The sequence below is a fragment of the Sciurus carolinensis genome, chromosome 3, assembly GCF_902686445.1.
Source record: "Sciurus carolinensis chromosome 3, mSciCar1.2, whole genome shotgun sequence".
Classification (NCBI taxonomy): Eukaryota; Metazoa; Chordata; class Mammalia; order Rodentia; family Sciuridae; genus Sciurus; species Sciurus carolinensis.
This window is the reverse complement of record NC_062215.1, coordinates 73,708,837-73,853,015: the sequence shown is the minus strand read 5'-3', so window position 1 is coordinate 73,853,015 and position 144,179 is coordinate 73,708,837.

Below are 144,179 nucleotides of genomic sequence, written 5' to 3'. Positions count from 1 at the left end.
ATTGATTTTCATCCAGACAATGGAATATTATTTAGTATTGAAAATATTTGTGCTATCAAGTCATGAAAATGCATGAAGATAACTCTCAAACATATTACTAAGTGAAAGAAACTAATCTGAAAATATACATTCTTTATGATTCCAATGACAATTTGGAAAAGACAAAACTATGTAGATATTCAAAAGATCACTGGTTGCAGGAGTTACGGGAGAAGAAGGCATAGAAACTGAAAATACGAATAATTTTTAAAGCAGTGAAATTACTCTGAGTGAGCATATCCTGGTAGATATAGGTTATTTTACATTTGTTCAAATCCACAGAATTTACAACATCAGGAGTGAACCCTGTTGAAAACCATGGACTTAAGGTGATAAAGATATGTCAATATAGGCTCATCAATTGTAACAAATGTAAAACCTTGGTGTGGAAAAACCATAGGTGGGAAAGACCATAGGTGTGTGTAGGGGGTATGTAAGAACCCTATACCTCATACTGAATTTTGTCATGAACCCAAAACTGCCCCAAAAATTCTATTAAAAAATGAAGATATAAGCTCACCAATGCAAAGGCAATGAGGGAGAGGAAATTACAAAGTGGTGGCATAGATTTATAAAATTAAAAATCTATTTCTAGAATAAAAGATACTGACAGTTAAACCTAGGAAGTAATAACTTGATTCATCCTGGAAACTCAGTAAGAACTTGAAAATCAGAATCATTGTGTATCTTTACAAAGAGAAGAATCACATTGGGTGAAGTTAAAAATAGAAAATTAGTTGAAAATATATAAAAGAAGGAGATGGATCCTGTTTCACCTTCCCTGCCCTGCCCAACCAGTGGGTAACTACATCCCCTTCATGAGATGAGCGCTTCCTACACAATAGGTTCAGCGAGAGGAAATTTCATTGCCTCTAGAAAACAGCCACAGAGGATTAACCCCACTTTCCACAGAGAATCCCTTTTTGGGGAAACTGAGCAACATATGGGGAAGCAGAGATACCTGCCTCCAAAGACAAGGCAAGAATCCCATTGAACGCCCGACATGGTAACTGACCACTTGAGAATTCTCAATCCCATTTAGGTACTGATGCCACTAATTCTTTTAGTTGCTCAACTTTGAGTTAAATTACCACTAATTATTTTACTGCTTAATTTTGAATATTAATGGGCAAGTAAAGTTCACTTGTCTTTTAAGCATACTTCTCATATAAAAGGTATAACAACAGCTAATAAAAAAAAGGAACAAAGAAGAAGGAAAAACTCATTCTAAAGTTCTAAAGTTCTAAAGAATAAACTAAATTTATTCTTTAGAACAGTGCAAGGAAAAGGTTATCACCAAACTAAGGAATATATCTATTAACATCCTTAGAAAGAAGTAAAATGTATGGTACCTAACAATACAACATGAATGTCAAAATTTTTAAAAAATGTAAATTTGAAATGCTCTCTGGGAAATCAAAATACACAAAAAAAATGTTGTAAAAAAGCCTGGTGATAAACTTAGGAAAATCTTTCAGGAAGTAAATCAAGAGGTATAAAAAATAAAATAGAAAAAGTCAGGATTTAGAGGATCAGTTCAGGAAGGCCAACTTCCTAATAATAGGAGAAGAGGAGAGAGACAAAGAGCAAGAAATATAGAAGTATAAGAAGATAAACAAAATGGAAAATGTAGTGGGAAGAAATTAATAAAGTGTACAGAATTTAAAAACATACAATTTGAGATTGTAAAGTGTTCAATGAGCTTGCAGAATAATGTAAAATAAAATACCCTTATCAAAACAGTATACTCAATCTCAGCCAACTGAAAATAAGAATAATAATTTTTAAGAACTTCAGGGAAGAAAAAAAATAAAAACTATTAAAAACTAAGTCTCAGAATGGAAATGATTTTATCAACAGCACAGGAAGATAGAAAACAATGGAATAATAGTTCAAGTATTTGAAGAAAACAAACGTAGATTTCAACACAAAACAGAATTTTCAATAATGTGTAGAGACATCGTGAGATTACAAATTATCCAAAAGATTATGCTCCATGTACTCATTTTCAGAATAACTTTGAGTTGGTTTTCAGAAAAATGGAAGAGCATTTCACTTAACATATTGTTCTCCAGTTCCATCCATGTCACTGCAAATGACAGTATTAGTTTATATGACTGCAAAATATTCCATTATGTATTTATAACACATTTTCTATATCTGCTCATCCATTGATGGATACCTCTGTTGATTCCAAATCTTGACTATTGTCAATAGCTCTGCAACAGATATTGATAAAATACAAAGAAGTGAAGGTATCTCTTTGACATATGTTCATTTCCTGGGGACATATACCTTTTATACTAAGTGAAATAAACCAAGCACACAGACATAAATACTATACATTCTCAGTCATATGAGAAAGCTAACAAAGTTGATCTCACAGAAGTAGGAATTGGACTAGTAAATAGAAATTTGGAATGGGAAGAAGCAAGGACAGACAGAGATTGAATAATGACTACCAAAGAGTCCTTAGATATTTTCTAGGATATTATAGCACAGAGGATAACTACAATTTATTATATACCTCAAGATAACATGAAAAGATGAAGTTGACATTTACCAACCCACAGATATGCTCACTTTCCTGATTACATATATATATGTACATATATAAGTATATACATAATTATATATATACATTCAGTTATAACACTGTATCTCATAGTATGTACAATTATTATGTCAATTAATTTTTTAAATTTAAAAAAATTGAAGTGGGAAAGTACATAAAATAACAAGATATAGAAGCAAGGAAAAGGTTTTTCCATCACAGGAAAAATGTGAAGATTTCTGTTCAGTTAATATTCAAAAAGAAATTATAAATTTGTGTTCCAGGCCCAGAAAGCAAACTGTTGAGATATAATAGCTATAAGCAGGGGCAAGAAGGATGCCTCCAAGATTTCCCAGCTGTTCAATAGCATTATAAGGAAATGTTTGACTTTGGAGAATATTAGACATGAGTACACAAAGTTACTGAAAATAATGCCAGCTATTGATTCTGGGTCACTACAATTAAATAATAAATTCAATATTAGTCTGACTTATGACTCAGTTATAAATTAGATTGTTCAATCAATAATTGCAATAAAGGCTAGTTAGGATTTAAAAAGAATAGGAAGTAGTGTATGTCGGGGAGGGCCCAGGAGTATGGAAGTATGAGGAAACTTCAACTTTGTGTTCTAAACAGGAGTCAACAATAGATCATTTTAAATATCTAAGAAGAGTCCACAACTAGTAATAAAAAATGTTTATTTAGAAAAATGAAATAGATCATATAGAGAATTATATTATTGTCTCAATTTTTCCAAAGCAATCAAAATAAGAAAAATGTTACTGTGGCATCTTAAAACCTTAGTAAAATCTGTTGGTTATAAACATTTGTGAATGTATTCATTGAACTGAAGTGATTATATAAATGTTGTAACAGAAATATTTACTATAATTAAACACAATTAGCAACAAAGTCTTCGTGTATTCCATAAATATAAAATATTGATGAAGCCAGCAGCAGCAGCACATACCTACAATTCAGCTACACAGGAGGCTGTGTCAGGAGGGTGACTGGCCAGCCAGGGCACCATAAGGAGATCCTATCTTAAAGTAAAACATAAAAAGGGATGGGACTGTGACTCAGTGGTAGACATCAATCCCCACTACGGCAAAATCAAACACAAATAAAATAATAATGAAGAGATAGTTGGGGAAATTTATCTTAAAAATTCATGATTAAAACCAAATATATCCTATTTCCAAAAATATTAGGAAAGCAAAATAAATGCAAATAAATTTCAAGAATAAAATAAATCAGGTAAATAAGTTCAAAAGAAACCCACAAATAATAATATTTATGTATTGAAAGAAAGTAAAATTTGAAGCTGGATGTGCCAGCACATGCCTGTAATCGCAGGGGTTCAAGAGGTTGAAGCAGGAGGATAGTATATTCATGGTCAGCCTCAGCAATTTAGTGAGGCCCTAAGCATTTTAGCAAGACTATGTCTCAAAACAAATAAAGAAAAGGGTTGGGAATGTGGTTCAGTGATTAAGTGCCTTTGGCTTCAATCCCTGATACCAAATAAATAAATTAAATAAATAAAAATATAAGTAAAGTAGGTAAAATTTGATAAATTGCTGAAATGATAAAGTTCTACCAATATTAATCAAGAAGCAAATATATCCAATCTTAGGAATAAGAAACACACAAAAGATCAGAGAAGAAAATGAAAAGCCATTATAATTATACAATTTTAAAATACACAATTGCTTATATTTTATGTGAATTAAATTATTCTACATAAAATAAATAATCAGACATTTAAAATTATAATCAGACAATAAAAAATTGCAGGAAATTATGTCATAATTGATCAAATAAAAAAATAACATATTTAGAGCCATAGTTTGTGAAATATATTTAATAAAATTATTTCATTTATGATCTTTTAAAAATATCTTTGGACAATAAAGGTAGGAAGAAATTTTTTAATCCAATAAAAATGTTTATTAAAATCTCAGCAAATACCATGTTGTATCATAGAACTTTAAAAGTGTTTTCTCGAAAATCAGTATTAAGGAAGAGAGACTCACATTCCCAGTCTCTGGTTAGTTCTATACTAGTTATGGAAGCCAAATAGCTAAGATTCCTACACACTGGCACATACTGATTAGGGTTACAAATAAATGAAAATGCATATCAATATTTTATTATTTTTACGTAGAAAGATACAAGCAAAATAATTGTACCTATGTGACTCAATCTAAATCATCAATAGCATTTATAGACCACCTCAACAAAAGTTTTGAAAATTTAATAAAGAGAAACATCTCATTGACTGTGCAAACACATGTGAAGTGTGGGTAAACATGTCTTGATTCACCTAACAGTCAGCAATGGCATACTTAGTGTCATATCATTCCATCTGATCTGGTATTCAGGCAGTTCCAAAAGTTCACCAATTTAAATAACACATTTTATTGCAGTTCCAACAATAGAGTACCTAGGAAATAATTAAGCAAGTATTAACCAAGATCATTGAGGAGGAAATTATTACACTTTCTTCCAATGTCATGGAAAAAGGGTATAAATGTATGTACCCTATGCCATGATCATGGAGATACAGGATCATAAAGAACAATTTTCTTTCAAGTATTTTCTGAATTTAATGCAAGTCCAATGCAAACCCAAATAGAATTTAATCACAGAATGTGATATGGTCATCCTCAGTTTCATTGGGTGTTTAAATCATCACATTTGACAAGATGATGTCGGAAGGGAAGAATGAAATAAGAATTTTGCTCCATGAATTCGCAGGACTTCTTTAGAAGCCACAGTTCTTAAGAAAGTGTGCTAATTCCAACAGGAGCAGGGGAATGTGAGAATACATGATTAGAATTGGGAGCTCAAAACCAGACTTAACAATGTGTGATAACCCCATAGTTACTGAGACACCACCAGAGTTGAAATTGTTGTAGGTAATAAATGGATGGGGAAAATTGCTTGTAAACACATAAAAATATGAATACAGATTTCTACCCCACACTATAATAAACAATCAATTCCAGGTAGATTTAATATCCACAGAAAAAATACTGTTTGAACATTTTGAAAATTATAAGGAATTAAATATTTATATTGTGGACACAGAGAAATATTACTTAACTAAAAGACATGAAAAGCATATATCTGAAAGGAAAGAATTGGAATTTGAATACATTAAATTTTAAACTTTCTTTTACACAAACAACAGCACAAAACATCTAAAGGCAAGTCACAGAGTGGAAAAGGGATATTTCCAATGAATGGTAAAAATAAATTAGTATTAACTGTATTTTTTAAAATTTTTATTTGTTTGCTTATATATTTATTTATTTATTTGGTTCTGGGGATTCAACCACTGGGTCTCATCATCAGTTCTTTCTATATTTTATTTAAACTTCTTCCTAAATTGCTTAGGGGACTTGATAAGTTCCTGAGGTCGACTTTGAACTTGCAATCTTCCTACCTCAGTCTCCTGAGTGGCTGAGGTTATAAGAGCCACTGCACCTGGCTGTATTTTTTAAATACTTTCTGTCAACAAGAAAACTGAATGGAGACAAAAAGTTATAAATACTTTCTGCACAATGAGGAAATATAAATGACCATAACCAACTAAAAATGTTCTCTATCAGTAGTAATTAGAAAAATGTAAATGAAAACCATAGTTTGATACCATTTTATAATTTTCATTTTGGTAAAAATTAGAAATGTGACTTTATTTTATGTTTGTAAAGTTTTAGAACAATGAAAACTCAACATATCTCATTTTTGGAATTTTAAATGTGTTCCTAACAATTCGAATAATAATTTTCACAGAGTGTAATATACTTGAAGATGTAGAAAAATAAAAATATCTAGCCCCTTCCTATGATAAATTCTTGTGCGGTTTGTATGCCAAGGGGTTTGTCCAAAGAACACTTCTTCTGTCATTATTTTTAAGGACAACAGATGCCTCACACAAGAATGTCATTTAGCTTCCATATGCATTTCTTAAAGAACAAACATCGCTTTGTTACACAATTTTTAAAATCCCTTAGTGAATGTTTTCTAACACCCTTGCTTTATTTCCTGTGACACGGTAATTCTCTTTTGCCATTCACTTTCAAAATGGGAAACCAAAATCCTTTGAAAACACTGATCTCCATCACAGCAGCACCTACATGTGTCTGGATTTAGAATCACCTGCAATCCTTGGTAGAAAGTCAAATTTCTCTCCAATTATTAACACAGAGTCAGTGAGTCTTGGCTGGTACTTAAACAAGCAGTTCAGGTCAATCTTTTGACCTATTCCTTTGATTGCTTAGCACAGTTTCTTTCATCAATAGGCATCAAAGGCTACAATGTGGACATTCTATGAATGTCATTCAGTTAATTGTTTGGGTCATGAGACACACTCTGCCTATCTCAGATCTGCCCACTGAATTTGGTGATGATTAGTCAAAGCTGTCACACCAGTGCAAAGTACAAGGAAAGTCATAACAAATGTTAGCCCTTCCTCCTCTGTTCTTGACTGAGAAAGACAAGAGGAAGTCACCCCAAGTCAACATAGGCAGGGAGAATGGCGCTGGAAGTGGTAGGACTGGGGAAACATGTGATGCTGAAAAGAAAGTGGAGGAAGTCACCCCCCTCATGAGGCTGCAAAGGGATAGTCTGTTATCTTTCCCTTCAAAAGCAATTCAATCGCTTAGTTTTTACATACATGTCATAGTCCATTCCCTAGCCATCTCCACTATCTCTTTTTTATACTGTTAGTCTTGAAGACCATAGTGTTCCTCTTTGCAAATTTTGGTGATTAATCAGATTTCTAAAACTGTGTTAATTGTTTCTGAAGATGAGGGTCCTCAAGCATGACTTTAAGGAACAAATTGTCAGCAAAAACAGACAAAACATAAATAAATTAAAAAATAAATAAAACAACAAAAATACAGTTAAAGAGCCTCCTTAATTTTTTTAGATATGAGGACTCAGTCACTTTGACAGTGAGCAAAATCCGAGGGGTCGTGTCAGAAATGTCCAAACTAAAAAACATTTTTAAAAGAAAGATGTTTTTGAATTGAGTTCATTAATTATCTTATGAGACAGAATGTTACTCTTTTGCTGGGAATAAGACATTTTCTTAAAATTACTGGTGTTATGCAATAGAAGAGAATTTTGCAAACCTTAAGCAACACGTTGAAATCCTAGTTCCATTACTTACTGACTCTGTAGGCCTGCACAAGAGAGTTGACTCCTCTTCCACAGTTTTTGCATGTGGTAAGAATACGCCCATTATAGAGTGGTTATGTGAATTGAGGATCAATGCATGCAAAGCACTTTATCATGTAGTATAGACATTATGCCAGTTCAGAAAACAAAGTAACTGGATATTTGTTCTAATACATTTTTTTTACTTTTAGAAAATACCCAGTCCCTGAATGTATCTTCTCTTCATGAAAACCAGGAAGAATGGATCAGGTCTGGGTTTGTAAAACCAGTATGTCCCACAATAGGGAACTTCTGACTGACCACAAAAGAGTCACCTGTGGGATTTTAGAAACTACAGCATTTTGGTAACTGGATCCTGTTCAGCTTGTATGTGTCCTTCCTTTGTTCAAGTAATTCCTGACCTTGGCAGATACCATCTAGTGCCTAAAAACCAGTCATCCCAATGACTTTTTCTGGACTACCATAGACCGTATATTTACTAGATAGTGTAAATGTCTCTCTCAGAGAAGACAGACAGAAACATTACAAATCTAGGAGTACAGTCCATTGCCTTTGACCTGTAATTGTCTTAGGGAATGGCATGTGAATCAGCTCTGCTGACTGAGATATGAAGTGAGGTCTGTGAATTTTGAGAAATAATTTCATCCGAGATAAAAACAAAACCTTGTAAGGAAACACACACACACACACACACACACACACACACAAAATACCCTTACTGCAATCTTTTCTTCTTGCCTCAAAATTGTCATTGGTATGTCATTGGAGAATATGCCTGAAGCAGCAGTCATATTGTAACCCAAAGGCTTCAAGCTGAAAAGATGAGGGTGGGTGAATTAAAAAAAAAAAAAAAAAAAAAAAATTAGAGACAATTGCTACACCAAACTTGAATCCTGTATTCAGAATTATTTTTGACATAGTTTGCTGTTTTATTTATTAACCTACAGGAAGTAGATAATTCTCTTACAAAAACCTACCTCTCTCTACAGTATCCAAGAAGGATGGGCAAACACTTTTCAAAATCTCCCTACCTATTAAAGCACAGATACAGGATCTGGTCTCAGCCATCATGCATATAACTGGATTCTGAATCTGGAATTAATGGTACAAACATGCAGGGAGAGGGAATTCATGAAATTTCCACTGATTCCATCAGTCAAGTCTACCATTGATGGGCAGCTGTATCTGCAGCATCCTGGGAGTTTCAGGAGAAGTTTCCTCCCAGACTGGCTGCAAGGTGGACTCATTGAGTTCCTGGTTCTCTTTCTATGTTACTACATGACTTCCAAACTTCAATCTTCAACATTATTCTGGAATTCAGGAATTTCTACTATCGTTTCAATGCCTTCCTTTTTGCTGAAGTCAGCCTGAGCTGATTTCACTTACTTGGAACTGAAATTTCTTGGGCACTGATATGGAAGCTGTAGGGTGGAACTCAGAACATGCATTCCTAAGTCTCTCCAGGTGGTTCAATTATCAGGTGAATTTGGAAGTTCAATAAACAGGATGACCTCTCAGGTTCTCTTTAGTATTGAAATTATTTCTATTTTTTTTTTCCTTTCATCATTAGACAACTTTCCATCACTACAATGAAATATCTAAGCCAGCTAACTTTGAAAGAAACAAGATTTATTTAGTTCACAGTTTGGGAAGTTCAAAGCTGTAAACCAAATGAGCACATGGTTTGGACTCTGGTGAAGACTGTGGACGGTTGTGCATCATTGTGTCAGGAGGTGCAGGACTGAGTCATCATATCTCAAACAAAAGCAGAGAGAAAGAGACTAGTGTCTCACAATCCCCTCTGAAGAGATCCTCGGTGACCTAAGGATTTGCCACTAGACTTCACTATTTAATGGTACACAGCACAACCCAATACCTCTACCATTGGAAACAACCTTTAATCACAAAGGATGTTTGGGAGACACGAATCATTTTCAAATCAAAGCAGACACACAGGGGATAACCATTTTCAAGCACTTGATGAGCAGAACTTCCCTTGGTGAGACTCTTGATGTAGCTAAGTTTAAGAGGAAACACACCTTCAGCTGTCTTCCATTTCACCCGCAGCCTCTTGCGCTCCTAGGTTCACATGCATCCTCCTTTCTCCTGTGCACAGTCTCCTACTCCCCCAGATTTACCAAAACACTTTCTCTATTTAAGGAAGATCATATAGTTATCACTGACTATCTAGTATAAATGCCAGGCATTTTGTTTCTTTACAACAGATTTACATTTTTCTTGCTATCTCAACATGGGGGAAAAAAATAAACTTTTTCTTTAGGGAAATGTGAACACCACAAACATAAATGAATGTCTTCCATTTATCAATATAAGATTTAATTGAAGATCCCAGGATATGAGGTAAAAGTTTAAAAACCTTATATAAGAAAAAGTAAGATTTTTCTAAGATGGGATTACATAAGTGAGTCATTTAGAAACTGTTTTTAAGTATGCAAATGACTTTATATTTTGAATCAAGATGAAATGGCAGATATGACAAGGACATTAATTTCAGTTCAAACAAAAAAAGGTAAAAAACTGGTGCACTCCTGTAATCCTAGTGGCTCAGGAGGCTGAGACAAGAGAATCACGGGTTCAAAGTCAGCCTCAGCAACAACAAGGCACTGAGCAACTCAGTGAGACTCTGTCTCTAAATAAAATACAAAATGGGTCTGGGGATGTGGCTCACGTTGAGTGCCCCTAAGTTCAATCCCTGTTGCCAAAAAAAAAATTACTTTTGATTGTTTATAAATTGATTTGACATACATTGCAGAAAAGTTTATATTTTCCTTAACTATAAGATCTTAGATTTGGAAAGAAAATGAAATGTTTCTAAGTTACCCTCATTTAGAAGTTTTGTCTTGAAAAGATATTATGGATTAGTGAATTCATCTTCTGTGTATATATAAGTATGCATTTCACTTTTTAATACTCTCACAATAATTTTTGAGGTAAGTAGTAGGTACCTGTCACTCAAAAGAGATCTTCAAGGTTTGGAGAGTTCAGTTTATGGCTATTCAACTTTTAAGAATCAGAGCCAGAATATAAACTTATGCCCTGAAATCTAGTGCAATTTTTAACCTTTCTATTACAGTTTAAGACCAGAAAATGCCCAAAAGGATACCCCTGGTAATGAAATCCATGGAATAAAATATTTATAAATGAAGGCTTCTGTGGCTTCATAAATGTAATGGTCTAATTTCCTGATGAAAAATTAAAACTGTTCCTTGTGGACCTGGGCTGTGTCTGAACTTTGTGAAGACAGCTCAGCCCTCTAGGCAGAGCAGGCAATTCCAAGTACTTGTTGCTTGCCTGTGCACTACATAGACCTCTAATGAACATGCACATGGTTGGGTTTGCGTGGATATAAAAGCCCTTAGAACAGTATCTCATTCATTTCCTTCCCAATATATATCACAGTGTGAGTCCTTCACAGTCAGAAGTACAGTTCCAAATAAGGAAAATGAAACTGCAAAGACATTATGGTGGTGCCTTCTTTCCCTGTGCACTTCCAGATCTGAAAGAATTTATGCGAGCACATGTCATTCAAATACACAATTGCAACCTTGCTAAACTACCTGTTTCAACTTTAGGCGACTTTTATGTTGAGTTTGCAGAATTAACACTACTTAAGTAAAGTTGGGAATTTAGAAGGAGAATCATCTCATTTCCTTTACTGAGAGCAGTAGCTGACAATTCACAAAAAATTGAGAGATGGTTGAAACCCATATGAGATGTTAAGAAATTACCCAACCTGGAATACTAATGAACAATTAGGTCTCATTTTCGCTTTGAAATTGAAGAAGTGAGTTAACCCAATAGCTTTCCGAATACTTTTGTAGAGTATGTTCTCAGGCAACAATTTAGTAGGAAAGTAATTGCTTCTTATTCTTGGAGAAATTCTGCCATTGTGTTTTATCAGTATGTTCAGTGGAACATTACCTTTTGTAAGGATATTTCTTTTAGAAAATCAAAGACCATTTACAAAGTGAATTCCCTTGGGACTTTAGTAAATGAAATCTTTGCAGATAGGCAGACCTTGGTTAGAATCTTCTGCTGACGTTTGCTAGTGAGGTGGTCTTTTCAGGAACATTAATCTTTCTGCATCTTATTTTCTGCATCTGTAAAGTTATGATAATGATATTTACCACACCCTATGCGACAGAGATTAAATGATGTTACGTGCACGTGAGACTGTGGATTAATTTTAACACACTTGCAATATTCAACCAAATTTCTTCCTCACATTGTTAAGTAAAAGAACATCAATGTATTAATGCTACTTTTCAGCTGGGTAGAGGTGAGATGATCTGAAAGAAAGAGTACAGCTGTATTGTCTAACCTTGAGCTGTCATTCAATCTCTCAGCACCTCATGTTTCTCTTTTGGGGAAAACAATAGACACAAATGTTCATAGTAATCACGAGAATAAAGTGGTACATTTCATAAACACAGAAACTAATAAAGAGCAGAAGAGCAAGAAAGATCTCCTCTACTCCAGCTAGTTGTAGTCAAAGCAGCACAGAGAGGCTGACACTGAAATGCACCAAAACTCTTTGAGAAAGCAGATAAGATCCAAAATAGAAAGTGAGGGAGAGTTCCTTCATGGCCATCTTGACTCTGCTCTTTGTTGGTGTTCAGATCTTTTACTTGTGGAGGTAAAATCCATTCCATGTGGTGCAACTTACGGCAAATATCGAAACTAGACAATTGTCTCCCTAGGAGACTTAAGAAACTGATCTTGCTCACTTGTGTCACCTCTTCAGTTCTATTCCATGGCAGCTCCTGTCAGCACATGAAGATAATGAATTATGGCACTCTTTTTACTGGGTAACCAAATGTTCATTATATATTTATTGTTAAGGCCAATATAACATAAAATATATAAAGGGATGGTGTCCTGTAATTCTCTGCTTCAAGACTAGAGAACTAGCTTAGGGCGGAGCGAAGTTTCCAGGACTTCGGGCAGATTCTCTGAGGAGAGGCAGCCTAAGGAAACTCGTCTGCGAAGGGTGAGGCTCCCAGGCCCAGGAGGTAGGTCCGGGCCCCTGGGAACATTGTAGAGGAAGATAGTCCAGCCCAGGCGGTAGTTGTAGATTGAGGGGAACCTCTAGGAGGGGAACTGACCAGCGAGACCTCCCCACCGGATGAGTCTTCCCCGCTGGGTGAGGTTTTCCCACCAGGACGGTAAAACCAGAGACACAGGCACAAACAGGCCTTGCCTCAGCCCACAGCCTAGTTCCCCTTTAGATGACCATTAGTCAACAAGTGGAGGCACCTCAGCCCACTAGCAGGGAATATACCCCACCTGAGGGTCACCAACCCTAGAGAGGCAGCTTCCTTGTGGAGCACCGCATTATCAACTTCCTCCAAGACTTCAGGCTACTGAAGGATAAGAGGGGATATACTAGCAATCTTCAGAGACATTATAAGTCAATAGAGGAAATCTGCAATATCTTAATGACCCACTGATTCCTGAACAATATGAGAAAACAAGGGAAGAAAATGCCCCAAACAAATCTAGATGTTACATCAATAAAATCGAACGACAGCATGGCAGAAGAAAGGACAGAAAGGGAGTTCAGAATGTACATAATTAAAATGATCAGGGAAGCAAGTGATGAGATGAAAGAGCAAATGCAGGCATTGAATGATGAGATGAAAGAGCAAATGCAGGCATTGAATGATAGCACCAATCCACAGTTAAGAGAGCAAATACAGGAAGCAAAAGATCATTTCAATAAAGAGTTAGAGATATTGAAAAAAAAACAAACAGAAATCCTTGAAATGAAGGAAACAATAAACCAAATTAAGAACTCCATAGAAAGCATAACCAATAGGATAGAACACCTGGAAGACAGAACTTCAGATATTGAAGACAAAATATTTAACCTTGAAAAAAAAGTTGAACAAACAAAGATGGTAAGAAATCATGAACAGAATCTGCAAGAACTATGGGATATCATGAAAAGGCCAAATTTGAGAATTATTGGGATTGAGGAAGGCTTAGAGAAACAAACCAAAGGAATGAACAATCTATTCAATGAAATAATATCAGAAAATTTCCCAAATCTGAAGAATGAAATGGAAAATCAAGTTCAAGAGGCTTATAGGACTCCAAATACACAAAATTACAACAGACACACACGAAGGCACATTATAATGAAAATACCGAACACACAAAATAAAGACAGAATTTTAAAGGCTGTGAGAGAAAAGAACCAAATTACATTCAGGGGAAACCAATACGGATATCAGCAGATTTTTCAATCCAGAGCCTAAAAGCTAGAAGAGACTGGAACAACATTTTTCAAGCTCTGAAAGAAAATGGATGCCAACCAAGAATCTTATACCCAGCAAAACTTACCTTCAAATTTGACGATGAAATAAAATCATTCCATGATAAACAAAAGCTAAAAGAATTTACAAAAAGAAAGCCAGCATTACAGAACATTCTCAGCAAAATATTCCATGAGGAAGAGATGAAAAACAAAGAAGCAAATCAGCAAAGGGAGGAATTATCCTAAAGGAACTGTCAAGTAAAGGAGGAACCAAGTTGTGTCAAAAAAAATAAATAATAAATAAAATTTTTAAAATGAACCTAATGACCGGGAATACAAATCATATCTCAATAATAACCCTGAATGTTAATGGCCTGAATTCATCAATCAAAAGACATAGACAGGCAGATTGGATTAAAAAGAAAGATCCAACAATATGTTGCCTGCAAGAGACTCACCTCATAGAAAGAGATACCAATAGACTAAAGGTGAAAGGATGGGGAAAAACATACCATGCACATGGACTCAGCAAAAAAGCTGGAGTATCCATCCTCATTTCAGATAATGTGGACTTCAAGTCAAAGTTAGTCAGAAGGGATAAAGAAGGACATTTCATAGTGCTTAAGGGAAGCATAAATCAGCAAGATATAACAATCATAAACATCTATGCCCCAAACAGTGGCTCATCCATGTATGTCAAACAAATGCTTCTCAATTTTAGAAACCAAATAGACCATAACACAATAATAGTAGGTGATTTTAACACACCTCTCTCACCACTGGACAGATCTTCCAAACAAAAATTGAACAAAGAAATCATAGATCTCAATAACACAATCAATAAGTTAGACTTAACAGACATTTATAGAATATACCATCCAACCAAGAGTGAATGCACTTTATTCTCAGCAGCACATGGATCCTTCTCTAAAATAGACCATATATTATGCCACAAAGTTAATGTTAGCAAATACAAGAAGATAGAGACACTACCTTGTATTCTATCAGATCATAATGGATTGAAGTTAGAAATAAATGAAAGAGTAAAAAACAGAAACTACTCCAACACCTGGAGATTAAAAAATATGCTATTATATGATGAATGGATAACAGAAGATATTAGGAAGGAAATTAAAAAATTCTTAGAGGTAAACGAGAACAAAGAAACATCATATCAAAATCTCTGGGACACTATGAAAGCAGTACTTAGAGGAAGATTTATTTCATGGAGCGCATTTAATAAAAGAAGTAAAACTCAAAAAATAAACAACCTAACACTACAGCTCAAAGCCCTAGAAAAAGAAGAACAGACCAACACCAAAAGTAGTAGAAGACAGGAAATAAACTCAGAGCTGAAATCAACGAAATTGAAACAAAAGAAACAATACAAAAAATTGACAAAATAAATAGTTGGTTCTTCGAAAAAATAAACAAAATTGATAAACCTTTAGCCACACTAACAAAGAGAAGACGAGAGAAAACCCAAATCACTAAAATTCAGAATGAACAAGGAAATATCACAATAGACACTACTGAAATACAAAACATAATTAGAAGCTATTTTGAAAATATATACTCCAACAAAATAGAAAATTTCGAAGACATCAACAGATTTCTAGAGACATATGAATTGCCTAAACTGAATGAGGAGGACATACATAATTTAAATAGACCAATTTAAAGTAATGAAATAGAAGAAGTCATCAAAAGCCTACCAACAAAGAAAAGTCCAGGACCAGATGGGTTTTCAGCCGAGTTCTACAAAACCTTTAAAGAAGAGCTCATTCCAATACTTCTCAAAGTATTCCATAAAATAGAAGAGGAGGGAACCCTCCCAAACTCATTCTATGAAGCCAATATTACCCTGATACCTAAACCAGACAGAGACACATCGAGGAAAGAAAATTTCAGACCAATATCCTTAATGAATATCGACGCAAAAATTCTCAACAAAATTTTAGCAAATCGCATACAAAAACATATTAAAAAGATAGTGCACCATGATCAAGTGGGTTTCATCCCAGGGATGCAAGGTTGGTTCAACATCAGGAAATCAATAAATGTCATTCACCATATCAACAGACTTAAAGTCAAGAATCACATGATTATTTCAATAGATGCAGAAAAAGCATTTGATAAAATACAGTACCCCTTCATGCTCAAAACACTAGAAAAAATAGGGATAGTGGGAACATTCCTTAACATTGTAAAGGCCATCTATGCTAAGCCCATGGCTAATATCATTCTAAATGGCGAAAAACTGAAAGCATTCCCTCTAAAAACTGAAACAAGGCAGGGATGCCCTCTTTCACCACTTCTTTTCAATATCGTCCTTGAAACTCTAGTCAGAGCAATTAGACCAAAGAAATTAAAGGGATACGAATAGGAAAAGAACAACTCAAACTATCCCTATTTGCTGATGATATGATTATATACGTAGAGGAACCAGGAAATTCCACCAGAAAACTTTTAGATCTCATAAGTGAATTCAGTAAAGTAGTGGGATATAAGATCAATCCTCATAAATCTAATGCATTTTTATACATAAGTGATGAATCTTCAGAAAGAGAAATTAGGAAAACTTCCCCATTCACAATAGCATCGAAAAAAATTAAATACTTGGGAATCAATCTCACAAAAGAGGTGAAAGACCTCTACAATGAGAACTACAGAACACTAAAGAAAGAAATTAAAGAAAACCTTAGAAGATGGAAAGATCTCCCAGGTTCTTGGATAGGCAGAATTAATATCGTCAAAATGGCTATACTACCTAAAGTGCTATACAGATTCAATGCAATTCCAATTAAAATCCCAATGATGTACCTTACAGAAATAGAGCAAGAAATTATGAAATTCATCTGGAAGAATAAAAAACCCAGAATAGCTAAAGCAATCCTTGGCAGAAAGAGTGAAGCTGGGGGTATCGCAATACCAGATCTTGAGCTCTGCTACAAAGCAATAGTAACAAAAACAGCATTGTATTGGTACCAAAATAGAAAGGTGGATCAGTGGTACAGAATAGAGGACCCAGACACAAACCCAAATTAATACAATTTTCTCATACTAGACAAAGGGGCCAAAAATATGCAATGGAGAAAAGATAGCCTCTTCAACAAATGGTGCTGGGAAAATTGGAAATCCATATGCAACAGAATGAAACTAAACCCATATCTCTCACCATGCACGAAACTAAACTCAAAATGGATTAAGGACCTCGGAATCAGACCAGAGACCTTGCATCTTATAGAAGAAAAAGTAGGTCCAGAGCTTCAACATGTCGGCTTAGGACCAGACTTCCTCAACAGGACTCCCATAGCACAAGAAATAATAACAAGAATCAGTAACTGGGATAGATTCAAACTAAAAAGCTTTCTCTCAGCAAAGGAAACTATCAGCAATGCAAAGAAAGAGCCCACAGAGTGGGAGAAAATCTTTGCCAATCATACTTCAGATAGAGCACTAATCTCCAGAATCTATAAAGAACTCAAAAAACTCTACACCAAGAATGCAAATAATCCAATCGACAAATGGGCTAAGGAAATGAATAGACACTTCACAGAAGAAGATCTACAAGCAATCAACAAACATATGGAAAAATGTTCAACATCTCTAGTAATAAGAAAAATGTAAATCAAAACCACCCTAAGATTCCATCTCACCCCAATTAGAATGGCGATTATCAAGAATACAAGCAACAACAGGTGTTGGCGAGGATGTGGGGAGAAAGGTACACTCATACATTGCTGGTGGGGCTGTAAATTAGTGCAGCCACTCTGGAAAGCAGTGTGGAGACTCCTTAGAAAACTTGGAATGGAACCACCATTTGACCCAGCTATCCCACTCCTTGGCCTATACCCAAAGGACTTAAAATCGGCATACTACAGAGATACAGCCACATCAATGTTCATAGCTGCTCAGTTCAAAATAGCCAGATTGTGGAACCAATCTAGATGTCCTTCAATTGATGAGTGGATAAAGAAAATGTGGTATATATATACAATGGAATATTACTCAGTCATAAAGAATGATAAAATTATGGCATTTGCAGGCAAATGGATGAAATTGGAGAATATCATTCTAAGTGAGATAAGCCAATCTCAAAAAACCAAAGGACGAATGGTATCGCTATTAAGTGGATGATGACACATAATGGGGGGTGGGAGGGGTTAGTGTTAGGGTTAGAGTTAGGGTTAGGGAGTGGGGCAAGAATGGAGGAAAGAAGGACTGTATAGAGGGAAAAGAGGGGTGGAAGGGGTGGGGGGGAGGGGAAAAATAACAGAATGAATCAAACAACATTACCCTATGTAAATTTATGAGTACACAAATGGTATGCCTTTACACCATGTACCAATAGAGAAACAACATGTATCCCATTTGTTTACAATAAAAAAAAATGAATAGGAACTAAGTTAAATATCCCTCTTAAGGCAACCATCTGAATGAATTTTACTCTATTTTTTTTGCAAGCTTAGTATGATTCCCAAATGACTGTTGGCCACAATGAAAGATCCCAAGTGACTATCCTATTTCCTCAGGTAAGCATGTTGAAAATTGTGAAAAATAGTCACATAGTAAGACATGTGGAGTTTTGTAAATTGTCAAAACACTTGATTTTTATGGTTTTTAAACTTAGGATGCTTTTCAAAAAGACATTATAGCAGTTATAACCAACACTTCTAACCTGATACAAACTTTCCAGTCTATCACAGGCAGTGGATCATTTTCACTGTGGGTTTTTTTTTTTTTTCTTAATACCAAGATCTAACCATATCTGTGGCTATGGGAGAGAATAAAAAGAACAATAATTATGAGCACATGTTTCAAAGCCAAGCAGATGTATTCTGAAACTCTGATTTACCACCTGAAAATTGTGAAACATTGAGCAAGTTACTTGCTCTTTGAAGACTCAGTTTCTCTGTAGGATTGGAAAAACAGTAAGTATTAAAGATGATTTCTATATGGATTAAATAAAATATTGTATGTATTTTTTAAATAATTTAATTGCTCATTCCTGTAATATAGTAACTACTAAACTGATGATATTATTGTTGTTACTGTCCTTATTAGTATTAGCAATTTAAGCCTTATGAAGAAATAATTTGTTGTGGAAGTGAAAAAAGAAAGAAAAAATGTCTAGAGCCTATATGGCCAATCTTTAGTTCACCTAATATCCTGAAGCAAATGCAAGTACCCAGAGTATTATTGCAAAGTCTACTAAAGCTATGTGAAAATTAGACCTCAAAGTGCATGCAACATACACAAATGCACCAGTTCCATGTGATCCATGAAATATAATCTGTGAAATGCATTTGGAAGAAAGTTAGATTTTGCATTTTGACTGTGCAGCTACAGTGCATGGCGGGTCATCCTGTCATTACTCTGTATTGTGTGCAAGTAATCAACTTTTCATTCATGTTAAGATTTCTTTTGGTCTCAAGAATTTTTGCTCCTTATTCGTGTAATAAACATTAGATATTAATAGGCAAATATTACCTAAGTAAACTTTGTAGAATAATTGCTTTTCTCAATGATGCCTCACTCCAATTATTTAAAAAAAGACAACATTTTCTCAGAATATTGACTCTATGCCTTTGCCACTGATTATAGTGGAGATGCCCTAAAGCAGCCCTGGTGACATGAATATATATATCTATTTTATATATATATATAATTTTAGTGCCAGAGATCAAACTCAGAGCTTCACTGATACTAAGCAAGTTCTCTGCTACCGAGCTACCTCCACAGCCCTCTGAGTAGTTTTTATGAAGAGAAACAAGGATAAATTCTCAATTAAAACTGTGTAGGGAAATTGGGCTTGGTAGACTGCCATTACCCAATATGGAAAAAGAAAAAGCCAAGAAATAAGGGTTGATAATCATGTCTGGAAAAAATATGTATGTTTTGAGAAATTTTAAATAATCACTTCTTTCAGATACCAACATTCACTTTTCAGCCTGAAATCTCAAAGTAGAAAGAACTACAAGGCAAGACTCATCCTAAGACAGCTGAGAGGTGGTGCAAGTAAAACTGGCATACCATTGGAATGCTTCAAGGACAGGATACTATGTCTTCAAGGTCTGTGGCATCTGCAGAAAGATGAAAACTCCAGTCTCAGAGATGAGGCACCTTCTGGAAACTCTTATTCTCAAGTGTCCAGAGGATGCTATTGGCAATTTTCATTTTTACAAATATGTCCAGGCAAGATGATGTGTGATGTCTCCTTTGTACTTCCCCTGGGCTAAGCTAGGTAGGAGAATGTGTTGAAGAAGAGCTGATCTGTCAGGCTCTGCTGGGCATTAGAGCAAATCTGGGGTGACCTCCCTTCTGCACCCTGTCAACTTGTCTTGGAGATTGTAATGGTGAGACTTTAAAAGGCCACCTTGAAAAAAATAAATAATATTCCTTGCGATCTATATCAAAAGAGTTCCATGGTACTGAATCCAAGTTCCCTAGGGACATTAGTTCTGATAAATCAAGAATGGGATTACATTTCATCTAGAAAATTGTACCTAGGTGAGTTATACTTGGTAAGCCGTGGCATTATAAAAAATATTTCTAGATTGATAATATAAGGAATTCAAAATATTTTCCCTATAATTTTATAAAGGTGGTATGACAACCAGGGCAAAGCTAGGATCCCAAAGGACTAGATATTCACAGAGGAGCCTCCATGGAGACAAGGGAAGGCAGGAAGTTGGATAAACTGAGAACTTTACTGCACTGCTAAAATTTCCACAAACAATCAGGACGACAGTAACTCCAGTGAAGCCAAAGCAGAGATCACGGCCCAGAATGTGAAGCCAGTGATCTGTGCTCTGGAGACATGGGGTGGACCAGTTGGGAGCAAATGGGGATGATGCAGTCTGGTCCTGAGGGGAGTTTTCTCTGAGGACTCTTGCTCAGGTGTAGCTTAAATTGTGGACACATCAGCCTATATTAGAGCTGGTAGAGCCCAAGGATAAAACAGGATAACTGACTATAGGGCTGTGAGGTAAATAAATAGGAATTCTTTGTTAAGTATTTGCTAACACTTCTTTTTCATTTACTATACTTTAAATTTTCCAATCCCATAAAGAATCATAAATGGCAAAGTAATGAAGAATGTGAATATCTTATAAGAAGTAAATAAAAATTGTACTTCAGGATCTGCTGAAAGTTGCATAGAAGAAAACAATTTAATCACCTCTAGACCCCAAATTATTTCAAAGCCCACATGTTTTTCCCCACAATAAATATTTTTAAAACTTACACACATTTAAAATCATCATTATCATCTAAAGAGAAGCTCAGGAATCAAATAAACCAGACATTCAATTTTCAGATTCAGTGATTCTTTAAGCTTTAAATGGTTACATATTCAGTTAGAAATAGTTTTCTATGATCTGACTCTAATCTATCGCTATGCACATACATTCTCTACTCTGGTTCACACTTAGATTCACACTCTGTCTTGATCACTCAAGTAGATGGATTTATTTGATGATACATCCATCTATATTAATTAGAATTAACCTAAATAGAAACTATTTTGGATCTTTCTCCTTAGCTTCATTTTTGAAGATAGAAGTTAAGTTCAAAATAGATATCTATTGACTTCTAAAAAAGAGGCAGGATAGGCAAATAGAATCATGACATTGTATACAAATCTGTAAAATTATTTTGTGCAGAATGGCACTGGTGACATAATACTAAATGTAAGTATATAAAAATTATATATACACCATAATGCTAGTTATGTGAATATCCTATATTTGCCGAAATGATAATTTGGTAAATTTAGTAATCATCATGTAGGGACATAGGATAATGGTTGGTTATGAGTATATACACTATGATTTTCTGTTATCAAGTATTTTTAATATTATAGTAAACAAGGAAGAAGATATAGTTTATAAAATAAAATAACTTGTAAATTCTTTACATGGATCATGAATTGGTAGATCTAAATAAATTATATTTGAGGATATTAAATTTCAGATTTCTTGGATGAGTTTTGATTATTTATGAAAAGGACTTGACAGATGATATGGATGACATACATCCTGGTTTTCCCTCTATTTTTAGTTTCATACATAAAACAATTAGTAATAAAGCATTTCAAAACACTCAAATGGTATTGAGACAAATTAACAGAGTGTTACTCAATTTCATGTGTTTATATAAGAAAAGAAATTCCCAGGCCACCATTTTCTTTCTCATGAGCCCAAAGTGTTTGATGCAGTATTTAAAAAGTATTCAGGAAAACTAGAGAAAAGAAAAAAGGGAAGTATCTACCAGAGTCAGGCTGACACATTCTGAAGTGCTAATGGAAGCTATATGCAGTTACCAGCTTGGAATTCACATCCATTCGAGTCTTTATTATATGATTGAAAGAAATTCACTTAAATGTGAAGAACTGTGAAACTAACTGGCAGAGAAATGAAAAATGAAGAGTCTTCTGTTCATTTAGAGATCATTTAGAGACTTTCTTTTAGATAGTAATGTCCTTATTACTAAAAGTTTGAGCCTTACCACAAAAGTGCTCCTCAAGAATTTGTTCTCCCACCAGCCCACAGAATGGCCCAAACTGCTAACAAACAGAACCACTTCCTGTAACAATGTTTCTATGTAATATTAGTTTACTTACTTTATTGTCCTAACAGTGAACTATTGGGATATTAGAAAAAATATCAAACATTTACTTAACAGTTATTGTGTCTAATGTTGTGAGCTGTTGAGGATATTAAAACATAAGAAACAATCACTAACATAATGACACTTTAAATGTAATTACAATAAGTAAATGATTGATATAAAAGACTCATGAGTATAAGAAGGGTGAGGAATTTTAGAGTTCATTTTCTAGTTCTACAATTGCCAGAGATGGGTCTGGTGAGTTTTGGGAATTTGGACCATTTTTGCTCATATCATCTGGAAATCTAATTATAAAAACTCTAATGGATTGACACAGTCATCCTTCCTTATCTGCAGGATATACATTTCAAGACCCTCTGTCATTTCCTGAAGGCATAGATAATACCAAACTCTACGCAATATGTTTATTCCTATACATACATAGCTATGATAAGTTTTAATTTATAAATCAATAGGAGATTCACAGCAATAACTAACAATGAGATACAAAAATTATAATAATATAAGTTATGTAAATGTGGTTTTTCTTCCAAATATCTTCTTGTGCTTTGCTCACCTTTCTGGTGATGGTGTGAGAGGACATTTAGAGAAAATACTTTAGGGACAGAGCATCTGGTTCAATGGTAGAGCATCTGATTAGCTTGTGCAAAGTTTGATCCTAGTAGCAAAAAATAAAAATTAAAAAAGGAAGCAGTTTTACAACTCCCCTTTGGCACACAAAATTCTTTGACAGTCAAACTGATAAATAAGACAAGAACTAAGTGACTAGTAAGTGGGATGTGTGGAGATGCTGGACAAAGACATGATTTACATCCTAGGCTGGACAAAGTGAAATGGAGTGATTTAATCATGCTAATAAGAACAGAGTACAATTTAAATACTAAGAGATGTTTATTTCTGTACTTTTCCATGTAATAATTTTAGACAGTATTAGACTATAACTGAAACTGTATAAAATGAAATCACAGATAAAGTGGGATTACTATATACCCTAATACTTATTTTTACAATGAAATCCCTGAAGTTATAATTAAGGCCCTGGAAAGATCCCTGAAACTTTCAGTTAAGGGAGTTATTATATTCCCACCTTCATCTAAAACATTTTAGATGATTGTGTTAGTCAGTTTTCCATTATTGGAAAATATAACAGATAACGAGCTTATAAAAAGAAAAGGATCAGTTCATTACTAATCAGCCTCATTGCTTTGGGTCCATACACTTCATGACTGGATAAAAAGAAAAGAGAGACAAAAGTTCTCCTTAAAGGGCACTCCCCAAAGACTTAAGACCTCCAATTAGGGCCCAGATCTTAAAATTTCTCCCACCTCCCAATAGTGCCATGCTGGGAAACAAGACTTTACCTTATGCCCTTTTGGGACAGATTCCAGATCCCAACTGTTGCAATGGGTGTCAGTGCTTTCTAACCAAAAGACTTCTAGATAATTCAATGTAGCTGTTTCACTCCTAAATTGAGACTTTTTAACTCATAAGTCAACATCTACAAAGCACACAAAAGAAATTTTGGCCTAGGCTTTACTGAAAACTTAAGCAAATATCAACAGCATTATTCTGAATATAAATACATTAAGTGTACAGACTAGGAAAAACCATGCAGTATTGCATAATCCAGAAAAAGTTGCTGGGCATGGGAGTGTCCACCTATAATTACAGAGATTTGGGATGCAGAGGAAGGAGGATTCCAACTTCGCGACCAACCTCAGCAACTTACCAAGGTCCTAAGCAACTTAGATCCTATCTCAAAATAGAAAATAAAAGACCTCGGACTGGAGCAGTGTCTCAGTGGTAAAGCACCCCTGTTTTTAAAACCCCAGTACCAAAAAAAAAGAAAGAAAGAAAGAAAGAAAGAAAGAAAGAAAAGAGAAACGGCGGTAACAGACAGACATTCACAGAGGTGAAATTAGATGGAATATTTCAAGTTAAGGAAGGTTCTGTGGATTTTGTAAGTTTGGAACTATACCTTGATGGACAAAGAAAATGGAAAGATAAACAAAAATTGCAATAAAATACCAAAAGAAAGTGGCATTCATGCCTGTGCAGGTTTGTGGACATTGACTCAGACAGCACCTGAAGGAGCACTTGTGGAAATGGTGACGTATACCGAGGGATTAAAGAAGGGAGGGACTTGGGGGCTGAGTATATAGAGTATGAGAGAGTCGCTAAGTTCTGCAAAAGCACAAATGATATTTCTGATGGACTGGGTTAAATAGAGTCAGAGACAAAGTGATTTGCAGTTAGATTCTGGCTAGTAAATCTGTGTCTTCTACCACAGGGAAATATATTAAGGATGCAGACATTCTCTCCCAAATATACTCAATTGGCTAGGCACATTGGTGCCTGTCTGTAACCCAGCAACTTGGAAGGCTAAAGCAGGAGGATGGCAAGTTCAAGTCCAGCTTCAACAATTTAGCGAGACCCTGTCTAAAAATAAAAATAGGGGGGGCTGGGGTGTGGCTCAGAGGTACAGTGCCCCAGAGTTCAGTACACAGTGCCACTTAATAAATAAATTAATATATACTCTGTTAGAAGTTAAGGCTTAGTCAATTACCAACCTATCAAAGCAAAGGAACTGAGGGGGGAAAAAAATGGAAAAAACTTATGATCTAAGTGTTTATCTTTAATCTGTTTATTAAACACACCACAACATAGCCATTTTCCCTTTTAAGCACCAGTACTAATTAAATAAGTGAACCCAGAATGAGCAAGTATTGTGCATGAATACGTTGCTTAATGATTGACAACACCTGGCTCATAAAGCACTGAAACAGAGGAACTAATTGGCCAAATATCAGTATTCTAATGTGCCTTTTTTCAACAAATGAGGCCTCTTATCACCCACTCCCACGATTTAATACTGAAGTAATATGGAACAGGTGAAGGACAGCAAAGAAATAGTAAGGCATGGGTACAGTCATGTTGACTACGGTAAAATAACAGTAAAGAGATCAAGCAAAAGTTGATAAGGTAACTGAACCATGATGAAAAATTACTCTGAATACTGCTGAATTTACAATGATTTGGTGGAGCAAAATCAAGCCAAAATAAATTCTGTGATAATCAAAAATGTAATATTTTAAATTACCTGAAAAAATATTGTGTTCCATAAATGACATAAGAATGCTAAAACATCAGAAACAAACAAATAAAAAATGCAGGCTTTGTTACTTTTGTTATTTAAAATCACATCCATTATCATACACATGTTAATGGTCCTGTATTTCTATTCTTCCTTCTGTGAAACTGGAGACACACACACATACATTAGATAAATGAATAGGTAACACATGATAGAATTAAAGAAAGATTAGAAAACAATAAAAAAAATCCCCCATCCCATTTTCAGTGGAAAGCTGCACAGTTAAAAGTTCTGTAAAAGCTGGAATTAAACAGAAACCACATGGGAAAAGAAGAGAAAAAGCTAAGGAGAGACACAGACATTAAAGAACCTGCCATTTAAGTGAATGTGGGCTCGTATTGAACCAACTATAGCTTCTATAGACCATGCCTAAAATAACTGGAACTGGAGCTGAGTTAACCATATTGAAATCAAACAAGAGCCATGCTGGGCACATGAAAAGACAGAGAAGAACAGAAGGCCATGAAGAGGTTAGAGGACCTGCCAATGACCAGTAGTTATCAGAAATTTCAGTAAAACTGCTCTTGCTGAGAGTGGGAGGTTTCCATGAAGTGCATTGGCTGTATCTCATATTAATGTGGCCAGTAACTGTAGTGGTGAGTACAGGGTAGGGCGTGGTTTGGGAAGATAAGGGGTTCTTCAGCACATTTACAGAGAAGATATGTTAGCAAAATGTTTTCTGTTTCTGGGCTGTGGAAAGATACTCTTAGGATCAAGAAAATTTCGTGAGTGCCCTGGCACTGTGTGACTCTGAAACAAACTGAAAATAGCTAAAAATGCAAAATGTAATTGAATAAAAGAAGAAATATAAAGTTTTTTTTAAGTATCAATATAAATATATCATACAAAAATGTAAAAACATACTAGGATTTTTCTTGAAAAAAATCTACAAACATAAAATATTTAATGAAACTGTGGTCTCTGTGAAGGACCATGAAGGACGAGTGAGGGACAAGGGGTGAGATAAGGTGAGATGAAAGAATTAAACTCTGATGAAAAAGAAGAGAACAGAAAAAATTATTATGGAAAATAAAAGAAGATTCACAAGGAGAACCTAAACTTGAAGGGATTTAAAGGATAAAAAAAGGAAAAGGAAAAATCAAATAAAGATAACAAATTTAACATAACTAGAGAATATGTATATGTTCTCAATATAAGCATATGTGTTCTGAAATATTTGAGAATGATATGTATATGTATACAGTATGTCATTATTTTGAATGTGTGTGTATATACAAAATTCAAAATGAATAATACATATAATTGTGCATTAAAATAAATAATTACATATGCATTTATTTGCACACACACACACAGTTCAAGCAATGAAAAATTCAATGTAGGAATAATTGAAACTTTTAAAGAAAAAATATCCAACATATATAAATATATGATACCACCACACTACTAGTATTCACATTGTGTTGTTCCAGAGAACTGATGTTGAAACTAAAGCAAGAAAAAAATATATATATGAAGGGGAAACATTTAGAACAGAAGATAGGCTTGCTATTTACAAAATGAGATAATGTTATTTAGAGTATATTATCCAAAGAAATAATGGCTACCTTTCTAAACAGAGTTTAGCAGGTATTATGATTAGAAATCAAAGTGTAAAAATTAATTTTATTGTTAGATAATAAAATGTTAAATATGCATATGTGTGCACACACATATATACCTCCCAAAAGAAAATATAATTTGCCTATTTGAATTGAATGACAGCTGTTTTTGTCAAAAGCTGTTTTGATTCATATAAGATCAACTTTAATAATATTTCTTCAAAATGCTAAAAAATAAAGCAAGCACCCATAAAAAAACTAATGATGATTGAAAGATTTTTAGACAATGAGAAAAACATGAATATACAAAACAAGATTTAAAGTTCACTGTATCTGTCTCAAATCTTATTTATTTCAGGAGAACTAATGTCTCATTAATCTTATACCTGTTATATTTTATTAACCTAAGTTTTAGGATTATATCTACTAGAAATGTGCTCTAGCAACACACTAGGATTATAACAAGCATTAAAAATATTGATTGACTTATTATTAGCACAAATTTCCCCATGGTACATAGAAGAATTGCATTAGTTAGCTATTTCTGTATAAGAAATTACCCCACAAATTTAGAGTTTATATCGAACTCTTCTTTTCTCTCTTCTCATGCATTAAAATGGTTCAACAGTTCGACTTCCTTTCTTCTGCTCCTCACTGCTATACACCCAAATGTTTTCCCAGGGAAAGTGAAAATCTGCAGATAGGAAGATGCTAGCACATTACTAGAGTGTGCTATTCTCAGATAAATATATTAACACATTATTGCTACTCATTTCTAAATAAAATTTATTCGGATTCTGGCAACATTTATGGTGATGTGAATGAAGCCTTTCATGGAAAGCAACTTTTATTGCTACTGTATGTCTTCTTCCTTTCTGCTGTGCTTCCCCTCTAGAAATAAATATTTTATTCACTTGGACATGGAGTAAATACTTTCTGTCTGGCATAATCATTATAGATGTATTTTTTCAAATAGCATCAGAAGTGTGAATTTCATGTATAGTAATATATATATTGGGGAACATTTTGTGAATCCCTAGGGTAAAGCATGTTGGTGGTGACCAAAGAAAGAAATATGTCAAAGAAACACACACACACATATACACACACACACAGAGCTAATACTTCTTAAGTTGTCCGCACAGAAAATTCTTGCATTAGTAATCCTTTGCTTACTATGCCTTTTCTATACAATCTGTACATTTAAACTGAGAGTTCAAATAGGGTTTTTGATAGATATCTGATTAAACAAAGCCTCCTGGACTTCATTTTCACATCAGGGAAAGATGCCTTTGATGGAAGTACATTTTTATCTTTGGGAGTCAAAAGATAAAAGTGGGGTTCAGGCTAAGAAAGTAACAACCCATAAACTCTTATGCAGTTTGACATTTGCAAAACCTACATTCCTTAATGATCTATTTTTAGGAATTTTTTGGTGTAATTAAATGTAATACATACCACTTAGCACATTGTAGGTTATATAGCAGGAGTTTATTTAAACATATTACTATTGCTGTTAATAATGCTACCTCTTATCTCCCCTTTCCTCACTCTATTCCCAAGCATTTTTTCTTCAAATGTCCATCTGACATTCAATGAATACTCATTATGAACTTGTAATTGACAGGCATTCAGATGGGCATCACTGATATTGAATAATTCAGACAGCTTACCATCATAAAGCTCTCAGGCAAGCAGAGGAGACAGCTTTACAAAACATTGGTTATGACAGGATATGATACAGAGGGAAAATAAAAAGAAGAAAAAGATAAGAGGCAATGTTCCATCCTCATCAGGAGAAATTAGCTAAGATTTTCACCCTCTCCATAATTATCAACAATTTCAGAAGGAACAAGTACAACAAACAGCAAACAGTTTCAAAGACACCAGTTACTAATTCAACTATATCAATAATTGTTTTAAATGTAAATTGTCTAAGCATACCAATTAAAAGACAGAAATAGTTGGCATAGATTAAAACGGAGGAAAGTACTGGGCACAGTAGTGCATGCCTGTAATCCACGCTAATTGGGAGACTGAGAAAGGAAGATCAGTTTGTTCCAGGCTGGCTTGTGCAGCTTAGAGAAACTCTGCCTCATAATAAAATTTAAGAAATAGAAGTCTGGGGATGGAATTCAGTGGTAGAGCACTTCTCTGCATGCAAAAGGCTCGGGGTTCACAGTACTAAAAAAAAAAATGAGAACAAAAACAACATGATATGGCCATAAGAAATCTATCACTTTAAATAAAAATAGCGGTAAATTAGAGCATGAAGAGAGAGACTATAGAATGGGAAAAATCTCTGTCACCTGCTCCTCAGATAGGGCATTAATATCTAAGATATACAAAGAACTCAAAAAACTTAACAACAGCAAAAAAACCAAATAACTCAATAAACAAAGAAACTAAACCACCAGTTCTCAAAAGAAGAAATAAGAGTCAACAAATATATGAAAAACTGTTCAACATTTCTAGCAATTAGAGAAAAGGAAATTAAAACTATGCTGAGATCTCATCTCACTCCTAGTCAGAATAGCAATTATCAAGGATACAAGTAACAATAAATGTTGGTGAGGATGTGGGGAAAAGGGTACACCCATATATTGTGGTGGAACTACAAATTGGTGCAACTACTATTGAAAGCAGTATGGAGATTCCTCAAAAACTCGGAAGGGAACCACAATTGGACAGTTATCCCACTCCTTAATATATATCCAAGTGATTTAAAATTAACATACTACAATGAGGCAGGCACACAATGTTTATGGCAACTCAATCTACAATAGCTAAACTGTGGAGCCAACCAAAGTGTCCTTTAACAGATGAATGGATAAATAAAATGTGGTATATATATACACAATGGAGCATTACTCAGTCATAAAGAAGAATGACTTTATGATATTTGCAAACCAATGGATGAATCAGGATACTATCATGCTAAGTGAAATAAACCAATCCATAAAAGACAAAGACTGAGTTATATATGTCATCATGTACATCCACAAGAAATTAATTCAGAAAAATAACTGGGTAAAGGGCAGACACATCAATAGAGTATAGGGACAGGGACATGGGTGGATGGAAGGGTAGGGAAGGAGAGGTACTGAGGACTGAATTGGAACAAAATACATTCCATGCTTTCATAATCAAGACAAAATGGATTCTACTGTCATGTATAAATAAGAACAAATAAAATAAATAAATAAACCTAACAAATAATTGGTGGCACATTGAAAAGATCCATCTATATTCTGGCTTACAGACATCTTTAAATACTGAACTTTAGTTTCCTCATTCATAAAATTAGTTACAATTAGTGAAATTTTAATTGACTCTTTGGAATAAATTGATTTATGATGCCTCAACAAAGCATGAGAGACAGAACAAACCCTTCATACTGGGAAATGAGGCATCTGCAGCTGGCATTGAGCTTTACAAGTGGAGGGAGTTGAATGGATCTTGAGGGGAATATAAGTTATGTCTGAAGTATTTTGTTACAAAAAGAACATTAGTAAAGTATATCACTTAAAAAAGGTGATAAATTTAAAGAGAGAGAGGCTTGAAGACATTATACTAAGTGAAATAAGCCAATAAAAAACAGAGTGAAGGTTTCATGATTCCACTTTTTTTTTTTGAGTATCCAAAGCAAAGAGATAGAAGGTGAACTGATGCTTATTGGGGCTGAGTTGTTCTGTGGGTGTAAAGTTTCAGTCATGCAGGTTATAGTTCCGGTAATCTCTTGTACAAAGTGCCTGCAGTTGACAGTATTATACTATGCATTTAGAAATTTGTTGGGAAAGTGCATTTTATGTTTTACTGCTATTTGTATGTGCTTTGCCACAATGGGGAAAAATATAAAAGGAAAGGGAAACAAAGTAACATCATATTAATACAAAAAAAGAAAAGTCTGGAGTGATTAAATTAATTTCATGCAAAACAATTCAGAATTTAAAAAAGGTGATTAGGGAAAAGAGAACATTACATAATAATAAGAAGGATAATATTCAGAAAGACATCAAACTTTAAACATTATATACACCACATAGTAAAATATCAAAGTACATGAGAGAAAAACTGATAGATTTGAAAGGAGAAATAGACAAATGAACTGTTAACGTTGGAGATGACAACACACCTCTGTCAATAATTGACAGATCACACAGGCAGAAAATCAGTAAAGATATAAATGGCCTGAACTACACTATAAATCAACTAGATATAACTGACATCTATAGAATACTCTATCCAAAACCCAAGGAACAAACACTCTTCTCAAGCTCACATGGAACATTCAGACCACATTCTGGGCCATAAAAAATACATTAACAAATATAAAACGATAGAAACCATTTCAAGTACGTTCTCAGATAATAGAGGAGTTCATTGAGCTATCAATAACAGAAAGCTAGGTGGAATATGCCAAACTATTTGGAACTTAAGTAACATACTTCTTAACAATTAATTAGTAAAATAAGAGTCTCATAAGAAATTTAACATTCTAAACAATATGAAAATAAAATACAGCTTTTCAGAATTTATGATATGCATTTAAAACAGTGCTTAGAAGGAAATTTAATAGCATTGAAAATGCACATATTAGAAAACAAGAAAGATCTAAGGTCAATTAACTAAACTTTCACCTTAGGAAAGAAAAGAATAGAGAGCAAATTAAACCTATACCCAACAGAAAAAAAAATAAACTTAAAAAATTAGAGTGAAAATCAATGGAATTAAAATCAGAAAAACAATAGAGAAAATCAATGAAATAAATACTAGTTAATTGAAAATAAAATTGAAAATACTCTAATCAATTCATCCAGAAAAACGAGAGAAAGTAAACAAAATGACTAGGGTAACTTTTGTAGCTGACTTAGGCAGACTTTATCATAATCTAGGCACAAATTACACACCGAATATACAAACTGAGTAGCTCCATTACAGAAATATAGTCTCTGCATGGGCTCACAGCTGTAGAAACTTCCAATCACCAAGGGTCTTCTAGTTACTTCCACTTCTGTATATTCGACCTGCTAGCAACAGAATTCCCTATTGAATTCATAGTATTTTTGCCCTTCCTTGGAGTGATCAAATTGTCACCTGATGGTAAGTTTATAGCAGTAGACCTCTTCAATCTTGGTTTTAATTTCCCAGGAACTGATATTTAGTCCTGGAATGGCTTGCATTTATAACCTACAGATCTTTAATCAACACTAATATCTGCAGCTTATAGATTTCCTGGTTCACAGGTATTAAATCCCAGACAATATGTCGCTACTGACCAGGACGTTCATTCCATAGTGAAGAAGATGCAGGAATGGACCCATAATCGTTGGTTCCACTGTCTGTATTGCATAATGCATCATTGAAAAGTAGCATAATCAAGTGCTAGAATGGTCTGTGGAAGCCATACCTGTGGAGATGACTCAGAGATTAAACTCAGTAGTAAGTGGTTTGCCAGGATGTGAGATACTAAATCAGAAACTTCTATATGACACGGAGGTTGAATGTGTGTATCTGAGTTCCAGGTGGCTAGATGTATCATTTACCATCACTCCCAACAATCTACAACTGTGGACTCTGCAGAGTTAGAGCTCTGGTCCCCAAAAAGAGCACACTCATACCCAAATTGCAACTGGAATGTAAAAGTCAGTCAACCATAGTTTGAACTCCTTGTGTTCCAACATCAGCAGGAAAGGAGATAGGACAGGATAATTGATCCTGGCTACCTGGAAGAGGTAGGGCTACTCTTGAACAATGAGAGAAGAAGGAATATGTTTGAAATTCAGCTAACCTGCTTGAGTTCCTCTTGCTATTCCTTTAGTCAACTATGATTTAATCAGGTACTACAAACCTGGTCTAAGAGGGAAATGGTTCCTAGGGACTCAGACTTCTTTGCAATGGGATATGGGTCATGCCTCTGGGCAACCCTTTGAGGCCAGCAGACACAATATGTGAAGGTAAGGGAAATTTAGGTGGTGAGTAGGGAGGGGTGTGGACAAGCAATCCTATGGGATCCTGTGACCAACTGCAGAGTTACAAATCTCATTCATCCTACTCAACTTTCCCTTCAAAGTCCTTGAGAAAATCTGAGAAATCTTCTGGTCCAACATAGATCCACATGACTTGAGGATGACAGTTGTAGACAAGGGAGTCTGTCCTTCAGTTGTCCCTCTGGGAAGGACTCACTGCTATGTTGTGAGCCACTGCTTCAATGGTCAATCTGAGACACACTGCCTGGGAAGACCTGAAGAAGAGGATAAAGCTGATAAAGCCTGTCCTAGGTGAGACTCTTCTACTCAATGAGGTACTCCTACCAGTTTGTTCCCAAATTCTCCTTCATTTCACAAATATCAGATCAACATAGCATTTCAAAAGCTTTCTCTGATCAGATTTGCTTCTTTCACTAGTATGTCCTTTGTACTGAACCCTATTTCACCAGCATCTTCTCAAGAGGCCCAGAATGGCATGATTTTAAAACAAATATGAATAAAATGCATGACATAATTTTAAAGAGAACAGAAATGCAGTAATGACCCTACCCTCAAAAAAAAAAAAAAAAAAAAAAAGCTCCCTTCTGCCTTTACTTTTTCCAGGACCTTCTAGGGGAACAAAAAAAAAAAAAAAAAAAAAAAAAAAACTGTCAAAAATAATAAGTCATGGTCATCTTATTATGTCTGCTAATAAAGAAAAACTTCAGCAAAACCTAAGAAGTAGCATTATCCACTGGACGTTTCAGGAGTCACATTTTTCAAACACATAATTTCTCTTCTTTACTAAGCTAATTTTCCTTGAATGAATTAGGAATTTGGAAATTATTCGTTGCCTTCCAAATAGAACTGTGCAAGAGAAATAAAAATATTATTTTAAATATTTATGAACTAACAAAAATTTTATTTAAGTGTAAAATGTGAGTGGTATCATACTAATTTTTTATCTTCCTCATGTCATGGGGACATCACTGTCTTTGCCCAACTGGGAAACCCTTTTTGAATCAGGCGGTTCTGCAAAACATCTCTGGTACATGAATAAAGCACAGTGCAGCATTGCAAGCAGAAACTGGGACCAGTCATTTGGAAGGATAGCTGTTATTTTCCTCCATTGCTCTGCCTCGTTCCCTGAGTGCTTTCCCAATTCCCTTTCCAGTCCAAGGGTATCACTTTTGTGACAGTGAAGTTTCTGTTGAATGCACAATTTTCCTTGGATGGACCTGAACATGAACCTGCCCTGCTGGGTGGCACTAGATTATAAATTAATTGCTCTCAAGTAAGGATTGAATCCAGGGAATCAGTTTCCTAATGATTAGGCATTAAGACTAGTGGAAACTCTGTATTTAGTCTCTGCTATAGTAGTTCTCTTTTCCCTCATCCTATCAATTTCAAGCCAATCAAACACTGAGGTTAAATTTATCATTTTTCATCTGGGAGTACAAACTCCTTGAATTTTTACTGTGACGTTTATATGCCTTTTGTAACTCACAGGCCCCTTTCTACATGTTTTTCTTTCCTCTTCGATAACCCCATTACTGCTGATATTTCTGTGCCCAAACAAAAATATAGAAGTGCCCCCAGAAAACTTAGCCTTTACAGTTTCCAAATAAACAAAACTGTTAAGAGGCTTTTTGTGTCTTTTATTTATAAACATAATTTATTCCATTCTGGATTTTCTTCCAGCAGCAGCAGCTATCTTCCCTGTTCCCCTGGAATATATATTTTATTGTAGTTATATATCTTTGACCACTTTTAGGTCCTCCCACCTTAGAAATAAAATTTTTCATTGAGATGCCCAACAGATAAAATACTTCCCACCAGACTTATATTTACTCAGGTTGCATTAGAAAAGTAAATTTGTGTCATATTGTAGACCATAAGAGATGCTCACAGCCGTAAATTCATGTCAAGAAGGCTGCAGGTATTTTGTGTTAAATGATGAAATATATGATAGTATATCTCACTCTGGTTAGTGGACATTCCTTTAAAGTTGTACAGAATAATCCTCTTAAGAGAAGATGCCTTATGCAGAAGCAAAGTACATTTTGATAGGCACCTCCTTTGCTCCTTTAAATGAAGATTCATATAGAGAATTCAGGAAATCTAGCTAGCGTCAGCTGTTATTCAACCTGATGCTCTTTTGGGTAGACAGGTTTTTAGGCTTCCTCCCACAGTCTTTAAAAATGACCTATCAGATAGTTTTTAATCCACATGAAATTCATAGCTCTGATTTTTAAATAGTCAGGTAATATTTGATTTCATTACATCTTTATGTTTCAGTATAACTTCAGTGATTGTGGTCTCCTCAGATTTATTTAAATTTCAGCAATAAGTATGACTGTAAACTATTGATTACTCACAAAATATTGTCAATTAAATATAATTTGTTTTGAAAACTCTATACATTAGATTTCTTTTTCCTTCAAGTGTTGTCATGTTTTGGTGGAAACTATTTTTGCGCTAGGCATTTTGTATATGAAATCAACATTTTCTGAGCTGACTGATTGCTGGGATATATCTGTGACATTCTTCCCCTTTTTTTGACTACTGTCTTCAAAATTTTCACTACTTCCATACTTGTATTGTTATGGTTTAGACATGAGGGGGTCCCTCAAAAGCTCATGTGTGAGACAAAACAAGAAAATTTAGAGGTGAAATGATTGGGTTGTCATAATTTTAAACTTATCAGTGCATTAATCCACTAATGGGGGTTAGCTGGTAGTAACTATAGACAGGGTACAGCTAGACAGGTTTGGTCACTGGGAGTGTGCCTTTGGGGTCTGTGTATGTGTGTGTGTGCGTGTGTGTGTGTGTGTGTGTGTGTGTGTATGTACACATAATATATATATATATTTTTTATTTATTTATTTATTTATTTTTTTGGTGGGGTACCAGGGATATTGAACCCAGGTGCGTTCAACCACTAAACCACATCCCCAGCTCTATTTTGTTTTTTATTTAGCATCAGGGTATCACTGGAGCTGCTTAGCACCTCTCGATTGCTGAAGCTGGCTTTAAACTCACACTACTCCTGTCTAAGCCTTCAGAGTCATTGAGATTATAGGCATGAACCACTGTGCCCAGCTGGGATATATATTTTGATCTTGGTGAGCAGAGTTCTCTCTGTTTCCTGATTGTCATGTCCTGAATGCTTTCCTCTGTCATGTCCTTCTAACTTGACGTTCTGCCTCACCTGTGCACAGAGCAATGGAGTGGATCATCTATGGACTTAGAGTTCTGAAATCATGAGCATCAAATTAACTTTTCATCCTGTAAAATTGTTTCTTGTCAGGTCTTTTAGTCACAGTGACAAAAAAAGCTGACTAAAACATCTACCTACTTTGTGATTTAATATAATACAGTTGTCTGATCATAGAATCCAGTTGTTCCTTTTTCAATTCAATATTGGTAAATTATGTTTTTAAAGAAAAACACATGTATAGATGTGGTGTCTTAGTTTGGAAGGTACAGATATCTGTTGAGAAAGGCATGACTGTCCCCAACAAATGTTTCTGCTTGCAATAAATAAATGCCCAATGTCAGGAGATAAATCTCAAACCAATGGGTTTTACGAAACTTTATACCAAACACTCAGAATGGGTTTAGTGGATATTAAGTAAGCATAAATTATATTATTGTCTTCATGATGTGTGTGACTCTGAATGAAAAGCTAATCCCACAGTGAAATTTTTAATCTGTAGAGCCGATATATTATGTAACCCATAGCTTAAATTTGTGGCAGATAGTTTTCCTATCTCCATCTTAGCCATGTGAGAAATCTCTATAAGATAATCTCACTTCCTATATACAGATATTCAGTTGATAGGCTTGAGTTTCAGATTTATAAGCTTTTCATTTCCACCATTCCAAACACTGGCCCATTCATCTCTTAGTCTATCTGGATATACATATGGAACCCCATCTGGAATAAAAGACCTTAAATGTTAATTACAATTTTTAGTGAATGAAGAGTTTTGAAAACCATGCATTATTTTTCCTTTTTATTATTTGAACTCTCTCTCCCTCTCTCTCCCTCTCTCTCTCTCTCTCTCTCTCTCTGTTTATATGTGTGTGTGTTCATGTGTATGTATTCCTCTTTGAAAAACCAAAGGGAAGAGAAAGAAATTCTATAGTTTCTCCAAGTATCATATTTTGTTTATTTCTTTTAAAAAGACGTTTACTATCAGATGATGTCAGATCAGAATTCCACAAAATTCATCTCTTTTCCTACAATCAAATAGGAATAGAATAGTGTGATGTGGGCACATGTGTGCCCACACAAAGGAGAAAGAGGATACAGAGGGAGAGAGATTATTAATTTACTTATTTTTTTCATGAAACAAAGAAAATTTTAAAATCCTGAATAGTAAATATTTGCTGTGGTCCTTCAGTGAGTGACTTACTCCCATTGTGTTCTTAATTGCTGATAAATTTTTTGGAGGGAAGGGTATATGCAGTTCCTAAAATTTCTAATGTTTGACTTTAAAAAATTGAGTATCAACAATTTCAGAATCCATCTTAGCATAGCACTTTGGTATCCTGTGAAAATTACCACAGCTGGCAGTCAAGGTAAAGTTTACTAACTAACCCAAATCTACGACTCCTCAACGAAAACCCATAGGACAGCACATAAGGTTTCCATGGCCTGGTCCTGGCCTACTACACTATGATCTTCTCCTTTGACTGCCCTCCACTTCGCCTGTCTTGTATCAGAAAGGACCAAGGGGAGGCTATATGAAAAAGTTAATAATTTCTACAAGTGTTGTAGAATGTTCAGACAAAGGGAAATACAACATTCTACTTAGTGGTTTCTCAATTTTTCTGATTCACACTTTGCCTGGTATTGTGGAAAGAATGCTGAATAAAGTCTTTGAGGATCTAGGTATTGTTCTATCAGAAAATGCTTCCATCATCTTTCATGTTTTCCAGACACTCTGTACTTTGAGTTATTTATCTACAAAATGGAGACAAACCAAAGGTATGAGTCCTCAGATATCTTTCAATCCCCCAAATTTATACTTTCTCTTAGTCACAGATCATTCACATAGTATTCCATAAAGATCAGATGCAACAGTTTAGTTTAAAATACTTTAAAAATTTACTTCCTAGAGCTACTCAAACACCAACTTTCACCTCTTTCCTCATCTCTGCAAAGTTCCAGGCTGCTTCTTTTGGTGCTTCTTTCTTTAAAAGATTATCAGGTGTTAAACAGGCTGGTTAAAATCATTAGTGCCTAATTGAAACTTTCTCCTTGTAGCAATTAGAATAAATGGAAGGACACTGAAATAGGAAGAGATTTAAAGTGTACAGCTGTATTTTGTATTTTGTATTTTGGCACAAAATACAAACTTATTCATGGAGTCCTCCAGGGTTATAACCAATGAATGAATGAGGTCCATCCTAGCCATGCTTTGATAATAAAAATCCAGTGTTCAAGCTTGAAATGACTTAGCTCTGATTTTTCATGAGTTTTCAAAATACCTATTTGATTTATTCCATCCAAGTTCATCTGAAAAGTGAAACACAATAACAAAGCTTTTTTCATATATTCCAGTAGCCTGTAGTGATTTAATTCATGAAGACAAGATTTGATTTGACATCCTTATGTTGCCATAGAAAATTTTAGGAGCTTTTCTACTTTCTTCTTACAATCTCTCAGTCTTTCTTTACCAAATATGTTGGACCCTGAAAGAAGACATTTTATTAAAAAATCAAAACTCCCAGAAAACAGTTGAAAGTTTGTTGTCACCTAAGACCCAACATTTGTCTGAAAGGCTTTGCCTCATGCAGGCTTCCCTGTTTGAACTGAAATTTGTAGTTTTTGAAGGCTAATCTTGACATGAGGGAGAGGTAGACTCATTCCTCAGGGACATGATGGGACATTTAGCAACCAATTAGTGAACCTAAAAGTCAGTTGGAACCCAGAAAAGGTGACACAGGTGCTTCTGGGGACATGAGAGTGAATATCCAGCCTTACTATGATTGTTCTAGTCACATGTCTTATCAGGGCTGCCCTAACAAAATGCCACAGACAGAGTAAGAAAAAACAAAGATTTATATTTCTTAGAGTTCTGAAGGTTGAGCAGTCCAAAATCAAGGTGCCCAGAGACCCCATTCTTTGTGAAATCTTGTTTCTGGATTTACAGGGGTGGGAATGATTTCTTCCTATATCCTCAAATGGTAGAGAAAGCACTCATCTCTCATGTCTGCACTCATAAGGGCATTATTCATAGTCATGGGGGCTCCAACTTCATAATTATTGCTCAAAGGTCCCACCTCGAAATGCTATCACTGCATTAGCAAGGATTCTCAAGAGAAATAGAATTAATGTGTATGTAGACATGTTTGCATACACACACACATACAAAAAAAAAAAAAAAAACCAGAAAATTTACATAGAAAGGGACTCACATGATTAGAGAGACTGAAAAGTCCCATAACAAGCTAGGGAGCATTCCTTTGTCATCCAAAGTCCTGAGAGCCAGAAATTCCAAAATCTGAGGGCAGGAGATGAATGTCCCAGCTCAAGGACAGAAATGATTTTCTTTTGTTCTGTTGTTCTATGTGGACCCTCAAGGGGATGCTCTGTGCTGCTCGCATTGGTGAAAGTGGTTCTTCTATTCTCAGTCTACTAATTCAAATGCTAATTTAGTCCAGATACACCATCACAGACACACTCAGAAATAATGTTTTGCTAGGTATCTGCACATTTCCTACTTATCCAGTTAAGCTGACACATAGAATTAACCATCACAACAGGGTTTAGGACTTGAGCATGTGAATTGTATGGGGACACACACTTTTAGTCCATAGCACTGGACTCTCCACGGAAATGCTTTGTCCTCTTTCAGATAAGCCAAATACCTAAGGTACCAAGCTGAAGGGCTCTTTCATAGGATATCAATTTTATGTGCCTTATACATTAAGAATCACATTTGCCTCTTGTTGGGTTTTGCTGTTATGTTTCTGTGTTTAACATGTAAGACACAGTTCATGACCTGTAACAAGCCATCCAGTTTTTAACTCTCTAAGGATGGTGTAGAAGGTAGTACCACATGGGAGAATGACAAATAACTATATAAAAAATTAAATAAGTTTTAGATATTTGTCTTTCTACATACTAGTTGCATAATCTCTGGAGCCCTTTTGGCTCAATTAGCAAAGTTATAATGTGGATGTGTTGCTACAGTCTTGGTGTGACTGTGATCAGCTTGAAGAAGAGTCATACTTGACTGATGTCAATCATATTGGCCCTAATGGTAGACTTTGCAGTGCACACACAACTGATTCTGACCAGTGAAATGTAAGGTGACATTTCACTGCTGACAAGCTCTGGGAAAGGATTTTGCCCCTTTATAAAAAGTATATGGAGAAGAATGCATCCTAATTAATATACCTACCCACCCATCTCAGTTTTCACTCCAGACTGAGCACCAGGACAACACATTGCTGGTGATGCTTAACTCTGACACTGCAGGTTAAAGAGGCAATTTTCTTTTTATTCATTTTCATATTTTGTTTTCTTTTGGGGGGGGGATTTAATATATCTACGACCAGAATGACCACTTGAGTTTCTCCCTCTTTCCCAGGAAGCACAGAACTATTTCTCACCAACAACCCTCTCTGATAAGTAATTACTCAAATCCAATGTAGAATCTGGGCTGTACTTAATTAGGTCACAAATCAAACCTGATCCCATACAAAGCCATCATAGCCACAAGGTGATTTCTCAAAACCCCTTATACATCTTCATCTAATTATTAGTCTAAGTAATACCAGTCAATTTCTAACACAGATGGCTGTATAAGAGCAACACATTCCATCTGGACCAACCAGATGGACTAATGGGATTAGAGTTATACAGATGGAAATTATGGGCTTTAGGGAAAAAAAATCCTGACTTTTTAAACCTTTTTTGTATTATTTTAAATGATAGCATAGCTACACACACAATCTATCTGCTTTCATAAGAACATCAGAGGAGGGAAACCCAGTTCTTACTTGTTAACCCATGCCCAATTTAGAGTTGTAAAAATTAGACTTCCCTTTTGTATACATTGATTAAAAATTTAAAGGAAAAGATAACATATCAATGTAAATTAGAGATGTAGTTATTTATCTAAATTTAGGGATTAAATATCTATGTAATTTGAGAGGTGTAGATGAATTAAACTAAATGTGTTGAGGTGTTGATATTAATGTACCATTCTTTTCTTTTCCCCTTTCTTTCTTTCTACCTGCTTTCCTTCCTTACTCTCTTTCTCTTTCTTTCTTTTAGGTGCTGAGATGGAACCCAGGGCCTTGCACATGCTGAGAAAATCTCTACCTCTGATTATACCCTGCCCACCACCACCCAAGACTTTGAATAACTATTTAAATTAGGCATATATCTATTTATATAAGTTGAGTGGTACAAATATGTACGTAAGTTTAGAATTGTAGATTATTTGCATATGGTAGAGGTGTAGATAAAGATGTTAGGCATAATTAATAACATAATAGAGGATTAATAATTAATTTATAGTCATAGATATCTGTATAAATTCAGAAACATTGATAAACATAAATTAAGAGTATAGATTTTATATGAGTATTGGAATATAATACCTATACAAATTTATAGGTGTTGATTCAAACCAAAGTGTACAGACTTCTTGTTAGAGAGCAAATATGTATTTAAGTTAAAGTATAAAGAGCTATATATTTTCTGTTCTATTTTAAGTTTTGAATCATATCCTTGAACACTGTGTGAAAAGATGTAATTGTTATTTTCATTTCTGTTCTCTACCTATAAACCAGACAGACTTTCTTATCTGTAATGTATCAATCATCTTTTTTTGAAATTAAGTGAGATTTACATCTCTGCAGCACAGATCTGGTTTTGTGATAGATATAGTCTGTCATTATGGACTTTCACTTAGAAAGATTTAGGTTCAAATCTTTTTTCTGTATAATTTTTTTTTTTTTTTTTTTTTTTGGTACTGGGGATCAAACCCAGGGCCTTGTGCTTACAAGGCAAGCACTCTACCGACTGAGCTATCTCCCCAGCCCTCTGCATAATATTAAGTGCATGATTTACTTCACTATTTAGTACAATAAAAATAACTTTTGTTAATTATAAGGATGGAATAGTATAACATGAGAACATCTAGCAGTGTTTGATTACTTATGTTCAGATTCTTATACTGGGTGGGTAAATCATAACTCTGATGAAACCAGAGACACTTGGAGTTTATTTATGATGGCTACATACAGTTTTGAATATGAGGAGTCATTTGGGAGAAATCTAAGAACCTAGTGCATCCCCGATAAGAAGTCATTTTAATTCTTAAAAGAGAGAACGCTTACATGAAAAAGAGTGGATTCAAAACTGAAGATTATTCTTATTTCATATCCAGACTATTATCTCAGTGTTGTCCTGTATTTTTTGGTTTCCTCATCTACAAGATGATGACAAGTATTGTCCAAATATATTGAGTTATGACCTCTATAGAAACTAAACCTCTATAAAAACTTGCATAAGTCAATATCACAGCAATAGGAGGCCAAATTTAGCTAGACCTAGGGTAAGCTGTACTTGAGGAAGACTGAGGAGGAACTGGTATAAATAGCAAGTTTCTGCTAAGCAGCATTGATGAAAATGCTGTATTTCTAAAGAGTGTACCTTATTTCATCTTTATGATAATGAGACAGAGAGAATGTTACTTTACTCATTTTGCAAATGTGAAGTTTAGAGTCACAGAGATGAAGTTACCAATCTTAAGCTTATACAATTATTAAATTGAAAAAGCAGTTAGGTAAAGCAGGTCAGTGCAACTCCAATTTCTATTTGTATGTATAATATTTCAAAATCTGCCCAGCAATGAGTTTATTCCCTGAAAAACTGCTTGTATACATTGTTGACCCCATTCCTCCTTCTGATTTGTCGAATACCCCTACCAAGGGTCAACTTTCCCCAGATGTCTGATACACAGGCTAAATTACACCACCTTCTTCCAGGATGTCTTCCTGTGTACTAGGTACATGGGTCTGCATTCCCCCTGAAGAAAAGCAATAGGCCTGCCACTCTCAGACTCACAAACCCAAACTGGGCTCCACAGACTCCTGATACAAACTCTCATGTTACCATGGTTCTGTTCATTTACCCAACTTATGATGCACTGTGGTATACCATCCTGTTAAGACTCACATGCCATCATTCACACTGCAATCCTAAGGCTGTGGAAACAAAAGCTTAGGGCACAAAATAGGATCTATCAGTGAAGATAAATAGGATAAGAATATAAGGATAAGAATGGCTTAATCTAAACTAATATATTTCATCACTGAAGATCAAATAAATTTTTCACCAGAAAAATGGATTTACATAAATAACCTTTTATCATTCCTCAAATAATACTATATTCTGTCCTTTGACTTTCAATCTGAATTTTGACTCTTAGATTTCTGGCTTAACTTTATAATAGATCACTTGCTTCATTTTTCTCCTGTCTCTCCTTCCACAATACCCTGTATGTGGCTTTAAGAGTGAGATGTGAGAGGCAAATGTTACATGTAGTTTCTTTTGAGATCCTTCAATATTCTCTGATTCCATACAAATTAAAATAGACATTATGCACAAGACCTTTATGAGTTTTCCTTGATGACTTTCTTTCCACTATCTTCCAAACACATTTTGCTGATGCTTGAAGTATTTAACCACTACAATTTCCATCAAGCTTCTTACATTTGCACACTGCAAACCCACTGATTTTAGATATTCTTTCCTTCAGATGTCAGTTATTCTTGACCATGCCTTAGCATTTTGTTCAGTTGAAATATTCTTGATGAAACCTGCTGACATCAGAACTTAGATTAAAGGTCTTTGCTCTGCATCCCAGAGGAAGTTTGCTTAGTTCTTCTCCAGGACTGTCATTTAGTCAGTACACTTTGGAAAAGTCATACCTAGTTTACTTTTTTAAAAATGAATTCTGTGCCAGTTGATAATTTTCTGTGCCAAACCCTTCATATGTCCCACCATAAACACCCCCTAACTCCCATAGGACTCCTTAGTCATTCTCCCAGGATATGCCACTTGTCCCTTAAATCCACATTTAAATGAGGCCCACGTGATTGTGCTCCAGTGCTACAGTTGGTGATCATCTGTGTGGTCAGAACCTGGGACACATTATTAAGTTATTTTACTATTATCCCTCCCTCTATTTAGCTCTTATGCCAGTTCATAATAACAATTGGCATATCTATCTTCCCATAGTTCCTGTAAGTAAGTACCTTGATGAAAAACATTCTATCATACTCTTCATTATAGGACCATCATCTAGAGACATGTTTAACAAAATATAGATAGTTGATGAATGCTTCATGAATGAATGAAATGAGGCAAGGTATAGCTAGCTACAGTGAAAAACACTTCATCAAAATGCAAACATACAAAACTTCATAGAAACTTCATTGGGTAGATTCAATGCTTTTCCTGAAACAAATACCCCCAATTTTTTTCATTTTCCTTTTGTAGTGTACACACACACACACACACACACACACACACAAACACACACAGAGAGAGAGAGAGAAGCCCCTTCTTACCTGTGGCTTTGTTTTTCATAGTTTAACTTAATTGAAGTCAAATATGGTCCATATTGAGTACATTTTCACAAACACTAGAATTTTTAAGTTTTAAATTGCATATTGTTATGAGGAGTGTGACAAAATCTCACCCCATCCTACTCTATTCTACCCAGCATGTGAATCAACACTTTGTCCAATATATCCACACTGCATACATCGCCCAATGACATTGATTCCATCTTGCCTTTCAAGACAACTATCTAGGTCTCACAGAGCTTGTATTCAGATAACTTTTCCACAGTAGCCTAGCACTGCATCACAAGGCCTATGACATTCATCCCCCAGCATCTCAGCATCTCACCATACAGAGATTCTCATATCTCAGGAAGAACAATGAGGACAGACAGAGGGAGACAGAGAAATCATAACCACATACATTTTATCACAGTATATTATCATAATTATTCTATTTTGCGTTAGTTTTTAATAATTTCTTACTATGCATAAGTTATAAATTAAATTTTATCATGGGTACATATATAGGCAAATAACATGGTATATATGAGGATCTGTACTATCTAGGGGTTCTTTGAACATAACCTGTACCTATTAGAAGAGCATGCTTTGTGTGTGTACATACAACAATGTGTGTTTATGTGTAAAGAAAGAGAGAGAGAGAGAGAGAGAGAGAGAGAGAGAGAGCTCCTAATAGTTGAGATTGAAATGTATACCTTGTGTCTGTCCCTCAGGTAGCTTCCTAGAAAGGCAGAATGAATATCTACAATAATTTGTAAATAAGGTCTACTCTGTTTCCTCTGTAAGCTGTGACCAGGATTCCACATGGAAAACACAGGATTCCAACGATTCAAGGCTGCTGCTGTGTCTTTGATTATTTTTCAGAATTCTGACAAAGTTGACTCTGACAGTTTCAACTTGCTTTTTTGATATTTGTGTAAGAAGATGAGAGTGGGGTAGTTCCTATTCTGCCATTTTGCTGACTTCACTCCAGACAGTATAGTTGTTATGTGGTACATAATCTCCTCCTTGTACCCCACAGCTCTTTTCTTCACTATCATCATTGCTATGACTTAGCATTTATATCATACTTTTATTCCCTCAGACTCTAACACTCATCGGAGAAGCATTATTTCATATGTACACAGCTATCACCGTCCACGAATACCATTTTGTAGTATTTCACAGAATTGCAAACAAGCTTGCCAGTGAGGAGAGATGACATTGTGAACCATGGCTAGTCATTTCAATTGCCAGAGGTCATTTATCATAAGTGAATGCATGCCCATGGTATACTCTAAGAAATGCCTGCTTGGAATTTAATCCTGATAATTTTCAAATGAAAAAATATTACTATATCAGATTATAATGCACAAATTGTTGAGAGTACATGAAAACAATTTCATTTGCATATTTACCTACACATGAAAATATGTAATTTGAATTATGCATTGTGTGACCAAATAGCTAGAACAAATCTATGTCTAGTTGTTACCTATTTTTTGAACAAGTTGTTATACACACTGCCATGTAAAAGGAATTTCAAGGCACTAATTTCTATTTTGTTCACTATTCTTTGAAATGTGTGGTAAAGAAAACACTAATTTGAAATTCATTATTCCTGATATATATACATATATATATATATATATATATATATTTGTAAAATCATTATAAAACAGGAAAATTTAATGGAGTGAAAATCTGTGAGAAACAATGAAAACTAGTATGATACTTGGAGGTTTAGAAAAGTTGAACACAGTACCTTAGTTCCAGATTTAAATTCACAAAGAAGTGAGCAATTCAGTAATATTTTTTGCCCATATTTATATAGACAAGTTCTCTAAGACTTCAAGTTTGTAATGATCTCCCTTTTTTGTAATCCCTGTTCTTTTAACTAAAAACAGTTCATCAAGCTCTTCATGGATATTAATTTGATTCCGAATTGAATGAAAGTGCCAAGTATCATAGAGTCTAGGTATCTGAATGTCACTTTAAATGTACTAGTACCCACTAAACTGTTATCAAAAAATAATCCTGGGGTACAGAGAATTAACCATTTCAAAAAGATGTGTAATGGAATCCTTGATTGAATATCATTATGATTCATCATGCTAACATGTGATTCCCTTCATGAGAGTTGTTGACATAAGAAGAAATCAGTTCTTTCTGGCACTTTTTCATGTCAGCAAAAACACTTCCTCATTTAGTTTTTCAGATACACATACCTGAGCACCTTAAGAAGTTAGTCAATTACCAAATCATCACTTAGAAGAGACTCTCTTTCATGTATTCATATTTTACCTGATTTTACCATAGTTCTTATTATGGTTTGGATGTGATGTGACCCCCCCCCCAAAAAAAAAACCAAAAGCTTTTGTGTGAAAGAGTGCAAGAACATTCAGAGGTGAAGTGACTGTATTACGAGATTCTTAACCCAATCAGTGAATCAATCTCCTGATGGGATTAACTGAGTAGCAACTGAAGGCAGGTAGGGTGTGATTGAAGGAAGTGGGTCATTGTGGGCAAGCCTTTGAGGCATATATTTTGTATCTGGAGAGTGAGTCTCTCTCTTCTTCCTGATCATCTTGTGAGCAGCTTCCCTGCACCATTCTCTTCTGCCATGACGTACTGCCTCACCTCAAGCCCTGAGGAATGAAGCCAGCTGGCTATGGACTCACACCTCTGAAACTGTGAGCCCCCAAATAAACCTTTCCTCCTATAAAATTGTTCTTCTCAGGTTTTCTAGTCACAGCAGTGAAAAAACTGTCTCAAATAGCTCTTATTGCACTTTTTGGAGATATGTGTTTAGAAGTATAGCCTCTTTGAAACATATTTCTGGGAAAATAAAAGTAGCAATATGTAGATTTGAGACCGTTTAGTTTTGGACTCAAAAATAAGTTTTTAGGTTATCATTATAAATCAAGGACAACTCATCAGGACTATTCTGATAATAAAATAGGTAAAGAAGTGAGCCAAAACAGAAAAAATATAAGTGTTTATTCAAGTAATTCTTCTGGTATGATGGCAATATGCCAGAATGTGCATCAAATTAGGATCAGGTGATCCTGTTGACTCCATCCTAGATCTTCAAATCCCATCAGAAAACCATGAACTTCATGTGACTACTGACATTCATTTCAGAAGGAGGAAATGTTAGTTTATTTAGTATCACTTGTATTAATATCATTGTAATGCATTCATTGATAATCAACATTTAAATCTACTATTTTTTGAAAAGTGCACATATTGTAGTATAGAGACCTTTGGGTTATCTCAACTTACCTACCCACATGTTGCTACAACCAACAGCATGAGCAGATTGCTAAAAGTCTTCCTTAGCTCCTGGTCCTGTTGCCCTGGCCCTGAATACTTCCCAATAGTAGCATTATCCTAACTTCTAATACTCATGATTAGTCCTATCATGAATAAAAAATTGGATTCTGGCTCTCTTCACTCCAAATTATGTGGCAATATTCATCTATTTTTTTTATATCAGAGAAAATATGTTTAGTTTCAATTTTGTATAAAATGCCAACTTATCAACATATCTAAAGTTATTCATTCAATTGCCAATGGATATTTGGATTGTTCGCAATTTGGGACTAAAATGAATACTATTGCTATGAAGATCCTTGTATTTTTGTTCTGGTGAATACATGCTATTGATTGCATATATGTTAATCAGATTTCTGTCACTATAAAAGAATACCTGAGATAAGTAATTTATAAATAATGGTTTATTTTGCTCATAGTTTTAGAGGTACCAATTCATGGTCAGGCAGACTCATTGCTTTTAGGACTCTGGTAGGTATGCTGGATATCAATGGTGGTGAGTACATGGTGCAGCAAACTTCTCTCTTCATTGCCCAGAAGCAAAAAGAAGAAGAAGGGACCAGGGTCTTACAATTCCCTCTGAGAGCAAGCCTCCAATTACCTAAAGACCTCCAGTAAGGCTCCACCTTCTAAAGGTTCTACCACCATCCAATAGTGTCACCCTGTTGGTAAACACTTAATACACAGGCATTTGAGGACATTCAACATCTAAACCATAGCATGTACCTTAAAGTAATATTTGAATTACAGGTAAAATGTACGTTCACGTGGAGTAAATACATCTAGTCTTCCAAAGAAGTTGTACAAGTTAACAATAAGTAAATGAAAAGTTGATTACTATCACTAATCACTAAGGAAATTTAAATCAAAACCATGGTAAATTGCCACTTCATGCTTACTAGAATAACTGTAATAAAAGGAAAGAGAGAAAAATGGGCACCCACATATATTGCTAAACTCTAGGGAAAACTGTGGTTCCTCAAAATTTAAACAGAGAATTACCAAATTGCCAATTAGTTTTGCTCCTAGGTATATACTCAAATGTTTTGAAAATAGGTATTCAGACAAATATAGCACAAACACATTGACAGCAGGACTCTGTATCATAAAAAGTTAAAAAAAAATTCCTATTCCCTCAGTTGAACAATGATAAACAAAACATGGTATATTTGAAAATGGAATATGAATACAGTCACAAAAAAGAAATATACTGGGACTTGCTTTAAATTCAACAAATTTCAAAAACATTACACTAAATTAAAGAAGTCAGACATAAAGTTTTAATGTTCCATAAAAAAATGTAGCACTAATTTGTCAATTTCCACGGTAAAGGGTGTTTAACTTTTATCAGTATGATAACCAATAGACTAATTTATATAAAACTGATATCTTTTCAATGTTGTCTCCCAAAATATAAACACACTATTTAGGTCTTTATTATTTTTCATTTATATTATATAGTTTTCTATGTAGAAATTTAGAAGATCTATTCTTACGTTGATTCTCAGGAATGAGTCTTTTGATGCTATTGTAACAAATGGATTATTTAATTTTTTTATTTACTTATATATAAAAAGCAAAATTTTTTGTGTGAACCATTTCCCAGAAAGCTTCCTACAATGATTAATTATTAGGAAGAGGACATCCAGCTTTCCTTGCCCACAGTGCCCACAGAGTGAAGTTTCCTAAGGCACACAGGAGTTTCTGTAAGTATGGTAAACACCAGTCCCACAGTGAGACGCTGCCAAGGAAGGGCAAGGATTGTCTGACACACAGGGAAAGCAGTGGTGATGGAAGCAGAGTGACTTCATGTGCAGAGTGAGCCAATTTTCTAGAAAAGTCTTTACATTACAAACTTCATTATGACTTTTGTGAAAATTGAGGTCCATTGCAGATCTAAGAGAATACTGGTTGGTAAGAGATGGACATCCTGAACCTAGAGTACATTAGAAAAGTAAGAGTCAAGTGATTCAATTCTAAGCTTCATCATTCAAAATGAAAAAATAAAATCTTGAGGTTATGTAAAAAAATGTCTCTACATTCTTTTGCCTTTAGGTATGCATACCCATGTATTGTACAGTGACAGATCTGTATTTTTTCCAATTAATAAATATTTGCAAGTATCATCAACTATTTATTTGTAAATATGCCAGATGGGGATTGTGATTAATAATGATGACAGAAGTCAATACCAACATCAGTATATTTAAAAAATAAGAAAGGTGTAATAAATAAAGAGCAACATAATTTTATTACAACATCTGCAAATATTTTTAATCCCTTATGGGCATGTAAGAGACATCACTACTGGGCAATAGTGTAAACCAAAGTAAGAATGCAGGCAGGAATCCTGAATGCATTCACTTTATTAACTGCCAAGTACAAGCAAGAATTCTTGACGTGATTCATCTCCAAACAGGGTTCAGCTACCTCATGGTTTTAAATTTGGTAAGAGCAGAAAGAATTTGGTTTGCCACTTAAAACAACTCGTAAAAAATTCCTGTATTTACTTTCCTTCCTCTTTCTTTTTTTCTCTTTCTTTTTTTTGAGGAAAACTGAAGAACAAAAAAATAACTACCATATTCTAGGCAAACAAATCTTTCTTTTTTTAATTCAGAACTTATTAATATTCTGAAAGAAACACATCTTTTTGTTTGTTTGTTTGTTTTTGTTTTGTACCAGAGATTGAATTCAGAGATTCTTAACCACTGAGTCACATCCCCAGTATATTGCACTTTTTAAATTTTAAGACTGGGTTTCATTAAGTTGCGAAGTTACTGAGGCTGGTTTTGAACTTGTGAACCCGCTGCCTCAGGCTCCTGAGCTGCTGGGATACAGAAAGAACATATCTTTATAACATAAACTAAATAAAAATGTACACTGACATTTGTGAAGTGTGCCTTGTTACCAGTTTCTTTGATAGTATTAGGATGTATCAGCAGAATCTTCAGGTCTGTTTTAGGTCTTTTTTTCCTCTTTCCATCCCATTATGTTTTTCTTGACAACTGAGGAAATGGAAGGAGGGTGAACTTACATTTATTGTGTTATAACAATTTGAGGAAAAGGAATTTAACACAAGACGAGTTTTGTTGTTAGTTAGTTTGTTTTTAGGAAGTGTGGTATTGCTGATAGAGATTGATACACCCCAGGTGGAGATGTTATAGGCACTGAAAAGTGTGGAATCTTCCCTGTGAAGTTGTGGTTGTAATGACTCACCCTGATCTGAACTAGTGTATCTAGCCATGTCTTTCTCATCCTACCACTGCGCTCGGCATGTACTTCTTTTATGCACACAGTAAGTCATAAATCTGTTTATTTGTTTGTCCCTCCCAGTGAACTTGGAACAGCATAAGGCAGAGAGGGTGTCCTGTATGTCAGTGCCTTTCAATCCTAAAATCTGAAGCACAGTACAATAACTGTTGAATTAAATGGGACAGAACAGAAACCAATTTCTTTCAGTTTAGTGGACAGATTTTAGATGACGAACAGGGAAAGGAAATTCTGCTCTCGTTGCCTCACGAGGTCGTGAAGCATTTGAGGATAACCGCAGGTCAAGACACCTCAACTTACTGAGATGCATAATTTATAAAATAAAAAGGGAAACTTAGTTATATTCTCAGAGGGATAAAGAGAATACATATTTATAAATACCTATCTTGTAATTTAGATGTGAATGCATTTTTGAAAGAACTCTTGTCAGAGAGATTTTCACCTCATCTGTCGGAAATATAAACCCATCAGCAGGTCTTGTTTCTATGAATTAATGATAGTTCCTTAAACAGTGGTAACTAAAATATACATTCCTAACCTTCTCTCTTATCTGAAAGGCTTTTGGATGCAGTGGGTACAAAACTAAACTTTTCTCCAAGTGTGTTAAATGCATTGATTCTCATTTCTGACTTCCACAGTCAAATATATAGAAATCATCATTAGCTCAAATAGGATCATGAGCCCTACCCCTCCTCTCTCTCAGTTTGTTTTCTCTCAATCGTGAGGCAGAAACTCTTCCAGTTAAGTTCAAGTCCATGTCAACAATTTCAGACTTGCGTCTGTCTTGTTGGAAGAGAGATGCTCAGAGACACATAGATTCACCAAAGTCCACTGCTTCTGGTCTTTTTTTTTTTTTTTTTATTATTGTATACAAATGGGATACATGTTGTTTCTCTATTTGTACATACAGTCAAGGCATACCATTTGTGTAATCATACGTTTACATAGGGCAATGATGTTTGATTCATTATTTTTTTTCCTTCCCCCCCACCCCTCCCACCCCTCTTTTCCCTCTATACAGTCCTTCTTTCCTTCATTCTTACCACACTCCTTATCCCTAACCCTAAACCTAACCCTAAACCTAATGCTAACCCTTCCCACCCCCCAATATATGTCCTCATCTGCTTATCAGTGAGATCATTCATCCTTTAGTTTTTTGAGATTGGCTTATCTCACTTAGCATGATATTCTCCAATTTTGTCCATTTGCCTGCAAATGCCATAATTTTATCATTCTTCATTGCAGAGTAATATTCCATTGTATATATATGCCACAGTTTCTTTATCCATTCATCAACTGATGGTCATCTAGGTTGGTTCCACAATCTGGCTATGGTGAATTGAGCAGCAATGAACATTGATGTGGCTGTATCTCTGTAGTATGCTGATTTTAAGTCCTTTGGGTATAGGCCAAGGAGTGGGATAGCTGGGTCAAATGGTGTTTCCATTCCAAGCTTTCTGAGGAATCTCCATACTGCTTTCCAGAGTGGCTGCACTAATTTGCAACCCCACCAGCAATGTATGAGTGTTCCTTTTTCACCACATCCTCGCCAAGACCTATTGTTGCTTGTGTTCTTGATAATCGCCATTCTAATTGGGGTGAGATGAAATCTTAGGGTAGTTTTGATTTGCATTTCCCTTATTACTAGGGATGTTGAACATTTTTTCATATATCTGTTGATTGCTTGTACATCTTCTTCTGTGAAGTGTCTGTTCATTTCCTTAGCCCATTTGTTGATTGGATTATTTGTATTCTTCGTGTAGAGTTTTTGAGTTCTTTATAGATTCGCTTCTGGTCTTAAAAGTGGCTCATCTCTGTGATATGGACTATAGTCAACAGAAGGGATACTTTGATTGACTAGCCTGAGTCACATGATAATCCTTAGAGTTGAAACAAGTTCACATTGACTGACAGTGGACTTTCTGAGGTTATGAAAAAATTAGGAATCTGGAAAAGTGGATAATAGATGGTTGGAAAATAAAATCAAGAGATATTCTGCAATACTGCCATTACAAAAGGATCCTTTCATGTCGGGGTACTGCAGGCCCCCAGCCCTTCGGTGTGGCCAAGATGGCGCCTGGCAAGGTGCCAAGGAAGTGCTGAGAACAAAACCAGGTACCTCCAGCAGACTAATACTCTCTGCCAACAAGTGGCGTTATTTGAGGAAGTTAATGTGATTGGTCATGGGTCCTCGTGGACACTGCATGATTGCTATATCCACACTATTGTGCTCCATTACTGTCCATGCTTTCCCCTCGTGATCTATAAGCTGATTGGTTGTTGTATGTAATGTAAGGCGCTTGCAAGAGCAGCCCGCCGCTGCTGGCCAGCCAGAAGAAGCAGACTGCGGAAAATAAAGAACTTGCCCTGATCCGGTTTCGTGTTTCTCTGCGGGCAGGGGACGCGACAGATGGTGCCGAAACACCCGGACTGAGAAAAAATATAAGGGTAAGTTCACATAAGTTTTCAAATCAAGAAAAATTAGTTTGAGAGTTCAAAAGGTGAGACGTCTCGAGGTTCGCGGAGCAGCGACAATTCATTACAGGAGGTTCCCCAGCAGAGGGACAATTCATTACAGGAGGTTCCCCAGCAGAGGGACAATTCATTACAGGAGGTTCCCCAGCAGAGGGACAATTCATTACAGGAGGTTCCCCAGCAGAGGGACAATTCATTACAGGAGGTTCCCCAGCAGAGGGACAATTCATTACAGGAGGTTCCCCAGCAGAGGGACAATTCATTACAGGAGGTTCCCCAGCAGAGGGACAATTCATTACAGGAGGTTCCCCAGCAGAGGGACAATTCATCACAGGAGGTTCCCCAGCGGAGGGACAATTCATCATAAGAGGTTCCCCAGAGGAGGGACGATTCATCATAAAAGGTTCCCCGTGGGAGGGACGATTCAAGTGGTACCAAACTGTGTGCGTGTGTGAGTGAGCGTGTGTGCGTGCGCGCGCCTGTCTTTTGTTTATGTGTTTAAACTAGTAAACTACCTCGTAGTCATGGGAACGGATCTGTCTAAGATTAGAATGCAGCGGCCTCTTAGAGAACTTTTAAAAAAAAAATCACGGAACACCATTGAAGGCAAACACGGCCTTCAAGTTCCTAGATACTGTAGAGAAAGTCTCTCCGTGGTTTTTAGACGAGGGATTATTAAATCTTCCTCAGTGGGAACAGCTAGGAGAGGATTTGCGCGACGCGGAGAGACGCGAGCCTTTGCCAATGGGAACTCTGGCAATATGGTCACTTGTTAAATCTTGTTTGATACAGCAAGGTAAATCAAAAAACCCTTTTAGGGATTTAAAGGGGCCTTTAGAAGAAGGAAGTCAGATCTTAGAAAAAATTAAAGAGGAACGATCATATTCTCAGACTTCAGAAAGAGTGGGAACATAATATAGTAGCCATAGTCCCCACAAGTATTGGGAGATAATTGTTTCATGATTTTCTACATTCAAACCTAATCTGATTTCTCAACCAGGTAAAAAAAGGGTTAAAAAGTCCTGGGTGATCCTCCCTCCCCCCTGCCTGGCCTTGTCAAAGCCTACAATGGATTATAAATTACAGCAGTCTCAGCGGGAAGGAGGAGGGGTAACCTAAAGAAAAAAAAAAAAAAAAGGGGGTGTCCGTTTTAAACTTAACTAACTTATTTTCTAGGATTCTTTGTTTGTTTTGTTTTTCTTTAATGCTGTATTTTTGAGCTCATAATTTTGATCCTACATACCTAGGTTAATGATTTTTTTCTTTTTGATCAGTTCTATTTTTTATTCAACTGAAGTTTTTAAACATCTGTTTCATTGCAATGAACATTTACCTATAAAGTTACAAGGCCTTTAATTTTATGTTATCTGTATGTCGTGCTGTCTAATGTCATGTTTTGTCAAAACTGAGTGCTCTTAAAATTAAAATTTAAAAATGGATCCAAATACTTTTATTCACGTGATTTAAAAAGGTTCAATTTAAATTGGGTAAACTAATAAAAGTAAAATATCTTTGAAAATAACTTACAAGTCTCCAGGTTGTCAAACTAATGAAATGTTATTGTTAAACAATGTCTAATATCAATTGCTTCTAGGACTTTTCTTCAGCAGGAAAGAGGCAACGGATCCTGTTCAGGACACTTGTCTGATATCTTGATTTTTATAAAATAAATAAATTGGAGTTAACATGTATGGGATTACTCAAATGTGTTTGTAGAGACGTCTGGTTAATTTACAAAGTTAAAATGCTAATTGTTAAATAACATCAAGTACTTTTAACTTCTTAAATTACATGGGGTATCATACTTAAACATTCTTGGTGTTTTCATAGGTTGGTAAATAAAAAGAAAAAGGAAATGTTTCTGAGTAAGAAAGTCTGTGTGTAAGTAAAGGACAAGTTTCAACAAGTCTCTTAAGTTTTATTCTTTAGAACAATTAGTCTTAAAAATTGGGGTGTATACAATTATGGTTAAACAACTGTTAAAGTATTGTACTGTGTTACAGAGTCTAAATTTTTCTTTAAAAACTAAATTTGGTAAAAAAAAAGTGTCAAGGTAATTGTAAAATGGTTTCTAGTTGTATATTAAATGTGTTCATATTTTTCAGGTATACAAGTTTTAAAGCAGGAAATTTATCAAGCTGCTATTCTCCAGATAAACTTGTCTGTAATGGTAATTTTAAGCTTATAAAGAGTAAATTTCATTGGGGATTAATTTCTATCATTTAGTGTTCTATTAGAGGACCTGTTATCAATAGGGTATATGTAAAATTGGTTATATTTTACACTGAGATAAAAAATTTCAAATGTAAATGTATTTCTAAACATTAGAGCCTGACTTGTTTAAAGGTTAATTTTGTGAAACATGAAAATATTTTGCCACTTTGACACACAAAAGGAAAGTTAAAAGCTCTCTCAGCCTTTCTTTGATTCATGTTTTAGATACAATGTTAAATTGTGTTAATTATAAAGTTTGTATAGACTCAGGAAACAGTATATGTAAACTACTTAATGATATTTAAGGAAGAAGCAAAGATCAACATCAGAATTAGAACACTTAAGATCTATAAAGAGTCACGCCTTACCTGAGATAAGGCTCTCCCTCTCACCTTACTACATGTTAGAGTGACTCCAAAATAAGTCAGACTTCAGCTTATTTAAAGTTATAATCAAAAGATTGGTTTTTGTTGTAAAATTACTATGATCTCAAATAGGAAATATAATGTGGTTCTCAGTCAAAATTCAAGATAGCTATTATACAAGCAGAATATATTTTTACTCTTGCTAATTTCATTTTGTAAAACTGTTACCTGTTAATGTTTTGCAGAAGTAGCTGCTTCAAAAACACGCAACCTAGGTAACTTATGATAATAAGCCATCACCTATAGAACAGATAGTAGTAACTTCCAGAACTAATGCAGACTCCAGTTAGATAAAAGGGTAAATAACTGTAAAGTTATGAACATTAAAGTTAAAGTCCAGTACTCTCACTTTATGACTGGTGAAACTGGCTTGCTGGATGATTAAGATCAAACTTAGAGATTAAAATTATGAGACTAGAGGATAAAAAATCACTCAGTACATCTGCTACAGAGGAGGGTCATAAAAAAAGGGAGACATCCCTTAATACTTCCTAAAGAAGTCACCTCATCAAGGAGACCCTGCCTAACCAATGGTACTGGAGGAGCTAAGAAGCTGCTCTTCAGTTCTCTACAAGTGACCCCTGTGGGAATTCAACTGACTCCTTTACAAGACAGGAACCAGGTCAATTTGACCAGCTTGATCCTAGACACCCAGCAAAACAGTAAAACCCAAAATATAGCCATTCTTGGGCATTTAAGAGAAATAATAATTAAATGTAACTTAAGATGTACACTTATGTTAGTCCACTAGAATAAAGACTGGAAGCTACAAATAAAAGAAAGATTCTTCAGCAAATGTGCCTGATAACAATCAAGAGAAACTGCCAGAGTCAGAAGTTTTTAGTCAGTTTAAGGCCTGCAGATCTTCCTAAGCTACACAGGTAGACTTAATCTATGTTTGCTCGTATGATTACCTAGCCCTAAGTAACAGAAATATAGAGCTCTCTACTAAACACAGGTTATACCAATAAAGGGATATTTTACACAATCAGATGACTTAAGTAGCTTAACTATATTTTTTGGGATATCTATGACATTAAGAGTTAAATGTTGTGTTTACATTCCTGATAACCTGGACTATCTTAAAGTTCCCAAATAAAGGCCTTGTCCTTTCCAGCCTTTGCTAGGTCTAGTTATGGGAACAATTTCTCAGTTCTTCCACCTCCTGGTGAAAGATTGACTTCTGTCATTTTCATGATACTCAGTGGCATGTTCCAGATGCTGCAACATTTACTTTGTACTAATTTCATTTCAGTACTCATGTCTTTTTGTCCTTCTATCATAGAAGCACCCACCCCCAGATGACTTTATAACCTACTCCTCCCCAACCAGACTTCTACCTCGGACCCCTCGATTGACCCGATTTTTAAAAAGGGGAACTCCAAACTGCTTGCCCCTCACTGCCCCCTTTCAGCTTCGAAGCAGCCAGAACGACCGACGCCCCCTTTTCCTTAAAGCAGTTGGGAGTTCCTATAGCTAAAGCGGAGAATGAAGCCAGAATTAAGGACAGGTAGTTAGTGTAGAAATAGGGAATCGGGTCAATTCGAGGAAATGAAGCCATGAAGCCATCTGCCTTTGCAAATGTCAAGGATCTCCGGAGCCCATTGATTACCAAATTTACCTGCCTATAGGGGATGTAGGGTGCGCTCACTTCTTGGGACTTTCAAAATATCAGCTTTCTCCCTGCTGGGAGAAGTCTGTATTATTCCCTTTAAACAATCCAAACTATGGTCCTTACTCAACAGTACCAAATGATTAAGCAAACTGATAACCGAGGCAGGATAGACAAATGGGTATAAGATTCTATCCATGATAAACAAAAAGGGGGAATAGAGGAGACCTTCAGGTCCCCTAAAGATAAACTTTCTCTTTGTCTCTTTGTTTAGGTTTTTTTTTTTTTTTTTTAACTCTGGGTAATAAGGGTAACCCGGTGCTTTACTGGAGCTGCGGCTCAGTTTGTGTGTTTCCACGGAATAAACTAACTTACAACCTCTTTTTAGTCTCTTAGGAGGAACAGTTCAACTATGTAACAAAACAACTGCTTCTCTCAATTGTACTTCAGATTTGTGCTATCTCTCAATGTTAAAATGCTTCTAGGTTCCTGCTGGCAGACTTAATGTGTGTTCCTACCTTCCTACCAGTCCCAGTCTCTGTTACAGATGATGAATTGCCAGTATTGCTTTCCAGAAATAAGAGGGACTTTGGAATCACCGTAGCAGTTATTACCACCATAGTTGCATCAGCAGCAGCAGTCGCCACAGCAGCTGTAGCCTTGACGACATCAGTACAGTCAGCAACTAAGCTTAATGAAGTGGTCCAGCAGACAGCTACTGCTCTGTCTACTCAACAAACAGTGGATCAACACCTAAAAGCAGGACTACTTTTGGTGAACCAGCGTGTGGACTTACTTCAAGAACAAATGGACCTTATACAAGAACTGTTAAGCGTGGGGTGTATTTATCATCTGCCGGGACTGTGCATTACACCTGTAGCTTATCATAATCTTAGTTATGCAGCAAATTTGTCTAAAATCATATCTACTCAGCTACGTGCCAATTGGTCTTATAAATTTGATAATCTTACTGCCATTCTTAGATCACAAATTGTTAGCCTTAATTCTACTAGAGTTAATGTAGCCCCTATATCTGAAATGCAAAATTGGTTATCTTCTTCCTTCAGTTTTGTAAAGCAATGGGCAGGAATGGGAGCATTGTGTGTGCTAATGATTATTGCAATTATCTTCCTCACACGCTTTATCATGCATATACGCCAAGTTCATGCCAGAGATCGCATCATTTTCCATCAAGCCATGTTGGCCTTAGAGGCTGGCAGCTCTCCTCAAGTCTGGCTGAGCATGCTGGATCGGTAGTCAACGACGGGTAAGGAAGGAGGTAACCGCGTACCGACCTAAGACAGGAGCTGTAGCATGCTCTGCAGTTATCCGATGACGGGTAAGGACGATGGTTGACCACTCCGCCTAAGACAGGCACGATCCCAAGCCAGCATTCTTTTAATAAATAAAAAAGGGGGAGCTGTCGGGGTACTGCAGGCCCCCAGCCCTTCGGTGTGGCCAAGATGGCGCCTGGCAAGGTGCCAAGGAAGTGCTGAGAACAAAACCAGGTACCTCCAGCAGACTAATACTCTCTGCCAACAAGTGGCGTTATTTGAGGAAGTTAATGTGATTGGTCATGGGTCCTCGTGGACACTGCATGATTGCTATATCCACACTATTGTGCTCCATTACTGTCCATGCTTTCCCCTCGTGATCTATAAGCTGATTGGTTGTTGTATGTAATGTAAGGCGCTTGCAAGAGCAGCCCGCCGCTGCTGGCCAGCCAGAAGAAGCAGACTGCGGAAAATAAAGAACTTGCCCTGATCCGGTTTCGTGTTTCTCTGCGGGCAGGGGACGCGACACTTTCATCTTTCATCAAAATTTTAGCTTATTCAAATAAATAGCCATGATTCATGCATCTTATTCAGTACCTCCCAGAAGCATCTCTGTAGTCATGTAAATTACCATGATGTAAAGAATTCATGTATCTAAATGCATGTGCATATAGACTCCCTCTGTGAAGAAGAATGGAGGAACTTTAGATTACATAGAGGGAAATGAGAGGGAGGAGGGGGTGGGGGTATGAAAGATGGTAGAATGAGACAGACATCATTACCCTATATACATGTATGATTACACGAATGGTATGAATCTACATCGTGCACAACCATAGAAACGAAAAGTTGTACCCCATTTGTGTACAATGAATCAAAATTCAATTTGTAAAAATAAGAAAAAATGATTAATCAAAAATAGAAGAATGCTTTCTCTATGTCTCTGTTTCTAGGACTTGTGGCTCTCATCTCTTCCAGTGAGACTTCCGTTAACTTCTCATTAAATATCTCTGCATTGCATTACAAGTCCTTCAAAATATATGCATTTCTAACAACTCCTGTTTTTTGGATATAAAATAAAATTTTTTGTTTGTCTATTCTACTATCCTTTTTCAGTTACATAAAAAGGTTTTGTTTTTCAGGGCCTACACAGTTACTAACATCTGCAAGTGGTATGTATGTATGTATACCTTCTCATCTAGAATAATACTGCTTTTATTTTAAAAACTCAAGAAAATGTATTCTATATAATCAAATCTAACATATTTGCATTACACTTAATTGTTTAAAATACCATGTACACGTGTTCTCATTTTACTTTATTATTTTAACTCTGTGAGTTTGCAGAATTTGGAAGATTAGAAGATTCTAGCTAGCATATACAAGTTACTTATTACATGAAAGGATTAATCTAAGATCTCATACCTTAATTTAAAGCTCACAACAGAATTTTCAAGGAAACATCATTACCACATGTATCTGATAAAGTCAGACTAGTACTAGGGTGAGATGTGTGAGGTGCTCATTTCTCCAGGGAAATATCTCCAAGCCTCACTTTTCTTTTATCAGAGAACTGTAGATCAGAATAGTTCCTACTCAGTAACCTGGTATGGATATTGCAAGAATGTTTATGAAATGTTTGCCAATTTGCAGTCCATAGTAAATCCTCAATAAATTTAGGCATTATTATGAATAGCTGAGTGGGGTCACCTTCTCATAACACAACTCATAAATGGCAGAATTAACATTTAAACTACAGCCGTTGTGATTGCAAACCTGTGCTCCTGATGAGTAGAGTACATTTTCTCTTATTTAAATTCAGAAACTATAAGTAGGAAACATGCTGAAATTTTACCCAGTTGTTAATAGAGGCATATAATGGATTGGACAATGCTCAGTTAACAACCAACACCTTAATTACCAGTAAATTCCTTTACAAGTAAGAGTTGATAACTAATGGGAAAAATCAAAAAGACAAAAAAACAAAAATAGTAAATAGAGCTGTTTACATTACCAGAAAGAGAAAGTATGCTATTCTTAGGATTAAAAAATGAGAATAGAGAGAGAATTAGTGAGAACACGAAAGGTGTTTTTCCAGTATAGATTTTTTTTTATTGCCTTTATAATTGTTTCAATAGCTGGCTCCAGAATGCCAGGATCTGAATTCCCCTTGGAAACATCATAACAACCTACTTTTTATGGACATCTCTGGACATCTAGCTGGCATCTCATTTACATCTAAATATGTATGAAGCCTTCTACCAAGAATTTCTGTCTGTGCTATTTACTAAAAGATCTTGCATCTCTCACCCTTGACTTTTCCCCTACAAGGGTTAAAGTCTGTACTAGACTTCGGTATTGAAAAGGAGTCTGGAAGTCTGACCCTTCTTATTCCAAAAGCAGTGTTAATTGATGAACTTTACTGGGTTGTTTTTCATCTCAGCTACCAAAGTGCAACATATCATAAGATGCATATAAGCACTCCAGGTTATTGAAAATGTAATCAACGTTCTCTTGCCCCTGGCCTCCCGCAGGAGCAGTACACAGCAACCCTGCCTCAGGGAGGCACAAATACAACTCATGGAAAGGCTTAAAAATAGTTTTATTTATGTAAAGTTATTATAGCTCATTTCATTTGCTCCCAAAATATCATCCGTTTCATATCTTCCTCACTTCTGGTGGCTCAGAGTACAAATTAATTCCCTGAGGATAAGAGCTGATGTTATTTAATACTAAGTACCTATTCATAAATCACATTAGGATACATAATTAATTACCTAACCCATTTTAGGGGTAATAAAATCATCTACTTTTAAATGACCTTTGGGGAGATATGAATATAACCCAAGTTTTTAATGGACCTCAGCATTAGCAGCAATCATTTAAAAGTTCTGTATTTTTTTTCTATCTCATACAAGTGAAAGGGTTTTTTTAATCTTAATATTTTATGAATGTATGACTTAAGGATCTGGCTTAGATGCCAGAAAACTAGGAGGACTTGATTGACTTGAAAAACTGCCTAAGAATATCTTGATTTTACTTCTAATTTTATCACCTATAACTGTTACATAGTTTCTCCTCATTGGATGCTGGGTTTATCTACTTCAGTGAGATGACAAAGAGTACACTAATTTACCCTTAATCCTGTGCATACATCTTGTGTTCATGATTTTCTCTAAATAGTAATGCTTTTTGTTTATGTATATGCATGTTTAGTTATATGTATGTTTAATATACACAAACATACATACATAGATGGTAATTCTGCAAAAAGTGGTTTGATTTTCTTCACTGTTTCTCTTCTTAATAAAATTGTGTCCTGATTTTCACAGCCCTCTTTTCTATGGAACCTGTTAATTTCACCCTTTAGCTGCCTTAGCATGCTAAAAGAGCCCTGAGCTGGGCAAGAAATCTTGGTAAATTTATCAATGGTCATTCTCAAGGCATAGTCAGCAGAACTAAGAAGGAATGTTTAAAAGTGGGAATAATGCAAGAACGAGTTCTGAAATGAAATGGACAGAACACAAGAACAATGATATTTGTTTCTTACCACATACCATACACTTGAATATGGTTGATCCTGTCACAAACTGGATAAAGTTAAGAGTGTTCTTTCATTTCTCCAGGAATGGGAGATAATTTATACACTTCATGAGACGAAGTGCCTGTCCAGATGTCAACCTAGGTATCGTCTGATGACGCAAGAGTGTTGGTAACCATGTCTAAGGCTGCTAGGTTCCTAGAAAACTGCACTAAGGGAAGAGGGTCTCCTAGTCACATCAGAAATGAAAATAAATGACGTAAGAAGGAAAAATTAATTTAATTGCAGTTGGGCCAAAACAGGAAAGACAGCAGATTTGTCTTCTGCTTTTTTTTTTTTTTTTTTTTTTTTTTTACAGAAGAGTTACAATTTATAGGGACAAAAAGCCAGGAAACAAGCATTTGTATGTCTAAAGAGTCTGTGCAAGTCAGAGATAGGTTATAATTCAGATTCCCTTGATGCCTGCTTGAGCTAAGGGACAGTGTTATGATTTGGTATGTGGTATCCCCCAAAAGCTCATGTGTGATACATGAAAGAACATTTAGAGGTGAAATGATTAGAATATGATAGTTGCAATCTAATTAGGGGTTTAATCTGCTGATGTGAAATAATCAAGTGGTAACTGTAGGCAGGTAGGGTATGACTGGAGGAAATAGATCATTGGGGGTTTGCCTTTGGGGTTCATATTTTGTTCCTGGTGTGCAGAACTCCCTCTCTATTTCCTGGTTGTCACATCCTAAGCTCTTTTCCTTTGCCACACTCTTTCACAGTGATGTTCTGCTTTACCCTTGGCCCAGAGCTATGGAGTTGACCAATACAGACTGAACCTCCCAAAATTAGAAACAAAGTAAACTTTTCTTTCTCAAAGTTGTTCTTGTCAGGCCATTGACCTCAATGACTAAAAACCAACTAAATCCGAAATTGGTACCAGGAGTGGGGCCATTGCAATTAACCTGATCATGGGGTTCAGGGTTCTTTAGAGCTGTGTGCCAGAGAGAGAATTTCGAAATACTTAGAGATGAAACTTGAAAAAGCTTTAGAATTTTGTAAGTGGAATTTAATGGATGATTCTAGTGGGACATCAGAAGATCAGAATGCCAATAGGACTATGGACAGTAAACACTGGTTCATGGGGTTTTAGAGGACAAGGAGCACTCTATTAGAAACTACACTAGATGTCATTCATGTTACACTCTGGCAAAATAAAGTTGTCTATATTTTACCAATGTCCCGAGACCTTCTGTGAGACTGCATATAAAGGTGATTAATTAATATAGCAGAGGAAATTCTAAGGCATCCCAACATTTAGGAACTGACATGAACAGTGTTGGCAACTTTCAGACAGATTTGCTGTGATAATCAGGAGAATAAAGCAGAGTGGAAAGAGGTTTTATAAAACTTGAAGTAGGCCAGAAATATGTGAGTAAAACTGTGGTTAAGAAAGATGTGGTTGTTAAAGAGATTATAGTCACTAAACAAATGCTAAGGCCTTTACCAGAGAGAATAGAAAAGATGTATTGAGGTCATCTCAGGAATTGGTAAGATCACACCCATCACAGGCTCAAAGTGTAAAAGTAAAATTTCCTTTGAGAAGAGATCATGATGGGGGTACCCTGCTTGAACAGAATGGACTAGGAAGTTGTTTCACTGTGCTCAGATCCCCAGGCACTCAGATGTTGCTTCAGTTGTTGCCCCAGGAGCCTTGGATATTGCTCCAGATGGTAGGTGGACTTAGCTGTCAGTCATGTGGTTCTGGTTCTGCAGGAATGAATTCTCAGTTTCTATTATCAGCAAGAGAAAGCTACAATGGAGAAAGTACAGGTTATCAGAAAATGGAGAAGGGAAAAAAATTGGGGGTTTTAAATTTCAAAGGGGCCCTATTACACAAGCACTAGATAATAGAATTCTTTAATTCTAAAATCCAGTTTGTTTCCATTTCTTGTGACCTGTGTGATTCCAAGAACTCATGGAAGTCACAAATATTCAGAGATGCCCAACTTCAAAATATGTTGATATAGTTGAATAAGGGAAGAAAATATTTGAGAAATGGATATCAAAGCCTATCAATGTTAGATTAAATCAAATAGATTATTTCTGATTGATCAACTTAGTTGGTTTTTTAATTTTGTTTTTAAAAATTTGTTTTTAATTACCTATTTGATGTTGACCTGAGAATTATAATGAACAACTTCATTTATAACAATTCTATTTGAATTAATGTCAACCCAATTTCAGTTATGTACAAAAAATTTTTTCCCTATATAGTGCTATTCCTTTTCCTTTTTCTGTGTAGGCATTAATATTAATGTTATATTTTTATACATTGATGTCAATCACCACAGATTTATTATTATTGCTTTATGCATTTTCCCTTTCAATCTGATAGAAAAAGATCAGTTAGACATAACAATGTATTTATACAGACATTTCTGCATTTATACTAATTATTATTTCTTAATAATTATGTTAATACTATTCTTTATTATTTCATGGTACTTCAGGTGGTTGGCTCACTAATACTTTTTAATTTCAACCTGCAGAACTCCTTCTCATATTTTTTTATAAGGCAGGTTCACCACTGACAATTCTCAGCTTTATTGATCTGGTAAAGTCTTAATTTTTCATTTCTGAATTGTTTGGGAAATATAAAATTCTTAGTTGACTTTTTTTTTCTTTAAGCACTTGTAATATCTCATCCCATAATTTCATGCTTCCATGGTTCTGCAGAGAAACTACTTGATAATCTCATTTTGAAAATAACATTTATGTAATAAGTCACTTCCTTCTCTCTGCTTTCAAAATATTCTCTGTTTCTTGGTTTTAGATAGTTTAATTGTAATGTGCTTACATATATTTCTTTGATATTATGCTACTTGAAGAGTGACAAGCTTTTGGATATAGATTAATATTTTCATCTAATTTGGAAACGTGTGGCTATTCAATCTGTAAATATTCTCAGTGACACCTTTAACTTTCTCCCCTCCTTTTTGGACTCTTACCATGTATATGTTGGTATATTTGAGGGTTTTTCATATATATGAAGCTCTTTTCTGTACGCTTTCTTCTTTTTTCTTTCTGTTCTTTAGTCTAACTGATTTCAGTTGATAATTATTCAAATACAATAATTCCTTTTTCTTGCTGCTCAGATTTGCTAATGAGTCTCTTGCTTGATTTTTTTTTTTCCATTTTGGTATTGCATTATCCAACGCCAGTATTTCTATTTTGCCAGTATTTCTTTATAATGTCTACATTTTTAGTGATATCCTTTCTCTTATAATTTAGACATGAGTTCCTTTAAATTTTGGACACATTAAGGTAATTGATTAAGAGGTACTCTTTTTTTATGCTTTCCTATGAAAAATTTCTGTTCATAGATTTTTTTCTTTCTGTGTGTGATTGATTTTTTCTAGTATTTTGTTTGCATGCCTCATGATTTTTATTAAGAAGTGAACATTTTAAATAATATAGTAAGAATGGAAATAAAAAATTTCCCTCTCAGTAGCATTATTGTTGCTACTGTTCATTATTGATAATTTTTATAATATTGTTTGCTTGTTCAGTGACTTTTCAGAATCAATTCTGCAATATTTACATTCTAGGTCATGTGTGTCCATTGAAATCTTTGCTCAGCTTTGTGGTTGGACAATGTTAAGAAAAGGTACCTTCAATGCTTGGAAACAGGAAATCTTCCTGCCTCTTCAAGGAGGTCTACACACATTTTTGAAGACTATCTTCAACAGTGATCCTGATGATTTATAAATCTGCCACAGCTTTCAACTCTTCCTTACATAGAAATTCAGTATAATATGAGGCAAGAGCTTACATCCTTCCTTGCTCTTTTCTGGGGCATGCAAAACAACCCTCTACATGTGTAAGGACATCTAGATTATAAAGACTACTTTGAAGATTTTACAATCTCCTATAGGCACCTCATTTCTGAGATTTTCATTTTAAGCGTTCTATCAGACTACTACTATTTTTTTCAACCACTGTCCACAACTTTAGGAATTTATGAAGTTGAAACACTAAAAATAACTGACAAAACATTCAGGAGAGAGTCTCTTCTGATTAAACGAATTCTGAGTCAGTTAAAATAAAGACAGCTTTAAACATATGGTGTTGCAGTCAACACCTGACAGGTGGAAAAATACCAATTTTCTGGCATTTTTTTTTAAATTTATTTTTATGGTTTCTTTTTCCAATATTTTTATTAGGCCATTTTAGTTATACATACAATTAGGGTTCATTTTGACATAATTATACAAGCATGGGATATAATTTGCTCTAATTCAGTTCCTAGAACTTATTCTTTCCTTTCTCTCCTCCTACCCTATTTCCATTCCTCTAATCTACTGACTTTCTTCAATTTATTTGTAGTTTTTTTTTTTTAAATTAGTGTCTTGTGGATATATGTCCCTATCCATTTTCACCAATGTGAATCATGTCTTCAACCATAAGCACATAAACATAATAGTTTTATGCAGAAAAATTATATAAAAACTCCCTCTGTGGAAAAAAATTCTATTTTTCTTGAAAATAGAAATATAAAAAGAAAGCAAACTTTTAAAAATAGCAATGAAAGCCAAAGAGTAGTACTTACAGTAAAAAAATAAATAAATAAAAGGATGGGGGAGATTAAGTTCAACACAGCAATAAACATGTAGTATTTGGTTTAAGTGTGTACAGTAAAGGTAGTCTTATTCCTACCTCTACATCCATCTGCAAAGTTTCAGTGATATGCATCCAAACACATGAACACATAACAAAATCCAAATTAAATTCTACTTGAGCCAAGCAGGAAACATATAAAATTCTCTAGCCTTTCTAAACTACATTGTCTTGGCTTATGTATGTGATAGAATTTATAAAGCAGGAAATATCCAAGTATGTTAACAAAGAAATTTATACATTGAAAGTGACTTAACCTAATTGACAAGTTTTCTGAGGTCCTGTTCTGAATATGGTATTTAGTAGGGTTTGCAATGTTTACAAAGCTGGATAAGGTAATTTTTCTTCCAAACTGAAATTCCATTTGTCATTGAGATCAATGATAACCTTACATACTCCTCTTTTCCTTAGACAAATTATTGAAAAAAAAAATTCACCCTGAACATATTCAGTACCTTGGTGAGACACCGAGAATAGAATCTGACGAGTGAGATATAAAACCAGAGAAATTCTATGAGATGTTTATAAAGGCTCTTTAAGAGGAAAAGGGCAGTGTATGATTATTGTTGATTACTCCTCATTATTATAATTATTCCAGAACAAAATTTTGAACTATAAGGTAATCTTTTGGATAGAGCAACACCCAGGAAGGCCAATGGAAAGAAAAGACAGATGTCTCTATTGAATCTTTGGACCTACCACACTAATCATGAGCTGCCAGCCTTTGGATGTTATTTGGTGTGAGAACACCACCTTTATAGAGACCTCCTCAATATCATACACCTGACCCTTATTTTACTAAGAAAATGTACTCAGATTTTGTTTATAGAATATTAATGCAATTTGTATCTATCATAATTCCAAACATATGAGATTTCACATTTCTATCCGTCGTGTCATTTAAACCAAAAATCTAGAACCCACATAGATTTTTTTCTATCCCTCTTACTCATCCACCAACTGATCATCAGTTAACTCTTCTCAATTAAAGCAATACTTCTACACTCCATCTCAATGTTGCCACACCCATGCTGCTACTCAAATAAAAATCTCTATCATCTCCCACTGAACATACAAATATCTTCTATCTTCATACTCCTAGTTATTCTAAATATTACTTCTCGATGGAAATTTCCAAAAGGAATTTTCCATGTCTGTGCCTGCGAAGATTTTTAATTTTGTTTGAGATGATGGAAATGCAGTGAAAAAAATTTTAATTGGATTCTAATTATCTGTAGGATAACACCTAGCTTCACGAGCACAGAGAATGTTCTTCCTGAACTGACCTTATCGACTCCTTCATCCTCCTCCCACTGAACAGCTTCTTTCTATTCCCACTCCAGCAATACAGAGGCACTGGCAGTTTCCCAGGTGTGCCAGTCTCTTTTCTGTTAATATCTTTTCACAAATTGTGCACTTTAGCTGGATTGCCCCCTTCAATCTCATATACCTGACAGGCTCCCCTCAAAAGTTTATTCAAGAATCTCTTCTTCTGTAATATCCCGTGAGGTACGACATCTTGTCTGCTCTCTGGAAACTTGTATATTTCACCATTATCATACTTATGAAATGGCAGTTAAATACTTCTATTTCTAACTCATCAGGTGTGTGAGGCCCATTTACCTCTGTATTTTCATCACTTAGCAAGCACTGTACACCACAGACAGTAGATGTTCAGTATATATGGAAAAAGCATTTTCAATTCCTTTGTTCACCACCCAAGTGCACCAACCTGTTCTGATTTGCCTTGATAGTACAGAGACTAAATCTTTCATTCTGAGACATATGGACACAGAAGACTTGAATTAACAACTCAGGAGTTTAGGGCAATGACCCGATCTAGCATCTCTGACTTAAGACTGATCCAGACTCTACTGACTCCCTGAATGCAGGCACTTCTACTTCCTTTGGTTCATTCTTCTTTTCAAATAAGTCTCCCCTTCCTTTCAGAAAAATCAACATTGATGTTATACCAATACTGTGTCTTCTCTTGGACAATAGTTTAATCCATAGAAGTGAATTTGTCACCCAGGCACAATGGCACATGCCTGTAATCCCAGTGGCTCTGGAGGCTGAGGCAGGAAGATTGGGTTAGATTGCAGGTTCAAAGCCAGTCTCAGCAATTAAGTGAAACTCTGAGCAACTTTGCAAGATCCTGTCTCAAAATAAAATGTTAAAAATGGGCTGGGGGTGTTGCTCAGTGGTTAAGTGCCCCTTGGGTCAAACCCTGAAACAAAAAAAAAAAAAAAAAAAGGAAAAAAAATGGACTTGTAACTTATTTTCAATCCATAATCAAAAACATAAATCATGTTTTTGATCATAAATCATGTACACATGCCTTTCTCCCTAAAATTATAAAAGAAAACAAAAGGCAAAAAAATTAGTTTTAATATCATAGAGCATTCTGATGATACATTTTTTTTTAAATTTTATATATATATATATATATGTATACTGATAAATGAAGTAAAGAAAATTCAACAATTACAGAAACTAAAGATCTGTGGAAGTGATCCAAAATAAAACCTAATTCAACCTTCCTTCCAGAGCAATCACAGGGGCTGATGCTGGAGTAACTCTGTGGAGTAGAAACTGACTCCTCAGGAGAGGTAGGGCAGCATAGTGGTCAGCAGTGAAAACCATGAATCTTCATTATATTGTCTTTCATATCTAAAATTTTTGCTCCAATATTTCCTGGTGCTCTGACTGAATAAATTATAGATGTTCCTTACTTGATGGTTTGATTTAAAATTTTTTGGCTGAACAATAGAGCAAGAGCAATACACATCAATAGAAACTGTACATCAAATTTTTATTTCTAATCTTTTTCTGGACAAACAATATACAATAAGAGATTCTCTTACATTGCCCAACTACAGGGTACTGTCATGTTCTGAATACACATAAGGTAGGATAGGTTAAACTATAATGCTCATAGGTTGTGGATATTCAATGTATATTTTTTACTCATAATATTTTCAATTTATGATAGCTTTATTGAGACACAACCTCATCAGAATTTGAGTAGCATCTTTACTTAATTGTACTGCATTTTTGACAACTCATCTGCAAATTTTACCTCCCTCACGAAGTGTGTGGAAGAATTGAGTTAATACATGTAAGGTTATTAGCATGTACTCTGTATAGAGAAAGTTCCTGGTAACTATAAATATTATTACTAAGTTGCATATTCTACTAATAGTTCATCTTTATGATATTCCTTAATTTCTTAAATAAAAATATACCAATCATGAGAATATTCCTTAAAATAGGAATATTCAGTCAACTCTATGTACTTCTTTAAACACTTATTAGTAAGTTTTTTCACTGTATTTTATGAATGGAGAAACTTGTGTAGTGACCATTTAAATAATTTGTTCCATATCACATCACCCCTATAATATAGTACTAGTATTTCAACATCAGGACCTGCAATGTGGGCTATCTCCTAATGATCTGCGTCTAGTTTTCTGGAAAACAGAAAAAATGCCTTTTCATTTTCCCTCCCCATCCTCATTTTCTCCATCTCGTACTCTTTGCTTTAAGGAGTTCCTGGACCTCTTCTCCCAGAATTGTCTTCAAGGACTGTAGTCATATTTTAGTCAGAAAGAACACAATCAGACTTCACTTCTCCCCTCCCCAAATTCTGGAGGATCTGGTCCATTGATTATTTTAATTATTTTTATTAGGTACCAGGGATTGAACCAAGGGGTATATAACCACTGAGCCACATTCTTAGCCCTTTTTAAACATTTTGTTTAGAGACAGGGTCTCATAAAGTTGCTTAAGGCCTTGCTAAATTGCTGAGACTTACTTCGAACTGGTGATCCACTTGCTTCAGCCTCCTGAGCTGCTGGAATTACAGGTGTGCACCACAGTGCCTGGCCAGTTGGATTCTTTTTAAATGTTTCTCTGATCCTTCCTATTTTCAACACTCTTTAGTAGTAACTGCATTCCAGTCATAGTGTTAAGCCAAGTATTTGGAACTTGTGGAAGAATTAAAAGAAACAAGAAAACATAAAATTGCTGCACAGTGTATTACTAAATGCAGCAAACTTATTTAAAGTATCTGAGGGAAACATACAGTGTTGGCCTCAAATCGCATGAGATGACTGTTAGGGTCTCTACTAAGGGACAATCAGTTTTAGAAACAAGTGAAAAGGAGTGGGGATTGGAGTGAAGAAGATGGTCCAGATAGAGGGAGAGCCTGGTCAATGTACTGTGACATCTAGGCACATGAGATCTTCTCAGAGCCTTCTCACAGATGTCCAGGAAAGCAAACATCATCTGGCTGCTGTAGGAAGAACTCAGTGGCTGAATCAGTCATCTATTGCTACATAAAACATTACTTAAAGTTTAGAAGTTTAAAAATATTTATTATTTCATGGTTTCTGTGCATCAGGACTATAAGCAGAGCTCAGCTACTTCTCTTCCTCAGGGAGACGGTTTGGAAGGTGTTGGCCAGGGCTGAAGTAATCTCAAGGCTCTAGGGAAGGAGAATTAACTTCCAAGGTCATTCATGTGACTGTTGTTATGTCTCAATTTCTTGGTGTCTGTTGACCAATGACTTCACTCACTTCCTTAACACCATAGATGGTCCACAGGGGAGCTCAAGTCATGGCAGATTGCTTCCCTCAGAACAAATGAGAAAGCACACTCAGGCCAGGATGAAGTTGCCGTCTTTTTATAATGTGATTTTCCTAGTAACATCCAATAGTCACTTTCTATTGACTTAAAGGTAGTGTCTCAGATGAACAATTTTTAAAGTCTATCCTCTAGTTATTACAAGGAAAATGCTAATATTTCAAAAAAGGTCATATGAAATTCAAATTTAATTAGACATCATGAATTTTTGTTTTCTAAGTCTGGAAAATCTAAGGGAATGACATTACTTCTGACACATTCTAGAAGCAAGAGTAGGTCCCATTCACTCTCAAGCAAATAGGGGATTACACAAAAGTGTGTACCCTGGGGTGTGGATTATTGAAGGCTATCAAGCTGCCTACTGCAAGGATCAGAGAAACCTACTGCTTGTTTTGCTTTCTGGTACTTTCTGTATCTACACATTCCAAAATATTTTTTCCTAAACTTTCTGAGTCCCTCACTGAAGGTATCTGTGTTAGCCTATGTGGGCTACCATAACAAAATGTGGTGAGACTAGATCAAGATGATGCCAGATTGATTTCTGGTGGGGCCTCTCTTCCTGACTTGCAGATAGCCACCTTCTCACAGTGTGCTCACAAGACCTTTCCCCTTTGACCTTGAAAAGAAAGAAATCTCTGGTCTTTTTCTTTTTACAAGGACACCAACCTTGTCAGATTAGTGTTCCATCCTTCCACCTCAACTAACCTTAATTGCCTCCCAGAAGGTCCTGTCTCCACACAGAGTAACACTGGGGGTTAGGGCTTTGATTTTTTTTTTTTTTGTTTGTTTGTTTGTTTGTTTTCAAAGAAAGGTACCATCCAATGCCTAACACTTTCTTTCACAAGAAAAAACAAGGCAGTGCAAATCATGTGCATCTATCATATGGTTTGATAACAAAAAGCATTTCCTCCCACATCTGGGTTTAAAGACAAGAAGCCTTTCTTTAGGTCTATTTAGCATGAAGTCATACTGAAGTGATACATCCTATGCAGTATTTTTCACCAACTTAAAAAGCATTATAAAGGGTGCAATCACATTTAAAGTCTGAGTGTTTATATTTCATGGTACATAATCTAAGCAATTTGATAAACTAAAGGTACTTTAGGGTACTTTATTTAGGTAAGTCGATAGCCTAAAGGTTGATATTAAAAGACAAACATAAAGGAAACTCCCAATAATTTAACAGTCCCAGTATTAATTCTGTAACAAAATCAGAACAAGAAACTGAAGCAGATAGGTGATGTTGCTTGAGTTGGGAGTTAAGGCATTTGGTTTTGCAGCTAAGAGAGTCAGTATCACAGGTTTATTGACTTGTCTGAAGAAGGTTTGGAAAACTTAGTACCCTTCCCTCAGATACTTGTTGCTGAACCCAATTGACAATTTTTTTTCCTCCTCCTGTTTAACTATATCAGATTAGCAACTTCTTAAGCAAACTTTCCTGTAGTGATGTCTTCTTTCTGCTGAATCTCCAAATAGAACATTTGCTTTGAATTTTAAATGCATGCTTGGCATTTTGTTTTGAAGTACCACACCGTCTCATTCCCTCTGGCCCTCTACAAAGCATTGTAAGCAAGCGAGAAGTTAAATAAATGATTCTAAGAAAAAATGCTGACTAATAAGAATTGAAAGTCCAGCTTATGGAACTTGAAGACTGAAAGATCAAGTCACTGAAAAATCATACATTTCAGCCGGTAATTTTTACATGACTCACTACCCACCATAATGTAGTATCTCCATTCAATTTTTCTGCTATCCTATGAAACTCTACTATTTTTAAACATTTGCTGAAAATAACATGCCTTTAAAAATAAATTTCCACTATTCTGAATATAGAAATTTTTTTAATTAGCAATCCTCTACAATTCAGCTAACATGTCAACATCTCACAAGAAATTTATTGAGTGAAAACTACTCTCTATATCCCTTGGTTAAAATGAGCCATATTTGTTTTTGCTAAAATTTGTACTTAACCCAATTTTATCATTTATTGTATTGCTATTGTTTACTTCCTTAACCCCTACGCACACATAAAATTATACATAGCTCTTTGAAGATAAAAATAATTATATTTATGATTGTGTTCTTAACTCCTAGTGGATGTGTGGTACCAAGTAATTTTCATATTAAAATATATTAATAATGAGACCTTTTAAATTTATGATTCCTTGTAGTTGCGATCAAATGTTATCACATTATTTTCATTGACCATAATAGTATATTACACCACACAATTATGGGTATGTAGAAAAATAGAATCTCTGTTCAATGTTTCACACATCATTTGAAAATAATTTTTGTCAATTAAATAAGTCCTTTAAAGTCTTTTCTAAGAACAAAAATATATTTCTTTATACAGACTTTTGTTCATTAATGTAATGAATAGTATTGATAGATGTTCTGATGTTAAATCATCCTTGGCTTCTTTTTTATTTATTCATTCATTTATTTATTTTGCTGCTGGGGATCAAAGTCAGAGCCCTTCACATGCTAAAAAACACTTTACCACTGAAATATATTCCAGATCCCTTGGATTTTTAAATTCAGCTCCATAACGTAGATAATTATCTTTAAATCTTTATTCTCTGATTCTGAGTTTTAGATGGGCAAGGCTTCTGAGGAAAATTCACATTATATAATCAATCTATGTTTAAAAAAATCCTTCAGATGTCTCTATGGTATAACATTATTTTCATGTAGCAAGTATTCAAGCTGAGATACTATGACTGTTGAGAAAAAATTTCAGGATATGTGTGTCAAAGGGGAGCTAAAGGGGAGCTTTACCCTGGAAAGACATAACAGGGTAATGTGTAAGAGTTCAGGGTTTTTTATAGATGACATTGCAAGAAAGGAGGCCACATTTGGAAAAGAATGACCTGTAAGAAATTAGAAACCCCAACTCTGCATGTTCTCCATGTATATTATTCTTAATAAATACTAAATTTAATGGCATATTTCAATAATTACTTAGCTTATTATTTCCTTTTAGCATCCAAATCCCATAGAAGAACTTCCTTTAAACAATATTATGTTAATAATTTCCAAAATTTAGATGAACTGAACATTCTTGGAAAAAATAAATTTGGGGATCATAAATGTCTTCAAAATATATTTAAAAATCTATGAAGAATAGTAATCAGGAATTGGGAGACTAGAGTGGCTGCTTGACAGCACCAATATACTACAGCTACTACTACTAGTAATAATAAACATTAGATAAATCAATATATAATAAGTAAACAGTAAACAACACCAAATTAAAATGATTATAGTTGAATTTTACAATAAAATAATACAGTATAGTATATAAAATGGTATAAAATTACATCAAAATTGGACCAAATTGGGTTGGGGAGATAGCGTTGAAAGCACAAATACCTGGGTTCAATCCCCAGCACCACAAAAAAAAAAAAAAAAAAAAAAAATTTGACCAAATTGGCTTTCATGTCTGGCCATGATAAAGTAAATACCACCAGATTTACTCTTCTACCACAAATAATTAGAAACTAAACAGAAGTTGGGACAGCATTAGTTTTCAGACTTTGAATATTACACACTATAGGATGTATTTCCTGAAAGAAGGGAAAACACAAGTTGTTGACATAACAACACAAGCTTTTTATGTGTGGGCAATTTGTGCACCATGAGTAAGAGAAACAGACAAAAAAGAACGTGGAAGTCTCACTACTCTAGTGGGCATGCCACTAAGATTATTGATGGGGGTTACCTATCAAGGGAAGGAAACTGATTAGGAAGGAGGTGCACATAGGGAGTCTGTGTGTTGATTCCTTTCAGTTTCTTAGCTAAATCCTCAGGTGTAAATGTGACATACAAAATTCCATTAAACCTGGAAGAGTTCCATTTCTGTGGTGTTGGGAACTAAATAAACATTACAAAGATCTGCAATGCTCTGCAAGGTGAGAATTTAAGCCCAATCAAGGTAGAGACATTTTTACCACTCTGAAAATCTTTAAAGGCCATACCATAAAGCACTGCAGCCTAAAGGAAATGTTATGCTCTGGACTAAGAATAAAACTGAAATTCACCAGTCTTAACAAAGAATATCTCAAAGACTCCAAGATTCAGATATCCCATCCAGGATTTCCTATCAGAGAAAAAAACATGCAATACTCTGAAAAGAAAACCAACAAAATTCAGATTTGCTATCATCCACCATGTCCAATATAATTAATACTTAAAAGACCTGAAGAATTAAGAAAATATTAGCCATAATCAAGGAAAAGAAAAAGATTCTAAAGTGACACACATATTGGTATTAATAGGCAAGTATTTAGGAAAGTTCATGTGATTAAGGATTTTTAGTAACAATAAGACTGAAGATATAAGGAATATCATCAGACTTTGAAACGATGAGAAAACGTAAAATGGAGAATGTCTCATTGGAAAGCACAATACTTTAAATAAGAATTCAGTGGATGAGTGACAATGTACAAGGATATGCATGAGAAAGCATTGGTGGACCTGAGGGCAGATCAATAAAATTCGCCCAGTTAGAAAATTAAGAGAAGAACAAATAGATACATTAATAGTTAGGACAATATCAAGTGGCCTACCACATGTCCAGTGAGAAATGGCAAGAGAATAAACCTTTGTATAAGGAAATAATGTTCAAAACTACTTCAAATTTGATTTAGAAACTGTAATTCTGCATTTTTTACAAAGAAGCTTATTGAATTTCAAGCATAGTACAAAGAGAAGAACAGGCATTTCCCAATCAGACAGCAATAAATCCAACTCAAAGATAAACATACGAGCATTGAATAGGACATATTGCACACAAAGGAACCATTTAAGAGATGGCAATTGTTTTCTCATGTAGAAAGGAAGGGAATGATAACTTCAAGTGTAAAATAAGTAAATAAATAAATAAACAGTACCAAGTTCTATTTCAGGGGAAATATTCTTTCAAAATATAAAATCATTAAGAGAAACACAAGCTGAGAGAATTTGTCAATAGTAGATCTAAACAAAAATATGCTTAAGGCGTGGGACACTGGCACCTGCCTATAATCCTAGCAGTTGGGGAAGGTCATGAGTTCAAAATCAGCCTCAGCAACTTAGCAAGGCCCTAAGTTTAATGAGACCCTGTCTTTAAATAAAAAAATTAAAGAAAGGACTGGGGATGTTCTTCAGTGGGTAAGCACTACTGGGTTCAATCCCTAGTGCAAAAAGGAAAAACAAAAAAAAAAATGTGCTTAAGATAGTTATTCTGGTTAAAATAAAATGGTACATGTAGACTTAAGTCTGTAAAAATAAACAAGGTGCACAAATACAGTGAATGTGTGTGTATGTGTACATAAAATAGCCTGCTTTGTATGCTGCATTGAGAAATATACAATATACGTAAAACTAAAGTATATGACTATGTTCAAATAAAATTTAAAAATTTAAAGAAAGAGAATAAGGAAAAGCATGCATGTAGAAAAGCATTATATGAAAAGATAAAAACTGTTGTAGGCAGCCTGTTACAATGGCTCTTAATGATCTCCTCACAGTATTTGCACACTGTAATCCTCTGCCCTGGAGTGTGGGCTGGGCCTAGCAACTTCATTCTAATTGAATATACTGTGGAAGTGTTGGAGTGCTGTCTTAGGACTAGGTTATAAATCATGGTGACTGACATCTTGTACTGCCTTTCTCATTCATCCTCTCCCTCTCTGTTGTGTTCCTTTTTCACTTGTCTCCTTTGAACAGCTGCCACTGTGAGAAGAGCATGTGACAAGAACTGAGGGTACAAGAAGGAGGCCTTTAGTTTACAACTGGTGTGAAATGGAAGCTCCAAGTCCAGCGGCCTGCAAGAAGCGAATTAGGACCAAAGCACTGAGTGAGTTGAAAACAGAGATTTCTCCTGTCTGACTTTGAGACTTCCAGTCTTCAGGAAAACAACTGAATTGTTCATGAAAGATCAGAAAATACTGGAAACAAATCCATGAAGCACAGATAAATACATGAAGGGGTGGGGGAATAAAAAGCCTTATATAACAATGGAAGATTTTCATAAATCTGGAAATGTAATTGAGAATATTAACATTCTCTCTCTTTCCGCATTTGACAAAGCATGTAAATAAATAAATAAATAAATAATAGAAGCTATAAATCTTACTAACATTCAACTTCACCCAAATGACATTTGTAGAACTTAACACCTAGCAAATGTGTACTAAACATTGTTTTCAAGGGCACATGAAATATTCACTAGTAGAGATAATAACCCAGGCTATATATACCATAAGTTTTAGTAAATTTGAGAGTTAGAAATATCACAGAATATGTTCTTGAACACAGTAAAATGAAATTTGCTATAAATCCAAATAACATCTAGACACCTCTGAAATATTTATAAATTAATTGTCTAAAATTTATTAATTAAACATGCATACACATCCAAATGTTCCAAAAAGAAATGACAAGAAAAATAACAATAAAATTATAATAACAAGATTTGCAGAAAAAGCAGTAACGACATTAAAGAAATGTATAGCTTTCTGTTACCGTGATATAAGTTTACATTTTGAGAAGTCAGGTGAATTTCTTCTTCCTCTTACATGCCCCTGTCGTTCTTTCCTTTTCCTTTGCTTCCTGAATGTGTATGTATTTTTTTACTAAAGCCATCAGATAGTGCCAAGCCAGATTGTTATTCTTTCCCTGGGGAAAATAAGAGTGAGTAGGAGGTGGTGGCTAAGGGCAATGGAGACAGTAGGGAGGGACTCAGGCCATAAGATTGTGCAGCCCAGTCTAGGCACTCAATGCCCAAGTAACATATATGGAATTCTGAGTCACTCAAAATCATCAAGGCAAAGGGACAATCCTGCACATCATGTTAGAGCCCCAGTGGAATCAAAGAATATCCAGGAGAGTCAGGTAGAAGATAGGCCAGGATCTTGGCTATATATAAGGAATCTAAAAATAAGTAATTGCATTAAGGTTAGTAGGATCCAGGCTTCTTGGTATTAAGCAAATATGCAAAGTGAGAAATAGATAAAAACCCTAGAATTAATCCTGGGGAGTTGCATTAAAATTGGAGCTACCACTGTCAACTCACTGTGAACTCAACATACAGAGATAGTTAGATCTATATCTATATGTTTATATTTATATATATGATACTCAATGTCATATGTAAATGTATTCATTATGTATAAATGTGTAGGTGTGCTCATGTATGGTCATACATATCTGTCTTAGTCCATATTGTGCTGTTATGAAAAAGCACCAAAACTGGGTGATTTATAATATACATAAACAGAAAGGCAAAGAAAGGACAAAAAGGTCACTAAGCTCACCCTTTGACAATAAACTCATTCTCATCACGAAGACATTGACCTAGTCATGAAGTCTCTGACTTCAATACCTTTAAAGGGCCCCCTTTCAACACCTCTACATTCTGGGTCAATTTACCAACATGTGAACTTTGGGGTCACATTCAAATCATAGCAATATCTAATCTCTATCTGTCCAATAAGGTACCCTGGCAGCAGTAATAGGTCAGTCTGCACTTATCTAATATTAAAATCTTGGCTTCTGAACACAGTTCTCTACTAAGAGAAAAAAGGAACCTCTTAAATAATTGGCAAAAGAAAAAACAAATAGGCAGAATATTTGAACAGATAACTCTTCAAAGAATATACACAGATGTCAAGCAATCACATGAAGAGTTTTCAGAATCTTAGTATTAAATTCATACAAATTCAAAGCAAAGATGAGATAACATTGCACATCTATTTTTTTTTTATTGTAAACAACTGGGATACATGTTGTTTCTCTGTTTGTACATGGTGTAAAGGCATACCATTTGTGTAATCATACATTTACATAGGGTAATGTTGTTTGATTCATTCTGTTATTTTTTCCCTTCCCCCCAACCCCACCCACCCCTCTTTTCCCTATATACAGTCCTTCCTTCCTCCATTCTTGCCCCTCTCCCTAACCCTAACTCTAACCCTAACACTAATCCCTCCCACCCCCCATTATGTGTCATCATCCACTTATTAGCGATATCATTCGTCCTTTGGATTTTTGAGATTGGCTTATCTCACTTAGCATGATATTCTCCAATTTCATCCATTTGCCTGCAAATGCCATAAATTTATTATTCTTTATGGCTGAGTAATATTCCATTGTATATATATACCACAGTTTCTTTATCCATTCATCAATTGAAGGACATCTAGGTTGGTTCCACAATCCAGCTATTGTGAACTGAGCAGCTATGAACACTGATGTGGCTGTATCTCTGTAGTAGGCTGATTTTAAGTCCTTTGGGTATAGGCCAAGGAGTGGGATAGCTGGGTCAAATGGTGGTTCCATTCCAAGTTTTCTAAGGAGTCTCCACACTGCTTTCCAGAGTGGCTATACTAATTTGCAGCCCCACCATAAATGTATGAGTGTACCTTTCTCCCCACATCCTCGCCAACACCTGTTGTTGCTTGTATTCTTGATAATCGCCATTCTAATTGGGGTGAGATGGAATCTTAGGGTGGTTTTGATTTGCATTTCTCTTATTACTAGAGATGTTGAACATTTTTCCATATGTTTGTTGATTGCTTGTAGATCTTCTTCTGTGAAGTGTCTATTCATTTCCTTAGCCCATTTGTCGAATGGATTATTTGCATTCTTGGTGTAGAGTTTTTTGAGTTCTTTATAGATTCTGGAGATTAGTGCTCTATCTGAAGTATGATTGGCAAAGATTTTCTCCCACTCTGTAGGCTCTTTCTTCGCATTGCTGATAGTTTCCTTTGCTGAGAGAAAGCTTTTTAGTTTGAATCTATCCTAGTTATTGATTCTTGTTTTTATTTCTTGTGCTATGGGAGTCCTGTTGAGGAAGTCTGGTCCTAAGCCGACATGTTGAAGCTCTGGACCTACTTTTTCTTCTATAAGATGCAAGGTCTCTGGTCTGATTCTGAGGTCCTTAATCCATTTTGAGTTTAGTTTCGTGCATGGTGAGAGATATGGGTTTAGTTTCATTCTGTTGCATATGGATTTCCAATTCTCCCAACACCATTTGTTGAAGAGGCTATCTTATCTCCATTGCATATTTTTGGCCCCTTTGTCTAGTATGAGAAAATTGTGTTTATTTGGGTTTGTGTCCATGTCCTCTATTCTGTACCATTGATCCACCTTTCTATTTTGGTACCAATACCATGTCGTTTTTGTTACTATTGCTTTGTAGTCGAGTTGAAGATCTGGTATTGCGATACCCCCTGCTTCACTCTTTCTGCCAAGGATTGCTTTAGCTATTCTGGGATTTTTATTCTTCCACATGAAATTCAAATTTCTTGCTCTATTTCTGTAAGGTACATCATTGGGATTTTAATTGGAATTGCATTGAATCTGTATAGCACTTTTGGTAGTATGGCCATTTTGACAATATTAATTCTTACTATCCAAGAACATGGGAGATCTTTCCATCTTCTAAGGTTTTCTTGAATTTCTTTCTTTAGTGTTCTGTAGTTCTCATTGTAGAGGTCTTTCACCTCTTTTGTGAGATTGATTCCCAAGTATTCTATTGTGAATGGGGTAGTTTTCCTAATTTCTCTTTCTGAAGATTCATCACTTATGTATAAAAATGCCTTAGATTTATGTGCATTGATTTTATATCCTGCTACTTTACTGAATTCACTTATGAGATCTAAAAGTTTTCTGGTGGAATTTCCTGGTTCCTCTACGTATATAATCATATCTTCAGCAAATAGGCATAGTTTGAGTTCTTCTTTTCCTATTCGTATCCCTTTAATTTCTTTGGTCTGTCTAATTGCTCTGACTCGAGTTTCAAGGACGATATTGAAAAGAAGTGGTGAAAGAGGGCATCCCTGCCTTGTTCCAGTTTTTAGGGGGTATTCTTTCAGTTTTTCACCATTTAGAATGGTATTGGCCATGGGCGTAGCATAGATGGCCTTTACAATGTTAAGGAATGTTCCCACTGTCCCTATTTTTTCTAGTGTTTTGAGCATGAAGGGGTGCTGTATTTTATCAAATGCTTTTTCTGCGTCTATTGAAATAATCATGTGATTCTTCACTTTAAGTCTATTGATATGGTGAATTACATTTATTGATTTCCTGATGTTGAACCAACTTTGCATCCCTGGGATGAAACCCACATGATCATGGTGCACTATCTTTTTAATATGTTTTTGTATGTGATTTGCTAAAATTTTGTTGAGAATTTTTGCGTCGATGTTCATTAAGGATATTGGTCTGAAATTTTCTTTCCTCGATGTGTCTCTGTCTAGTTTAGGTATCAGGGTGATATTGGCTTCATAGAACGAGTTTGGGAGGGTTCCCTCCTCTTCTTTTTTATGGAATACTTTGAGAAGTATTGGAATGAACTCTTCTTTAAAGGTTTTGTAGAACTCGGCTGAGAATCCATCTGGTCCTGGACTTTTCTTTGTTGGTAGGCTTTTGAGGACTTCTACTATTTCATTACTTGAAATCGGTCTATTTAAATTGTGCATGTCCTCCTCATTCAGTTTAGGCAATTCATATGTCTCTAGAAACCTGTTGATGTCTTCGAAATTTTCTATTTTGTTGGAGTATATATTTTCAAAATAGCTTCTAATTATGTTTTGTATTTCAGTCGTGTCTGTTGTGATATTTCCTTGTTCATTCCGAATTTTAGTGATTAGGGTTTTCTCTCGTCTTCTCTTTGTTAGTGTGGCTAAAGGTTTATCAATTTTGTTTATTTTTTCAAAGAACCAACTATTTATTTTGTCAATTTTTTGTATTGTTTCTTTGGTTTCAATTTCGTTGATTTCAGCTCTGAGTTTAACTATTTCCTGTCTTCTACTACTTTTGGTGTTGGTCTGTTCTTCTTTTTCTAGGGCTTTGAGCTGTAGTGTTAGGTCGTTTATTTGTTGAGTTTTACTTCTTTTATTAAATGCACTCCATGAATAAATTTTCCTCCAAGTACTGCTTTCATAGTGTCCCAGAGATTTTGATATGATGTTTCTTTGTTCTCATTTACCTCTAAGAATTTTTTAATTTCCTTCCTAATATCTTCTGTTATCCATTCATCATATAATAGCATATTGTTTAATCTCCAGGAGTTGGAGTAGTTTCTGTTTTTTACTCTTTTTTATTTCTAACTTCAATCCATTATGATCTCTTAGAATATAAGGTAGTGTCTCTATCTTCTTGTATTTGGTAACATTAGCTTTGTGGCATATTATGTGGTCTATTTTAGAGAAGGATCCATGTGCTGCTGAGAAAAAAGTGTATTTGCTCTTGGTTGGATGGTATATTCTATAATTGTCTGTGAAGTCTAAATTATTGATTGTGTTATTGAGATCTATGGTTTCTTTGTTCATTTTTTGTTTGGAAGATCTATCCAGTGGTGAGAGAGGCGTGTTAAAATCACCTACTATTATTGTGTTATGGTCTATTTGGTTTCTAAAATTGAGAAGGATTTGTTTGACATACATGGATGAGCCACTGTTTGGGGCATAGATGTTTATGATTCTTATATCTTGCTGATTTATGCTTCCCTTAAGCACTATGAAATGTCCTTCTTTATCCCTTCTGACTAACTTGACTTGAAGTCCACATTATCTGAAATGAGGATGGATACTCCAGCTTTTTTGCTGAGTCCATGTGCATGGTATGTTTTTCCCCATCCTTTTACCTTTAGTCTATGGGTATCTCTTTCTATGAGGTGAGTCTCTTGCAGGCAACCTAGTGTTGGATCTTTCTTTTTAATCCAATCTGTCAGTCTATGTCTTTTGATTGATGAGTTCAGGCTATTAACATTCAGGGTTATTATTGAGATATGATTTGTATCCCCAGTCATTTGGTTCATTTTTTAAATTTTATTTATTTATTTATTTTTTGACACAACTTGTTTCCTCCTTTATTTGACAATTCCTTTAGGATAATTCCTCCCTTTGCTGATTTGCTTCTTTGTTTTTTATCTCTTCCTCATGGAATATTTTGCTGAGAATATTCTGTAATGCTGGCTTTCTTTTTGTAAATTCTTTTAGCTTTTGTTTATCATGGAATGATTTTATTTCATTGTCAAATTTGAAGGTAAGTTTTGCTGGGTATAAGATTCTTGGTTGGCATCCATTTTCTTTCAGAGCTTGAAAAATGTTGTTCCAGTCTCTTCTAGCTTTTAGGGTCTGAATTGAAAAATCTGCTGATATCCATATTGGTTTCCCCCTGAATGTAATTTGGTTCTTTTCTCTCACAGCCTTTAAAATTATGTCTTTATTTTGTATGTTAGATATTTTCATTATAATTTTCCTTGGTGTGGGTCTGTTGTAATTTTGTGTATTTGGACTCCTATAAGCCTCTTGAACTTGATTTCCATTTCATTCTTCAGATTTGGGAAATTTTCTGATATTATTTCATTGAATATATTGTTCATTCCTTTGGTTTGTTTCTCTAAGTCTTCCTCAATCCCAATAATTCTCAAATTTGGCCTTTTCATGATATCCCATAGTTCTTGCAGATTCTGTTCATGATTTCTTACCATCTTCTCTGCTTCTTCAACTTTGTTTTCAAGGTTAAATATTTTGTCTTCAATATCTGAAGTTCTGTCTTCCAGGTGTTCTATCCTATTGGTTGTACTTTCTATGGAGTTCTTAATTTGGTTTATTGTTTCCTTCATTTCAAGGATTTCTGTTTGTTTTTTTTTCAATATCTCTAACTCTTTATTGAAATGATCTTTTGCTTCCTGTATTTGCTCTGTTAACTGTCGATTGGTGCTATCATTCAATGCCTGCATTTGCTCTTTCATCTCATCGTTTCCTTCCCTGATCATTTTAATTATGTACATTCTGAACTCCCTTTCTGTCATTTCTTCTGCCATACTGTCATTGAATTTTATTGATGTAACATCTAGATTTGTTTGGAGCATTTTCTTCCCTTGTTTTCTCATATTGTTCAGGAATCAGTGGGTCATTAAGATATTGCAGATTTCCTCTATTGACTTATAAAGTCCCTGAAGATTGCTAGTATATCCCCTCTTATCCTTCAGTAGCCTGAAGTCTTGGAGGAAGTTGATAATGCAGTGCTCCACAAGGAAGCTGCCTCTCTAGGGTTGGTGACCCTCAGGTGGGGTATATTCCCTGCTAGTGGGCAGAGGTGCCTCCACTTGTTGACCAATGGTCATCCAAAGGGGAACTAGGCTGCGGGCTGAGGCAAGGCCTGTTTGGGGCTGTGTCTCTGGTTTACTGCCCTTGTGGGAAAACCTCACCCGGCATGGAAGACTCAGCCGGTGGGGAGGTCTCGCTGGTCAGTTCCCCTCCTAGAGATTCCCCTCAATCTACAACTACCGCCTGGGCTGGGCTGTCTTCCTCTGCAATGTTCCCAGGGGCCCGGACCTACCTCCTGAGCCTGGGAGCCTCACCCTTTGCAGAGGAGTCTCCTTAGGCTGCCTCTCCTCAGAGAATCTGCCTGCAGTCCTGGAAACTTCACTCCGCCCCTAGGCGTGTCTCTGTGCGGCTCTTCCAGCAAGAAGCCACTTAGCTCCTGGGACCCTGCTCTGCACCTAATCGCCTGGCTATGTGGCCCCTCCTCTGAGCCGCCACCTGGAGCCCCGTACAATAGCTTCGAGTCCCAGAGACCTGCCACACACTCTTCCTCCGGACAGCCACCCGGTGTTCCGACGCATTCACTTGGAGTCCAAGCACCTCACTTCGCGTCTCCTCCTCCGGCCATCTGCCCGTAGCCCTAGGCAGTCACTCCAAGTCCAAATGACCTGCCCTGTTCCTCCTCCTCCTCCTCGGGGTAGTCCCCCGTGTGTTCAGGAGCGGTTGCTCGGAGACCAAGCGACCCACTGCGCTCCTCTTCCGGCCAGGCCACCGGTGTTCAGGAGCGGTCGCTTTGAGTCCAAACAACTCACCACATGCCTCCTCCTCTGGCAACTGCCTGTAGCTCTGATGCAGTCACTCCTAGAACAAACAGCTCGCCATGCAGCTCCTCCTCAGGCAGCCGCCTGGAGCCCCAGTGGTTACTCCAAGTCCAAGCACTGTGCTGAGCAGCCACCTCTTTGATTCACATCTATTAAAATACCTAAACTTCATGCAAGCGAGAATATTGAAGAATAGAAACTCTCATACACTGCCAGGGGAAATGTCAAAATGTTATACACACTTTGGGAAAAAAAAAAACTTATTGTTTTTCTAAAAACTAAGCAAATATCCTAGATGGATCAGCTATTCTATCCCCAAGTATTTATGAAAGAGAAGTTCATGCAAAGATTTCTATATGACTAATCTTTGTAGCTCTATCTTTGAGAGTCAAAAAATGGAAACAATGTCCCTCAGCAGCTGAACAGATTGTGGTATAGCTGAACACAACTTGTGGAATATATGTACAATAAAGTACTACTTTAGTAATCTAAAGGAATGACTTTTGGTTATATGCAGTCACATGAATAAATCACTAAATACTTGTACTGAGTGAAAGAAGCATGACTAATGAGGTATACTTAATGTATGATTTCATTCATATGAAATTCTAGGAAGTACAAATAATGTGTTGTGACAAAAAGCAGATTAGTAATTATCTATATATGCAGAGTGGTGGGACCTGGAGGAAGTGGAGAGTTAAATGTGAAAACTTAAGGAATAATTTGTCAATTCCTTTTATGAGATATAAATATGTATAGACATCAAATTATACATTGTAAATATTAGCAAAATATTTATTGTATGCCAAGTAACACCCAATAAATCTACTGTAATTCTATAAACTCAGCAATACTTCCTACATAAACTGAGAAAGAGTAATTTTTGATCTTTTATCCTATCAGAAAAAAATTGCAAAATGAAATAAATACAATAAGATTTTTAACAAATCATACTGAAAAGGTACTTAACAATAGATTTGTAAGAGTTATACATGAAAAATAACAAAATATTTTGAATAATTGTAAATTCATTCATTTTTTTTAATTTAATTTTATTTATTTACTTATTTTTATTTTTTTTTAATTTTTTTTACGTTTACATAGGGTAATGATGTTTATTTATTTTTCCCCTTCCCACCACCCCTCCCACCCCTCTTTTCCCTCTACACAGTCCTTCTTTCCTTCATTCTTTCCGCTCTCCTTCGCCTAACTCTAAACCTAACCCTAAACCTAATGCTAGCCCCTCCCACCCCCCATTATATGTCCTCATCTGCTTATCAGCGAGATCATTCATCCTTTAGTTTTTTGAGATTGGCTTATCTCACTTAGCATGATATTCTCCAACTTCGACCATTTGCCTACAAATGCCATAATTTTATCATTCTTCATTGCGGAGTAATATTCCATTGTATAAATATGCCACAGTTTCTTTATCCATTCATCAACTGAAGGGCATCTAGGTTGGTTCCACAATCTGGCTATGGTGAATTGAGCAGCAATGAACATTGATGAGGCTGTATCTCTGTAGTATGCTGATTTTAAGTCCTTTGGGTATAGGCCAAGGAGTGGGATAGCTGGGTCAAATGGTGTTTCCATTCCAAGCTTTCTGAGGAATCTCCACACTGCTTTCCAGAGTGGCTGCACTAGTTTGCAACCCCACCAGCAATGTATGAGTGTTCCTTTTTCACCACATCCTCGCCAACACCTATTGTTGCTTGTATTCTTGATAATCGCCATTCTAATTGGGGTGAGATGAAATCTTAGGGTAGTTTTGATTTGCATTTCCCTTATTACTAGGGATGTTGAACATTTTTTCATATATCTGTTGATTACTTGTACATCTTCTTCTGTGAAGTGTCTGTTCATTTCCTTAGCCCATTTGTTGATTGGATTATTTGTATTCTTCATGTAGAGTTTTTTGAGTTCTTTATAGATTCTGGAAATTAGCGCTCTATCTGAGGTATGGTTGGCAAAGATATTCTCCCACTCTGTAGGCTCTCTCTTCACATTGCTGATAGCTTCCTTTGCTGAGAGAAAGCTTTTTAGTTTGAATCTATCCCAGTTGTTGATTCTTGCTTTTATTTCTTGTGCTATGGGAGTCCTGTTAAGGAAGTCTGATCCTAAGCCAACAAGTTGAAGATTTGGACCTACTTTTTCTTCCATAAGATGCAGAGTCTCTGGTCTGATTCCGAGGTCCTTGATCCATTTTGAGTTGAGTTTTGTGTAGGGTGAGAGATAGGGGTTTAATTTCATTCTATTGCATATAGTTTTCCAGTTTTCCCAGCACCATTTGTTGAAGAGGCTATCATTTCTCCATTGCATATTGTTGGAACCTTTGTCTAGTATGAGAAAATTGTATTTATTTGGGTTTGTGTCCATGTCCTCTATTCTGTACCATTGATCTACCTGTCTATTTTGGTACCAATACCATGCCGTTTTTGTTACTATTGCTTTGTAGTAGAGTTGAAGTTCTGGTATTGCAATACCCCCTGCTTCGCTCTTGCTACTGAGGATTGCTTTAGCTATTCTAGGTTTTTTATTCTTCCAGATGAATTTCATAATTGCTTGCTCTATTTCTGCAAGGTACATCATTGGGATTTTAATTGGAATTGCATTGAATCTGTATAGCACTTTAGGTAGTATAGCCATTTTGACGATATTAATTCTGCCTATCCAGGAACATGGGAGATCTTTCCATCTTCTAAGGTTTTCTTGAATTTCTTTCTTTAGTGTTCTGTAGTTCTCATTGTAGAGGTCTTTCACCTCTTTTGTGACATTGATTCCCAAGTATTTTATTTTTTTCGATGCTATTGTGAATGGGGTAGTTTTCCTAATTTCTCTTTCTGAAGATTCATCACTTATGTATAAAAATGCATTGGATTTATGAGCATTGATCTTGTAACCTGCAACTTTACTGAATTCACTTATGAGCTCTAAAAGTTTTCTGGAGGAATTTCCAGGTTCCTCTAAATATATAATCATGTCATCAGTGAACAGGGATAGTTTGAGTTCTTCTTTTCCTATTCGTATCCCTTTAATTTCTTTGGTTTGTCTGATTGCTCTGGCTAGAGTCTCAAGGACGATGTTGAATAGAAGCGGTGAAAGAGGGCATCCCTGCCTTGTTCCAGTTTTTAGAGGGAACGCTTTCAGTTTTTCACCATTTAGAATGATATTAGCCATGGGCTTAGCGTAGATTGCCTTTATAATGTTTAGGAATATTCCCACTATCCCAATTTTTTCTAGTGTTTTGAGCATGAAGGGATGCTGTATTTTATCAAATGCTTTTTCTGCATCTATTGAAATAATCATGTGATTCTTAACTTTAAGTCTGTTGATATGGTGAATGACATTTATTGATTTCCGAATGTTGAACCAACCTTGCATCCCTGGGATAAAACCCACTTGATCATGGTGCACTATCTTTTTAATATATATTTGTATGCGATTTGCTAAAATTTTGTTGAGAATTTTTGCATCGATGTTCATTAAGGATATTGGTCTGAAATTTTCTTTCCTCGATGTGTCTCTGTCTGGTTTAGGTATCAGGGTGATATTGGCTTCATAGAACGAGTTTGGTAGGGTTCCCTCCTCTTCTATTTCATGGAATAGTTTGAGGAGTATTGGAATGAGCTCTTCTTTAAAGGTTTTGTAGAACTCGGCTGAGAACCCATCTGGTCCTGGACTTTTCTTTGTTGGTAGGCTTTTGATGACCTCTTCTATTTCATTGCTTGAAATTGGTTTATTTAAGTTGTGTATGTCCTCCTCGTTCAGTTTAGGTAGTTCATATGTCTCTAGAAATTTGTTGATGTCTTCAAGGTTTTCTGTTTTGTTGGAGTATAGATTTTCGAAATAGCTTCTAATTATGTTTTGTATTTCACTCATGTCTGTTGTGATGTTTCCTTGTTCATTCCGAATTTTAGTAATTTGAGTTTTCTCCCTCTTTCTCTTTGTTAGTGTGGCTAAGGGTTTATCAATTTTATTTATTTTTTCAAAGAACCAACTATTTATTTTGTTAATTTTTCCAATTGTTTCTTTTGTTTTGATTTCGTTGATTTCGGCTCTGATTTTAACTATTTCCTGTCTTCTACTAATTTTGGTATTGGTCTGCTCTTCTTTTTCTAGTGCTTTGAGCTGTAGTGTTAAGTCGTTTATTTGTTGATTTCTACTCCTTTTTTTGAATGCGCCCCATGAAATAAATCTTCCTCTAAGTACTGCTTTCATAGTGTCCCAGAGATTTTGATATGATGTGTCTTTGTTCTCGTTTACTTCTAAGAATTTTTTTATTTCCCTCCTGATGTCTTCTGTTATCCATTCATCATATAATAGTGTATTATTTAGTCTCCAGGTATTGGAGAAGTTTCTGTTTTTTATTCTGTCATTTATTTCTAATTTCAATCCATTATGATCTGATAGAGTACAAGGTAGTATCTCTATCTTCTTGTATTTGCTAACAGTAGCTTTGTGGCATAAAATATGGTCTATTTTAGAGAAGGATCCATGTGCTGCTGAGAAGAAAGTGTATTCGTTCTTTGTTGGATGGTATATTCTATATATGTCCGTTAAGTCTAAATTGTTGATTGTGTTGTTGAGATCTATAGTTTCTTTATTCAATTTTTGTTTGGACGATCTATCCAGTGGTGAAAGAGGTGTGTTAAAATTGCCTAGTATTATTGTGTTGTGGTCTATTTGATTTCTGGAATTGAGAAGGATTTGTTTGACGTACGTGGATGAGCCAATGTTCGGGGCATAGATATTTATGATTGTTATGTCTTGCTGGTTTATGCTTCCCTTAAGCAGCATGTAATGTCCTTCTTTATCCCTTCTGACTAGTTTTGGTTTGAAGTCCACATTATCTGAGATGAGGATGGATACTCCAGCTTTTTTGCTGTGTCCGTGTGCATGGTATGTTTTTCCCCATCCTTTCACCTTTAGTCTATGGGTGTCTCTTTCTATGAGATGAGTCTCTTGCAGGCAGCATATTGTTGGATTTTTCTTTTTAATCCAATCTGCCAGTCTGTGTCTTTTGATTGATGAATTCAGGCCATTAACATTCAGGGTTATTATTGTGATATGATTTGTATTCCTAGTCAATTGACTCATATTTGTTTTTGACATGATTTGGTTTCTCCTTTATTTGGCTATTCCTTTAGGCTAGCGCCTCCTGTTGCTGATTTTCATCGTTGTTTTTCATCTCTTCCTCATGGAATATTTTGCTAAGAATGTTCTGTAATGCTGGCTTTCTTTTTGTAAATTCCTTTAGCTTTTGTTTATCATGGAAGGATCTTATTTCATCGTCAAATTTGAAGGTAAGTTTTGCTGGGTATAAGATTCTTGGTTGGCATCCGTTTTCTTTCAGGGCTTGGTATATGTTGTTCCAGGCCCTTCTAGCTTTTAGGGTCTGGATTGAAAAATCTGCTGATATTCTTATTGGTTTCCCCCTGAATGTAATTTGTTTCTTTTCTCTCGCGGCCTTTAAAATTCTGTCTTTATTTTGTATGTTAGGTATTTTCATAATAATGTGCCTTGGTGTGGGTCTGTTGTAATTTTGTATATTTGGAGTCCTATAAGCCTCTTGTACTTGGTTTTCCATTTCATTCTTCAGATTTGGGAAATTTTCTGTTATTATTTCATTGAATAGATTGTTCATTCCTTTGGTTTGTTTCTCTAAGCCTTCCTCAATCCCAATAATTCTTAAATTTGGCCTTTTCATGATATCCCATAATTCTTGTAGATTCTGTTCATGATTTCTTACCATCTTTTCTGTTTCGCCAACTTTGCTTTAAAGATTAAATAATTTGTCTTCAGTGTCTGAGGTTCTGTCTTCCAGGTGTTCTATCCTATTGGTTATGCTTTCTATGGAGTTTTTAACTTGGTTTATTGTTTCCTTCATTTCAAGGATTTCAGTTTGGTTTTTTTTCAGTATCTCTAACTCTTTATTGACATGATCTCTTGCTTCCCGTATTTGGTCTTTTAACTGTTGATTGGTGCGATCATTTAATGCCTGCATTTGCTCTTTCATCTCCTCCTTCAATGCCTGCATTTGCTCTTTCATCTCCTCATTAGCTTCCCTGATCGTTTTAATTACGTACATTCTGAACTCCCTTTCTGACATTTCTTCTGCTGTGCTGTCATTGGGTTTTATTGATGTAGTATCTAGGTTTGTTTGGGACATTTTCTTCCCTTGTTTTCTCATATTGGTCAGTTGTCAGTGGGACCCTAAGATATTGCAGTTTTCCACTATTGGCTTATAGTGTCCCAGTAGATTTCCAGTGTATCACCTCCCAGCCTTCAGTAGCCTAATGTCTTGGAGGAATCTGATAAAGCAGGTCATCCGAAGAAAACTGCCCCTAGCCCCCTACTGGTTCCACGGTTTGGAACTGGCTCTGTGCGGAAATGCTCTCACTGTGGGCCTGCACCGTGCAGCTGGCCGTGTGGGAAGAGCCCACTGCCGGAGTGTGGAAGGCTACCTTGGGAAAACTCTAGCTGCCCTGCCCGGCTCCGCTAAGCCACCTTTATCTAGGCCTGCCACCCGGGCTGAGCTTTACCCAGTGGGCAGACTCACCCGTGGCTCTATTTCAGTCCGAGTCTCTCAATGCCTCCCCCTCTTAGCTCCTGGGTTCTGGAGCGACCGGGGGTGCAGTCTCCCTCTAGGCCGCCATCTTGGATCGCCCCGTGAAGAGAGCCCGCAGCCGGAGTGGGCAGAGCTGCCTGAAGAGGTCTCCGGCTGCCCTGCCCTGATCCCTGAGGCTGCTTGCAGATCGAGGCTCTCCGCTGTTTCTTTGCCGGAGTACACTGCACTGCAAGGGCTCCGGGACTCGGAGCCTGCTCTGGTCAGAAAGGCTCTCACTAGCAGGCCATTTCCGTTCCTAGAACCTGGAGAAGCTGGTTGTGTGGGCGGGGCCCACCGCCGGAGTGCGCAGGGCTGCCTGTGGATGACTCTAGCTGCCCTGCCCGGCTCCGATAAGCCACCTCTATCTGGGCCTGCCACCCGGGCCGAGCTTTACCCAGTGGGCAGACTCACCCGTGGCTCCACTTCAGTCCGAGTCTCTCAATGCCTCCCCCTCTTAACTCCTGGGTTCTGGAGCGACCGGGGGTTCAGTCTCCCTCTAGGTCGCCATCTTGGATCGCCCATTCATTTTGATAAATGAAGAACTGTATTATCAAAATGCAATTTTTCCCTAAATTCAACAAGTACCCATCAACATTTATCACGGTTTTGTTTGGTTGGTTAATTTGTGTCAGTTTGATGGCAATCAACAAGGTAATTTTAAATCCAGATGCAATGGCTATATGATAAGCAAAATTATATAAAATGGAATATATTTAGGAAGTTTGCACCAACTGATTACAAGAATACTTGCAAAGCTAGAATAATGAAGAGAGTATGACATAACAAAAAACAAAGAAGTAAAGTTCAGTGGAACCTGATTGAAAGTTCCCAAGCTCCCTTGAAAGGCCAATTTATTTTCAATAAACGTGCTAAGAGAAATCAATGGGCAAAAACAAAGTCTTTCAACATATGTTATTGAACAACTCAATGAATATAGGAAAAATAATGAATCTTAACCTGTACTTCATACCATTCACAAAGAGGAATTTAAAATGAGTTATGACTCTAAATGAATGAATGAAGATTATAAATTTTATAAAACATAGTGGAACATCTTGATAACTTTGAAGTAGGCATTTACTAGAACTAATATAAAAGTTTCTGATTGTGAAAAAGAAATTATGGATTAAACCTTATTAAAAATGAAAAAAATCTGCATATTAAGACTGCAAAAATATTTGCAACACATACATTTGCAAAATAACTCATACTAAAAGCTATATATTATGAAAACTTCCTCCAAATTAACAATATGACAACAAAACTCCACTTAAAACTAGAAGAAGACATTTCACAAAACAAGACATAAGAATGTTAAGAGAATAAAAAGATGTTCAACATCATTAATATTAAAGGAAATTCAAATTCCCAATACTAAACCTTTCACATCTGTTGGAAAGATTAATTAATCTTCAAAACACTGAGATCAGCAAACTATGATAGATACAGATTATCTTGAAATATTGAAATTATCATATGATACAAATATTTTGAAAAACCACTATATTTTCATATACTGAAACATAATATATCTTCACAACTCAACCCAAATATTCCCCCTCCTAAATTTACTCAAGTATAATGAAAGTATACTTCCATAAATTCACACACATGAAACTTTGTTAGAGGATCATTTCATAATGATCAGAAATGAAACAACCTAAATATTCTTCAAAAATAGAATGAATCACCAAACTGTGACATGTTCATAAAGCACAATGCTCTTCAGCAATGGAAAAACTAGGGATAAAACTCTCAAGCATGATTGATGCATGAAAGAAGTCAGACCTACCCCTTGATTTCATTTATATGAGTCTCAAATACATGTGAAACTGATCTACATTGATAGATATCAGAATGCTGAAACTGGAATTTTGAGATGAAACTTGATTCACTGCTTCTTCTGGCAGGTGGGATCTGTACAAGCTGCAGGCCTCTGCAGTTGACAAGTTTGGCAGCTTTTAATGGTGGGCCAAGCCTTCCTGTGTTACGAGAGACCCCAGCAGTTCCTGTTTAATTCCTTCTTATTTCTGGGTTCTTGCCTCGTGATTTCCAAGAATGAAACCCACAGACTAAATTTCATAGTCCAGGATGAGTGAGTGTAACTGTAGGGTTTATTGAAGAACAGGAACAGAACTCTTGGAGTGCAGGGATCCCATAGCAGGTTTTCCTCTCTGAGTGTGCTGATCTAGGGGTTTATATAGCACTTGGTTCATGGCTATTGGTCAAAACTTATGAAAATTAGGATTTGGAAATGTACTAATACTACTGTTCAATTTCTGAGTCCCAAATTTCGTTCAAGACTGTTCCACTTCCATTTTCTCGTGGCAAGTCAGAAAGCAAAGCTTGAAGTCCATCACATGGGGCTGCAGTGCTGTACCGAGGATGTTTCTACAGTGGGCATTCCCACTGTGGGCAGGCAGTGCTCCCCCATTGTAGTAGGTCCACCCGCCTTGGCTCACTTCAGCACTGGCTCCCTGCACCTCAGTCCCTGCGTGACAAGCTCCATATGACTGAGGGCTCCAGTACTCTCCTGCTACAACTGTTGCTCCACAGGTCAGCGACACCAGGATTGACAGCCGGAGAGCCTCCTCAATACAAGCTCTCCCTAAGGAAGGGAATTAATTAAAAAGTACAAAATGGGACTTCAAAAGTGAAGATTTTTTTAGAATAAGTAGATTCTATAAATTGCAACATATTCAATCACCATACATTCATACAAAATGATTATTCAACAAATTATATCTTCAAAGTACAAGAATAAAAGAATCTTAGAAATAAAAGATGGAATAATAGAATCCAGTCTTCAAATAAGCATACTTTATGACTCCAAATCCATTAAGAAAGAATGCAAAACTCATTTGGATGTTAATAATTAGCATAGTAATACCAATATCCATAGTGGAATAATATTCAGCCACAAAAAGTCAAATCCTGTTACTGGTGAAAATGTGGATGGAAGTGGAACTCATTATGCTAAATTAAATAGGCCAGGCACAGAAAGACAAGTCCTGTATGATCTCACTCATATGTATAATATAATAACATTAATCTCATAGAAGTTGAGATTTTATTGGCAGTTACCAGAGACTGGTGATAGTCGGGGGCAGGGGTAATGGTTGATCAATGGGTACTAAGTTACAGTTAGATAGGAACAAGAAGTTCTGGTGTGCTGTTTAACAGCAGGTATCTAAAGATAGAAATAAATAACTGTGTATTTCAAAAAGTCAGAAGAAAGTTTTGTTTGTTTTATTTTCTTTTGTTTTTTTGTGGTGCTGGAGTTTGAACGCAGGGCTGTGCATGCAAGGCAATCCCTCTACCAACTGAGCTATATCTCCATCCCAGAAGAAAATATTTTTAAAATTTTCACCATAAAGAAATACTAAATGATTGAGGAAGTAGATATGTCTATCTTTGTTTAAACATGTAGTAGTTTGGATATAAGGTATCCCCCAAAAGCATCTGTGCACAAACATTTAGAGATAAAATAATTAGATTATGAGAGCTGTAAACTGATCGGTCCACAATAGTGTGAATGAATTAACTGGGTGGTAACCATAGGTAGGTGTGGTGTGGCTTGAGGAGGGGAGTCATGGGGCATGCCCTGGAAGGGTTCAACTTTTTTTAATTTGTTCTAATTACTTGTACATGACAGTCCAATGCACTTATACATTTGATAGAGTATACATAAATGGATGTAATCTCTCATTTTTCTGATTGTACATGTTGTAGGATCACATCAGTCAGGCAGTCATATATGTACATGAGGGAATAATGTCTGTTTCACTCTACTATCTTCTGTGGCCCTTTTCCCTTACTTTCTCTGCTTGCTGGCTACCAGAAACAGATCTGTTTTCCTACCCCGTGCCCTTCAGCCATGATTTCTTCCTCACCTTGGACCCAGAGCAATGGAATCAGCCTAATATTAACTAAATCATGAGACCAAAATAAACTTTTCCTCCTCTAAGTTGTCTTTGTTAGGTATATTGGTCAGCAAGAAAAAGCTAACACAAAACATTTATTTATACCTATACATGTATGAAAACCCCACATAGTAACTCATGAGTATGTATAATTTTGATGTCTTTATGTATCAGTTAAAATATATTTAATTAATAAAACACAAACATCATACTTATGCTTAAATGGGATAATGAATGCAATGGAAAAGAAAAGTTGCTTGTGGGGTTCTGATAATGTTCTGCTTTTTTAATGGGGTGATTACCACATAGTGATTCTTTTTATGAAAATTCAATTAAATGTATATGCTAATTATTAATCTAATTTTCTGTTTGTTATCCTTCAAAAAGAACACTTGTATGTTTTCTAATTTAAAATATAATCACAAATTAGGAAATATCCATGTACACTAATTAAAATACACTAAGTATGATTTTTTTGAAGAACATAAAATAGTGGTTTAACATTTAAAAATATACTAATGTAAAAACACATTAACATACTTCTGAGCAAGAGTTATGCAATTTTCTCCATAGATACATAAAATTAATTCTATAAGGGACAATTCAATAGTTAACATTCATTGACAATGAAATTTATCCTTAGCAAAGTGGGAATAGAAGGGGAAACCCTAAATCTATTTAATTTTGAACTTTGGAAAAGTGTATTTATTAAGAATCTATAGCATAAAAATATAACAATTTAAGAAAAATTAGAAGTGATCTCTCATTAAAGTCAGAAAGAGAAGGTGCCTATCATCTCTGCAGGGTTATGTTGAAGTTGAAGCATTAAGAAATAGACAACAAACAAAATAAAATGAGAGACATAGAGATGGGAAGGCAGAAGCCACATTACTTATTGTACATATAATATATTATTCACATTAAATAATTAAAATTTGATATAATTTATAAACTATTAGAATTAATGAAGGAGTTCAACATGTTTGCTATATGTATTCAAAACAAAAATTAGTATCACTATACAAAAGCACAAAGGAAGTAAATATCTAATCTTAAATACATACACTATTCACCTGGCAGGGTTGCACACACCTGTAATCCCAGTGGTTCAGGAGGCTGGGGCAGAAGGATCAAGAGTTCAAAGCCAGCCTCAACAACTTAGCGAGGCACATAGCAACTCAGCAAGATCCTGTCTCTAAATAAAATGAAAAAAGTGCTGGGGATGTGGCTCCGTGGTTAAGCCCTCCTGGGTTTAATCCCCAATACCCACCCCCCAAAATATATATACTATTCAAAAGAGCAAACGAGTATAATTTTGAAGTGCTTAGAACTCAATCTAATGAGATATGAATATGAAGTTCTTGGAGAAGATGATATAATTTATTGAGGAAAATAAAGAAGACCTGAATAAGTGAAGCAGTCTGCAAAGTATATGGACAGGAAGACTCAATGTTAAGAAGGTGCCAATTAATCTAAAGCTCCAATGCCATTCCTATTAAAATTTTAGTGTCATTTGTCCATGGAAATTGAAAAGTTGATCTTTGCACTATGAAAAATTATAAGCTCAAAACTGACAAGTGTGAAGGTGAAAAATATGTACTGGCAATGTATGCTATTAGACATTTTAAACAAATAGCAGTTAAAATAGTTTGGCATTTGTTCCAGGTAAAACCAAGTACATAAATGGATCTACACACATATGGAAACTTGGTATGTGATAGGGATATTAGGTGGATTTAATTTATACTTTTCAATAGACTAAGTCTTATAGATTTTGTTCAATTTTTAAAAACGATGCAATAAAAGTTGTGCTTGGCCCAAACAGTATCGCTACTCTATTCAGATTCCCCAGGACTCCCTTTCATTTTTGTACATCCCTCCTGAGTGCCTGTGTAATTCTGCTACTCAGAGCCAGAGTCTGCTTCTTCTGAACTTGGGGTCCTAAGACTTGAAGCTGCTCTGATTTTTTTCACCTCTTCTCTGCATCACCAGACTAATAACTCTGGCCATTCTTCCTTTGAGAGAGAAAAAGGAAAGAGGAAAAATAATCCAAGTCCACCACTCAAAGTTCTATCTACTGAGTGTACTGCCCTTCCTACCTGCCCTTCAGGGATATCCAACATGAACATGGTACCTGCATGCTATGCAAAATAATCTATTAGCCAGATCTATGTTTTCTCTTCTTCTGTCAACTGATTTATGGAACCACATTGGCAAAATGAGGAAAAAAGATAATGTAGAAGTTGAGGCCTAGAGAATTTGTGCCACTTCTTCATGTAACTTAATTGGTGCCTCAGTGTCTATTAGTAAACTGATGGAGAGCTGCTGAGTATTCCCTGCTTGAAACCTCTTGGGTCAGATGGCATCCTAATGATGGGTAGCTAAGACTACATGTTATCTTCTTGGTCCATGGTCAAATGCTCAGCTTCTACTAAAGACCAGGAACAAACTAAAATCTCTCAAGAGGAGAGTAGTTACCTGCAAAGAATGGAATATTTTGCTAAAAATTTGTAAATCCACAAAGTGATTCACCCATAGGGACATAACATAGACTCCAAATATCATCTCTAAATGCCATGGCTACTGCCATGGCCACTTCAAGCACTGGATCATATGCTACCAGGATAGGCCATCTCTGGCTCATACCAATTTCCCATATGGTCTCATTCAAAATAAATATGTTCTTAGGTGATTTGGAAAATGAGACAGGGATCTAATCCAAATGAGGAAGACGTTGCTTCCCCGTCTCTGTCCCTCTATTTTGATTGCAGGAGGGACCAAATGCAACAACATATTCAACCTGCAAGGAATATTTTGACATGCTCTGCATTACTGCATCCATAAGACTTTCACTGAGATGAAAGGTCCCTGGATTTATGGGACCTATTCTCCACCCTCTGACAAGTAAATGTTTTACCAATATATCTAGCATGGTAACTACTTTCTGCTGCCCTGGTTAAATCAGCATAATATCATCATTGTGATGAGGCAGCATGATGTCTCATGGAAGGAAAAGGAGATCAACATGCAGGTGGGTTTAACTCTGACACAATCTGAAGACATACTATACCCTGAAGTAGGTGGCTAAAGAGATTCAAAGAGAAAAGATAAAGGAAGAACACTGCAACATGAAGTTGAAAATGTTAGCATTTCTAGTGGGTAGGAGGAGTAAGCCTTGACGTATCCAAGGAGAAGGAGAATGAGAAATAGAAGGAAAACTAAAAGAATGCTACCTTAAAAAGGTAAGAGAATCAAAAAATCAACAAGGAGGTATGGGTAGCACTAAATGCCGCAGGCAAAGCTTTGCAGCATGGCTTAGAAGGGTGGATGGGTTGGGGTATAGTACAAGAAAGTCTCAGAGAAGACAGAAGCTTGCTGAAGAATAATACAGTAAAAATTGTACAACAAGTTATAATTATTTTAATTTAAAATTATTCTCTGATGATTTTTAAAAGCAAATTATTTTGTTCTTTCATGAAACATTTTATTATACACATAGTATTGAGTTTTTCCAACAGTTCAAATTAGGTATTTTTAAGTGTTTTTAAAACTACTTGGATTTTTTTATTTGCTCTTAATCTGTGTATCTTGTTATATTGCTATTCTGATGATTTTCCATATCTACATATGTCTTTAGTTTTATATTTAACATTTATCTTTAGAAAGGGTTTGAGATAATATTTAATATTTAATTGTGTACATATGATTTATATCTCCTTCATTAGAAAAATTACTCTTTAATCATATTTTGGAGATATTAATGAGAAAATATTTTAGTTATACCACAACAGGAGTCTTGAGCTATGGGGAAGTGGAATTATTTTAGTCTTAAGAATTTTATAAGTCAGATGACAAATAATAGATAGATATATCCATATATATACGGATACATTCATATATACTTACACAAAAAAATTTTGAAAAATGTGGCACATTTGTGTAAGTATATATGAATGTATCCATATATATTTATGGATAGCTCTATCTATTATTTGTAACTCAAAAAGGCTTATTAATTTTTATTTTGTTCCTTACAAACATCATATTTATCTCCAATTATTATTTCTTGACATATTGCTTGCAAGAACTTTGTCCTATCTTCCTGCTTCAATTATTCCTCTCTGTATCTCCTTTACTGATTGCTATGGTTTATGTTAGGTAAAATTCGTATGTGAAACAGTGCAAGAAGGTTTAGAGGTGAAATGATTGGTTATGAGAGTTTTAACCTAATCAGTTAATTATTCTCCATAGGGATTAACTGGGTGGTAACTATCGGCATGTAGGGTGCTAGAGGAGGTAGATCATTGAGGATGTGTCATTTCTATAAATATTTTGCCTTGGTTGAGCTGAACTCTCTCTCTCTGCTTCCTGGTGTCATGTCCTGAGCTGCTTTTTTTCCCACCACACTTTTCTGCCGTGATAGTCTGCTTCACTTTGGACCTTGAGGAATAAAGTTGGCCATCTTTGAACTGAGACCTCTGAAACCATCAACCCCAAATAAACTTTTCCTTCTTTAAAATTTGTCTTATCAGGTATTTTGGTAACCGCAGTGTAAAAGTTGACTAAAACACTGATCAAATTAATCTTAGTGTTGAATTCTGAGTTATTTGACCTGTCTGCTTTTACTTAATAAAGTCCATCCTTAACTAGACTAAAAATTCCAGAATTTTATCACCTAAGCTTTATAGAACTGCAATGAAGTGTTAATCATGGTAGGAGGTAGCAGGATTACTTTTCTCCTCAAACTTCCAAGCAAATGTTCATCCTTGTAAAAATAGTCAAATCAAGGAAAATTTTGCCCATGTATTTCTAAAAGATTTTCCTGTTGCATTTTACAGGAAATCACCTAAAATGGATATTAATAGACATCATATAAAGAAATGTGGAGAGAAGTTGTGTGGTCAAATAAATTCACTAATTTCTATGACCTTAAAATGCAATATAAATTGGTGAATAGGTTACATTGCTCACATAGAAGTTATATAACTTAAAAGAAGTGCTGGAGGTGTAGTTCAGTGTTAGGATGGTAGTACACTTGCTTGGCATGTGTGAGGACCTAGGTTCAAACCTGCCAAGGAAAATAAATAAATAAATAAAAGACCTCATTAGACAAGAAGAAACTTTTCATGTCTTTTCATCTCCTTGTGAAAGAGGAAAAGTGGTGGTCTTCAAACATTTTTTTTTTTGCCTCCTAAAATTTTAATAAGTTCTATACTCCCTTATCCATTTAAAGTTCACACCTAAAATGTTTCAACTTTCATTTAATTAGTTGCATAGATAGAACATCCAACACTATAAAAATTGACATTTTAAATAAAACTGTTATATCACTTTTTAAAATGCATCCAATAGATTCTAAATACCATAATGATTTGCTATCCCTGCTCATCCACTGAATATATATGTGAATAAATTCTTTAAAAGTTAGAAATTTTATACTTTTATCTCTTTGAACTTATATTTAAGTTCTTCTTTCTACACCAAATTTTAGCCTAGTATACTGTGTTGTGTGTAATTTATTTTTTATCTTGGTTCATAAAGAATATGTTAACTCATTTCCTCAGGAACCTGAATAGCTCTAGCTGAGTACATCAACTGTGCACTGGCTGCCACTTCAGCCACCGCATCTTGGACTCCAACTTCTACTACTTTCAGGATCCTGGCAAGGCAGAACATGGCAACTTGGTTACTTAGACACAGGTTGCAAGGACCAAACCCAGTACCCATCACAAAGAGTTCCCAAAGCATAGAAAGCTGCATGGGGGATGGAATCTTGTCTGTGTCTGTCCCACTTGAACCACAGCTGGGGACCTCCAGAAGCAACCCACCCTGAATTTTATACCCCAGAGGCAATATGATACAGTAGGTCAAAGCATTATAGGACTTCCTGTTTCTAAGGGAAGCAGGAGCAGATCCAAAGCTATTTCAGCTACTTTCTTCTTATCTCAGCATGTTTCACTCCCAACACATTCTATAGTTATTCTTGAGAACTATGAGCCAGAATAAGGAGAAACCTGAGTAAATCCAAGGCCACTTGGAGAAAAATCATAATTTCATAGTTTACAATGAAAGAGTCTGCAATTGCCAATCAACTATCCCCACCTTGTCCCGTGGTACCACACTTTGTTCTACAAATTGTCATGATTCCCATCCCTGAGGGTTTTTTTTTTAAGGTGTTTATATGTAGAAGCCCTTCAATTTTTCCAGATGACCGGTTCCCTTTTCTTTTTTGTACATCTCCTTCATTTCTGATTGCTGGAATTTTACACACTGTGAAAGCTTCACTCCAATTGTTTTTTATGTAGTATGTAAACTACCTTTTTCTACCTTACATAGAAATTACAGTTTCAGTCCTATTATAAAACCTTATCAAAAGCAGTCTCGTGACATATCACATCCTTCTTCATAGCTTAGTTACATACATATGTATCTTGCCCCTCTTATCTGAATACTAAGATCCTTAAGGGTGGGACACATATGCCAGTGAGTTTATGTCCATCACAATAAGAGCATAAACATTTGCTTTAATTCAATCAACAGACTTATTGGTTAAAGAAGCTATTGACTTTAATTTTTCAATCCATAAAGGCATCTTATCCATTCAATATGACCATGAAAATGCTGATTAAAAAGTCAAACTCAAAATAGCAAACAATTTCAATAGCATGCATTTATTGTTTTTGCTTCTCATTGTGTAAGTTAGTTGGGTTTCAGCTGATTTGAGGTGAATTCAGCAGAAACTGGCTCCAGACTACATTTCATCCTTGAGTTTGATTGACATGTCTGGGTCTAAGACTTGGGATGAAGGGCCAGCAACTTCCCAACATAAGTAGCCTTGGGGTGATGACAGAGCACAAGAGGGCAAACCCAACCACACAAGCACATTTCAAGCCTCTGCTTGTGCCAATCTTCTATTATCCCACTAGAGAAAGCAAGTCCAATGACCTAGTAAAAGAAAGGGTTTCTTGCATACCACCGACTGTGGAAGGCTGGAAAAGCATAACATTACTACAGGGGAGGCAGTGCATCAGGACCATGGTACTCATGGTATTCAGTCTCCCACGGCCACAAAACTATTAATTGTATGAAAAGTGATAAATGAAACAAAAATTTTCTAAAAAAAAAAAAAAATTAAAGTTTTGTTTTGTTTTCCCTTCCCCCATAGGAGAGATGACAGTGCTGACTTTTAAGGGTGAACTATTTGCCAGAAAATTTGGGGAGAAGAACACATTAGAGGAATAGGCTACTCTGCATAGGAATAGGAAAGGGTTAGAGTTGGGGGTACAGAGTATCCTCAATTTAATATACAACCCATTCTTTGACAAGGTATTCCACCTTTATTTTATAAGATAATAGACTATCAATATTAATGTAACATTATTATAAATAATGCTTTATGAAAATTGTTCTGCCAACCTCTATACTTTAAAGCATTTTTGAATAAAGGAAGAAATGAATGGATAACTTCTTCCTTCCCTTTCCCCCTCTATCCTTTCTTTCTTCCTTTTTGTTTGACAGAGCCCCCTAAAAAATAGTATCATGTACTGTATGAGATATATGTAAATACAATAGTTTACATCATATATATGTACACATATGTGTGTACATATGTGTGTGTATAAAATAAAGCAAATAGTAATAGAAAAGAAAACAAATGCTTACTGAAGCAACAGAAGCAGAATTGACTCAGCCTGTCTCATTGCCTCTGACTGCACCACAGACTAGCTGTTTGCTTTAGAACTACCCCAGGCTAGGCTGGCAAAGGCATAGTGGCTCTCATCTTTAGTTATCATAGCTCACCCATCCAGATCAGGGTCTTCTGACACTCTTCCATTGCCGTTGCTGTCCTGGGCCTGTGACATGCAGGCTTGTGAAAATGAAATAGCAAAGTCCACCAGCTTCAGCTCAGTCCTCTACTGCCACCTGTGTGCTGGAAGCAGACACCACACCATGTAGTGATTCTCTAGGGCACTGAATGCACCTTCTGTGGCCGACCTTGAGAAATATGGGAGAGGAAAGAGGCCTGGTGACCACAGTCTTAGAGAGCGAGGTTCATTGTTTTCTGCAAAACTTCCTTATGTTAAAAAAAAAAAAAAAAAAACAAAAAACGGAGACCCTTTGATAGAGTTTAAGAGAAGGAGAAACACACCTGACCCAGAAAGGCAGTTCTGGGTCTCACATTAATTGATACTGTGAAGAACTCTTGAGATTATTCAGTTAATTCAATCAAGATAATAAAAGACTTTAGAAGTGAAAAGTGGAAGTGATATTATAGGCTCTTCTCTGCCTCAATGTTTATAACTACTTCTGCACTAGAATCCCTGTTTACCAAAAAAAGGAAACTGAATCGCAGAAGTAGACCTATCAAGTCACCTAGGTCTTGTAATGCAAGGATGAAACTAATGTCCTTTAAGGAAGTTGTACTCTTGAAATTGGGCTTAGAACTGTTTTGACTATTGACTTAATTCTCCCTGTAAAGCAAATTCATAATTACAGTGACTAGTCAGGAAAAAGCTCTCTCAGGAAAGTTCTAACTTCAAACGTTCTATTTTATATGCCACGAGGTTGGAGGAACAGGTTGATTTTGTTAAATAAGTAACTGCATTTTTTATAGAATATGGAATCCTTTTTAATGCAGATTCCAGTGACTTAGGTGTTGTAGAGCTTCGTGGCATAGTTCAGGGACCGAACTAGTGACTTGGTGCATGCAGGGCTTCAGGGGACAAAGGAAAGTCTCCTTAACCACAAAACGACTCAGCAGGACATAAGAAAAGGAAATGTATTGACAGATACCTAGCCAATATTAACATTCAAACCATATGTACATTTATGTTTCTGAGACTGTGTTTTGTTTATTTACTTGTGTTTCCTTTTTCTAGAGACTGAATAGTAGCATACATCATTGAAAAAAAAAAATGCTATAGGAAAGTCACAGACTGATGAACCTGGGGGCTCCTTCTGGAGCATGGCGATTTGACAAGAGATGGAGAGTCAGAACTATCTCCAAGGGCTGCACTGCTATGTGTGAGGGTCACCTGGCTGTACTTTGGCCTTATGCAGTCTTGCCCACATTAATGCAATCAGAATTAAATTAATGCACACCCTTTTTTTTCCCTTTTGTTTGTTCATTGTCAGTAGTTCTGAATGTGTTCTGTCAGTTGGCCTGGACTAAAGTCAGTCAGCCTCAAGCACAGATCAAATACTGTCAACAGTCTGCTGTACGTGCGACTTCCCAAGATTCACTTAACCTGTGAGACTCAAATTCCTCATTATTAAAATAAGATTAACATTAGTCCTAGCTAATTTTGTTATGAAAATTAAATAACTTTGTAATGTCTACCTGAATCAACAAAAATAATCAACAAATATAAACCCTCTAATATTATATTTAATTTCTATGTAAAAAGCAAGAAGGACTGAGGGAGTTCAAGGACTCCCTGTATAATGGATAATTTTTGAAAAATTAATCCATAAAAAAACCTTTAATGATAAAAATAAGGTGAGGAATAAGCTAGAAGAATCAAGAAATTTCATTGAGTTAGTAAGAAAATTTAAGTATAGTGCATAATATTAGTGCAGTCCCTTAACCTATCTGGAATTTTTCTTTTAATAAAAGGTGTATATCCCTGTCCTTCAAATTTCATTGAATTATTGTAACATAATAAACAGATCAAGTGAAAGTATCTTGTAAGTGAAAAAATAAATTATAAATTAAGTTTTCTTATAAAAAAATTAAGAAAACAGGAAAGAGTCTTAACTCAGTTGTAAAATTTACTGGTGAGGATGAAAAGAGAAATACTGGTACACTGTTGGTGAAAACTGGAATTAGTAGAACCATTATGGGAAACGGTGTTGACATTCCTCAAAAACAATAATTAGAACTACCACGAAGGATCCGCAAGCAGCCTCTGGGATCAGGGCAGGGCAGCCAGAGACTTCTACAGGCGGCTCTGCCCACTCCAGCCACAGACTCTTTCCACAGGGTGATCCAAGATGGCGGACTAGAGAGTGACTGCAACCCCAGTCGCTACAGAACCCAGGAGTTAAGAAGGGGAGGCTTTGAGAGACTCGGACTGAAATAGAGCCACGGGTGAGTCTGCCCACTGGGTAAAGCTCGGCCCGAGTGGCAGGCCCAGATAGAGGTGGCTTATCGGAACAGGGCAGGGCAGCTAGAGTCTTCCACAGGCAGCCCTGCACACTCCGGCGGTGGGCCCTGCCCACACAGCCAGCTTCTCCAGGTTCTCGGAGCAGGCCCACTAGTGAGAGCCTTTCTGACCAGAACAAGCTCCAAGTCCCGGAGCCAGTGCGGCATACTCCAGCCAGCAAGCAGCTGCAGGGACCACGACAGGGCAGCCAGAGACTTCCCCAAGCAGCCTGGACCACTGTGGTGGGAGGCGCCTTTCAAGGCTAGCTTCTCGGAACAGATCGCCCAGTGAGAGCCTTTCTATATAGAGCCAGCCACAAGTCCCGAGCCAACGGAGAGCTTCGATCCCCAAGCAGCCTCTGGGATCAGGGCAGGGCAGCCAGAGACTTCTCCAGGCGGCTCTGCCCACTCCAGCTGCAGGCTCTTTCCACGGGGCATCCAAGATAGCAGCCTAGAGAGTGACTGCATCTCCAGTCGCTCCAGAACCCAGGACTCAAGAAGGGGAGGCATTGAGAGACTTGGACAAAAATAGAGTCACGGGGTGAGTCTCCCCCACTGGGCGAAACTTGGCTTGGGTGGCAGGCACAGATAGGGGTGGCTTATCAGAGCAGGGCAGGGCAGCTAGAGTCTTCCCAAGGTAGCCTTCCACACTCCGGCGGTGGGCTCCTCCCACACGGCCAGCTGCACACTACAAGCACCCATGAGAGCCTTTCCGCACAGAGTCAGCTCCAAACCCTGGAAACAGTAGGGGGCTAGGGGCAGCTTTCTTCGGATGCACTGCATTATCAAATTCCTCCAAGACATCAGGCTACTGAAGGCTGGGAGGTGATACACTGGAAATCTACCGAGACACTATAAGCCAATAGAGGAAATCTGCAATATCTCAGGGTCCCACTGACAGCTGACCAATATGAGAAAACAAGGGAAGAAAATGTCCCAAACAAACCTAGATACTACATCAATAAAACCCAATGACAGCACAGCAGAAGAAATGTCAGAAAGGGAGTTCAGAATGTACATAATTAAAAAAATCAGGGAAGCAAATGAGGACACGAAAGAGCAAATGCAGGCATTGAAGGAGGAGAAGAAAGAGCAAATGCAGGTATTAAATGATCGCACCAATCAACAGTTAAAAGACCAAATACGGGAAGCAAGAGATCATGTCAATAAAGAGTTAGAGATACTGAAAAAAAAAACAAACTGAAATACTTGAAATGAAGGAAACAATAAACCAAGTTAAAAACTCCATAGAAAGCATAACCAATAGGATAGAACACCTGGAAGACAGAACCTCAGACATTGAAGAAAAATTATTTAATCTTGAAAACAAAGTTGGCCAAACAGAGAAGATGGTAAGAAATCATGAACAGAATCTACAAGAATTATGGGATATCATGAAAAGGCCAAATTAAGAATTATTGGGATTGAGGAAGGCTTAGAGAAACAAACCAAAGGAATGAACAATCTATTCAATGAAATAATATCAGAAAATTTCCCAAATCTGAAGAATGAAATGGAAAACCAAGTACAAGAGGCTTATAGGACTCCAAATATACAAAATTACAACAGACCCACACCAAGGCACATTATTATGAAAATACCTAACATACAAAATAAAGACAGAATTTTAAAGGCCGCGAGAGAAAAGAATCAAATTACATTCAGAGGGAAACCAATAAGAATATCAGCAGATTTTTCAATCCAGACCCTAAAAGCTAGAAGGGCCTGGAAGAACATATACCAAGCCCTGAAAGAAAACGGATGCCAACCAAGAACCTTATACCCAGCAAAACTTACCTTCAAATTTGACGATGAATTAAGATCCCTTCATCCATGATAAACAAAAGCTAAAGGAATTTACAAAAAGAAAATCAGCATTACAGAACATTCTCAGCAAAATATTCCATGAGGAAGAGATGAAAAACAACGATGCAAATCAGCAACAGGACGCACTAGCCTAAAGGAGTAGCCAAATAAAGGAGAAACCAAATCATGCCAAAAACAAATATGAGTCAATTAACTGGGAATACAAATCATATCACAATAATAACCCTGAATGTTAATGGCCTGAACTCATCAATCAAAAGACATGGACTGGCAGATTGGATTAAAAAGAAAAATCCAACAATATGCTGCCTGCAAGAGACTCATCTCATAGAAAGAGATACCCATAGACTAAAGGTGAAAGGATGGGGAAAAACATACCATGCACACGGACACAGCAAAAAAGCTGGAGTATCCATCCTCATTTCAGATAATGTGGACTTCAAACCAAAATTAGTCAGAAGGGATAAAGAAGGACATTACATGCTGCTTAAGGGAAGCATAAATCAGCAGGACATAACAATCATAAATATCTATGCCCCGAACATTGGCTCATCCACGTACGTCAAACAAATCCTTCTCAATTCCAGAAATCAAATAGACCACAACACAATAATACTAGGCGATTTTAACACACCTCTTTCACCACTGGATAGATCGTCCAAACAAAAATTGAATAAAGAAACTATAGATCTCAATAACACAATCAACAATTTAGACTTAACGGACATATATAGAATATACCATCCAACAAAGAACGAATACACCTTCTTCTCAGCAGCACATGGATCCTTCTCTAAAATAGACCATATTTTATGCCACAAAGCTACTGTTAGCAAATACAAGAAGATAGAGATACTACCTTGTACTCTATAAGATCATAATGGATTGAAATTAGAAATAAATGACAGAATAAAAAACAGAAACTTCTCCAATACCTGGAGATTAAATAATACACTATTATATGATGAATGGATAACAGAAGACATCAGGAGGGAAATAAAAAAATTCTTAGAAGTAAACGAGAACAAAGACACATCATATCAAAATCTCTGGGACACTATGAAAGCAGTACTTAGAGGAAGATTTATTTCATGGGGTGCATTCAAAAAAAGAAGTAGAAATCAACAAATAAACGACTTAACACTACAGCTCAAAGCCCTGGAAAAAGAAGAGCAGACCAATACCAAAAGTAGTAGAAGACAGGAAATAGTTAAAATCAGAGCAGAAATCAACAAAATCGAAACAAAAGAAACAATTGGAAAAATTAACAAAATAAATAGTTGGTTCTTTGAAAAAATAAATAAAATTGATAACCCTTAGCCACACTAACAAAGAGAAAGAGGGAGAAAACTCAAATTACTAAAATTCGGAATGAACAAGGAAACATCACAACAGACATGAGTGAAATACAAAACATAATTAGAAGCTATTTCGAAAATCTATACTCCAACAAAACAGAAAACCTCGAAGACATCAACAAATTTCTAGAGACATATGAACTACCTAAACTGAACGAGGAGGACATACACAACTTAAATAAACCAATTTCAAGCAATGAAATAGAAGAGGTCATCAAAAGCCTACCAACAAAGAAAAGTCTGGGACCAGATGGGTTCTCAGCCGAGTTCTACAAAACCTTTAAAGAAGAGCTCATTCCAATACTTCTCTAAGTATTCCATGAAGTAGAAGAGGAGGGAACCCTCCCAAACTCGTTCTATGAAGCCAATATCACCCTGATACCTAAACCAGACAGAGACACATCGAGGAAAGAAAATTTCAGACCAATATCCTTAATGAACATCGACGCAAAAATTCTCAACAAAATTTTAGCAAATCGCATACAAATATATATTAAAAAGATAGTGCACCACGATCAAGTGGGTTTTATCCCAGGGATGCTAGGTTGGTTCCACATTCGGAAATCAATAAATGTCATTCACCACATCAACAGACTTATAGTTAAGAATCACATGATTATTTCAATAGATGCAGAAAACACATTCAATAAAATACAGCATCCCTTCATGCTCAAAACACTAGAAAAAATTGGGATAGTGGGAACATTCCTTAACATTATAAAGGCCATCTATGCTAAGCCCATGGCCAATATCATTCTAAATGGTGAAAAACTGAAAGTGTTCCCCCTAAAAACTGGAACAAGGCAAGGATGCCCTCTTTCACCGCTTCTATTCAACATCGTCCTTGAGACTCTAGCCAGAGCAATTAGACAAACCAAAGAAATTAAAGGGATACGAATTGGAAAAGAAGAACTCAAACTATCCCTGTTCGCTGATGACATGATTATATATGTAGAGGAACCTGGAAATTCCACCAGAAAACTTTTAGAACTCATAAGTGAATTCAGTAAAGTAGCAGGTTACAAGATCAATGCTCATAAATCCTAATGCATTTTTATACATAAGTGATGAATCTTCAGAAAGAGAAATTAGGAAAACTACCCCATTCACAATAGCCTTGAAAAAAATAAAATACTTGGGAATCAATCTCACAAAATGGTGAAAGACCTCTACAATGAGAACTACAGAACACTAAAGAAAGAAATTCAAGAAAACCTTAGAAGATGGAAAGATCTCCCATGTTCCTGGATAGGCAGAAGTAATATTGTCCAAATGGCCATACTACCTAAAGTGCTATACAGATTCAATGCAATTCCAATTAAAATCCCAATGATGTACCTTACAGGAAATAGAGCAAGCAATTATGAAATTCATCTGGAAGAATAAAAAACCTAGAATAGCTAAAGCAATCCTCAGTAGCAAGAGCAAAGCAGGGGGTATTGCAATACCAGATCTTCAACTCTACTACAAAGCAATAGTAACAAAAACGGCATGGTATTGGTACCAAAATAGACAGGTAGATCAATGGTACAGAATAGAGGACACGGACACAAATCCAAATAAATACAATTTTCTCATACTAGAGAAAGGGTCCAAAAATAGGCAATGGAGAAAAGATAGCCTCTTCAACAAATGGTGCTGGGAAAACTGGAAAACCATATGCAACAGAATGAAATTAAACCTCTATCTCTCACCCTACACAAAACTCAACTCAAAATGGATCAAGGACCTCAGAATCAGACCAGAGACCCTGCATCTTATAGAAGAAAAAGTAGGTCCAAATCTTCAACTTGTTGGCTTAGGATCAGACTTCCTTAACAGGACTCCCATAGCACAAGAAATAAATTCAAGAATCAACAACTGAGATAGATTCAAACTAAACAGCTTTCTCTCAGCAATGGAAACTATCAGCAATGTGAAGAGAGAGCCTACAGAGTGGGAGAATATCTTTGCCAACTATACTTCAGATAGAGCGCTAATTTCTAGAATCTATAAAGAACTCAAAAAACTCTACACGAAGAATACAAATAATCCAATCAACAAATGGGCTAAGGAAATGAACAGACACTTCACAGAAGAAGATGTACAAGCAATCAACAGATATATGAAAAAATGTTCAACATCCCTAGTAATAAGGGAAATGCAAATCAAAACTACCCTAAGATTTCATCTCACCCCAATTAGAATGGCGATTATCAAGAACACATGCAACAATAGGTGTTGGCGAGGATGTGGTGAAAAAGGAACACTCATACATTGCTGGTGGGGTTGCAAATTAGTGCAGCCACTCTGGAAAGCAGTGTGGAGATTCCTCAGAAAGCTTGGAATGGAAACACCATTTGACCCAGCTATCCCACTCCTTGGCCTATACCCAAAGGACTTAAAATCAGCATACTACAGAGATACAGCCACATCAATGTTCATTGCTGCTCAATTCACCATAGCCAGATTGTGGAACCAACCTAGATGCCCTTCAGTTGATGAATGGATAAAGAAACTGTGGCATATATATACAAAGGAATATTACTCCGCAATGAAGAATGATAAAATTATGGCATTTGCAGGCAAATGGATGAAATTGGAGAATATCATGCTAAGTGAGATAAGCCAATCTCAAAAAACTAAAGGACGAATGATCTCGCTGATAAGCGGATAAGGACATATAATGGGGGGGTGGGAGGGGTTAGCATTAGGTTTAGGGTTAGGTTTAGGGTTAGGGATAAGGAGTGTGGTAAGAATGAAGAAAAGAAGGACTGTATAGAGGGAAAAGAGGGGTGGGAGGGGTGGGGGGGAAGGGAAAAAATAATCAAACATCATTGCCCTATGTAAACGTATGATTACACAAATGGTATGCCTTGACTCCATGTACAAATAGAGAAACAACATTTATCCCATTTGTATACAATAATAATAAAAAATAAATAAAAAAAAAGAACTACCATGGAAACCAGGAATCCCACGATGAAGTGTATATCCAAATGAAATTTAATGACTACATTGAAAAGACATCTGTACACTCATATTTATTGCATTATTATTCACAATAGTGAAGATATGAAATCAACCTTGGCATTCATTGATTGCGTACTGGATAAAGAAAATGTGGTATATATAATGGAATATTATTCAACCATTTAAAAGTGAATTTCTATCCTTTGTGGCAACATGGCTGGAACTGGAGGACACTATGTTATGTGAAATAAATCAGGAAAAAATAAATAAATGCCACAAGTTTTCACTTACATGTGGAACTAAGAAATTGATCTCAAAGAAGTACAGAGAATAGTGGTCACCAAAGTCTAGAAAGGTGTGGGGAAGGAGTGACTAAGAGGAGATGCTTAATGAGTACAGAGGTACAGTTGGATATGAGGAATAACTTTTAATGTTCTATAGTACTGTAGGGTGATTAATGTTGACAACAACTAATTGTGCAACTCAAAATAGCTAGGACAGAGGATTTTGAATGTTCCCAACACAAAGAAAAAATTAATGTCTGAAATGATGGTTATGCCAATTACCTTAATCTGATCATTGCACATTATTACACGTGTATTCACATGTCACACTGTACCCAATAATTATGAGACATGATATGGCAATTGAAAATAAAATCATTATTTTTCAGTCTTAATATCTACCTAGAGTGGTTAGAATTTCAGATAGGCCTTGAAGAAAGGAGAGGTTTCAAATGAAAAGAAAGGAAAGGAGCTGAAGGATCCATAACAACTGAGACCAGTGGTTCTAGTGAGTATAAGTGGGTACATGGACTTAGGTACTCAGAGGACAGCTGTCAATGTTGGAGATATTTTTGGCAAACACTACTGGTGGGAGTGCTAACTAGCACTCTACTAGGCCGAGGTCAAGAATAACATCAAGCCTGGAGCAGTAGCACATGCCTGTAATCCCAGTAGCTCAGGAGGTTGAAGGCAGGAGGACCATGAGTTCAAAGTCAGCCTCAGCAACTTAGCAAGACCCTAAGTAACTCAGTGAGACCCTGCCTATAAATAAAATACAAAAAGGCCTGGGAATGTGGCTCAGTGATTAAGTGCCCAGGGTTCAATCCCCAGTACCAATAGTAATAATATCAAATGTTCTTAAATGCATAGAACAGAACCCAAAGAAAGACTTATCCAAACTAAATTTTCACTAGTGCTAAGGTAAGGAACCCTGCAACAGAAATGTAGGTCACTTTTGTAGAAGATATAAAGGTTAATCCAAAATTTTTTGGTGAGTTATGACTATCTGGTAGAAAAGTAGACTTTTGTATACAATGAGAGTTCTATTCCCAGTTAGATTCCACACTCTTTACCAGGAATAATGGAGCATTGGGGTTAGTTATCCCCTTGATTTAAGTATGGCATTGTAGATTCAACCAATGAAATGGCAGCAGAGTGTGGTAAGGTGTGTCCATGTGGGGGAACCACTTAAGAACTATTAGTCCTGCTGGGAGTGATGGCACACACCTGTTATCCCAGAGACTCAGGAGGCTGAGGCAAAAGGATCCCAAGTTCAAATCCACCTTCAGCAATTTAACAAGGCCCTGATTCAAAAAAAAAAAAAAAAAAAAAAAAAAAAATAGGAGGGGCATGGGGGCTGGTGTTGAGGCTCAGTGGTTAAGTCCTGGGTTCAACCCTCGTACCAAAACTTTTCTCTCCTCTCCTCTCCTCTTCTCTCTTCTCCTCTCCTCTCCTCTTCTCCTCTCTTCTCTTTTCTCTCTTTCTCTCTCTCTATGTAATATCAATAACTGATTTTTAGATGTTGCAGATACAAGATGATAGAGTTTCCTCACTGGTACAGGAGAATGACCTTTTTATGTGCCTTTACATATATGTAATAGGGGAGAGTCATCACACTGTTTGATCTTCATACATTCAAAATAAAGAGTTGGGCATAAAAGATACTCAAAATTTCCCTAAGAACCAGCATTCTGAAACTAATTGAATATTCAGAAATTTGTGATAAAACACTCTATAATTTTTTTTATCTATATATGTGGGAACATTTTAGACTGAAGATTAAGTTCCCAAATACTTAAATAATTTAGAGCCTTAGTCTCAGATTATGTCTGAAGCTGTCCTGAGACCTTGTTGCTCTAAGTAGACATTATCATTTAATTGTTAGAAAAGTAACAAAATAAATATTGTCAATGGCAATGAAAATAGATATGTGCAGGACTCAGACATAGTTTAGCTTGTGCTGCTCAGATAATTGAAGAGCATGTGCATATAATTCTTTCACATGGAGAAACTATATCCCAAAGAGGCTGGAGGACTCGATTAGGGCTGCTTGGTCTGCAAAAGTGACAAGTCATGACTGGTACCCCAGCTATAATGCACAATCCATGGTACCACACACTCTTGATGACCTCATGGAGTTGCCTCTGGTGCTCCAGCACACATCTCAGCTCAAATGTTTTCATAGTAAGCATGTTTTTATGTATGATTCACCTGCTAGCACTTCACTATGCACTTAAAGAATGAAAGCACCAGACCTTCCCATTCTGTGTTTTTCTTATTATTATACTTTGTATCAGGAGATAATTATACATTCATATGCATTTTCAGAAAGGACATGCAGTGATCACATATTCCTTTTGAGTTGTTTACCCACTGGTAACATTTTATAGAATATAGCAACATGTCAAATGCAGCATACCAGTGTTGAGATGTTGATACAGTAACAATATGGAAGAGTCCCACAACCAAAAAGGGTTTTCATGTGGTCCTGCTACAGTCATATTCACTTCATTTCCCATTCTCCTTTACTCCTGGCAATCTGTTCTCCATTTCTACAACTTCATAATATCAAGAATGATGGATACTACAGGGACTATCAATAAAAAAAACAAATTGTTAATGCAAAAGAATAGTGGGACTGACATCCTTTCTCAGGTTCTATCAAAAAATACATTTTAGATGAGTTTTAGATTTTTTTTCTAAATATTAAGGAAGTCTTTACAGTTCTATCCTGTAATAATGTAATTGAAGAAGAAAAGACAGAGATGTAAAGAAATACTATGGGTTGTAGGTGTAGTTCAGTAATAAAGCACTTACCTAGCATGCACAAGGCCCAGCACCACAACAATCAATTAATCAATCAATAACAAAAAACTTACTGCTACCATTGAGTGATGATATCACTGTACATTCTTTTTTTTCTTTTTTCCCTAATGTTATTTCAAGAAAAATGTACTTTGAAAATTATCTTTACTTGGCACTTGTTCTGGTCAGTCAACTTAGTCCACTTCCATTCATTCTATTTTCAAATTCAGTGCTACCAGTTCTCTTCTGCGAGAAAGTTGGACAACAAAGCCATCAGTTTGGAAAAATAAATATGCTCAGTAGCAAGACAGTTTTCCCTGCTGATGGACCATGCATCTCTTCCAACTTTCTTCTCTGCCATTGAAGACTCAGTCTCTTTATGAGAGGTTGGCTCTCTCCCCACCTTTTTTCACCACTGGGTTCCATAATCTTTGGAAGCTTTCCCCTTTGCTACCTCACTGCACTAAACTGCCACTAGGTGGATGTGGTTAGGGGTTAGCCAAAGAATATATCACAGGGAGTTTGTAAGAATTTCAAAAATTGCCTCTAGGCCACAGCTGTCATCTTTGCTCATCCTGAGCTCAATTGAAACTCCTCTGCTATTTTCTCAAAACTCAGTGTTTCATTTTCACTTTCAAAGACAGACATAAAAATCAACATTCCCAAGGTGAGTTTAAAAAAATGACAACAAAGCTGCATGAATGTCACGATATAATTACAGGCACCAGCAGTTGAAAAATGTGAATAAGGTGTATAGAGCCTTAAATTGGGGAACTTAGTTTCCCACCAATTATTCTCTGAAATATTTTTAATGCAAAATCATTTCCACTAACACTCCTCACTTTGCACTTTTGCCAATGTCATGTTGATTTTGACTTCTTGAATAATTACACTATGACCTGGTTCCGATTCCTCCTTTGTGATAGAAATGTTTATGCAAACAGGCTTTGTTCCTTGTACCTGACAGTACTTTAAGCATGTTACCTCTCTTCTTACATTTGAGCTGCCTCGCCTGGCAACCTGATGACTCCCTGTCTTGTAGAGAAGCCCTAGGAGACTTAGTCTCATGCTGTTTTTGTTAGACAGTAGGCATTTGAAATTCTATCCTGAAAGCTAAGCAGGATGTTCAAGTCCCTGCTGCTCTTGCTGGGTCTTGATCCTGTACTTATCTTCATCACACAAACTTTTGTTTATTATGCATTCCTTTTGATAATATGCTACACATACAATTCTCTGAGGGCAAGTCATTTACAATATCTGAGGAGTGAAGTTCTTTCCAATAGACAATAGGATAACTTCCTTTATCACACTTGCAGTATCTGACATGGTGGCGTGATGAAACCCATTGTGAATTTATGGTACATTTCTCCCTAATCACAGGTAATGAGGGCTTAGAAACATAACAAAGAATTCATCCAGATATTAGTGGGCTAAACAACAGTCTTAGCAATAGGTATTTTCAAGGTTATTTAGTTTATTATCTTGGATTTCAAGTAGGACAATTGAGAATTATTTTAAAGGGGGATTTAGAGGAGATCTCGCAAGAAACTCTTATCAGGGTTCCTCACCTACATCTAGTTAGTTTTACAATCTATGCCTTTAAGATCAGTGCAGTTAAGAGACAACTGCTGAGAGTGGTGTGTGTGCGTGTGTGTGTGTGTGTGTGTGTGTGCCTGCACTCACCTACAAGCATGTGTGCATGTGTGACAAGTTAATACAGATGTTCCTAGTTTTATAATGGAGTTACAATCTGATAAAACAATCATAAATTGAAAATGCATCGAATGCAGCTAATCTGCCAAGGATTCTGGGTTAGCAACACAGTACACTGCATGGTAACAGGCACTCACCTTCCTGATTGCATGGCTGATGGGAACGCTGGCTGTTGCTGCTGCCTGGCACCAGGGGAGAGGATCGTACCAATGTTGCTTGTGCAGAAAAAGATCAAAATTCAAAATTTGAAACATGGTTGCTCCTGAATGTGTCACTTCTGTACCACCGCAAACTTGAAAAGTTGTAATCAAACGTTTGTAAATTAAAAATTTACAAAAATCAAATACACAACTATCCATCCCGTTGTATATTCAGATAAGCATATCATTTTAGAATCTTGTACATATAGAGATATGAGATTATCTATTTCAAAATTTTCATTTTATAAATAATGAAATTGAGATCCAAATTGAATAAATGATATTACTAAAGTCACACAGTCCATTTAAATCTGAATTACATTAAACATTCTCTTAATTTTGATTGATTCTCCTCTCTGAATTTTCATCAGAAGATCCTCAAAGTCACTGTTACAATATAAAAAAGAAATAAGGTGGGTCATTTTTGAGAGTTCATATTTGTCGATAACGTTCAAACTCTAGCATGATATAAAACATCACCCATGATGTCGTTTCTGTTTAACATCTTCCGTCACAGCTCTCATTTTGCACCAGCTCTGTTCCCTAATATTTTGCACTCGGTGCAGGATGGATAAACTTTGACATTTCAGATTATATATTTTTTTCTTGGCAACAAGATCACTGCCCTAGTCATTGTATAGGGTACATCACAGCATCTAGAATGTGTACCTATAGCAATCCTGCTTTCAACACCAGTTGTCACAACCTAAAAGGTCTCCAGAGATTATGTATAACCCTGGGAACCAAGTTGTCCCTCTTCCATTTTAGAAATACAGTTTTGACACATTAAGCCATGAGTTGAAATGATTTTAAACTTTTAGATACCACAACTTTATGCATCATACTTCTACACAAAGCACATTTGACAATCTTGCTCAACTGTAAAAATAGCCCATGTTTCAAGATCCACATCAACATTAATAATATCCTTCATGAAATCTCGTTTCATATCATTTCCTAATGCAATATCTATCTATTCTTTTTCCAAGGCTCAAGGTAACCTTTTGTGAATCCCTCAAACAGAATTCCTGACACTTCATTGTGCTCATTAGTAATGTGGCACCTCCCTTTTCAACTCTTGCTCAGCCGAGGGCAGAGACCATTCAAATTCATCTGTAAAGTCCTATCCAATGCCATTCATGTATTCAGATTTTAAAGTATTTTCCTGAGTGAGTGAATAAATGAAGAAGCAAATTAATGGACAAATGGAATGAAATAGTGAGCGGACAATTGTTTTATGTAACTCACTTGATATTTATAAATTTAGTTATGCTTTTACCAAATTATTGGCTAAACCAGAGTCTAATAACTATGCAAAAATCAATCATGAAAGTAACTCACTAATGTGACTGGAAAAATAAAATGATTCTGTCATTTTAGGAAGGTGATGTCATATTCTGCTCTACTTCAACTTAATCAAATACCTCTTCTGCATTAAATATTAGTCAAAAAGGATTTTGTGAAACCATAATGTAAGCAGTACAAACAATGGTTTTGTTCAGGAATTTAAGGAGGAAAAAAAATCATATATCTGAAACTGTAAACTTCTCATTCTTCATGTACACAAAAGATAATGAAGGTTTTAGTATGTTATGTAGCTATATTGCTAATTGCTTCCTCCTTCACATTGATTAAGCCAACGGAAACTCCATCCTAAAGAAGCCTGGAACAATTTTCAGTAGTTGAACAAATGTTCAATTTTTACCTATTATACTTTAAATATATTAAAAGTTGAGCATTCCTAGTCCAAAACTTCAAGACTCTGATATTTAAGTTTTTTAGCACCTTCATGATTCCACACATAGAAAATGTCATGCCCGATCTCGTGAGATAGGTTGCAGAAAAAAAATGCAATCACACCAGAAATATTGTCTGAAATTATCTTCAAACTATGTAATTTGTATTTGAAATAGATGAATTTTCTGTTTAATCTTGGGTACCATTCCAAAGAGATCACATATATGCAAATGTTTCAAAATCAAAAAAACTTCAAAATTCAAAACACTCTGGACCTAAGCATTTTGGATAAGGGATAACCAACCTATATTCATATACTTGTGGTATCTGTGTTTGCAACTGCTTTATCCCTTTCTTCTCCTTGCCCACAAATATTTATTGCTTCATCAGATGATGATCTTAAGAATGTATTATAAGTAGCCTTAAAAAACTACTCATGACTAAATGTGGAAATATGTTTGGTTGGCAATGTTTAGTCAATTACCATTTACATGTAAAAAAAAAATTTCTTCCAATTTCCTATGGCATTATGGAGGAAGCATGGTTATAACTTATAAATGTGTTTTTTTAAAAATAAATATCATTCTATTCCCTAGACTTTTTATACTTCTCAACTGTACTGGCAATGTACTAGTCTTTTACTGATGTATTTTTGGCAGCAAGGAGGACTGAAGTGGTATGTGTGTTGAACCTGGTTACATATATATTTACACATGCAGAAAATTGAGATAAGTAAAATAGAAACAATGAAATACACTGATATAACAATCAATATTAGTTACAGAGGAAAAGAACTTTGAGTTTGCTGGAGAAATTCAATAAATGAAATATAATATTTTCATAACCTTAGTAACACTAAATTCCAATATTATGAAATATTTACTATGCAAAAGTCTATGATGATGTTCCAACAGTGACTGTAAATGATTGTTACTTCAAAGGTCATTCTGTGGCCTTTCTCTAAATTCATCAAGTAGTAGTAACAGAGACCTTTTGGGTCTTAAGTATGCAAATCATTATTATTCTTTTTGTCCTGAATTTTCTTAGAACTTCATTCTGACTACACTACTCTGAGATGTGGTGATACTCACAAGATTCATGTAACCTAAGTAATAAAATGGCTAAATATCTTACTAAGACATGCATAAATAAACTTAAAAGTGGTGTCCACACAAAACCCAATCTCAGAAAACTGAAATCCAAAAATGTATTTTATCCACATGTACTCGGAATGGAGGCGTCACAGAGTGTGGCCACAGCCTTAGTCTTAACTCTTTCATGGTAGTGGTAGCTCCTTCAAAATCATTGTGTAAGTATTAATCACTGTTTTAATAAATTTTTAGGCAGACAAAAGCAAAGGAGACAGTATAATTCTTTAATTAATCAGCAACATTTATAAAGTAATTGAGAATATTTTAACATGCTACAAAGCAGAGATGGCATTTTCTAAAACATACAGTGCTTCAGATTCCGTTGTATACTTTGAACAAATCAGTTTTGACACTAGATTTCCGGGTTCTTTTCTTTGTTTCAGAAGATGCCTAAAAAAATCTCCTACCTCCCCTTAGTTACTAAGGATAGATTAAAAATTAAGGTGGGGTGGATCTCGTAAAAATCAAAGGGAAATCAGTAAAAGGACCAAGGGATGGGAGTCAGGGAGGGAGGGGGCAATGCTGGGTAGTGATATTGGTCAAATTTTGTTGTTATAGATATGTTTGTCAGAATATGTAACAACAAATACCATCAATATGTATAACCATAAAGCACCAATCAAAATGTTTAAAAAAATATATTGGTACCTAACCACTAACCATACTTTGAACATGTCTGGTCCAAGTTATGGAGAGAATAAGCACTGTCTACCTACTATGGTGAGAACAAAACATTCTGTTTTCTCTCACAGGTTTGAGACTCAGAGAAAGAGAGGGAAGTAAAGTTGCAAATAAAATCATTTTAATAGGACAGGAGCTGCCAGGATCTTAGAGATCACTTAGGCTTACTTCCCATTGCTTATGGACACACTGAGCACCAATAAACTGAACTATTTATTTCAGATAGGGCCGACTGATAGTGGTCATCTCAAATCTCTACTCATAATCTCTGTAATTTCAGTTTAGCAGGAGGATAGTTTAAGTTGTTGAGATAAATAAAAAAAAAAAAAGTTTCAATCTCCTGATTTTTAAGTACATTGAAGAAATACAATATCATGTGTAGTAGACATTTTAAGACATATTGCAAGAAACAAAACAAAGTACCTAAGTTAAATGAGGTAAAAGGTACACTCATACTTTGCTGGTGGATTGCAAATTGGTGCAGCCAGTCTGGAAAGCAGTGTGGGGATTCCTTAGAAAACTTGGAGTGAAACCAACATTTGACCCAGCTATTCCACTCCTTGGCCTATACTCAAAGAACTTAAAATCAGCATACTGAAGTGACAGAACCACATCAATGTTGCTCAATTCACAACAGCTAGATTGTGGAATCAACCTAGATGCCCTTCAGTTGATGAATGGATAAAGAAACTGTAGTATATATACACAATGGAATATTATTCAGCCTTAAAGAAGAACAAAATTATGGCATTTGAGGTAGATGGATGGAGTTGGAGAATATCATGCTAAGTGAAATAAGTCAATCCCCAAAAACTGAAGTCTGAATGATTTCTCTGATAAGTGGATGATGATACATAAAGGCGGGGGGGGTGCTAAGGAAAGAATAGAGGAGGGATGGATTGTGTAGAGGAAAATGAGGGGTGGGATGGGGGCCGGGGGGAGGGAAGATAATAGAATGAGACAATGTATATTAACCTATATACATGTATGATTACACAAATGGTGTGACTTCACTTCATGTACAACCAGAGAAATGAAAGTTGTACCCCAGGCATGTACAATGAATCAAAATAATAAATAAATAAATAAATAAATAAATAAGAATAAATGAGGATGTAAGCGTGTAGGCAAAGCAGAGTGGCATAATCAGGGAAAAAAGTGGACATAGACACAGAAGGGAAAAGAGAAGGTAAGGTGAAAAGTGAGCCAAAGAGACTTAGAGAAATCCACAAACAGTAATGGGTTTTCCAGAGTTTTAGGCCTCATTAAATATGTAATGAATGGAAAAGTGTCATTCTCTCCAAAATAATGTTTTGGTTATTTTCAAATATACACATAGAGAAACATACAGAGTTATATATTGTTATGGCAGAAGAGAAGAGTGAGGCTGTTTTTCTACTTTTATTCCACCCTATCATTGAATCATTTTCTCAGTATTATTGCCTATTGTTATGATCACTTTTTTTGTTTGTTTGTTTTTTTGTTTTATGGTGCTTAGGATTGAACCCAGGGCCTTGTGCATACGAGGCAAGCACTCTACCAATTAAGCTATATTCCCAGCCCTATGATCACTTTTTACTTAAGACACCAAATGTTATATTGAACTTGTGCTATGAGACTTCTAAATGTTATGTCTCAGTCCACAGGGAATTTGTTCCAGGACCCCTGTAGATATTAAAATCCAGAGGTGTTTAATTCCTGTAAAATGGCACAGTATTTGCATGTAATATACACACATCATCCTGTATACTTTAAATCATCTCTAGAATATTTATAATACCTAATATACCATAAATACTATATAATTAGTTGTTATATTTTTATATTGAAATAATAAGGACAAAGGGAAAGCTACATTTTCAATACAAATGCAATTTTATTTTCAAAGCACTGTATTTTCAATCTGGGCTTGGTTGAATATATGGGTGCAGAACCCATGTATGCAAGACAATACATAGTACTCTATCCTTACTTAAGACGCTACTCTGTACAAGTCAGCTAAGGTGGGTCACATGACAAAGAAGTCCCTCCCTACCCTTTGAAAGCAGGCATCAGACCCCTATCTTGTAAGAACCCCATAAATTAAAAGAAATCTTCTCCTCTGGCTGAATATTTCTCTCTACTAATTTACACAAGCCAGTGAATCTGGTAATTGATTTAGATTGCTTTACTGTCTTGGATTTATCCTTATCTTTAAAGTGTTTTGTCAGCAATTTAAAAATGATCAACAAATTTCGCACTATTCATTACTAAAGGGATCTAGGAAAAAAGTTTTATAAGAGGACAGTTGAATTATTACTCTGCAACTTCCTCTACCACAAACATTCAGCCAATTATTTTGGATTTTCCAGAATTCTGAACAAGTAATATGCACTCATTAAATATTCGTTGAGTTAAATGAATGGAAAAGTGTTATTTTCTTCAAAATAATGTGTGGATATTTTCACACATTCACATAAAGATATTCAATTTAGACTCGTAAAGTCTTACTCATTCTACTGGTGCATTGATACCCATAGGGAATACAGTTGAATAAAGTGATTTCTATCTAGTTTATCAGAGATGAAATGGTGATGTTTCAAGGCATTTAATTCAACTTGTTTTGGCACCCTTAGGGAAACAAAGAAGAGATTTCTATTTAGCTTATTTTAGTGAAAACTGTGGTATCTGAAGGTGCTTGTCATTATATCAGAAATATCTAACCAAAGCTCTAGGAACATAAAACCCTCTGGGTAACATGAATCACAGAGAAAATTCTACCATATGCAATAAAAGGTTAATTCTAATGAAACTAAGTTTCTCTGCCTGAAAATTCCACTTTAAATTCCACATTTCAGGATTATTATAGTGTATTAACCTTTGTTTCCCTCTAATTGCTCAAATCGGTGAGCAGTGAGGTAAAGGAGAAGAGAAGCACAGAGGCAGTGGGGAGCAAGCAGGGACTTGGCAGGAGGACCAAACTCTCCACTACTGCAGTGACTGAATGGGGTGTTATCCCAAACAGCTCTTTAAGTGGGCCACTGCATCTGTTTTGAGGAGGCCACGAAGAAATTTTACTGAATTGAATTATTGCTCTTCATATATCTCCTTGAAAGAAATAGCCTGTTTCACCATCTAGAACAGTCCTTCATCCACTGAACAGTTGATTTAAGTGCATGATCCAAATGAAATGTAGAACCGACTGGCTTCTCATGTTGGGTTCCAGAAATCTTAGAATCAATACTGTGACTCACAGAGAGAAATAGTAATTACATATGCTTAAACTCATTATTAATTACCATTTCAGCTCTTATTTTAGTATTTTATTTTATCTAACTTTGTAATAATTATAGATATACAAGCTTATATGACACTATGTGTCCTGCACTACTGTAAAGACTTTGCTTCCATGATCTTATCTGATTTTTATAATACCCCTCCGGGGAAGGTAGAACATTAAGCTTGTATCCCTGGGGAATCTAAGGGTCAGAGAGCAATTCAGGGAGAGCAAATGGCTCTCATTGAAATACTGCCCATTGGGTCTAACTTACAAACCCAGTGCACATTCTTTCAAGTTATGCAATTACAGTGTTAAAGCAAGGCATTGAATAATGGGGGAAAAAAATCACACAATCAGCTCTTCACATCATCTTTATGGTAAGAAATGGTGGGACTGAGGTATCTGATTGATATTTTTCTTCTGTTAGAAACCTGTGTTTTCTATTCTTTCATTATTTGAATAGGCCAAATGATTTGATCAATAACGTAAAAGAAAGGCACATTTAAATGGAGGGAAATGACCAGCGCAAATGGTAAAAGGTAAGAGGTTGATTATAATTATATCTAAAATACTCAAAATGTACTCTAAAAACTAATGTATACCTATATGTTAAAATTAAATTGCTTATTGATTTTGTTAGCAAATACTTATTCTTATTCCCCCTTCACATTTTAAGATGTGTAGTGGTCATTGAGCATATGGAAACAAATGTAATAGCATCTTATTCATAAGAAGCTTGAATGTGAAAGGGGAGGACATTTGAAAGCATGTGAACACATGCTACCTTTGTGCAACAAACGTACCTATTAGTGCTAAACACAAACAAGGAAGTAATGGAATCGGCCATCCTGGTGTAGAAAACATAGACGGAAAAGACAGAGAAGTACTTATGGTAAGTTCTTATGATGGTCATGATAAATTTTTAACACTAAGTGATCTTTACCTGGCACAAAAATAAGATAATCATAAAGTTATGTAACCTGTGTCAAGAAAAAACTCATTCAAGCTTACTAAGAAGCAAATGGAGATGATGGAGGGATGTCACATGAAAAAATACTAGGAAGTTAAGTATGGAAGCATTTAGCACCTTCCAGCATACTGAAACAAGGCCCTCAAGTACCAGCCTTTCTGATTTCCCAACATTAAAATTAATAACATATTAAAAACTGAGTTAAATTTGAGTTGCCCAGATAAATCATTGAGGAAAAAATGGGAGGAGTTATTTCTTTCTACAGAGAGATCAAGAAGCTCTTTTAAATAATACTTTAAAAAGCAAGGTATAAATGCATTTAATTAATTTAAACTGTAAGGTCCATAAATGTTGCATCTCTTTTCTTCTCTAAAGCACTTTTCCACTTCAGTTTTAAAGGGCACAAGTATCATACCAAGGTATTAGGGGAAAAAAGCATTTAAGTTTTATGTGATACTTAAAGCTAATATAAAAGGAGTGAGGAGTTTAACTGGACAAACTAATCATTTGTCAATTTTATTTTTATCACATGAACTTTCAATTCAACTTTCAAAATCTGACTTTAATAGGGAATAACTAAATATTTGATCAAAGTGCCTAAAACTTAATAAAAACTTAATGAATTTCAACTGCAATTTTATTAATTATGTTATTTTTTATTACCATTCTCATTATTATATGTTTCCCTAGCATTTTGATTAATTAAAGGAAAGTTGATTTTAGGAAATTATCTGATTGTTACCAATATTTGATCTGATGGCTACTTTTCTGGGAAATAGAAAATTGGAAGAATATGTTTCACATTATTACACATTAAGAATCTAGCTTCATCAGATTAATGTCTTAGGTTGATTTATTGAAGAGCTGATGTCATAAAGTATCTAACTCAACCAAAAGCTGAGAAGAGAAGGCACCTGTAGGAGAGAAGAGGTGATAGAAATCATTCATTTAAACTATACAAGACTATAGAGCAGCAAAATAGTTGAGAAGCTAATGAAGCCTTGGTCTGATTTTTCACCTTAGTATAAAATCCATGAGTTCCACAGAAATTGGAGGAATATATACCCTCTTGAAGACTTTTTTCTTTTTCCTTTTTGTTTAAAGAATTCCCAACAGTTATTCACAGAGATTATCAGGAAAGAACTTGAAGAAATATTTATTGGATTGAGGAGGACAACAACTCTGTGGGGTAGATCAGAAATGCTGCCTGATCCACTGATTATCCAGGAGGCAGAGGAAAGGATGCACATCCATTTCTAAAACATGGGTGAAATAAAGCAGGTAGGGAAATAGAACAAGTAAGTATTTCTTAAAAAATCTTTCTTGTCACAGAACATGAGTGAATAATGAGACCACAATTTTACCCTCAGAAGATAAACAAACCAAAGCGGGGGAAAAGGCCATACCCAAGAGACCCAGGAATACAATTTGTGCTCAACACTAAGGTTTAATCAGAAGCAGAAAAATGGAAATGCATCCCAATTCAATTAAGTTGATGAACATTAACTAATAATAGCAAAAAACAACTAGCCAACATTTTCAAGACATATCTTTTCTAAGGCACAATTTCAAGGGAAGATGTGACACTCAGAAATAAACAGATAATTGCTTGGAAAAGATAAACTCCATACAGTTTTATTCAGCTTTTGCAACACTGTGAACAATAAGAGCAACCTAAGGGAGAAAAAGTATAATTTGTATTGGGGGCTCATGGTTTGAGTGGTCTTAATCCATAGATGTCCGTCTTGGTTGCTCTGGGTCCAAGAGGGGCAGCACATCAAGGTGGAAGCAGAACAAAGCTGCTTAGGTCTTGGAGGCCAGGAAACAGAGAGAGGAAGAAACCACAGAAAAGATGCATCCTTCCAAGGCATACCCCCAGTGATCCACCACCTCCAGCCATGACCCACCTGCCTATGGGTATCACTCAGTACATTCAAACTAGTATGGAGTAATTAAATTATAGCTCTCACAATCTAATCATTTCACCTCTGAACATTCCTGCATTAGCAAGAGCTTTTGGAGGACACATACTCTCCAAACTATAGCATACTAACCACAGTCATCTCTTTGTAGGAATTTGAATTCTCTGGTGCAGTTTACATTAGCCACAGAAATAAGAAAACTCACAATCAATTTCCAGTTATATTAACTCGAATTTAAACTCAGATGCCCTAGATAAAGGCCCATTAGAGGAAAAGTATGACCATTTTCAGAAATAAACAGCAGTCTTTGGTATACTATAAAGATTTTGGTATACTATAAAGATTTCAATCATACAATAAAAATTTATATAACATGCAAATTATAAGTTAAAATTATGAATCATTTAACAAAAAGACAGATTTTATACTTTGAAGAATTTAAAATAATGGTGATTTATATACATGTTAAGAGATTTAAGAGAAAAAGTAGACAACATATCAATTAATGTGGGTGTGTTGGGCAGAGAAATGGAAATTATACAAGATAATCAAATGGAAATGCTAAAAATTAAAAAAAAAACTTTAATGCAGATGATGAATGCTTTTGTCAAGAAACTCATCAGTATACTCAAAACAGCTGAAGAAAGAATCTGTAAATGTGAAAAATCCAATAGAAATTATTCAAATTGAAACACAAACAGATTAAAGGAGTATAATAATAACAAAAAAATCAAGACTGAACATGTAAGAACTATGGAACAATAGCAAGTATTCAAAAATGTGAAATTGTAATATCTGAAGACAGAAAGCAAAAATTTTTCCCCATAATCCTGGCATCAAAACAGATACAAAAATGTTAGACAATGCCGTGCAGGAAAACAGAAAAGAAACAACATAATAAAATGTAAACGCACATACACATCAGTAAGTATGATATGCAAGCTACCAAAAAAAAAAAAAATTAAGTGAGAATACCTTAAAGTTAACCAAAGGAAAAAAAATATTTCATAGAAGCAAAGATTAGCATTACAGTATAATTCTCAGAGGCTATAAAATACACATTGAAAAAGAAGAGTGGCATATTTAAATGATTGAAATAACCTCTTTACCCAAACTGTCAACTTGGATCTCAAAAATCCAGAGACACAAATATTAAAGTCTTTCTAAGAAAAAGAAAACAAACAAATAAAAAACTCAAAATCCATTGTGAAATTTCCTTAGGAAGAAAAATGATAGTGTCAGGTTAAAATTTGGATGTACACAGGGAAATGAACATTGCTGCAAATAAAATTATGGAAAATCAAATTAAATTCACGTTTTTCCCTAATTTACATTGTTCTAAATGTAACTAACTCTTAAAACAAAACAGTTAAATCTTTCTTATGTGTTTATAGTAATTATGATTTAAAATCCATGACAATAAGCACAGTAACAGGACAGAGAAAATGGGATTTTACCATAGAAAAGTTTTTACAAGTGAAGTAACAAACTCTGAAGATAGACAAAGATTGTGTTAAAATGACACCATTTTAAAGTGTGTGAAAAATGATGTGTGTAAACAAGACAAAAATTAAATAAACAAAAAGTGTTATGCAATATGCCTGCTTAAGAGAAAATTGGAAAAAGACACACAGATGAGACAAATAGAAAACAGTCAAGATTATTTAATATAATTCAATTCTATCAAAAGTCACGTGAACTATGATTAATGTTAATAAATCAGCTTAAAGGCAGATATTGATAGATGTGTAAAAAGACCAAAACTAATTATAAGTCATCTACCATGCTAACACTAACCTGAAGAAAGCTTAAAAACTATATTAACATCAGTGAAGTAGACTACAGAATAAAGACTATTATTGGAAATTTTAAAAGACATTATGTAATTGTACAGGGGTAAAAGTTCACAAAATTTATGAATGTATATGCAACTATAAGTAGTAATTTAAAATGCATAAGGAAATAACTAGTGGTTTGTAAAGGAAAATTAAGCAAGCACAACTATATTTGCAATGTTTTACATTTTACAATTTCAACACTGATCGATGGAATGAGTGGTCATGAAATTACGACAGATACAGAAGCACTATGTACCACCCTTCAACTATTCTATTTGACATCCTAAACCATTCCACCCAAAGCTGCAGAATACACACTATTCTCAAGCATATATGTAATAGGTACCATGATAAATCAAACTTTTGGTCATAAATGAAATCTCAGAACAGGTCAAACCTATCAACCATGAAAAAGCATTTTTGTGGACAAAAACGGAGTAATGACAAAAATTAGAACAGAAACAGATCTAAAAAATCTATGTGGAAATTAAACAATATACTTCTACCTAGTCCACATGATAAAGAAGTAGTATTAAGAGAAATCAAAAAGCAATTTGAGCTGAGCAAAAATAAAAGTGAAACATCAAAATCTTCAGTATTGGAGAAAAATGTAAATTACTAAATATTTACATTTGAAAAGATACAAGTCTTAATGCAAATCTTCCTTTTTAATAAAACTATAAAAAGAAGAGCAAAATAAACCAAAATCTCACAGAAGTGAAAATAATAAAGATAAGGGCAGAAATCTCTAAAATTGAAAGTGTAAATAGTAGCAAAATTAATCTCTAAGTAGTTTTAGGAAAAGGTCAGTATATTCATAAACCTCCAGCTGTACTGGCTAAATAATGAAACTACTAATTAACAGTATCTATAATAAAAGGAGGGTATCATTAGAGATTTTAAAGACATTAAAAAGAAGAAAAGGATATACTACAAGTAATCCACACCCATAGATTCAAAATATTTTATGGAATTAATATATTCTTTGGAATAAAAATTTAGTTAAAATTAATTCAAGAAGAAGTATATAACATGAAGAATTCTATTTTTTTTAAAGAAATTAAATTCACAGTTTAAAACCTTCACAAAGAACAAGTCTAAATCTTGTACTTTCACTGGTGAATTTCACCTTTCATTTATAAAAGAATCCTGCACTCTGTTCCAGAAAATATAAGATACTCATTGTATATACCCAGAATTATCCTAACAAGAAAATTAAAAAAAACTAACATCTGCATGAGTCTGCACAAGAAAAAAAAATCTTCAATAAAATCTATGCAAACTAAGCTTACTTGTATGTAAAAGGATGATGCACCATAATAAAAATAGTTTAGGCCTGAATGTGAGTCTGGCTTAGCATTCAAAACCAGGTAAGTATAATTCACCTCTATAACAGACTAAAGAAGAAAAATCATAGTATGAGTCATTTTAATATAAACAGAAAACAAACATTAGACCAAATAACTCATCAACTCACATTAAATTATGAGTAAAATAAAACATCATAAATTTGACATTAGGTTTTTACAAAAAATCTACAGGTAAAAGTGTAATTAATAGTGAAAAACTAAAAATTTTGATTGTACTTAATTTTTCTTTTTATGGGACTAGAAAACAAATACCTTTATTTTCACCACTCCTATTTAACATCATCATGGAAATTGCATCCAAATTAAATAAGACAAAATAAACAACTAAAAGTCATTTGGATCATAAAAGAAAACAAAACTTTGTTGGTGATGGCCTGGTCTACATAGAAATTTCTAAATAATCTACACACACACACACACACACACACACACAAAGAATGAACTAAAATAATAAGTAGCACATTTGTAGAATACAAAGCCAAAATGTATAAACATGCATTTCTGCATGACAATAATGAAAAACTACAATTAAAACTTTAAAATAAAAATGTAATTTATAACTATACCCCCAAAATAATGTAAAAATACAATAAAATATGTACAGGATCCATATGTTCAAAATCATAAAGCATTAGTGAAAGAAATCAAATAAGACATAAATTGAGAAACGTAAAATGTTCATGAATCTACAGCTTCAGTAACTGAAGCAATGTTGAATTCATAAAAGGCTAGATAAGGATTGAAAAAAGGATAGAGAATTTAATAGTTCCATTGAAATACCAAGTCTCAAAGAAAAAAAATCCATGGCATAAATGTAGCTTCTAAACACAAAGATGCACACACATTGATGGCTATAAGTGAAAAATTGAACATATATATAATATATAAACATTTTATATAAATGCAAAAATCCTCAACAAAACACTAGCAATTCAAACCCCCAAATATACAAAATATTTTGTCCTTATCAAAAAGGAAAAAACCACATAGTTAGTTTACTAGTTGTAGAAAAAGTATCAGACAAAATTCAACACTTCTTCAAAACAAAATCCTTAATAAATTAGAAAGACCCTCTGTAAAACTGACAAAAATTATCTGAGAAAAACATAACCAACAATATAAAGATGAAAGACTCAATAGTTCTCCCTAATATCAGGAAAAAGGAAAGCAATATTCTAGTCTAGGTCATTAGGTAAGGAAAAAAGAAAGAAAGAAAGAATGGAAGGAAGGAAAGAAGGAAGGAAGGAAGGAAGGAAGGAAGGAAGGAAGGAAGGAAGGAAGAAATGGCATACAGAATAGATACAGAAAGGAAAAGAACTGAAAACTCTGTCCTTGTGTACATGTACACATGATGCGACCTTATAGACTCCTAAGAAAGCCACTGCAAAGAAACTACTAAAACTAATGCTTTGGTTCAAAAGCTTACCAGAAACAGGACAAATATAGAAAAAATTAATTTTATCTTTCTTTAATAATGATGAACAAAACCAATGTGAAATAAATAAAACAATTCCAGTGAAAATTGCCCTAAAAATAAAATACTTAGGAATAAACTTTAATAGGACAAATAACTATACTTTGAAAACTACATTGTTAAAAACATTGTTAAAAGAAACTGAGGAACACCCAAACATATTAAAGATATTTCATGTTCATGTGTCAAAAGACTTGAATTTGTTAAGGTGTTAATATATTCAGTGATCATAAAGTTCATATGGAAACTCAAAGTATCATGAATCTTACAAAAAGAACATCATTGAAATACTTCAACGTCTTAATTTAAAAAATTACCAGAAAGCTACATTTATCAAGACATGTGGTACTAGCATGAGCAGACATGTAGCTGGGCATGGTGGTGCACATCTATTATCCCAGCAACTCAAGAGCCTGAGGCAAATGGACCACAAATTCAAGGCCAGTCTTATCAACTTAGGAGACCCTCAGCAACTCAGCATGACCCTGTCTTAAAATAAATAAACAAATAAATAAATAGGGCTGGGGATATTAATCACTGCTAAAGTGCCCCTGGGTTCAATCCCCAGTAGCAAAAAACAAACAAACAAAAAAGACAGACAGGCAGGTGTTTAATTCAATGGGATGGAATAGAAGTTTCTCACATTTATGACTAATATTGATTCCCAAATAAGCTGACATGCCATTTTGATGGTGAATAAAAGAGTATCTTCAACAAATGGTACTGAAACAACTACCCAGTTAAATGAAAACAATATAATATCTGTACCTTACATCATATATCAAAATTAACTCAAAATTGAATCAAAGACCTATATGTATGAGTTAAAATTATACAATGACTAGAAGAAAATTAGATGTAATCTTCATGATACTGGGTTAAATGATGATTTATTAAATGTGATGCAGTATGCAGAAGCAACACAAGAAAAAAGAAGATACATTCATTGTTCATCATCAAAATAAAAAAAATCTATTGTGAGTCAATGGACACCATTAATAAATTGAAAGCACAAGTCATGTAAAGAAAAACAGTAGACTTATAAACCGTATCTGATAAGGAACTTGAATCTAGACTATATACACCACTATTACAACTCTAGAACAAAAATATAACTCAATTTAAAAATGAGTAAAATATTGAAATAGACTTGTCTGAGAAGAAAAGCTCAAATGGCTAATAAACAAATGAAAAACTGTTTGGCATCTGTTGTGGGGTCCGGTTATTGATACATAGTGAGACCACCATAAACTAAAGTTGGAAAAAAGTTTATTTTGGGGAAAGAGGAGAAAAAGGGAAAAAGAAAACAGACTGACCTGTCATGGCCACTATAAGTGGGGCAGTTATGGGGAGTAACTTCAGCAAGTTCATTTTTAAAGTGAAAAACCATAAAAAATATCCTAACAGGTTTAGAATAGGGGCCTTTTTCCATTTTTCCCCCCCCTCAGGGAATGCAAGCAGCCAGCTCCAGCTTATCTATTTCAGGCTGCACCTGGTAGGTTAGCAGGGAGAGCTAGGCATGGGGAGCCAGACTACCCATATCTGAAACTGGCAGCTTCTGGGGCCTCCGAAGGGATGGGTTCCTTCACAGAAATGGTCACAATGTCTTTAACTCATGGCCACATTATTTTATCTCCAGTATTGTCCTTGTATTTACCACAGTCAGCACAACTCAATGATTTATTCGCACCCATTTTGGTTTGGTCAATCTTAACTAGATATATTTGTTTTATATCAGAGGGTCTCTACCTTTTTCTTTTTATAAGGGGGGGTCTCTACTTTTTCACAGCATCCATGGCCATTAGGAACTTTTGTGGCCATCTCAGAGTGATCAGATAGACCCTCACATAAAGTTCAGCTCAGCTGTCAAAATGAATGCCTTACAGCCTGAGGAGTTAGGGAAGATTTATTATTTACATAATGAAGCTATCTAGAAATGCATGGCAACCCTCTCAAGGTGGTCTACAAATGACTTTAGAGAGTAAAGAAAGGAGATTGGTTTGGAGTTTTTGTGGTAATTGTAGTTGTTATGGTTTAGATATTGAGTCTCACCTGAAAAGTTCGAGTGAGACAATGCAAAAAAGCTTAGAGGTAAAATGATTGGATTATGGCAGTCTTAACCCAATCAGTAAATTAATCCCCTAATAGTGATTAACTGACTGGTAACTCTAGGCTGGTAAGGTGTGACTGGAGGAGGTGGGTCACTGGGGGCATGCCTTTGGGGTATCTATTTGGTGAGCTGAGCTTAGTCTCAGTCTCTCTGCTCCTGATGTGATGTTCTAGGCTGCTTTCTTTGGCCACCCTCTTCTGCCTTGATGGTCTGCCTCACCTTGAGCCCTGAGGAATGGAGACTGCTAGCTATGGACTGAGACCTCTGAAACCAAGACCTCTCAAATAAACTTTTCCTCCTCTAAAATTTTTCTTGTTAGGTCTTTTCTGTCACAGCAGCGAAAAAAACTGACAAAAACTTGAGATAATACTGGGTTAGCTTTCTCATACATGAGCAAGGAGTTACATGGTGTGAAATTTCTGTCTGTTCCAGAGGAAGATAGTGTCCAAACTTGTTCTGATGTTGGTGGTAGTGTTTTATTTTGCTTTTTTGTTGGTTTGTTTTGTTTTTCAGCTTGCTCAAATACTGTGCAGAGAGGAAGAGGGAGGGACTTATAACTGGTAAGGGTCAAAGATAAAAATAGATTCAGTATGTTTATTACAAATCAAAACCACAATGAAATACCACTTCAACCCACTAGGATAGCTATAATCAACAAGAAAATAACAATTGTTTGCAATGAAATGGGGAAATTTTATCACTAGTCAAATGCTGGTGGGAATGCAATATGGTTCCATCATTATGGAAAACAGCTTGTAGGTTTCAAACAGTTTGATACAAATTTACCTTATGGACCAGCCAATATCACCCCTAGGTATATATACAAGAAAAATGAAAAACATATATTCACATAAAAGTTTGTATACAAACTTTATTAACAGCACTATTTATACTAACTAAAAAGTGGAAATAACACAAATGTCCATCAACTCTTAAAAAATAGAATTTGCTATATTCGTATAGTTAAATATTATTAGTAATAAGCAGAAAAAAGTACAGATACATGCAATGATATGCATGAACTTTGGGAACATTATGCCACACACACACACACACACACACACACACACACACACACAAAATGGCAGTCACAGTGGGCCACACATTGTGTGATTCTATTTATCTAACTCCAAAATAGGCAATTGTTTTTCTTTTTTCTTATTGGTACTGGGGATTGAACGCAGGGGCGCTCAACCACTGAGGAACATCCCTGGCATTCTTTATGTTTTATTTAGAGACCGTCTCACTTAGTTGCTTAGGGACTGACTGAATTGCTGAGGTTGGCTTTGAACTCCAATCCTCCTGACTCAGCCTCATGAGAAGCTGGAATGACACAGATGTGCCACTATGCCTGGCCAAAATAGGCAAGTTTATGGACAAAGTAAATAGATCCACAGTTTCTTAGGGATATGGGAAGTGGGTTGTTAGTTGGCAACAGTTAAAGGGCATGGGGTTTCTTTGGGGAGTGAAGAAGTTATTCTCAAATTCATTGATGTGATAGCTGCACAACTTTACTAAAAGCCATTTAGCTGTGCACTTTAATTGGGTGAATGGTACAGTATGTGAATTAAGGCTCAATAAAACTATTCATTAAAAATAATAATAATCTTCAACCTTTATTTCACACCTAATGTAAAGATTAATTCAAAGTGGTTCTTGAGTTAAATATAAAACCTACAACAATAAAACTTCTAGAAGTCAGCAGAGGAAAAAAATCTGTTACCTCAGATTAGTCAGAGTTGTGAGATATAACACCAAAAGCATAAAAATAAAGCATGATAAATTGAATTATATTTTAATTAAAAATTTTGCTTGGAGAAGAGTCATTCTTTGCTAGAGAATGTAAAACATCACAGCCATTTCTGAAGAAGTTTCTGTGCTTTATAAAGTAAAACATATTCCCACCATATGATATAGAAATTCCACTTCTAGATTTCTACCCAAGAGAAATGAAATATTGTGTTCACACAAAAATATGTACATGAATGTTTATGGCAGCTTTATTCATTTTGCCCCAAAGTGGAAACAACCCAGATGTCTTTCAACCCATGAAAGCATAAACAATCTGTGGTACAGCTGTACTTAAAATACTACTCTATTAAAAGCAACAAACTATTGATTCATGCAACAACTTGGATGGCTCCTAAATGCCTTTTGTGAAGTAAAAATATCCAGACCCAAAAGGCTACATATTGTATGATTCCATTTATATTACTCTTGTCAAAAGGAAAAACTACAGGAAAGGAAACCGGTCAGTGTTTTCCAGGCACAGGGGGGTATAGGAAAATGATCCACAAAGCACAGTTTTGAAGAAGGTGTGTGATGAGAGAAGTGTTCACTTATGGGAATGTGTTAACAGACACAATTTATTCATTTGTCTAAATGCCACATAACTGTACAATAATTTTTGAGCATTATTTTATGCATTTTTTTTAGAAAAGAAACCAAGATATAGAAGTAATTGACTCTTTGAAAGTGGAGATCATGAAAGAGAATACAAAACTAATCCACCATCAGAGGTTGGAGGAAACTAAGGAGATGTAACAAGTAAATCCAATGTGGGGTCAAAACTAGTGAAATCCAAGTGAGTTTTGTATTTCAGTTAATAGCATTGTGCCAAAGTTAATTGCTTTATTTAGATAAATGTCCCATGATTATAGTGGATGTTAATACAAGAGGAAGCAGGATAATGACTATATAAGAATTGCAAATCTTTGTAAGTCTAAAATCATCTCAATTTTTGAAGTAACAAACCTCTTAAAAGCATTATACTAGGCTAAAGAGTTTTCACTGAGTTCTTCAAATATATCTCTCCTATATTGACTCATGCAGTTTCAACTATGTTGTAGTCTAATCCTAGCATTCACATAAAGATATTTATGCCTTAATCCCTGGAACCTGCGAATAAGTTACCTTAAAATAGAAATAAAGATTTAAAAAAAATTTTTCTCAGTGGTCATGTGGTGCTACAGTTGCAATTAAATACTCATTTGCTATTATTTTAATATTGGATCAAATTTATCAATTTCATCCCACTTCATTCTGATAGTAATATATTAACTGGAAAGTATCCAAATCTATTTTTTTTCTGTTGCTATGCTAACTATTTTCCACAATTTTTAAACTTCATGAGTTTGTATTCTTACAGTTCTGTGCATCATGAGTCTAAAATCCATGTCACTGGGACAAAATTAAGTGTCAGTAGCACTGTATTCTCTGCTGTCACCTTAGAGGAGAATCTGTTTTCTTGTCTCTGATCATTTCTGGCTCTGTACTCCTTGTCTTCCTTAGCTGGTGGACCTTTGCTCCATCTTCAAACACAGGGACACTACTTTCATCATCACACAATCTTCACCTCTCTCTAGGTCTTCAAGTTTAATCCTCTGTCTTCCCTCCTATAGGAACTCCTATGATTACATCATGGGATCACCTGAATCATTCAGGATAATGTCCCCATCTACGAAATCCTTTTGCAATGAATTTTTAATCTGTGAATGGAAACTTTTAAGGTCAATGTGAGAATACCTTTCAGTGGACCCAGAAGACAAGCTTAATTTGTCACCACTCATAATCTTTGGTGACTACTGTATTCTGTACACAGTCATCGTGATGACACATTCTATGACAACAGCATTATAGTTTTTCCCATTCTACACATCAGATCATTGTAAAGATCTTCTAGTAAAGATCTAGGACTAAATAATAAAAACATTAAATGTATTGCATGAGTTTCTGCAAAAATGACCTATTTTATGAATGAACAGCAGGGAGTGATGGTGTCCAGGGTAAACCTGAGAGAAGTAGGAAGAGCTGTGTCTTCTGCCCTTTCCCTTTGTCACACAGGTACAACAATGAAGTGGTAGGGCAGTGGTCAGGTTGTCAAGTGGGAGAAGAACATTGACAATGAGGACAGACCTCTTTGGGGACTGAATACAGTCATGTGTTCAGACAGGGACTTGAAGTTCTTAGAATAGAGTGTATTTCAACATTTCTCATTTTGTTTAGGAGCCAAATACTTGTTTAAGAGAGTTTCTCACCACCCGCATTGGTCTCTCCAAGAGTAGAAGCTCATACCTGGTTGTCAGTGGCTCTCATCTCCCATTGTTAAAATATCACCAGCCTGTAATTACATTTTTCATGTAAGTCAAAGAGATTTAAGTAGTATATCCTTATTTTAAACCTCTTGTTTAGTGTGTAAGAAAATTGAAAGTAAGAATTTAACCTCAAATTACATCATCTTAGAGACAAATATATGTAAGGGCATACCCCTTGGCAATAGGTAAAATTTAGTTCCAGAAAAATTTAATTGAACTAATTTGAAACAAAATAAGTCCATGAATAATGAGTGTAGGTAAAGGGAAGTAAAAGAGGAATGAGTCCAAATTGTTAAATATTTTTGAGTATGTCACTGCTATACAGTGACATACTCAAAAATATATACATATATATATATATATATATTTATGGCCTTATATGCCAACTTCTTTGTTTAACAGTTTGGTATTTTAAACAATGTATTTAGCTAACATCTTTATATTTCTGGTTGCTCATCTGAAACTGGATATTATCTGTTTCACTGGAATTGTGTGGCTATCATTAAATGAGGCAAATGTAATAATAATAAAATAGTGAACTGCCTGGAATAGTGTATAAAATGTAATATTTTTGCTTAAACCATTATTTAGAATCTCATTTAAATAAACTATTATGTATCATTGTCATAAAGTTAATGTACAAGATCTAGTAGAAAATTCCCAGTGATGCTAAAATCAGCCCAGCATTTTTGAGTTAAGGAAAGAATCATTATGTCTTTGATGGTTTTATATTTCTAATATGTCATATACTAGCCTAACCTAATCCACCTTCACTAGCTCTAACATTTAGCTAGAGTAAAAATTGGAGTTATTCAAATTTACTTTTTCCAGAAATGTAATTTTCTGATTTAAAAGTCATAATAATATGCATTGAATTGACAGGGAACTACTAAGTAGAGAATCATAAAGGACTTCTTTGGGTCCTCAGACATAATTAAAATGTACTGAGCAGGAAACTGCTCATAAGAATGGAAGTCTTTTAGTACTTGAAAAGGGAGAGTTAAGCTTAGTAACTTACATTATTCTTAATAGTCTTTTAACACACTTTGTAAACATTTTCTTTTTATTTATATTTTGGTTGTGCTAGGGATTGAACCCAGGGCCTTGTGCATGCTAGGCAAGCACTCTACCAACTAAGCTGCAACCCCAGTCCAACATTTTTATTTTTAAAGCACTTTAGAAATGAAAGTTCTATGTTATAATTTCTCTGTTTCTTAATGGAATCTTAATAAAATAAAACTTGTACATGGATTATCCAATGCATTCATAAAAAGTATTTACAACAGCTAAGGCTTGATGACAGCAATTATCACAGTTATCTTTGAAGTTATTTTTCTTGGAAATTCATATTCATAAGCAGACTTGAACTTCACAGTTCCATAATGAATATGTTCATCCCCATTCTACAGATAAGGAAGCCATGATTCATGTGTTCTAAGATCACATGTTCCATAGTTGGTAAAGCCATAATTTGAGCACAAACCCAATGCTTTCCCCATCCTATTTCAGATTCTCAGGTAAAACCCATTAAATGGTGCACTTGATTCATCTCTGTGTTCTGAGATTTTAGCCTCTATGAACAAGTGAACTGGGTCAGTGCTCTGATCCTTCATATGAATGTAGCAGGTGACCACTTTTTCTGCACTAAGGCATCTTCAGTGTGCTTGACCAAAGATGAAAATTGGAACGGCAGCCCTCTCAGACTTATGCCTTTAGTGAAGAAATATTTCCAAATATATCATGAAAAGGAAAAGATCCAACTTCAAGCCTGTAAGTTCTCATTAATAAAGAGAATGTTGGTACATCTGATTTATTGGGAAATCTTTCTTTACCAGAACAGAAATGTGTTCATATCTGGGGTTTTATTTTCCACTGAGTTGCCTGATGGATGTGCTATTCTGGATCACCTGAAATTGAAGGGTCCTTTTTAAAATAAATGTTTTAAAAAAGCACCAGTGCTAATGGCACAATAAAATTGACAAGTTGAAAATAAAATGTCAGAAATATAAAAAATTAAAGTTCTCATAGCAATATTAGCCCACTATATAGCACATAATGTCTAAATTATGGGGAATTTACGGACCTAAGTAGTAAGCCAAAAAAAAATTATTCTGTGAAAATGTGAACAAGAAGTTTTAATCCAATTTTCATGCCATCACAAGTAGGTCTTGATAAATAAGAGTTTATATTATTGATGTACTATTATTGGAGCTTCAGTCAGTATTTATGACAGAAAAAGAATTTGCTTTGCTGTTGGGGAGAAATGAACATGAATCCATATTTTTCTCTTTTCCTTTTTCCTCATTTTATTATGTTTATAATTGACACACAGTGGATGTCAAGTTTATGGGGTACAGTGTGATGTTTCTATTTGTGTATTCATTATGTAATTATCAAATCAAGGCAATTAGCATATTGATTGCATTACTTCCACTCTGTCATTCTGTTCTCTTATTTTTAAAGTGGAGAAAATATTTCTGTGATGTAGACCCAAAAAAGACCTATAACACTAGCTCACAGAATGCAAGTTCTGGGTCAATGGAACACTTTTTTCATATAAATGAATTTCAATAGTATTCATACAATTAAGGAGAAATGATATGGTGTAATACTCTCCATTTCTTTAATTCAGCAGGCTTCAAATTCTCAATGTTATTGAATTTATGTTCAAATCTTAACTATTAAATTTATTTTTAAAATGTTTAGCCCAGCAGAATATGAGATGTACAATAATTTTGGTAAGGAGGTAAAGAGTTTTAAAAAAATTCTGAAATAATAAAGTCACCAAAAGTTACATGAAGATCATGAGAATTAAACTATCCTTGCAAGTTATTGATATTTGACTGCAAGGAGAGAGTGAAGAAGAGGGAAGGGAGGTGAAGCTGATGAGCAAGAGACCCAGAGGAATACTGTAATTACTGTAAATACTATAAGTACTGTAAATACTGTAATGGGCAATGGCCCACTTCTCCAGGTCTTACCTTCCTCATGGGCAGATTGAGATGACTTGGGTTAGATCACATGTAGAATATATTCTGACTTTAACATCTATGTCTTATTGTATTATAAAAATATGCATCAGTTCTAAGGTATTTAAAAATCCAAACGTATTTCCAGGCCCCTTTCACCTTTTCTTGTCTTTTTCCTTCTACTTCTTCCTCTACCACTTATGCTACCTTTCTTCTTTCCCTTGGAATTCCTCTTTCTCCTTACCTTTTTCTTCTCCTTTTGATTCTTTCTCATTTATATATGACCTTTTTGTTTTTTCTGTTCAGAATTTATAGAACTCCTCCCCATATTTTATGTGAATTGGCCAACAGAGGATTGATAACCTGTTCTCATAATGCTGTTTTGTTTTCCTTTCTTTCTTTTCTTTTCTTTTTTTTTTTTTTTTTTTGCTTAAAATCATTCTAATCCTGCTGAAGCAAAAATATCCTTATTTTCACACAGTCTATTAAACTCTGAGCTACCTCCAAGTTTTTTATAGTTATAATGATTTTGCTTCCAGTGCATGCTAACAGGGACTTTTCTCACTGCCATGTTTAGATTTCAGCTGCATACCAGGTTCTGAACTATGAGGTTCTTTAGGATCTGAAACTTTTTCTTGTCACATTTATATTTGAAACACACCTTATCATTTTATTTATTCATTCATGTGTCACTTTTCTAAAAGAACTTGAAGCAGGATGAAATAAAAGTCATAAGTAATAAAACCAGACCGGAATTTGTTTTTAAAAATCAAACATTGAAAAGGAAAAATAAATTAAGCCTGTTGCACCATATTTTGCTAACTGTGTGCTCCATGGCAGTCAAATGATAAAGGGTTATCTATATATTGTTACATTTAATTCCTCATTAGGAAGAAGAAACTTGTTGATTTTTAAAAAAAACACGTATTTTTGAATAAATTCATTTTATTAAATAAAAATGTTTCATTTTGTAGCTTCTACAGGATGTTCTATAGATTATAATAACATAATAACGATCTACCTTTAAATAAATGTGGAATCGATCTTCAATTTTGCATTTTGTAATAATTTAATTTTTAAAAAAGCATACCATGATGTCCTAATTAACTCATTGAAAGCACTCCTACCAACTGCAACATTTATTGCCCATATTTTATAGTATTTTGCTTTGTAATGTTTTATGTTTAAAATATTGATCAATATGCTGCCGTCCACAGTTTTAAGTGAAAATGCAAAGATTTTCTTTCTCTAACCTGCCCTGCAACTTCATTCCTTAGAAACAACGGTTTAAGGAAAGAATTTGGCCTGGTTTTTGCATTCATATCTCTGCATCATGTGCTTGTACTCCAATTGCTTAATGTACTATTTTACTGTAAAGTATGGAATTTCCGGTTTGATAGAGGAGCAATTAGCTTCACAACTCACAAGCATACACATACTTTCACATATTACCTCTTCTGGTCCTAGAATATAGATTATCTGTTATGAGTTAAATAGTCAGATTTATATCAATATATTTAAAATAATCACTGCAGTCAAAAAGTGCATTATATCATGTTTCCTAGTGCATGAGCTCCTGGATGAGAATGTTTTCTTGTGTGGTGGTTATTTTAACCATTGTGTCTGCAGTTTTAAAAACACTTCCTGGTCTGTTGTCAACATTCAATAAGGAACTGCTAAAAAAAAAATAAGCTGCCTTCAGAGCCTCTTCATTTTCATAAACTAATAATTACCACACTTCTTCCTGTGCAACTTATCATCAATATATGTATACATTTTTTTCATTTTCCAAAATATTTCCTGATTATTTCTTTATTGAAGTTCTGTCTGCATAGATGTATCACACCCAGAGACATTTACCTGATTGCTCCGGATGAAACTAATGACTCCCAAGGTTATTGCATTAATGTATTTTAATAAATGAAGATGACATAGACATAAAAACATGTACTGATGAACTCCATGCATGGGAAATTATGAGAACTGCTTATTTAAAAATTTTCTTCATCCAAGTATAAATTCTGCCACATATATTAATTTATTCATGCACTCATTCATTCAACAAAAATTTGAGTGCCTAATATGTGCCAAACACTGTGCTTCCATTCAATTTTAAACATCTAATCCTCAAAATATTCACATTTAGGTAAAGGAGACCTATCAGAAATCAGGCAATGCATCTAGAATATGGTCAGCAAGTGAGTAAGGATATGAAAGAGAAGAATCTGGGAGTACATGGAAGAGAATAATCTTGAAGAATCTATACAGAGATGATTGTTCAAGTTCATGAAGAATCAATGGGAAAACAGGAAAACTGGAAGAACAAAGTCAAAAGCAAGGCCTCATAATATTTGAAAGCTATTTCACATAAAGGAAAAAGACACGATACAGGATTGTTGGAGCACAGGCTTTTCAGGAAAGAACAAATAATAAGGTCCTGCAGGCCATTTAAGGCAGTTTGTTAAGGAAAAGATTGAGACAGAAT